Genomic DNA, 144,179 nt, shown 5'->3' on the forward strand with positions numbered 1-144,179 from the left:
GTCATCCTGCAGCTCCCGTTAAAGGGACATGCAATTATTGTAAACAGCCAGGTCATTTTATAAACGAGTGTGCAGTTCTGAAACATAATATAGCTACCGGTAAAACTAAAGAAAGACCACGTCCACCTAGACAAGAACAAGTTTCACAGACTTCTCAGCCACAGAATGCACAACAGACAGTTCCAGCACCGCAGCCTATTGCTGCAACACAGCATGTTACACAACAGATGTACCAGTATGCACAGTCCGAGTATCCAGAGTATCAGCCATATTCATGAAACAGCCTAGAGAGGGAGGTAGGCTTGCCTCTCATCGAGATTCCTGTAGATCAAGAGGGTCCCTATGTTCATAGTCAAGTATTAGGGAAAGACAGAAAGTTTCTGATTGATACAGGGGCAAGTAGGACCACCATCAGTCACGCCGAAGTTCCAGGGGCTCCGCTCTCAGGCTCAAGAAATGTTTCCCTTGGATTTTCAGGAAAGCCTATTGTAAATGAGATATCTCAGCCAGTTACTCTAGAAGTAGGTCCATTGTCCCGCTCTACTGATCTGTTACTTACGAAGTCATGTCCAGAAAATCTGTTAGGCATTAAGACACTGAAAGAATTAGGTGCAGTTATTTGCTGTTCCCCCGAGGGAATACGACTGTTCCTACGTGACTTCAAGGGTCACTATGTATTACGAGATTTTGATCCGAGATTGTCCAATGTTCCGCAGCATCTATGGGCACAAGGTCCAACTGATGTTGGCTATATGCAAATCACACCCCATCGTGTGACTCTCAAGCCAGGTGTAGTGTTACCACGAATCAGGCAGTACAGATTGCCACCTGAGGCTGTAGCAGCCTTATCCAAAATTATTGACGAGCTCATGGCTCAAGGAGTAGTTGTAGAAACTGACTCCAATGTATGTAATTCTCCGATCATTCCAGTCATGAAACGTACTGATCCAAATGCACCCCCAGTATATCGATTAGTGATTGACCTTCGGGAACTCAACAAATGTATTATTCCCCAGTACCCAGTTGTCCCAGATATCTCTTCCCTATTGACAGCCATTGATTCTGAAGCCTCATTTTTTTCAGTCATAGACCTCAAGAACGCATTTTTTAGTGTCCCCATTCATCCAGACAGCCAGTTCCTTTTCGGATTTTGTTTAAATGGAAGGAGCTATATGTTCACACGCGCTCCTCAAGGTTTCACAGAAAGTCCAAGTATTTACAGTCAAGCACTTAAGAGACAACTAGACAATATTCACATGCCAACTGACACTGCCCTGCTCCAGTATGTCGATGATCTACTGATCACAGCCCGTTCTGAACGTGCTTGCGAGCGAGCATCCCTTACAGTCTTGTATTTCCTTGCCGAGATGGGGCACAAGGTGTCCCCTTCTAAGCTTCAATTCTGTGTCCAGCAAGTGATCTACTTAGGCCACTTGCTGTCCAAGTGGGGTAGGCAGTTGACACCTGACCGTATCCAGTTAATAGCGAGTCTTCCTCAGCCCAAGACCCAGAAGGAGGTACGTGCTTTTATTGGCCTCACTTCTCACTGCAGACAATGGATTCCTCAGTATGCATTTCTAGCTAAACCACTGATACTGTTAACGACACAGGAGGCAGCCGTATCGACTGTCCTCCCTTGGACATCTGAACATACATTTAGTTTTAATGAGTTAAAGAAAGCTCTATGCCAAGCTCCAGTTCTAGCAACACCGAACTACAGTAAGCCTTTTACACTTTTTGTCACTGAACGCGAAGGTACAGCATTATCTGTTCTCACACAAGATCAAGCAGGACAATACAAGCCCTGTGCTTATTTTTCGAGCACATTAGATCCTGTAGCCCAGGCTCTGCCTGCGTGCCTCAAGTCAGTTGCAGCCACAGCACTAGCTATCAGACAAAGTGATTCCATAGTATTAGGACATTCCTTGACAGTACAAGTCCCACACTCCGTGGAAGTTCTTTTAAACCGAACACAGACTCAGCACTTGACAATTGCACGTTTAACAGGTTATGAATTGACACTGTTCCAGCCACACATAGAAATCAGACGCTGCAACGTTCTAAATCCTGCCACACTGTTACCGTCAGTAAATTCAAATCCTGCCACACACGACTGTGTGGAAGTAGTTAACATTATGACTAAGCCAAGACAAGATCTGACAGATATTCCATTACCAGATCCAGACCTGACACTTTATGTGGATGGTTCATGTATGAGAACAAGTACAGGAGAACTAGTAGCCGCGTATGCAGTGACTACTGACACTGAAGTTATTGAAACACATCGTATTGACACCCTGTCTGCTCAAGCAGCAGAGCTAGTTGCTCTGACACAAGCCTGCATACACGCCAAGAACCTGAAAGTTAATGTTTACACAGATTCACGCTACGCATTTGGAGTCGTACACGACTTCGGAGTGCTCTGGCAGGAGAGAGGTTTCATGACTTCTCATGGAACCAAGATTCAGCATGGTCTCCTTATTCAAGCTCTGTTAGATGCCATACACTTACCGACATCCATTGCTATCATGAAATGCAAAGCACATACGAAAGTTACTGACACTATTTCTCAAGGTAATGATCTAGCAGATCGCACAGCCAAGCTTACAGCACAGACACCAGACGTTCCAGTTAACAAGACACCGACACACACTCCAGATCCAACTACCTGTATGACAGTTAAGGACCCCACTCAAGATGTCATAGATATCCAGTTACATGCTACTCCCGATGAAATCAAGAAATGGTCCGAACAAGGAGGGGTCCAGACAGATCAGGGATGGGTAACGAAGGGTAAAGCCACATGGTTTCTCCCCGATTCTATGGTTCAAGTCATTATCAATACCGCACATAGTCCAGCACATTTAGGAGAAAAAGCTATGTTAGATAGTATCCAGAACATTTGGTTCAACAAACATTTACAAGCTGCAGCCAAGCAGAAGGTCCGTACCTGTATGATATGTTGTCAGTTTAATCCAGGTAAAAGTGTTCCGGTGGAACAAGGTGGATTCCAGCCCCCTGACCACCCTTTTGAAGTCCTCCAGATGGATTATATTCAGATGGAGCGATGTTGAGGTTTCAAGTATGTCCAGGTGGACAGAGGCATATCCAGTCCCAGATTACACAGCCGCGACCACTGCCAAGCAGTTGGTTCGTGAATTCTTCCCCCGCTACGGACTCCCTAGAGTCGTATATTCTGATAACGGCCAGCCATTCTCATCCGAGTTGATGAAACATATTTCCCTGTTGTTAGGGTACCAGTGGAAGTTCCATTGTGTACGCCATCCAGAAGCAGCCGGTCTCGTAGAGAGACATAATCAGACCCTGAAAATCCGAATTGCAAAAATATGTAAAGAGAAAGGTGTGGACTGGCTAGTAGCTCTGCCAGTTGCCTTGTTTTATATGCGCATGGTCGCACATTCTAGATCAGGCCTGTCCCCTTATGAGGTCGTATTCGGCGCCCCCCTAATATGTGGGGTACACCTAGACCCCGAAGTATTACCGATGTTTCAAGTAATATGCTGACAGATTACCTAGCTTCCTTGATGTCTGCCCTACACTCTTGTCGTTCACAGGTTGCTGCCGCATTTCCAGACAATACCGAGGTGGCACCGCATGAAATCGTTCCCGGATCCATGGTCCTTGTCCGGAATTTTGATCGTTCAAGTCCGCTGGAGCCTCGCTGGAAGGAACCCCGACAGGTCCTCCTGGCCACCCGTACTGCCGTCAAGCTGGAAGGCAGGAAGGGCTGGGTCCACTTGTCACATGTGAAAAGATTTTTTGGATTGAAACCTGTTTCAAAGAACATTTCCGAGGATCTTAAAGACTGCCAAAGTACTATTCTTAAGGACTGTCCCGCAAAAGACATTGCTACGAACCCTTCCCTGTTAGAGAAAACTCCGCAGCAGGAGTATAAGCTTAAACTAAGGTCTAGTAAAATAAGTCAGCCAGTTTGATTGTCTAAGTCCTCCCCTAGGTGAAACGGTTAGACCGGTTTCTGACATGTATATAATAGACCCCCACAGAGAGAGAGTTAGTGAGAACTCTAGAAGTTGCACTATTATTTTATGTTTTCTGCTATATTTCAGCATTATGATTTCCTGCACCAGTTATGCATTTTATTTGTATTTTTCAGTTTCTCATGTAAATAAGTCTGCTAATGTTACAGTAGAGCACACGTTTAGTGATCTGCCTCCCCATGAACTCTCATATCGTCTTGCTATGCGTAATAACTCTTTTATCCGCATGTTACATTATTCACACCAGACCAGCAATGCCACTAATTGTTGGGTGTGTGGTCGACTCCCCCCTTTCCAGACACCGAAGGGAGTTCTGCCACTCTTTCCTTATCCATTTTCACATAATGGTTCGTGTGGAGCATGGTCCACGTTAACGTCATCCTCAACAGATATGTCTTTTCTGAACAGTACATGTTTCCCAGACAAGCAAGGTCTTCCCCACAGAACAGGGTTAGATCTAGAAAATGAAGTTTATAATCTAGGTAATTATTCTTCGAATTTCATGGTCCTGAATGTTCAGTCTGATTCTACTCCAGACTTACCTGCTATTTCAGTACTACCAGTCAAAGGTGAATTATGTGTCCGAAATAATGGTTCCATACATGTAGGCCATAGTGATTGTACTATTATTGTCAAGTATAGTGACAGTAGGAAATCTATTTTCAAAGCTTCACGTCATTCTTATTTTGTTTGTGGTCAGACCGCATATGTTCGTCTGCCCCTCGATTGGGAGGGTACATGTTACATTGCCTTCCTACTGCCACCAGTTTTCCTAGCCCCACCTGACTATCATAGGAATTCCCTCCTAGTACATACTAGACACAAGAGAAATCTCCCGATTGTCGATTATACTGAAACTGCTCTAGAACAATACATAGATATCAATAAAGGTGTCTTCCCCTACTTAGGTACTGTTGTAAATAGTAAACTGATACGTAGATTAACCAGAACACTTGAAGCAGTAGTGATTGAGACTACTTCTGCTCTAGGTAACTTAACCGAAGAACAATCCTTTATGAGAATTGTCGTGCTCCAGAATCGTCTCGTCCTTGACGTCATACTGGCCGATAGGGGCGGGGCCTGTAGAGTCATCGGATCTAGTTGCTGCATTTTCATTCCTAATAACGCGCCGTCTGTTTATTCAGCTATTACCAGACTCCATAAAATTGCCCATATGTTACACCAAGATCCAGGCACCTGGACATGGTCCGGTTGGTTCTGGAATATAATTTCCGCCTGGGGATGGAAAGTATTGTCATTTCTGGGTATTGCAGTAGCGATCATATTCAGTTGCTGCCTCTGTTTACAATGTGGCCCTGCGATTTGCGGCATTTGTGCTACATCATGTGTTCCTAGTCCCAAGTCCCGTCCTAAATCCAGTTCCAAGAAAACTCGAGACGAGCAAATGATACTGTATGAAATGATAGATGGTATCATGAATATTGATGTTTCCTGATGGAAACGTAGTGACAAGGAGGGAATGTGGAAAAGTAAATTTTGCCATGTTCTGTGTCCCTACGAGTCCTCCATCATATGTCATGTGTGCATGATTAAATATGCATATGTATCCCCCATGTTTGATTAAAGACGCAATTACAGTTGTGTCCATCACTAGTATGCCAGTTTCCAGTTCTCGTGAAAGCTACGAGTATCAGGCCTATGTAAAGTTACGTTGCCACGTTTCTCAGTGTGCACGTTATTTCATTGTAAAGTCCCCGTTTCTAGGCCTCAAAAGGGCCCGGACACCAGATTCAGCTCCTGTCTCCTGAGCCTCGCTGAGGAGCGATACAGCCCCCACCTGTATCCTCGACCCTTCACTTACTTCCTGCCTCACAGTGCCCGGCTCAGCCTGGCTCTGCCTCTGAGTCTGCCAAGAGTATGTTATGATTCTAGTTATCAGTCCAACCCTCTTTCTCTGCATTCCTAAGCTACTGAATCACATCAATAGTTTCCGTCATTGTCTAGCCTTTACGTCTCCATGTAAGAGAAATACTGCATTTAATGGTCATTTCATATTCTTCATCACGCACTACATGTAGAATAATGCATGCACCACTCTTAGAGTCCGTTAGCCTCTCCCCTCCTGACTCTTAGTTTATATCAACATGTTCTCTAAACATCAGATACTAGATACTGTTTAGGTACATGTCGCCCTGACTCTCCAGACTTCAGTCTCTGCTCCTAGCACAGAGTTCATAGCCCCCAGCTTCTCCTAGTAACACGTCATTGTCAGTTTACGCGCACCATTAGGTTAGAGGTCCCGGCTCCTTAGGTAGCCCCCTCCATGTTTCCGCCCCATTTATGACATATTCTGTTACGTTTACATCACATGTCTATGTATATGCCCCTGTTACACCCATTTTCACCCTTATCTTTCGCGACTGCTATTGACCACACCCACTGCTCCGCCTATCATATGTACTGTAATGCAACTGTTTTACTATATATGCTTGTGTATTGTTATTAAATGTTACGCCAGTCCTTTCCCCAGAGCGTGCCGATTCTGATCCTGCCCCCGGCAGCGCTGCCATCCTGTTCCCGTGCAGGTTGTCCTGTTCCTGTCCTTTATGCTGTATTAAACCTGCAAACTCCTACTACCTCGAATCTTGACTCTTATTTATTGAGCTATCTGTTATTGCTATGTCCAGACAAACCTAGATCCGGTATTATTTATTTATATGCCACATTTTCTACTAAGGTGTGTCAAATTAAACTCTAGATGCCAGAATGGATGTTTAATGGGGCATTTCAGTTAGTATGAGCACATATAGCTCCGTAAATCTTCACACTGCAAGTATTATCTTTTAAGCACATACCACCAGCCCAAAGGTCTACCTACAGCCTACCTCAGTGGTGACTTATAGCTAATATAAGAACAGTTTATGCCTTGTGGAGTAGTTTAAAATATGAAAGTTGAACTAGCAGAATAACTGCATCCAGCCGCTAAACTCTACAAGGCTCAAAACATAATGCAACAGCGTCCCGCAAGGATCCTCACTCAGCCCTACCCTCTTCAACGTCTACATGAGCCCTCTCGCAGCCATCGCCCGCCGACACAACCTCAACATCATTTCCTACGCCGACGACACCCAGCTGATCCTCTCCCTCACCAACGACCCCACCACCGCCAAAGCCAACCTCCAGGAAGGAATGAGAGACGTCGCAGAATGGATGAAGATCAGCCGCCTGAAACTGAACTCAGACAAGACGGAAGTCCTCATCCTCGGAACATCTCCCTCCGCGTGGGACGACTCCTGGTGGCCCCCTGCCCTGGGCAGCGCACCCAAACCAATGGACCACGCACGCAACCTGGGCTTCATCCTGGACTCCTCCCTCACGATGACCAAGCAAGTGAACGCAGTCTCATCATCCTGCTTGAACACCCTGCGCATGCTCCGAAAGATCTTCCGATGGATCCCCACAGAAACCAGGAAGACGGTCACCCAGGCCCTCGTCACCAGCCTTCTGGACTACGGGAACACCCTCTACGCTGGAACCACAGCCAAACTCCAGAAAAGACTCCAGTGCATTCTGAACGCCTCAGCGCAACTCATCCTGGACATCCCTCACCGCAGCCACATCTCTACCCACCTGAGAGACCTGCACTGGCTCCCCGTCAACAAGAGGATCACGTTCAGACTCCTCACCCACGCACACAAGGCTCTCCATGACATGGGCCCGAAGTACCACAACAGCCGCCTCACTTTCTACACACCCACCCGCCAGCTCCGATCCGCCAGCCTCGCCCTCGCCTCCGTCCCACGAATTCGGAAATCCACTGTCGGAGGAAGATCCTTCTCCTACCTGGCAGCCAAGACTTGGAACTCCCTCCCCACTCACCTACGGCTGACCCTGGATCACCTCTCCTTCAGGAAACAACTCAAGACCTGGCTGTTCGAGCAATAGCGACTCCCCCCCCAGTGCCTTGAGACCCTTACGGGTGAGTAGCGCGCTATACAAATACTTGTGATTGATTGATTGACTTCTGTGGATGTTACACTTGAAAGTGTCAGTTCAATAGTAGATTTGTCAATGAATATCTCACTGATATCTAGGGCTGTGATTGCATGTGTAAGAAAGTTTGTGGGTAAATCACTATGTCTCTTTGTAAGTTCTGGCGTTATCTAAATGTATCTTTAAGAGACTGCATAATTTCCCTCTTAAATATCCTACAGAGTATTCTTTTTAGGTCGAGGGACCTAGCTCTCACAGCGAAGCAGTGAGGGCGGAGTCCCGAAGAATTAATGTTTTGGAGTTAGGGGGCTTGGAACCCGCCTCTCTCCTCCATTCTCCGCCATTGGCTGGCTTCCTAAACGGAGGCCAGCCATTGGAGGAGAAGGGAGTCACTCCAAACAAGCCCCGTCTCTTTCGGATTCGGGGGCGTGTTTTTTGCGTTCTTTCGCCCTGTGACGTCATTTGTCACTCAGAACGCCAAAAACACGCCCCCGAATCCGAAAATGCTGGTGCTTCTCGGACGCCATTTCTGCTCACCCCGCTGTATATTTAAATTAAAGAGGGAGCCTACCCCTCATCAGCCCCGCATTACCGCCGCAGCCCAGGACACCCGAAAATCGCCGCTGCTGGCCCGGGGATCCTCTGAGAGGCGCTGTGCCCGCCTCCAAACTCCAGGGCCGCGCTGCGATTGGTTACCGCAGCCGCGACCCGGAAGTACAGTGGGCCAGGCAGGAAGCGGACGGGAGGTCTCCCCGCGCTCCTGCCCGGCAAGGAGAAGGAGCCCGTTCCCAACGCTGACCGGAGAAGCCCAGCAGCCCTGCCCGCGGCAGAGAGGAGCCGCTGCCTTCCCAAACAGCCGGTGAGTGCTGTTTTTCTTGCTTCTGCCCCCCTCTGCACCATCCACACAGAACAACCTGCCCTGTGCCATCCACAAGCAGCACCCACAAAGCAGCCAGCACTTTATTCGTCACCCCTAACTCCCGGAGCTCCCAGCAGAGAGACCTGCACTAGAGTCACCGACACATCGTCTCATCGGCGCAACATAATGCTTTGCAATGCCCTTGCCGGTCCACTCTCCAGGCGCTGCCTGCCGGTGCAGGGGAGGGCAGGGTCTGCCGCGGGAGGGGCGGGGAGAGGGCTGACTGTGACACCTGCTCTCTCTCCGCACTGCCGGGGTGTCCGTGGCGTCGGAGGGCAGCGGTAGCCGGGAGGAAGAGCCACTGCAGAGAGCAGGTGGGGCAGTGTGAGGGGGGCTGCGCACTCGGCATCCCACCTGCATGGCGCTCTCTACTCTAAGCGCTATCCTTGTATAGTCATTCAAAGCGCCTATGCTCCCCTAGCCCCCTTCCACGGGATTCTCTTGCCGTCTCCCCTGTGCCACCAACTGTATCTCTGCTTCTGGGGAGAGGAGATATGCAAGTCCTCTACACCTTCGGATCTATTGTGGTGTCATAGAAGATAGTGAAAGCACAAATCATAGAAGATAGTAAAAGCAGCTATCGAAAGTCCTGGGGCATTTCCAGGGTGTGTAGGGTTTTCCGAACACTTACAGGAGTTCCAAGAAGTTTGAAAAAATGAACCAAACCTATGTGCCCACCTGGATCCACAACCCACACTGTACATCAAGACTGGAGTTCTGTATGGAGTGGTCCTAATGGTCTCTATGTGTCCTGAAAGCTTCACTAGGACTTCTGCATACTTTTCAGTGACATCAATGTCCCAGGGTACTATTCCAGTGTGGCTGCGCATGTATGGTATTTGCGCAAGCGTTAAAACTGTACACTCTTTTTGAGCATTGCACTGTTATTATTATTGCTTGCTGAAATGGCTATATTATGTGGGTTTTTTTTAATGGGAAATTGCATTTTTTTCATGCAGCTTTACCCTACAGTATCCATATTTGCAAAACCAATTTTGATCCCCATGTCAGATTACCCTGACGGCCGAAGAATTGTGCAGTATCCAGAGTCGGTAAGGCGCATAGGGTTCGACTTCCCAAGTCTGGTTTCAAAGTTCTCTTTGTGTTTTTTTTACTCCAGAAAAGATCACTTCTGCCGGTGTTTGCGAGGCACAGAGAACTGTTTGACAAGCACAGTGAAAACACCGCCATTGATTCGGCCTCCGCTTCCTACAGACATAAGCAACACGGTGGGCCCATCTGGAGTCCAGAGTCCACCACCGGCCCCTGGGGTTCTCTGCTCCACATGCCTAAGATCACACGAGGCACACCATCACCTGCACCCTCTGGCATTCACTGCGCAGTGAAAGGAATCAACGGCACCAGGACGGACAGAGTGAGTCAAAGCAGACAGGCGCTGGGGTGCACCGAGGGGCTTTTCGGGAGGGAGGGCTGACCTTTGACCCACAGGGGTCTTTGATATGGTCTTCGGATCTCAGCACGTGTCAGCTACGCCACAGAACCCGCTCTCGCCTCTTCAATGGGTTTCAATGGTGCAGGAAAACTCCCCCTCTGCCTCCGGCTTTCATTAAACCTTAAAGGTTAACAACATACCTCGGATGTTTTGACCATTTGTTTTTCTAAAGATAACAAACTCAGTAAAATATACAACGCGATTCAATGCTGCAAGCATTTCAGTGAAATGGAGGATGTCACCTTTGACCTCAGCAGCCTGGTGTTCATTGTCAAGGGCTGTCATTAACCCCTTCCAGGCTGATGACGAGCTCAGCTCATCATGAGCGTTACCTGCCGTACGCTCATGACGAGCTGAGCTTGTCATGAACCGCGGGTTTTTTAAAACCGCCGCGCACAGCGGGAAAAGCCGCCGCAGCGATGCGGTTAAGGAAGAAGGACTCAGCAGCTGCAAAACAAATAAATGTATTAACTAAAAATAATATTTTTCTCCTGCAGATGAACATCGGGAGCAAAGCACGCCTCGGCTCCTCCTAGTTACAGTGTTATCCTTTAAGGATGGCTGAACTCCAGGGAGGGTGTGTTTCCTGCACCCCTGAAACCTGATAATGAGGTAATTGTGAGGTCTCGCACAGAACTCCATGCCTCCTCAATAATACTGTCCTCTATCACCCCATATACACGTTTATATGTTTCATACAGTAGGCCTTCCCCACGAAGTTGTATTTGCCTATTCCAAATGAGGAGGCATACGTTGGTTTTTAGACTTCAAGAGGTGTGATTTACTTTCCTATTGATTAAAACACCGCCATAACATACAGTCCCACTCAGTGACAGGTCTGCTTCCTCGTGGTGCAAGTTTTGCGGTTTAAGCAATCTATTACTTGTACAAAATTAATGCATGGCAAAATTCACAAGTGTTTCGTGATGTGTTTTTGTGCCTGATTGTTTACCCAGTCGCATAAGTGAAGGAAGATCAAAATATTAAGTCCGTGTATTTGCAAATACCACACTTAACAGTTGTTGTTATGATAAAATGCCCTGGGTGCCTTACTAGTGTGCAGGACAGATCTTATGGTACATACTGAATTAAATGGCTGTCTTCCACAATCCACTTTGCATCTGTTATGTTGACTTGGCACGCCATTTACATCTTTATCTAATTTGAGCACGATCATATCATCCTTATATTTTTTTGGAGGGCGAGGCTTAAAACTCCCAGTTGATGATACTGACCTCTAAACCATAAGCATCGCCTACCCTTTCATTGTTAATTTCTTTACAGTTGCCCATAAAACCGAATTGCTGATCGTAATATATTATAATATTGCAATTGCTGATCGTTTTGGATCTAAGCCCCTCATATAAAACCTACCAAACACAGGTGTGTGAAATTTTATAAAACATCTCACTGTCCATGAAGCAGGAAACTTCATAAATCTTCGTGTCATGTAAAAAAAAAATCCACTTGTTTGAATTTGGTGCCATATATTTAGGTGCCAAATTATGGCTTTGTTCTCATTATATCAGAGCTCTGATAATAACCTCTACGAATGTGCCACTGGATTCAAGCTAGCCTGGCTGAAGAAGGGTGACACCCTGAAACTCTAATATGATCTTTACCACTCTTGGAAAGGTTGAAAACTTTACTTCTGACAAGGGCATAGGTAAAAAAAAGTGTGGAAAAGGTGTGTGTGGGGCTCTGTGTGTGGGTGGCTCTGTGTGTGGGTGGCTCTGTGTGTGGGTGGCTCTGTGTGTGGCTCGCTCTGTGTGTGGCTCGCTCTGTGTGTGGGTGGCTCTGTTTGTGGGTGGCTCTGTGTGTGTGTGTGTGCGTGGCTCTGTGTGTGTGTGTGTGTGGGTGGCTCTGTGTGTGTGGGTGGCTCTGTGTGTGTGTGTGTGTGGGTGGCTCTGTGTGTGTGTGGGTGGCTCTGTGTGTGTGGGTGGGTGGCTGTGTGTGTGTGTGTGGCTGTGTGTGTGTGGGGGGTGGCTCTGTGTGTGTGTGTGTGGGTGGCTCTGTGTGTGTGTGTGTGGGTGGCTCTGTGTGTGTGTGGCTCTGTGTGTGGGTGGCTCTGTGGGTGGCTCTGTGTGGGTGTAAATGCAATCGGTCATGCATTTGCGAGCGATTAAGCTATTGGCATTGTAAATGACAATGCCATTTATTTAACGATTAAGCTATTGGCATTGTAAATGACAATGCCATTTATTTATGATTTAAAAAAAAAATGTCATGAGCAATGCCAATAGCTCTACCTTTAATAATGCCAAGACCATTGCATTTTAAATGCTTGTTTTTATCTGTGTCTGCTACTGCCTTTATTAGCACTATAGAGATATCACTTATAACTGTCTATATCAGTTAATGTTTAGCTGTTTTTATCACTATAACAGTGGGTATTTTACTAACTGTCTCTTTCCCTAATAAGATGTGTCACATTAAACTCCGGTTGACAAAATGGGTATTTAACAGGGCATCTGAGTGTGTAAATATTCAAAATACATTTACTACCTTTTAAGCACATACCAAGCTCCCTAAGGCCTAGTTACAGCCGACCTCAGTAGTGACTTATATGTAATAAAATATCAGCTTATGCTTTTTGACAGAGTTTAAAATATGAAGGTGATGATAGCACTAAAACTGCATCCAGATGCTAAACTATACAAGGGCCAAACCATGATGCAACGGCTACTTCTGTGCATGTTACAGTTGAAAGTGTCAGTCCTTTAGTAGGTATATGAATAATTGTCTCAGTTCCTATGTGGGGCTGTGATCACATGTGCATGTACGTTTCTGGATAAATCACTGTCTCTCTTTATAACCTCTAAGAATATCTACCTGTGTCGGTAAGGAGCTGCATGATTTGACTCCTGAATGTGTTAGTATTAGTTTTTTTTAGGTGTGTCATTACCAGTTTATATATATATCACTTATGCCTCTGTACATCACAGAATGTGTAGATGCTTTTTTATCACTATGCCAATAAGTGTTTTACTGCCTGACTGTGTTCCTGGAAAGCTGTGTCAGATTAAACTCTGCTTGGCAGGTTATATGTTTATTGGGGCACATAAAAATCTACCAGTAGCTTGACTGTCTATTTTCAAAGCTCTAGGAATTTTAGCATACATGCGTGAATAAATACCTCAGTGCCTGTATTAGGAATTAGAAAAGTACCTACAAGTGCTGTTAATACTGCTAGATATATATCTACTTCGTGACTATGTCACTGAATGTACCTTCTATTGATCCATAAGTGAGTAAGACACAGTGTATATGCTTTAGAAACAACTCTATCCGTTGCATCATAGGTGCTGTAGTTTATATACTGCTTCACATAACAGTGTGCAAGTGATGATTAACTTGCACAAACTCAAGTGGGCGTATCATTCCCTCCTAGTACATACTAGACACAAGAGAAATCTCCCGATTGTCGATTATACTGAAACTGCTCTAGAACAATACATAGATATCAATAAAGGTGTCTTCCCCTACTTAGGTACTGTTGTAAATAGTAAACTGATACGTAGATTAACCAGAACACTTGAAGCAGTAGTGATTGAGACTACTTCTGCTCTAGGTAACTTAACCGAAGAACAATCCTTTATGAGAATTGTCGTGCTCCAGAATCGTCTCGTCCTTGACGTCATACTGGCCGATAGGGGCGGGGCCTGTAGAGTCATCGGATCTAGTTGCTGCATTTTCATTCCTAATAACGCGCCGTCTGTTTATTCAGCTATTACCAGACTCCATAAAATTGCCCATATGTTACACCAAGATCCAGGCACCTGGACATGGTCCGGTTGGTTCTGGAATATAATTTCCGCCTGGGGATGGAAAGTATTGTCATTTCTGGGTATTGCAGTAGCGATCATATTCAGTTGCTGCCTCTGTTTACAATGTGGCCCTGCGATTTGCGGCATTTGTGCTACATCATGTGTTCCTAGTCCCAAGTCCCGTCCTAAATCCAGTTCCAAGAAAACTCGAGACGAGCAAATGATACTGTATGAAATGATAGATGGTATCATGAATATTGATGTTTCCTGATGGAAACGTAGTGACAAGGAGGGAATGTGGAAAAGTAAATTTTGCCATGTTCTGTGTCCCTACGAGTCCTCCATCATATGTCATGTGTGCATGATTAAATATGCATATGTATCCCCCATGTTTGATTAAAGACGCAATTACAGTTGTGTCCATCACTAGTATGCCAGTTTCCAGTTCTCGTGAAAGCTACGAGTATCAGGCCTATGTAAAGTTACGTTGCCACGTTTCTCAGTGTGCACGTTATTTCATTGTAAAGTCCCCGTTTCTAGGCCTCAAAAGGGCCCGGACACCAGATTCAGCTCCTGTCTCCTGAGCCTCGCTGAGGAGCGATACAGCCCCCACCTGTATCCTCGACCCTTCACTTACTTCCTGCCTCACAGTGCCCGGCTCAGCCTGGCTCTGCCTCTGAGTCTGCCAAGAGTATGTTATGATTCTAGTTATCAGTCCAACCCTCTTTCTCTGCATTCCTAAGCTACTGAATCACATCAATAGTTTCCGTCATTGTCTAGCCTTTACGTCTCCATGTAAGAGAAATACTGCATTTAATGGTCATTTCATATTCTTCATCACGCACTACATGTAGAATAATGCATGCACCACTCTTAGAGTCCGTTAGCCTCTCCCCTCCTGACTCTTAGTTTATATCAACATGTTCTCTAAACATCAGATACTAGATACTGTTTAGGTACATGTCGCCCTGACTCTCCAGACTTCAGTCTCTGCTCCTAGCACAGAGTTCATAGCCCCCAGCTTCTCCTAGTAACACGTCATTGTCAGTTTACGCGCACCATTAGGTTAGAGGTCCCGGCTCCTTAGGTAGCCCCCTCCATGTTTCCGCCCCATTTATGACATATTCTGTTACGTTTACATCACATGTCTATGTATATGCCCCTGTTACACCCATTTTCACCCTTATCTTTCGCGACTGCTATTGACCACACCCACTGCTCCGCCTATCATATGTACTGTAATGCAACTGTTTTACTATATATGCTTGTGTATTGTTATTAAATGTTACGCCAGTCCTTTCCCCAGAGCGTGCCGATTCTGATCCTGCCCCCGGCAGCGCTGCCATCCTGTTCCCGTGCAGGTTGTCCTGTTCCTGTCCTTTATGCTGTATTAAACCTGCAAACTCCTACTACCTCGAATCTTGACTCTTATTTATTGAGCTATCTGTTATTGCTATGTCCAGACAAACCTAGATCCGGTATTATTTATTTATATGCCACATTTTCTACTAAGGTGTGTCAAATTAAACTCTAGATGCCAGAATGGATGTTTAATGGGGCATTTCAGTTAGTATGAGCACATATAGCTCCGTAAATCTTCACACTGCAAGTATTATCTTTTAAGCACATACCACCAGCCCAAAGGTCTACCTACAGCCTACCTCAGTGGTGACTTATAGCTAATATAAGAACAGTTTATGCCTTGTGGAGTAGTTTAAAATATGAAAGTTGAACTAGCAGAATAACTGCATCCAGCCGCTAAACTCTACAAGGCTCAAAACATAATGCAACAGCGTCCCGCAAGGATCCTCACTCAGCCCTACCCTCTTCAACGTCTACATGAGCCCTCTCGCAGCCATCGCCCGCCGACACAACCTCAACATCATTTCCTACGCCGACGACACCCAGCTGATCCTCTCCCTCACCAACGACCCCACCACCGCCAAAGCCAACCTCCAGGAAGGAATGAGAGACGTCGCAGAATGGATGAAGATCAGCCGCCTGAAACTGAACTCAGACAAGACGGAAGTCCTCATCCTCGGAACATCTCCCTCCGCGTGGGACGACTCCTGGTGGCCCCCTGCCCTGGGCAGCGCACCCAAACCAATGGACCACGCACGCAACCTGGGCTTCATCCTGGACTCCTCCCTCACGATGACCAAGCAAGTGAACGCAGTCTCATCATCCTGCTTGAACACCCTGCGCATGCTCCGAAAGATCTTCCGATGGATCCCCACAGAAACCAGGAAGACGGTCACCCAGGCCCTCGTCACCAGCCTTCTGGACTACGGGAACACCCTCTACGCTGGAACCACAGCCAAACTCCAGAAAAGACTCCAGTGCATTCTGAACGCCTCAGCGCAACTCATCCTGGACATCCCTCACCGCAGCCACATCTCTACCCACCTGAGAGACCTGCACTGGCTCCCCGTCAACAAGAGGATCACGTTCAGACTCCTCACCCACGCACACAAGGCTCTCCATGACATGGGCCCGAAGTACCACAACAGCCGCCTCACTTTCTACACACCCACCCGCCAGCTCCGATCCGCCAGCCTCGCCCTCGCCTCCGTCCCACGAATTCGGAAATCCACTGTCGGAGGAAGATCCTTCTCCTACCTGGCAGCCAAGACTTGGAACTCCCTCCCCACTCACCTACGGCTGACCCTGGATCACCTCTCCTTCAGGAAACAACTCAAGACCTGGCTGTTCGAGCAATAGCGACTCCCCCCCCAGTGCCTTGAGACCCTTACGGGTGAGTAGCGCGCTATACAAATACTTGTGATTGATTGATTGACTTCTGTGGATGTTACACTTGAAAGTGTCAGTTCAATAGTAGATTTGTCAATGAATATCTCACTGATATCTAGGGCTGTGATTGCATGTGTAAGAAAGTTTGTGGGTAAATCACTATGTCTCTTTGTAAGTTCTGGCGTTATCTAAATGTATCTTTAAGAGACTGCATAATTTCCCTCTTAAATATCCTACAGAGTATTCTTTTTAGGTCGAGGGACCTAGCTCTCACAGCGAAGCAGTGAGGGCGGAGTCCCGAAGAATTAATGTTTTGGAGTTAGGGGGCTTGGAACCCGCCTCTCTCCTCCATTCTCCGCCATTGGCTGGCTTCCTAAACGGAGGCCAGCCATTGGAGGAGAAGGGAGTCACTCCAAACAAGCCCCGTCTCTTTCGGATTCGGGGGCGTGTTTTTTGCGTTCTTTCGCCCTGTGACGTCATTTGTCACTCAGAACGCCAAAAACACGCCCCCGAATCCGAAAATGCTGGTGCTTCTCGGACGCCATTTCTGCTCACCCCGCTGTATATTTAAATTAAAGAGGGAGCCTACCCCTCATCAGCCCCGCATTACCGCCGCAGCCCAGGACACCCGAAAATCGCCGCTGCTGGCCCGGGGATCCTCTGAGAGGCGCTGTGCCCGCCTCCAAACTCCAGGGCCGCGCTGCGATTGGTTACCGCAGCCGCGACCCGGAAGTACAGTGGGCCAGGCAGGAAGCGGACGGGAGGTCTCCCCGCGCTCCTGCCCGGCAAGGAGAAGGAGCCCGTTCCCAACGCTGACCGGAGAAGCCCAGCAGCCCTGCCCGCGGCAGAGAGGAGCCGCTGCCTTCCCAAACAGCCGGTGAGTGCTGTTTTTCTTGCTTCTGCCCCCCTCTGCACCATCCACACAGAACAACCTGCCCTGTGCCATCCACAAGCAGCACCCACAAAGCAGCCAGCACTTTATTCGTCACCCCTAACTCCCGGAGCTCCCAGCAGAGAGACCTGCACTAGAGTCACCGACACATCGTCTCATCGGCGCAACATAATGCTTTGCAATGCCCTTGCCGGTCCACTCTCCAGGCGCTGCCTGCCGGTGCAGGGGAGGGCAGGGTCTGCCGCGGGAGGGGCGGGGAGAGGGCTGACTGTGACACCTGCTCTCTCTCCGCACTGCCGGGGTGTCCGTGGCGTCGGAGGGCAGCGGTAGCCGGGAGGAAGAGCCACTGCAGAGAGCAGGTGGGGCAGTGTGAGGGGGGCTGCGCACTCGGCATCCCACCTGCATGGCGCTCTCTACTCTAAGCGCTATCCTTGTATAGTCATTCAAAGCGCCTATGCTCCCCTAGCCCCCTTCCACGGGATTCTCTTGCCGTCTCCCCTGTGCCACCAACTGTATCTCTGCTTCTGGGGAGAGGAGATATGCAAGTCCTCTACACCTTCGGATCTATTGTGGTGTCATAGAAGATAGTGAAAGCACAAATCATAGAAGATAGTAAAAGCAGCTATCGAAAGTCCTGGGGCATTTCCAGGGTGTGTAGGGTTTTCCGAACACTTACAGGAGTTCCAAGAAGTTTGAAAAAATGAACCAAACCTATGTGCCCACCTGGATCCACAACCCACACTGTACATCAAGACTGGAGTTCTGTATGGAGTGGTCCTAATGGTCTCTATGTGTCCTGAAAGCTTCACTAGGACTTCTGCATACTTTTCAGTGACATCAATGTCCCAGGGTACTATTCCAGTGTGGCTGCGCATGTATGGTATTTGCGCAAGCGTTAAAACTGTACACTCTTTTTGAGCATTGCACTGTTATTATTATTGCTTGCTGAAATGGCTATATTATGTGGGTTTTTTTTAATGGGAAATTGCATTTTTTTCATGCAGCTTTACCCTACAGTATCCATATTTGCAAAACCAATTTTGATCCCCATGTCAGATTACCCTGACGGCCGAAGAATTGTGCAGTATCCAGAGTCGGTAAGGCGCATAGGGTTCGACTTCCCAAGTCTGGTTTCAAAGTTCTCTTTGTGTTTTTTTTACTCCAGAAAAGATCACTTCTGCCGGTGTTTGCGAGGCACAGAGAACTGTTTGACAAGCACAGTGAAAACACCGCCATTGATTCGGCCTCCGCTTCCTACAGACATAAGCAACACGGTGGGCCCATCTGGAGTCCAGAGTCCACCACCGGCCCCTGGGGTTCTCTGCTCCACATGCCTAAGATCACACGAGGCACACCATCACCTGCACCCTCTGGCATTCACTGCGCAGTGAAAGGAATCAACGGCACCAGGACGGACAGAGTGAGTCAAAGCAGACAGGCGCTGGGGTGCACCGAGGGGCTTTTCGGGAGGGAGGGCTGACCTTTGACCCACAGGGGTCTTTGATATGGTCTTCGGATCTCAGCACGTGTCAGCTACGCCACAGAACCCGCTCTCGCCTCTTCAATGGGTTTCAATGGTGCAGGAAAACTCCCCCTCTGCCTCCGGCTTTCATTAAACCTTAAAGGTTAACAACATACCTCGGATGTTTTGACCATTTGTTTTTCTAAAGATAACAAACTCAGTAAAATATACAACGCGATTCAATGCTGCAAGCATTTCAGTGAAATGGAGGATGTCACCTTTGACCTCAGCAGCCTGGTGTTCATTGTCAAGGGCTGTCATTAACCCCTTCCAGGCTGATGACGAGCTCAGCTCATCATGAGCGTTACCTGCCGTACGCTCATGACGAGCTGAGCTTGTCATGAACCGCGGGTTTTTTAAAACCGCCGCGCACAGCGGGAAAAGCCGCCGCAGCGATGCGGTTAAGGAAGAAGGACTCAGCAGCTGCAAAACAAATAAATGTATTAACTAAAAATAATATTTTTCTCCTGCAGATGAACATCGGGAGCAAAGCACGCCTCGGCTCCTCCTAGTTACAGTGTTATCCTTTAAGGATGGCTGAACTCCAGGGAGGGTGTGTTTCCTGCACCCCTGAAACCTGATAATGAGGTAATTGTGAGGTCTCGCACAGAACTCCATGCCTCCTCAATAATACTGTCCTCTATCACCCCATATACACGTTTATATGTTTCATACAGTAGGCCTTCCCCACGAAGTTGTATTTGCCTATTCCAAATGAGGAGGCATACGTTGGTTTTTAGACTTCAAGAGGTGTGATTTACTTTCCTATTGATTAAAACACCGCCATAACATACAGTCCCACTCAGTGACAGGTCTGCTTCCTCGTGGTGCAAGTTTTGCGGTTTAAGCAATCTATTACTTGTACAAAATTAATGCATGGCAAAATTCACAAGTGTTTCGTGATGTGTTTTTGTGCCTGATTGTTTACCCAGTCGCATAAGTGAAGGAAGATCAAAATATTAAGTCCGTGTATTTGCAAATACCACACTTAACAGTTGTTGTTATGATAAAATGCCCTGGGTGCCTTACTAGTGTGCAGGACAGATCTTATGGTACATACTGAATTAAATGGCTGTCTTCCACAATCCACTTTGCATCTGTTATGTTGACTTGGCACGCCATTTACATCTTTATCTAATTTGAGCACGATCATATCATCCTTATATTTTTTTGGAGGGCGAGGCTTAAAACTCCCAGTTGATGATACTGACCTCTAAACCATAAGCATCGCCTACCCTTTCATTGTTAATTTCTTTACAGTTGCCCATAAAACCGAATTGCTGATCGTAATATATTATAATATTGCAATTGCTGATCGTTTTGGATCTAAGCCCCTCATATAAAACCTACCAAACACAGGTGTGTGAAATTTTATAAAACATCTCACTGTCCATGAAGCAGGAAACTTCATAAATCTTCGTGTCATGTAAAAAAAAAATCCACTTGTTTGAATTTGGTGCCATATATTTAGGTGCCAAATTATGGCTTTGTTCTCATTATATCAGAGCTCTGATAATAACCTCTACGAATGTGCCACTGGATTCAAGCTAGCCTGGCTGAAGAAGGGTGACACCCTGAAACTCTAATATGATCTTTACCACTCTTGGAAAGGTTGAAAACTTTACTTCTGACAAGGGCATAGGTAAAAAAAAGTGTGGAAAAGGTGTGTGTGGGGCTCTGTGTGTGGGTGGCTCTGTGTGTGGGTGGCTCTGTGTGTGGGTGGCTCTGTGTGTGGCTCGCTCTGTGTGTGGCTCGCTCTGTGTGTGGGTGGCTCTGTTTGTGGGTGGCTCTGTGTGTGTGTGTGTGCGTGGCTCTGTGTGTGTGTGTGTGTGGGTGGCTCTGTGTGTGTGGGTGGCTCTGTGTGTGTGTGTGTGTGGGTGGCTCTGTGTGTGTGTGGGTGGCTCTGTGTGTGTGGGTGGGTGGCTGTGTGTGTGTGTGTGGCTGTGTGTGTGTGGGGGGTGGCTCTGTGTGTGTGTGTGTGGGTGGCTCTGTGTGTGTGTGTGTGGGTGGCTCTGTGTGTGTGTGGCTCTGTGTGTGGGTGGCTCTGTGGGTGGCTCTGTGTGGGTGTAAATGCAATCGGTCATGCATTTGCGAGCGATTAAGCTATTGGCATTGTAAATGACAATGCCATTTATTTAACGATTAAGCTATTGGCATTGTAAATGACAATGCCATTTATTTATGATTTAAAAAAAAAATGTCATGAGCAATGCCAATAGCTCTACCTTTAATAATGCCAAGACCATTGCATTTTAAATGCTTGTTTTTATCTGTGTCTGCTACTGCCTTTATTAGCACTATAGAGATATCACTTATAACTGTCTATATCAGTTAATGTTTAGCTGTTTTTATCACTATAACAGTGGGTATTTTACTAACTGTCTCTTTCCCTAATAAGATGTGTCACATTAAACTCCGGTTGACAAAATGGGTATTTAACAGGGCATCTGAGTGTGTAAATATTCAAAATACATTTACTACCTTTTAAGCACATACCAAGCTCCCTAAGGCCTAGTTACAGCCGACCTCAGTAGTGACTTATATGTAATAAAATATCAGCTTATGCTTTTTGACAGAGTTTAAAATATGAAGGTGATGATAGCACTAAAACTGCATCCAGATGCTAAACTATACAAGGGCCAAACCATGATGCAACGGCTACTTCTGTGCATGTTACAGTTGAAAGTGTCAGTCCTTTAGTAGGTATATGAATAATTGTCTCAGTTCCTATGTGGGGCTGTGATCACATGTGCATGTACGTTTCTGGATAAATCACTGTCTCTCTTTATAACCTCTAAGAATATCTACCTGTGTCGGTAAGGAGCTGCATGATTTGACTCCTGAATGTGTTAGTATTAGTTTTTTTTAGGTGTGTCATTACCAGTTTATATATATATCACTTATGCCTCTGTACATCACAGAATGTGTAGATGCTTTTTTATCACTATGCCAATAAGTGTTTTACTGCCTGACTGTGTTCCTGGAAAGCTGTGTCAGATTAAACTCTGCTTGGCAGGTTATATGTTTATTGGGGCACATAAAAATCTACCAGTAGCTTGACTGTCTATTTTCAAAGCTCTAGGAATTTTAGCATACATGCGTGAATAAATACCTCAGTGCCTGTATTAGGAATTAGAAAAGTACCTACAAGTGCTGTTAATACTGCTAGATATATATCTACTTCGTGACTATGTCACTGAATGTACCTTCTATTGATCCATAAGTGAGTAAGACACAGTGTATATGCTTTAGAAACAACTCTATCCGTTGCATCATAGGTGCTGTAGTTTATATACTGCTTCACATAACAGTGTGCAAGTGATGATTAACTTGCACAAACTCAAGTGGGCGTATCACTTTTTTAACCAGAAACAACCATTCATTATGGGATAACTAAAGCATATGTCAGAGACCAGGTTTATTTACTAAACCATCCATTTAATACTTGGGAAACTAATTTTACATGCTGCAATTGAGAGTCCACAGCCACACTGTACTAGTAACCTGAATTTGTGTTTTACCCATGCCTAGCAGTGCAATACTACACATGTGACTCAGAATAACTTTAAAGAACATATCTCACCATCTATGCACATGCAAATCTACCCTGTATTTTTCCAAAAGCAACACTAAACAGTATATAATACCTACGTGAGACCCTTGACATATTCATAATAAATAAACAACTACAGTGCATGGTTACCACTTTGAATTGTCAGAGTTCAACTCCTTTTGAGCCTAAAGCCCAGAGGCAGCGCACATGCGCTGCTGTGAGAGGCATGTTGTAATCCCTCTGTAGGTTTAGACCACACCCACCACTTTCCATTTTATATTTTGTTTGCCTTTCTAATTTGCTTGCTTTTTATTGGTGAAACGCTGCTCTTTGTCCCACCTTTGGGTGTGTTTTCACTTTCTGGGCGACTGACCCTGTTACAAGTGCCCTTATTCTAGGATTTACTTAACGTTTGTTTGGCACACTCTTTTGTTTGCATTGAATGGTCCTGCACCGTTTCTTGCTTGTTCCCTTCCAGCATATCTAAGATCTGCTCCTATCTCTGAGCGCACGCCTTCCCATTGTTCATGTTGCTTTTGCTGCCACCCCCTCCGGTTGTCCGTTTTCACCACCTCCCACTTCCCAGACTTGGCACGGGGGCAGCAGCAGCGGGGCAGTCCTAGGCAGTGTGCAACACACAGGGAAGAGGGTGCTTCTCACCCTGTGTGTTGCACACTGCTTTTAGGTTTTGGGAGGGCCTGGCACCCCTAGGAACTCTCCAACACCATGCGGTGGATGCCACGGTTTAGCAGCTCTGCCTCATGCATGCTACTAGTAAGGCACCCACAGTGCGCACGTCTTATTCCAAGAAGAGTGGGGCGTTGGGGGGCATGAATACAGCAGCTGTTGCAGGCAAACTTGCTTCACAGGATGTTGCAATCACCAATTGGAGCACGTGACCTTTTAGTGTTTTTGTTGTGCACCTTGGGCCCTGTCAATTCCTCCACATGCCAATTTCTGCAAATCAATGACAGGACACTTTTGGCTATGCCAATGCTTGTTTATAATTGTACAAATAGGACTACAAATCCCACAATTCAAATAAAAATATTCTTAGTGTCCAGCACATCATTTATACACATATAAAACTTTCATATCTTCTAGTACATTATTATACATAAGTGTTAACCATAAGTATGCAATTTCTTTCTTCTATCACTTACAGACTTGGCTAAAGAAGCTCAACTGCAATATACAGCTCCATGAAAACACTTTGTAAACTAGCTTCACAGACACCTAACATGCACCTGAAATAATCTATATCTTAGTCCACTAATATTAGATATATGAAGACACTCATACTCTCAGTTATAAACCATCTTAACTTGTTTTGAAAACATTTTTAATTTAAATTTATTTTATTACAATATGGCATCCTACTATACCTTGTTAATTATTTTTTATTCATAAAAAATATAATTGACATACCAGAAAATTGAATTGGTTTGGCAAAATCGTTTTCCCCCTTTTATTAGATAGATGTAATAATTCCAGGGTTTTTAAAAACTTAGCACATGAAAGGCACACAGCTCTCATACAAAGCAACCATAAATGGCAACCTTCTAAACTTTGCATTGGCTGACACCTTCAGTTCAGTTTACCTTCAGTTTTTTTTATTTTGCAGAGTTACTTAAAACCATTGTAATATGTGCCAAAAATAAAACCATGTATAAAAATGTAGTTCACAGTATTAAAATTTCAACTTAATTAACTATAAAACACTTCCATTGGTGGGAGGTTAAAAATACCAATTAAACAGGCCAAGAGCAATCATTGTAAGTGGCCCAGTCATTGCAACGCTTGTTACTCTCTCTGAGAAATTATATTAAATTGTCCAATTGTCCAATGGGCCCTTTGCCCCAGAAGAAGAAGCTTTAGTGATAGTTTGGCATTTTCGCCGTGGCCGCTTCAAGAAATTTGACTCATCTGGAGTTCAGTTGTGGTAATGCTGGATCGAAGCAAGCCAGCACTGCTTGCCTCCTGGTCCGAATTCGCCTTTGGTTGAAGGTTTTTTTTAACAGTTGCCTCCTTTCCTGAAGCATCTCCGTGCAAGAACATACAGTATGAATGATGTCGCCCTGACCGTTTTTGCACAAACTGCACCCTTTTCCATGGTGGAAGATGCGGCATGCATGGTATCACTCCAAGTCGTAGCTTTAAGAATTTTAATTTCTGTGATTTTGGATAGCCCATGTTGAAATATTGTTGGGGGGCTAAAATCTTGTAAGAATTCAGAGTCCTCCAGGCATGTGCTCTAGCTGAAAATGCAGCTTTATCCTACACCAGTGACATTTTTTTCAGCGACTTCCAGACTAATTTCTTCAGAGTTGTGTGGTGACACTGGGTGTTCCACAAGGACGATAAGCCTGTGTTTGTCAGAGCCTCCTGAAGATACATTATTGCGGTCGAATACTCCCTCTGTTGAAGATCTTGCCACAGGAGGTGGTTTAGTGTGTTAGGGGTTGATGTTCTGATTTTATTCCAGCAGTTGATGTATGCTCCATACCTGGCCCAAGTTTTCTTTAACAGGCCAAACTCCAGACTAAGTTGCGCCGGGGAGGTATAGTTCGGGAGGCTGAACATGGTTCTGTATGCTTTTACTAGTGTTTTATCCAAAAGATTGGCATCTCTCCCTCGCAAAGCTTTGCTACCATAGGTGTTTGCAGGTAGAATTTTAGCTTGTGCTACCCTTAGAAGAGGGCTCAGCATTGGCTGCAAAAGTCAGAGAATCAAAACATTCCTTTCATATTTCATTGTTGTAACTGCATTTCTGTATGGTTATCGCCTGTTAACCCTTTCACTCCTTTTTAGAGGTAGCCCAAAATGCATGCCTTTGTGTCAATGCTCACAACGTAATTGCGATGATCGCAATGAATTCCCCCAAAAAACGGATGTTGGAAAGCATACTTTCCTTTATGGTTATATATTTTAACACTGAGTACAGTTTATTACAAAATCTTCACTAGGTAATCTTACCTGCTTATAAAACAATGCACCTAAACCTCTCCATCTTGTAAGAATTAATAGCTGTCTCTTTAACACCCTTCACCCAATCCCAATACACCATCTGCACACATTCTCCAAAGAAACCCACTAGAACTAGTAGGTCACAAGTTCACAGCACCAGTGCTTAATATATAAAATATTAAGTGCAGGTGCTAAACTTTTTGTAGAAGTCCACACCCACTTCCCCAGCTCCACCCACTTCTTACACTGGCTCCACCCACTTACTTTATTGGCTCCACATCCATGCTTAACTGGCACTCCTGAAGACATGCAAACCAGACAGGCATGCATCCGAACAGGAGGCGGTGGAAGGGACAGGTAGGTATATTTCTTGTCAACAAAGGAGGGGGCTATTGTTAACGGGGTCCAGTGTACAAGCCCGGAAGAACTGTAGCACAAGAAGGATACAAAGTTCCCCAATGTAGGTATGGAAAAAGAAGGAGTGTGAGACTAGCGTCAAAGCGAGGAGAGGAAAAAAGGGGGGGATGCACAAATTGGGTCTTGTGGCTTAGTGGACTTATGCACCCATTTTACAGGGCCCGTGTTCGACCTCGTGGTCACACGTTCAAATCCTGGCGGATCCACTCAGCCTTTCATCCTTCTTATGTCGATAAAATGAGACCATTGATTTGAGTAACAATAAACATCTGTTTTTCTGCGCTATACACGTTATGTCATACTAAAGGGACCGGGCTGTGCAAAACGTTCATGTGGCGGGGATCTCCAGATCAGGGATAAATGTATTTATATCCAGACTTTGTGTGGTGACATTACATAAAAAACACAACCATTTTCCAAATGTGTGTCCCTGAATTATCATAGAAACTGCAAATAGATAGGAAGCAAGGGAAATGCCTGAGGCAACATTTGTAACCTGTAGGAGCGTCTCTGCTCAGCATTCAATTCCATTATTTTAGCTCTTCTGTCCCATTACCGAAAGCAGATGACCCGATGCAAGGAAGCCTCGGCCCTGCCTTCATGAAGCAGTTCATCTTGACTTGTTGGCACATTAACTCGGCATAGAAAGGCAAGCCCCTAGATACAGTGAGCTCGGACACCTTTCACCGAGGGAGACCCGGAGACATCTAACGAGTGACTAACTGAACTGCTGCAGCCGGCGCTTCTAAGCAAACGGGGGCAGATTTACAACCCCCTTGCTTCACTTTTGTGTCACTTTTCCCCATGTTAAAAGTGACACAAAAGTGGCGCAAGGGGCTTGTAAATCTGCCTCTCGAACTCTCCATTAGTGTCATTCCATGCCGTTGTTTTTGAGCTCGGTTGTGTTGCTGCAAACCAGTCTTGACCCAACCCCTAAACATCAGTCACCCTAACCTTCAGGCGCAGAGGATATCTACATTAAAATGTAAATTTTCATAAACGGCAGTCGGGCGGCAGTAGTCATAGTAGGACGTGGGGAAGGAAAGCCGGATCTTCTGTCCTTGAAGGCCCGAGCACCTCTGAATTTCCAAGAGCCGTGACCACTAGGACATGACAAAGTTACGAAAATGGAGTAACTTTCAAACTCCGCCTTGCTTGTCAATGTCACACATTTGGGAAAGTTTGTTTTCAAAATCACTGTGCAGACAAGTATTACACAAATGGGGGTGGGGTCGCACACTACTCACACACCGGCGGTGTCGCCCCTAAGGACTCTGGTCAATGTAGTAAAGTGTTTGCGATGCATCATCTTTCGATCTTCTGCTATCTTCGCTGTCTTCGCCATCCCTGGACACGTGTTTCGGGGTATCACCCCTCGTCAGCAGGGATAGGCCGTGTACTGGGGTTGCCGATGGCTGCCAATATCTGCCAGGTATAGTACCACTCAGGCGCGTAGGTGCGGGATCCCAGGCTCGTCAGCCCACTGCTAACGGGAGCTTTGCAGTTACAAATGGGGGTGGGGTCATACACTACTCACACACCGGCGGTGTCGCCCCTAAGGACTCTGGTCAATGTAGTAAAGTGTTCGCGATGCATCATCTTTCGATCTTCTGCTATCTTCGCTGTCTTCGCCATCCCTGGACACGTGTTTCGGGGTATCACCCCTCGTCAGCAGGGTTAGGCTGTGTACTGGGGTTGCCAATGGCTGCCAATATCTGCCAGGTATAGTACCACTCAGGCGCGTAGGTGCGGGATCCCGTGAGCATTGGGCTGACGAGCCTGGGATCCCGCACCTACGCGCATCTCCTCAATCTGGGGGCGGGGCTCAGGGCAGGTTAAGTATCTCACACAGCAGCACTGTTAACCGCCGGCGCCAGCTGACTCACTCTGGACTAGAGATGTGATGTGAAACACACGAGGCGGCTGCCGGATCCTAGAGGAGTTAAATAGTAGTGCAGCTAGCAAGTGTACAGTACGTTAAATTGAAAAATGTGACGTAATGTGACGAAAAATGTGACGTGCACAGTCAGACTGTAGTAGTGTCAGACTGTCAAGTAAGTGCCGGTGCTAAGCACCGGAAAGCACCGGCACAAATTAAGCCCTGCACAGGACATTCCAGAAGGGCCATACTAGTTACAAAATTAGGTGCAGCAGGTGTAGTTTACTGCACATACTATAAAGCATATCCAATTCTCTATTGCATTTTTTATATTTACCTGAGCCAATGAAACATCTATTGACTAATCATTTCCAAATGCTCATACAAGATTAGGGTAGCATTGGCCCAAAAGGGGGGATTTATCACACCTCGTAATATTACAGTAATGAGAGACATTCTTAAAACATGGGATTCATAACACAAATATGCTCAATGTAAACAAGAAAACTGAGGTACTACTATTTTTCCAGCAACCTACTACCCAAGGTTGCACTTACACATTAACAGAGTTAATGTGTTCAACGTACAGCGTAAAGAAACTAAAAAAGCACTCTCCAAAAAAGTCACAACACCCAACATGGTAGTGGATAGTGGTTCATAGAACACAATACGTTATATCTTTCTTATAAGTTTCAATTCTCCATCTATCAGTACATTCCAAAATCCCGAATTATGCAATTAAGTTACTGAAAAAATGTTTTTCTCCTTTCACTCAAACGACATTGGTAAGTCCAGATATGAATCTTTTTCCACAAAGAACACAGTCCTCTTTTTATTTGAATTTGGTTTATTTTGGAACAAAACACACAGTGGAAAGCAGCGGTGTCCCTAAGCATCACTTGGCGTGTGAAATCAACCTAGCACCCAGTTAGGCTTCTGAGAAAGAGTACATTATCAGCTCCAATGCACTCTGAATGTTGATAGCAAGCAAGTGATGCTTATGGATTGCTCTTCTTTCTGACTCTTGGGTGTTGGTTTCCTGAAGGGCTGATACTGATCATGAGACGATATTCAGACCATTTTAGTCTAACTTTAGTTTGTAGAGTGCCCCGGGTTTACAACAGTTGATAAACATTTGATACTCTGAGATCCCTACGGATGATTCCAGTGAGATGAAGCTTTGGAAAAACCTACATTACACCGATTGTGTTTCCACTTACAGGCCTTGAAAAAGTCAACATTGACGAAACACGTGTTGGCTGAATTCTTTCTGGAGATTGTGTTTTTTTTCTCCAAAATAAACCAAATTCAAATAGAGCATTGTCAAGTAACGCCAGATATGGATCTTCATTCCAGTTCCAATGTTCTTTTATTATCTAAACTCTTCAGTTTGGTAGCAGCATGGTTTAAGGTTTCAATGTACAGAGAACATTAAGGGCCACATGCATCATTCTATTTTGCATTCACAAACGGTTTGAATCGCTAAATTTGACCGATTCTGTGTCGGAGAGCGGGCGGACCACAAATAATTTGACATCAGCAGCAGCTGCCACCTGCTGCCAGTTTCCCATGCCAAGATGCGTGTTCAAAGGCTGCCTGGGCTACAGCTGTGTGGGAGCCAATTCTGCGGAGGAGAAGGGGGTGGACCACAAGCCCCAGAGTTGAGCACGGCAGCAGCCGCTGCCTGCTTCCAGTTTCCTGCATCTTGAGGCGCATTCAAAGGCTGCCTGGACGGGCTTCCGTTGCATGGGAGCTGATTCTGTGGAGGAGAGGGGGCTGACCACAAGCCCCAGAGTTGACCGTGCATGCTGTGCGGGACGCACCCGGGCACGAGCCTGGGTGAAGCGCAGGCCAATAGCGGGCTCATCTGTGCCTGTCAGAGCCTGGAAGAGGCTGGGCTCCCCCTCCAACATTTTGTCAAAGGGAAGTTTGAATACCGCGGAAATGTACGTTGAGAGGACGTTCCGCTCCGAAGCCTCCGAGATCATCTGCGGCGTATGCCAAGGTTTCTCCCTCAGGCCGACACTGTCCAACATTTAAATGGCCCCGCTCGCACACGTCGCCCGACAGCAGGACCTCAACATAATCTCCTACGCCATCAACACTCAACTGATCCTCTCTCTTACCAAGGACCCCATCACCGCCAAAACCAACCTCCATGAAGGAATGAAGGCCGTCGCCGACTGGATGAAGATCAGCCGTCTGAAGCTGAACTCGGACAAGATGGAGGTCCTCATCCTCGGCTCCAATCCGTCAGCCTGGGATGACTCCTGGTGGCCAACGGCACTGGGGCAGCCCCGAACCCCACCAACCACGCACGCAACCTGGGAATCATCCTCGACTCAACGCTCTCAATGACCAAGCAAGTCAACACTGTCTCCTCCTCCTGCTTCAACACCCTCCGCATGCTCTGCAATATCTACAGATGGGTCCCGACAGATACAAGAAAGACAGTCAACCAGGCCCTCGTCAGCAGCAGACTCGACTACGGAAACGCCCTCTACGCGGGAGCCCCGACCAAGCTCATGAATCAACTACAACACATCCAAAATGCCTCGGCACGACTGATCCTCGATGTACCACGACACGGCCACATCACCCCCACCTGAGAAACCTGCACTGGCTCACCGTCAACAAGAGGATATCCTTGAAGCTCCTCATGCACGCACACAAGGGACTCCACAAGACCGGCCCAGCCTACCTCAACAGACGGCTCTCCTTCTACACCCCCAACCGCCAGCTACGCTCCACCGACCTCTCACTCACCACCGTCCCGTGCATCCGAAGAACAACCACCGGTGGGAGATCCTTCTCCCACCTCGCCGCCAAGACATGGAACACCCTCCCACTGAGCCTACGACAGACCCAACACCTGCTGACCTTCAGGAGGATACTAAAGACCAGGCTGTTCGATCAGTAGCGGCCCCCACCTCCCCCCAGCGCCTTGAGACCCTCGCGGGTATGTAGTGCGCTTAACAAATAACTGATTGATTGGTGGGGAGGAAGAAGACACCCCACGCACCTGCTTAAGAGGTAACCATTACTTCTCTAGACACCTTTTTAGCGAAAGCCTCTTCAGACATTGCCTCCTCTAGGATGCTATTGATGGGTTGGGATGACAACTCAATTAAGGCCACGTCGCAAGAAACTCATAATGAGGGCCAGATTCCTTGTGCCCCAACAGCCATAGTCAGACCCCCCGCTTCCGGGGTTATTACAGTTATTCCTACCCCGAGGATATAACTTCCCCTGTTGTAGCATCTGTTCTCAAAAGAAAGAGGGATCCTCCCAAAGTTATCTGCGCTAACAACCCTATGCAACCCAGAAAATGCAACTCACATGCAGGAAATCCATTATATGATAATGTGGAGTCTTTACAACTCCATTCTACTGCTACTGTTATCTTTTTAACACTGCACTCACTCGGACCTCTGCTGATTGGGAAATTGTTTTTAACTTGATACTGGTTCGAATATAAATCGTTCTCTATTTTTAAAAGTTGTTTTGAGGGCATACATATACTACTGTGAACTCTTACCTGTGATTACGACCTCACCAAGCGCTCAGCCCCTGCGGTACCAAGAAGTTAGTCCGGGACCGCATTGCACTGGGGCTGATGCTCTAGTCTTTCCATGCCCACCACTATATTGCACGCGATAGAGCGACCGAGCAGCGGGCGCGCCGCTGGCGCACCAAAGGCAAGCCCGACTGCGCCTGTTAGCGCCCGGAATGCGACCAGCGCCAGAACTCCTGCCCAAATTGCAACAGGATTCTATGGTAGGCAATACTACATATGCACCCATAACATGCTTCCACAATCAAATAGTAAAACAATGGCTCAGTGTGCAAACTGCACCTTCAAACTTTCCGCTAACACTGGTAGGGGATTTATGGCCACAGGTAAACAAATGAAAGGAGGGGAGGAAAAAGAGCCCTCCAATATTAGAAGTGGGGGCGCCAAAGAAAGAGAAAGGATAAAGGGACACAGGATGCAAAAAACAAAGGTACTAATAACAGAACATGTTATGCCTGCTAGCTAATGTTCGTTCATTAGCTAAGCATAAATATAAATTGGAAGACCTGATTCAACTCTCCTCACCAGACTTAGTCTTTTTAACTGAAACCTGGATGGACGGCACCTCAGTTCGTGATTGGAATGTTGTCATTCCAGAAGGTTATGCGTATCTCTCTCAAGACAGAGTAATAGGCAAAGGGGGGGGGGGGTAGCGACTATCCATCATGATCATTTTAAAGTACAGTTCGGGAAGATCTCTACTCTCCCAGCAGAAGCATTGCACTTCCGCATAAAACTTAACAACTTGCAGGTTTTCCAGGGGATATTGATCTATCGCCCACTGGGAACTAGAGGGGCTTTCTCCCAAGCCCTCCTGTTGCTCCTAGAATCCTATACTGACCCTCTCCCCCTCTCCATCCTTGGATATTTTAACTATCATTTAGAAGCAAACAACAATATAGATACTGCCAGGCTATTAGATAACCTTGAGGCGTTCAACCTCAAACAACTGGTAATAGGACCCACCCATCTAGCAGGTCATACGCTGGACGGGATTTTTACCAGTGACCCAGATATCGCCGTCTCTAACACATAAGCCTTACCAGGGACAGACCATGAGGCTATTCATTTTAAAATTAAACTCACCCAGACACAACCGGGAGTTCAAGCCAAAGTCTCCAAGGTACTAATCAGGCGATTGGATAAAATCAAGGATGGGGACTTTGAGTCGGCGCTCAACTCTTTTTCGTCCACCCTAGACTGTGATAACAACAAGGCAGCTCAGCAGTTTAATGATTGGCTAACATCAGCAGCGGACAAAGTTGCGCCTAAAAAGCTAATGACGGCTAAAAGAGGTAAAAACTCATCACCATGGTACACCCCAGAACTTAAAAGCCTAAAAATTAACTGCAGAAGAGCGGAGCGCCACTGGTGGCAAAACTATGATAGTGTAAAGAAGGCCTTCCACAATCACACTATCCTGCTATGCAAAGAAGCAATTATTGCTACAAAAAACATTTCTTTACAGTAAAATAAAAGAGGCAGGTAGCTCCACTAGGGAACTGTTTAAATCAGGTAACTTATTGGCCAAACCACAGCAGGACAAAGCGTTTAAGCCAGACCAAAATTTATGTAATAAAGTGGCAGACTATTTTTAAGGGAAGGTGCGGGAAATTTATAATAATTTCCCAAGCCCCGTCAGATCTCAGGACATGCTAGTGCCTAAAATTAGTCCACAATGCAAGCTGGCTTGTTTTCAGCCAATGAACAATGAAGAGGTTCAAAAACTTTCACTCTCCATAAAATCTGGGGAGCTTACGGATCCTTGCCCCCCTTCTATTATGCACCAAACTGCACATAAGATCTGTAAAAATCTTACCCCGATCTTGAATCAAGTTTTAGCTACTGGCAGCTATCCAACTAGTTGGAAAAAGGAGGCTATTTTGCCTCTTCTGAAGAAACCAAACTTAGATCCTGGTGAGCCCAAAAACTATCGACCTATCGCCGGTCTCCCTATCACTGCAAAAGTACTAGAAAAAGTAACTCTGTAGAGTGCTAACAGACTATCTTGACGTGAACAACCTGCTGGATACTTTACAGCATGGCTTCCGTCCACGTCACTCTACCGAGTCTGCACTAATTCTTGCAGCTGAAGAGATTCGCAGGGCTTTGGACCAAGGGGGAAGGGCGGTCCTCGTGCTCCTTGACCTATCAGCCGCTTTTGACACCATAAATCACACTGTTTTGGTGCAGCGGCAGAGGGATTTAGGGGTTGGAGGGACTGCCCTGTTCCTACTGTCCTCTTTTCTGGAAGAAAGAGAGCAGAAGCTGTTCTGGGATGGCATGCAATCAGAGAGTTTTCACCTCCCCTGTGAAGTACCACAATCTGTACGTCACTCCTCTGGCCATTTTAGTTAGGAGACATGGCCTCGGGCTGGTCACGTATGCCGATGACTCTCAGCTCATCATTTCCATCACCAACCAGCCAGAGACATCAACAGCCAGGTTTCATACATGCCTTACTGATATCATGGCTCGGATGGGTCAGAGCTATTTGAAATGAATACAGAGAAGACAGAGGTGATGGAGTTTGGGCCAGGCCAACCCCTTTGGAATCAGTCCTGGTGGCCGTCAGAGGCCGGAGTATGCCCTCGTCCAGTCAAAAAGGTTAGAAATCTGGGGAACATTTTCAATAACAAACTTAATTTTGGTGAGCAGGTGAACAGCCTCATTTCCTCAGGTTTCTTCCTCATGAAAACCTTGAGAAAAATCTACCCTTTCATACCGCAGGAGCACCAAAAAACTGTGATGGTAGCTCTTTTTCTATCAAAGCTGGATTATTCCAATGCACTGTTTTTGGGAATTGATAAATTTCAACTACAAAAATGGCAGTCCTTACAAAACGCTGCAGCTACACTTCTCTTGGGGTTGCACAGAGGACAACCAACATCCGCTGGAATTAGATCACTCCACTGGCTGCCCATTAAACAGCGCATTGATTTTAAAGCCCTAACTTTGGTATATAAGGCTATAAATGGTGGGACTGCGGCTGATCTTCAAAAACTTTTTACACCATACGCTCTCTCACATGTCCTCAGATCAGCCACTCAAGGCCTTATAGAAACGGGGAAGTTCAAACGAGCTAGATGGGGGGGGGGGCAGAACCATAACACACTGTGCGGCTAAGCTCTGGAACAAACTACCTCTGACCCTGAGATGCCTGCCAAACCTCCAGCTTTTCAGAAAGAATTTGAAAACCTGTCTCTTCACAGCCATATATGTTTTGTTACCTCCTCACTTTCTACCCTCACATTTCAGCGCCAAGAAGCTTCAGCATTCTAAACATAAGCATAAACATATGCCCCCCATGGTTATGAATCTGGATGACCTACTTAAAAATAATTTTGTTCCCTAATACAAACAATTGAAAATTCATTTTGGAAGAAAATGATGAGCCTTTCCACCAGGTGCTCTAATTATAACTTACATCAGGAGCTGAACATCCCCCACATTACTGAGCAAATAAATGTAGCACCAAACCTCCTTTGGCACTCAATTTGAAGCAGAGGTACAGTTGACCTCACTCAACATAATATTGTGGATTGTTTGTCTTTAGAACATGTACAGAGTATAATGTGGTAAACGTATGTCAAAAATTCTCTTCACGCCTTGGACTTAGGAAGTCTGTTTGATTCCCCAGAAAAAGGCTTGTCTATTTTGAAACAAGCCTTAAAAGCCGGCTTTTTAAAATTGACGAACAAGGACAGTTTTACTGCTTAGTACCTCAAACCTATGTTTTGTGAGTATCTTGAGGGCTCAATGCATGCTGAGGTGGTTCCATCATATCTGGATCTTGTAACAAATCCCCATCACACATCTATTTTATTAAGGTTTCACCTTAACCTCATTCCATGCATGATGGGCTTTCCTTTCGGTGTATACTCGTCCCATGATCTCCTGTGTTGCCCATTTTTTTTATGACTTTTACCGTGAACACCGTAAGAGATATTTAATTCCAATCATGCACAAGTATCATTTTCATCAATGTCGCCAGGCTCTATATTTTTTCGAATGTAGCCCGACCACCTAACCTGATTTTATATTGTTTTAATGGTTTTTTAACCGTCACCTCTGGCTTTTTTATTGTATATACCTATGATGTTTTTATGAACTTTTATGATTAACTCAAATTTTTCGAATAAAGTAAATTGAACTGACAGTTTGCGAATTTAAAATAGCCTTTCAAGATTTATGAAATTCTTTGGCAGTGCATTTTAGGTAATCAACATTTTTTGCGATGATCTAAAATTACGACTTGAGATACGGAATTGAATTTTGCGATTCCCTAAGCACATGTACCATGCATTTCCTAAATGCAAACTGCACATTTAGGGAATGCTATTATCATCAACTCCAAGTGGATGGTAACAGTGTGCAATTTTTTAAAAGGCACAAAAAATGCATTTTTCAAAGTGTCATCTAGCGAACACATGCCCCAAGGGCATGTGTGCACTTTACATGTGCAAATTATTTTGGGGGGTGCTTCGGGGGGCCTTAATCCCTGGGCGCCTTTGGTTTTGCATTTCCTAATTACCGATTGCTAATTAGGTATTCGCAAATTAGGTAATACAAAATCATTCGCACCTATCGGCCTTTAGGCCCATAGGAACAAATGGAGTAGCATTTCCAAATAGTGATTCCCTAATTGTGATTGCGACTCTGTAGGAATTGGTATTGGGGAATCACTATTTTGTAACATACCATTTTGCATTTCCTAAATAGCAATTACATAAAATTAGCAATTTACGGAATTCAAAATGGAACTTTTATACACGTGGTCCTAATTGTTTAAACAAAGGGCCACATGTATGAAACGATTTTGCATTTGCAGACATTGCGAATCGCTAAATTTGGTCGTTTGCGTATGCAAAATAGCCTTTCATGATGTATGAATGGCCTTGAAGTCGTATTTTCAGGTAATCGCAAACATAGCGTTCACCTAAAATTGTGACTACAAATAGGGAATCGCAACTTGAAATTCCCTTTGCACATGTACCAAGTATTTTCTAAAGGCAAACTGTGCATTTAGGACAATGCTCTTATCATTGACTTCAAGTCGATGGTAACCATGTGCAAATTTTGAAAAATGCAAAAAAAATGCATTTTTCAAAGTGCTGTGTAGGGCACATTCTCCTAGGACATGTGTGCTCTTTACATGTGCGCATTTTTTTTGGGGTGCTTCAGGGGGGCCTTCGGCCCCCAGTTGACCGTGGCCTTGCATTACCTAATTTGCGATTACCAATTAGGTAATCGCAAAATAGCTAATGCAAAACAATTCTCATCTATGGAGTAGTATTACCTAATAGCATCTACCTTTTTACAAAAATCGCTATTTGGTAGTATAAAGATATCACAAACAGCCTGATTCATCAAGCTAAATTGCACTCGCAAAGGGCAAGATTCTCAGAATCTTGCCTTTTGCGAGTGCAATTTTTGCATTTGGGATTCATCATCCCAAATGCAAAATTTTCTATTAAAGAATTCGCACGTTTGCGAAGAATTGCATTTAAGGAATCTCTATTTGAGATTCCTTAAATGCAATTCATGAATCATTTTAAAATTGCGAAATCACAATTTTGGGCCGCTATTTACCGAGAGGTCAGACCTCGTGGTAAATAGCAAAAACTTAGAAAAATGCATTTAAATGCATTTTTCTAAGTTGCATGTTACACACACACATGTCCTTTGGACATGTGTGTGCGCAACACCAATGTAGATTACATTTCAGGGGTGCTACAGGGTGTCCTTTGGACACCCCTGCACCCTTGAAATCGCATCCTTATTTGCGAGTAGCAAATTGCTAATCGCAAATAAGGAATATCAGCCTGATTCATGTAGGTAAATTGCACTCGCAAAGGGCCAGATTCTGAGAATCTGGCCCTTTGCGAGTGCGATTTTTGCATTTGGTATTCATGATACCAAATGCAAAAATCGCTATGTAAGAATTCGCATATTTGCGTGGAATGGCATTTAAGGAATCTCTAATAGAGATTCCTCAAATGCTATTCATGACACAAAACAAAATAGCGATTTTGGACTTTTGGGGCCGCTATTTACCGACAGGTCAGACCTGTCGGTAAATAGCAAAAACTCAGAAAAATGCTTTTAAAAGCATTTTTCAAAGTTGCATGTAGCACACACACATGTCCTTTGGACATGTGTGTGCGCAACACCTGTCCAAAAGTGCATTTTAGGGGTGCTACAGGGCGTCCTTTGGACACCCCTGGCACCCTTAAAATCGCTATCTTAGTTGCGAGTAGCAATTTGCTACTCGCAAATCCCCATTCATTCCTATGGGCCTCTTGGCCCATAGGAATGAATGGGGAGTATTTGCGAGTAGCAAATTGCTACTCGCAAATAAAGAACATGTAGGAATCGCTATTTAAGTAGCAATTCCTACATGAATGCCGTTTTGCGTGTCCTCAATAGCGAATCGCTATGATTCGCTATTAGGGACACGCAAAACGGCATGTACATGAATCAGGCTGTTACTCCCCAGGAATGCATGGGGAGTTATTCCTTATTTGCGATTAGCAATTTGCTACTCGCAAATAAGGAACATGTAGGAATCGCAATATTTTTTGCAATTCCTACATGAATCCCGTTTTGCAAGTCCTTAATAGCGATTCCTTATGAATCGCTATTAAAGACTCGCAAAACGGGTCTTTGATGAATCAGGCTGTAACAGCCTGATTCATCATCAGCCTGTTTTGCGAGTCTTTAATAGCGATTCATAAGGAATCGCTGTTACAGACTCGCAAAACGGTATTCATGTAGGAATCGCTAAATAAATTGCGATTCCTACACATTCCTTATTTGCGATTAGCAAATTGCTAATCGCAAATAAGGAATAACTCCCCATTCATTCCTATGGGCCTTTGTTCTTTCAAACGTGCCTTTAATAATGCTCCATGACATGACCTGCCTTTCTCCTCCGCTTCTGGCTCAGGCAGCAGGAAGCAAGCATTGTCATGTCAGAATTCAACTGTAATAAAGTTATTACAGATAAGTTCTAACAGCATCTAACTGGCAACTCTCTGCCTCACAAGTCACTGATTATAAACAAATTAGGGCCATATGTAGGTGGCCAAATACCGGTCGGTAACGGCAGATTTCGGCCGTTACCGACCGGTATTTGTAATTTCAGATGTAGGGGGCCAGAAAATTACCGAATCTTTAAATTACCGAATCGGTAAATGTACAGAATCGGTAATATGGGATGTAGGTGGCACTGGAAACAGTGCCACAGGCCCTTAGGAATTCGTTATTTACCATGAAATACTATTGCATGGTAAATAACGAATTCCTGTGTACATGCACATCTGTGCATGTACACCTGTGCCATGTGGCACACATACATGCCCTTCCACATGGCACACAAGCCAGAATCAGGGGTGCAACAGAGTGTCAAAGTGACACCCTGTCCCCCTTGACAAATCGGTAATTTTACCGAATCGGTATTTACCGATTCGGTAATTGCCATTGATTCCTATGGGCCTCAAGGCCCATAGGAATCAATGGCAATTACCGAATCTGTAAATACCGATTCGGTAATTACCGAATCTTACCGATTCGGTAATTGTTACCGAATAATTACCTACATGGCATTTACCGATTTGCAAATACCGAATCGGTAAAATTCGGTATTTACGATTCGGTAAATGCCATTTACCTACATATGGCCCTTAGAGATTTGCTTTTCTCCAGGGATTGCAGAATCCTATGTATTATATGATGCTCAATAAACCAGCCTACGGGTGCCAATCCATATAATAAAGCATGCACAGAGTAGCAGTCTGCCATGGGTGACCATTAATGCTCAGAAAGGTACATTCAAAAGTGAGATATCCGATTTGTTCACGGACCTTTCAAGGCACCATGACATTTCCTCAAGATGTTACCATGCCTGCCAACTCACATGGTGCCACAGTGTGACACGATATCCGCTCCCATTCCACGGTCTCCCGATGAGGAACTGATATCACATGGTAGCAGGAAAAACGAGCTGAAAACCACTGCAAATAGTGCATCAATGGGTGTGAAAACACCTCATGACATCCAGCCGCGGCCTGTGGAGGAGTTCCGTGGGGCAGACAGGCGGGGCAGGGGAGGGGCAGGGTGGCGGGTGGTGGGCAGGGCGCGCAACAAAATTAATTTATTTAATTTAATTGTTTACTTACCTGCAATCATCCATATTCCGGTGTTTACCACCCCCCACCCTGCCCCTCCCCGCCCACCTGCCCCACGGAACTCCCTCCACGGGCCGCGGCTGATGACATCGGCACCAGCCTCCGCACGCTTTTTTTTGGGGGGGGGGAGAAGACGGCTTGGGGGCGGGGTGGTGTTCATAAGTACCTCATAGTTACTTCTCGGCAGGAGGCCCGGGCCCTTCAAGGCCCTGCCCCCTCCACAAGTGGTGAGATTGTTCTTCAAGTTGGCAGGTATACGTTAGGGCTAGCAACTTATTATACTGACTCAAACCTTATTATACAGACTCAGTGGTGCCTCCGGTGTGTAAGTGAAAACCATCCACTGCCATGGCAGCTTCTACATTGCCTTAGATAAGTAAAACTTGACGATCATACCAGTAACCACATTTGTCAGGATATCCTACGCATCACTCCAGTATGCAAAGCTCCCATATCATGCAAGAATGCATACCGCATACATAATTATTTCCCCTTGCCGTGCCCTGAACTACATTTCTCCAGTATGTAAAGCACCGTTGCAATTTGTAAAGCATCATTTGCCACGGTGGTACATCCTCGTCTGGGAAAATTTAAAAACCCACATTGCCCAGACATATACAATCCACTGAATGCCAGTATGTATAGCACCAATGTAAACGCCAGCATGCCACTCGCCCCACTTCCCACGTCCCCTCTCCTCTCCTCTCCTTTTCATCATCCTACTCACAGGGGCATGAGAAGCATAGGGTATCACAGTTGCATGGATGGTACTGCCTGCACTTGGAGCTTCAGGGGCAGCCCATCCTAACTGGTGCACACATAGGGGTCGATTAGGATGGCGGTGAATCGGCATCCTCCGGGCCGGTGGAAGCCACCACCGGCCCAGAGGATGCGGATTCACCGCCGCGGTCCCTGTAAACACCACCCGCCAGATCAGGATGGCGGTGGGATCAGCGGCGGACGGCAGGTCCGTCCGCCGCTGATCTGCGGGGTGTAGCCTGCTATTTGGTGGCGTGTCTGCAAGACACCGCCAGCCAAATTAGGAAGCATGTGTAAACATGCTTTTCGGCGGCGGTTTTTCCGCCGTGGAAAAGCATGTGGACCTTTGCTTCTGGGGGGCCCTTGCGGGCCCCCAGGGTGAAGGGGGGGTGAGGGTGCACATGGGGGGTACCTATGGTACCCCCCTGCATTTGCATGCACAAAGCGGCAGGCACCGCGCGGTGCCTGCCGCTTTGTGCATGCAAATGCAATGCATGCATTTTTTAACATTGCGGCGGGTGCTGCTTGAAGCAGCACCCGCTGCAATGTTAAAGATACAAGATGTGACCGCCAGGGTGGCGGTCACATCCTAATTGGCATGGAGGGAACGCCGCTGCCCTTGCGGACGGTCCCTCCACCTCGGGGGTGGCGGACGGACGCAAGTCCGTCCGCCATCCTAATAGGCCCCTTAGTTAGTTGTAAGCCTGAAGTACCTACTACATCTACATCCCTGGTACTTTCTTTTGAACTCCTGCAGAAAGGAAGAGCAGACCTTCCACTTCCGGTCCAGTCACCATGCATTAAGCCTTCCTTCTGCAGCACATGTTCTGTAGCACTGATTTACAATTGCTTGTTTTCCCGCCCTGCAAGAACAGGCTACCTGTGGAAGGAAGCTGCTTGGAGTCAGAGGAGGAAGTAGCGGGCTTACCTGGGCGTGGCCACTGGCAGGGGGCTGGTTACAGGGCCCCCATTCAGCATAAGTCTTATGGTTCTCTGTGAGATATGAGAGTTTCTGGGGCCCCTCGCCCATTCTGTGGGGAAGACCCATTATTTTATATTACTCCACGGGGGCTGGAGCTGACATGAGGACCTGGGAGAGAGCCCTCAGGGCTGGACCGAGGTACCCCTTGCAGTCCTGAAAGCACCGCCTAGTCTGCAGTTCACCAGGGGTAATGCCCGAGTGATTGACAGGCAGTTCGGTCCCTTATTTCTGCGAACTCAGATGACTTCTCAGCCCCGTGAGACTAATTACACAACTAATTGCTACCTAGCTTGTTCCGTTTTGCAGTAATGCGTTTTTAACCTTATCAAGGAGTGTGGAACACGTATTGTCAGCTAAATTTTGGAAAAACTAATTAAAGAAGAAGATTAGAGCCATTTTTCTTCTGGGCTATTTTCTGCCAATTTACATGTATAAAAAACTTTTTCTAATTTAACAACTCGTTTTAGAGATACTAAAGTTTTGAAAATCCAACCATTTAACATTGAGGTTACTTTGAAATATTCTTCTACTAACATTTTCCCGTTTTTCAATCAGTGCAATTTCTTAAAGTGTAGGGACCGAACGCGGTTTGCATCGGCCATTGTCTAATTTATTTGAAAAATGACAAGTCTGTAACTACAGATTTTTTTTAACAATTGAAAATAAAAATACCAGTTTTAAATAAATCACATTCTATGTGCATAATGATGAATACTCGGTGCCATAAGTCGTGAGATGAACGTTTTTTCACTTTTAGAAATGATGATGGTTGTCGTTATGCAAGCATCAGGCAGGGTTGAATTTGTGGCTCCAGAGAAGCTACACAGAAGACGTGGACAGTTGGTGAGGATATATTTATTTTGAGAAATACCTTAGATCTCGAATAACTGGCCATGGAGATATTATCTATTCATTTTATGTTACACAATTGAACCCAGAAACAATAAAAATTGTAATAGTCACTATTCTTATAGCACTCTAAATTCTCATTGGGCATTTGTTCATAAGGCGTTATTGTTACCCAACTCACAGACACTTATTGTACAGATCCTGGAAGCAGGGGCGGCTCCTTCACGTGGGCGGAGGAGTGTCGGCCCACTGCTTTCTCGCAGTGCAAGAAGCAGAAACATAAAATGGTATTTTACATACCATTTTATGTTTCTGATGATAGCACTGTGAGAAAGCAGAAGGGTATGCCTGGTTGAGGGCGGGCGGGTGAGCGGTTTTGCAGGAGTCCAGGGGAGGAGTGGCTTGCCCGCTCTGAGTGCGCTGACTGTTTGGTCGGCCCCAAACCAGTGATACGCACTCTGCATTTTCTCTATGTAGGCTGCATGCTGCCTACATAGAGAAAATTGCCTCCCCATAGACACCTGTGGGGTCGGCGTCCTAGCCAATAACAACGCTGGCATTGCAGTGTTGTGATTGGCTTAGGGGAGGAGAGGGAGGCTGCCTGCTTCCTGTATGGAGAGGAGACGCAACGTGATGTGGGACCGGAGGAGAAGGTAATTAAAAAAAAATATATTAAATTACCCCCCCCCGCCCACCCCCCCCCTCACGGCATGACACAAGCCCAAGGCCTGACCTGCTTTTTTTACTCAACCGGAAGGCCACTTCCCACAGTTTACGGTGTTTTCTTTCCTGTTTTTTTGTTCTGGTGTTTTTTCCACATCTTTCTTGGTTCCCCTATCTTCTCACTTCACTCTTCAGTCACAAGGGCTTGGTGCCGCATGGATCTGCGCTCCTCCACTCTCCTGTGTTCTGGGTGAAGCAGGGTGCGTCTGGGAGCCGGGGTTGCCTTGCTTTCGCAGATTCTATCCCACCTACTGTTATCTTGCTGGAATACCTACTGTAGGACTGGAATGGGCTCAGTGGTCTGGGTCTGTCATGGCGGTGCCTCATCAGTGACCTTGAAGGCAGAACAACCATGGCCAGTTCTCTGGCTGCAGTTTTTGCCGGGTCATGCTTAAACAGAATATTTGTCTGTGGGTAGGCGTCTCTACCCACTGTACTGAACCTTCACTAGAGCAACTTGCTAGCAGCTTGATGGTACCGGTGTCTGTCTCCCCTTTTGTGATTTGCAAGGCTTATTGTTCCCTGCTTTGATTGGAACAACTTCTGACCTATATAGTGTGTTTGCTCCCTGTGGGTTATATAAAAAAGAGGAGAAAAACATATTAACAATAGCTACGACGTCCAGAGGGGGAGGTTTATTTGTGGGATGTTTGCTTCCCTTATGTTTGCAACTCCCATCCTTGGATCAGATCGCCCTCTGCTCACCTCAGTCTCTCACCTCCCTCCCTGAAATAGTTGATACTGCATTTGACAGCACAATTTTCACATAAATGTGCTTAAAATGCTAGGCTTTGAAAGGGCACACATGAAGTATTCCAGTGCTTTTATGGTCTGCCTGACCCAGTTCCAGAATGTTGCAGATTGGCCTGCTCTGACATTATTTTCAGAAAATGATAGCAAAATAGGGCATTTGTCATCATAATGCCCCTTAAAAAATGTCTAGAAAAGAAATAAATGAAACAAGTTGCTCAGAAAATACAATTTTAAGAGGCCTATTATTTACCATGATAGCATGCTGAAATTCTACATTTAATTTCCTTTCATTCTTTCCATCGTGTCCTTTCCAACTGCATTCTATGCAATATGTTAACATTTATGATCTACTTATACCAAGGTAGGTTGATAAAAACGTAGCACTCCATGAATATGAAATATAGTGCTATGAACTGTGTCATTTGTCGTTTATGTCTTCCATGTCCTTCAGTTTTCATCTGCCAATAAATCACTCTCTGAAACCGATTTCTAGTTTGTTTGATGCATACCACCCACTAGCCAGTGTGCGTGCAGTTCACGATGCCACTGGCTTCTGACTAAATAACAGACATTATGCTCCATAAATAGAACATATTTCACCAACCTCGGAAATATGAAATGCGAGAAGGCTCCCTTGAGACTAAACCACTGAACGAAGGGCATTAACCCACTGAGCTATTTCACTTGCTCTTTGCATGTACCTGCAAAAATTAGATCTAAGAATGAAATTGTACCTAATGCAATGTAAGGGCTATATTTTTAAGATAATTATTCTGAAGATACAAAATACCTTGATGGCTAATCTTATTACTAAGACTCGGAAATGTGTTCCTAAATATACGAAGCATTCTGTACACCTTGTGAGAATGCATGCACATGCTTTGCATTGCATGGTATTGTAGTTCCATACGTATAGAGCTTCATACATCTTTTCAAGCTGCTTGAAGGGCAGTATTGAACGGTTAGCAAGCTACAACGTGGGGGTGTGATTGGCTGGAAGGGTGCTGTACTTCAGTGACGGCGCCACAAACGGGTGGGGTGGGTGGAGGGGACGCGCGGGAAGCTCGGGGGGGGGGGGAGTTTAATAATAATATTTAAAAAGTAAGACTTACCTGAAGCTGCTGTGCGCCTCCTACGTCGCGCCTCGGTGTTCTTATTCCTGGTCACACCCAGAGGACACTAGGACAGCCTCACAGACTTCCTGTCCAATCCCCGCGCTGCTCTCGTGCTATGAGAGCATGAGAGCAGCGCTGGGATTGGGGTATAATCATTGAGGTATAATGAAAAAAGGGTCTGGGCAAGCACACACCATTGCCTTACACCCCAGGTGACTGGAATGGGGGCCACCAATTCCTCAAGTGAACCACATCTGACCTGTGCACAGTTATTTAAACGAATGCTGATGATGACATCAACAAGATATTTTGGAATGCCCTTAACTCTCCACAAGCCCTTCCTTGGTACAAGGTCAAATGCAGACCAAAGAGCTGCAGAGACTACATAAAGACATCCACCCCCCCAGGGTAACATATTTCCAGAAGATTCATTGCAAACAAAATACCTGGTCAATGGTAGTAGTCCTTTCCCTGAATCCAGCTTGTAAAGGAGCCAACAGGCCCACATCTTCTATCTGGTCATTCAACCTGTCCAATACAATCCGGCTGAAGAGCTTCTGAGAGCTATCAATAAGGCTAATAGGCCGGTTGTTCGAGGGAAGAGACCTTAGCCCTTTTTGAAAATCAGGATAATCTCTTCCCTCACCCAAGAGGGGGGCATGGTAGACCCACTGATTATGGTATTAAAGTAAAAAGCAAAATAGGAGCCACAGATGTCTTTGTCGGCTATAAAAAGATACCCCGGTACCTTGTACAGCCCTGGAACTTTACTAGGGGTGATCCTGTAACTTCACTAATAGAAATGGGCCTAATATTACAATCATCCTGCCTAATTGTGACAACTCCCAGAGGGATACCAGCTGCACAATGACCCCCATCATTAACCAATGACTCTACTAGGACACCCACAACGTCTAGTATGGAATCGGATATGGAACTATCCCTTACAGAGACTAGTATGCCAACTGTGCCACCCTCAGAGTGGTCCACACCCGCATCACATGTGTATAGCTTAAAGAAGTGGCCAACCCAAGCAGCTGCAATTATATTACTGGCCATTGGAGTGGCGGGTTCCAAGCTCCTATTAGCCAAAATTTGCCAAAAGGAGCAATGATCCTTCCCTTTAACAGTTATCAACAAAGCTTCCCATTTAGCCAATTCACAATCTATCTTGGCCCTTAATATCAAGGCTTTATATAAATACCTGGCCTCCTGGATTAGAGTTCTGCCCCCATCTTTAGTGGCATCGGTTAGGGCACGTCTTGCTGCTCTACATACTTTGGTGTACCAGGTTGCCCCTTTTGCCCATTTAGGGCATGATCTAGACTCATCCAGGAACAGTTTCTTTAGGGAAGAGAACATAGAATTATGCATGACATTAAATTTCTCCCGGAAGTCAAAATCAAAAGGGTTCACTCCCGTAGCCTGCACAGCTCCTAGGGCAGAGGCAAGCACCTCATAAATCTTTATCCACATAACTGGGGTCTCAACCACAACATTCCATTTTAACCTACAACAGTTGCTGGTGGGTTGAGCCTTGAGCCTCCCGTCAAATGGTTTATTATTGGAACATGAGATAATAGAACCCAATGAACTCAAAGAACTCTATAATTACCAGCCACAATCTGATACCCAACAAAATATAGTCTATGAGGCTAGCACTGCCCTGCCGATTAAAAGTATGCCTCCCCACCTTATCAGATAGGGCTCTCCCATTGCAGGCTCATAGCCCATGGATCAGAGTAAAAGCATTTAACTGTAAGGCACAGCTGACCATTTCCTTATAGGCAGGAGTGAGAGAGCAGGCACTGCCCAAGCTTCATCCTCTTCACCACTTGGAGTCAATACAAAGGGGCTCAAAGTTACAACTAAATCCACAGGCCAGAATTCTAAAGTAGCCAGCAGGAAGAGTTGACAGGTGGACATTAATCAAATCGTTGATGGATAAATTGCCCTTGAGTTTTTGATGTGAACGTTAAGGGTTAGGGTGTTGTCGATAGAAATACCAAGAGATTTGATGGAGTTGGACAGGGTGAGTGAACAGTTGAGTGCGTGAAGGTCAGAAATCCATGATTGAATGGGGAGAGGGCTGTTTTTAGGGTTAAGTTTGAGATGATTGGAATGGAATCAGGTTTGGATCTTGGTGATGGTGTTGTTCAGGTGTAAGATGTCAGCATGAGTTTTAATCTTGTAATAGATTAGGGTGCCATCGGCGTAGAGGTGGTAGTTGATGCCTGCTTGTTTTGGAATGAGGGTGAGGGTTCCATAAAGAGGTTAAAGAGGGAGGGAGAGAGAGTAGATCCTTGGGGGACTCCAAGGGAAACAGGAGTGGGGTTAGAGAGACAGTTTTGAATTTTGATTTGCTGAGTTAGGTGCTGTAGATTGGAGACAAACCATTTGTAGGCAGTCGATTAAGGCCGAAACGGGTCCTAAGCACATTAAGTAGGGCTGAATGCTTGACTGTATCGGACGCTGCGGAGAGATCAAGGAGGATAAGTAGGCAGGTCTTGCCATTATCAAGTGATTGGTGGATGTCATTTACGACATGCTGTTTCAGTGCTGCAGCCTTTCCTGAAGCCTGATTGAAAGTGTTGTAGCAGGACACATTTTTCAAGGACCTTTGAGAGAAGGGGGAGGTTAGTGATGGGACGGAGATTGTTTAGGTCATTGGGGTCAGCATTGGGATTTTTGATTATGGCAGAGATTTGTCCAAGTTGAAGGGAGGTATTTGATATTTGATATTTATTAGCTTTTGTAAAGCGCGTCTATCGCTCCGGAAGGAGCATCTTGGCGCTGAGCAGACAGAAGAAACCAACTTGACGAGAACAGGAATCAGATGGCTGCGAGGACCAAAGAGTCGGGCTGAGAGAGGTGGGGCCACAGCCCGTGGAGAGAGAGGTGTTGCTGATTGTGGTCCAGTATGAGGTGATGATCAGCTTAAGGGCAGGGACAAGGCTAGAGGGTAAGGGGTCTTTTGTGTGGGAGGACGGTTTAAGATTACCAATTATTTTAAGAACTTCTAACTCAGTCACGGGGAGGAAGTTGAGCAAGGGGGCATTGTTCTTTAATTGTGAGTTAGGGGAGTTGGTTACCGGGGATGTGGTAGGTGAGAGGGCTGGGGAGTTGTTAGGGGGGTAAGGAAGTAGGTGGATGAGGAGTGTATCTAGGGAGTGGTAGGATAGTGGGCGGAAGAGAGAAGGGGTCAACTGGTTGAGGGGGTAAATGGTCTAAATATCGATTCCAAAATATCGAGTAACCTAAATATCGAGTCCAAAATATAGAATGGACAAAATATCGACTGGACAGAATATAGACATCCAAAATATCGTTTTGAAGGTAAGTACTGTAATATCGAATTTAAAAATATAGACAGTCAAAATATCGAAGTATATAATATAGGTGATTAAAAATATCGAATTTTTAATATTATCAAATTTTTTAAAGTGTTTTATATGTTAGTTTATGTGTGAAAAGTGTATATTTATTTGTAATTTATTGTAAGTAATTAATTTTATGTTATTTAATTTTTGCGTAATTTAATTCTGTAGCGGGTTGTGGGTTTAGAGGGGAATAGGGTGGGAAGTAATTTAATTATAATTAATAAAATATTTTAATTAATTAATTGGTATTTATTTTGAATACATTGTTAATTAATTTTTTATTGATAATTAATTAATTGTTAATTGATAATTATTTTTTATTAATTGATTATTTGACAATTATGTGAATAATATCATTTTATTTTTAGTAGCGGGTTGTGGGTTTATAGGGGAATAGGGTGGGAATTAATTTAATTATAATTAATTAAACATGTTAATTAATTAATTGTTATTTATTTTGAATACATTGTCAATACATTTTTAATTGGTAATTAATTAATTGTTAATTGATCATTATTTTTTATTAATTGATTAATTGATAATTATGTGAATAATATTATTTTATTTTTAGTAGCGGGTTTATAGGGGAATAGGGTGGGAAGTAGTTTAATATAATTAATTAAACATGTTAATTAATTAATTGGTATATATTTAGAATAAATTGTTAATTAATTTTTAATTGGTAACTAATTAATTCTTAATTGGTAATTAACCTTTATTAATTGATTAATTTATAATTATGTGATTTATATTAATTTATTTTCACTAGAGTGGGGATATTAAAATGTACCCCTATGCTATCCAATGCTTTCCCTACTGTTGCACTCTCTGGAGTGGGAATAGTAATTTTTACCCCTACGCTATCCAACGCTTTTCCTACTGTTGCACTCACTGGAGTGGGAATAGTAATTTTTACCCTTACGCTATCCAACGCTTTCCCTACTGTTGCACTCACTGGAGTGGGAATAGTAATTTTTACCCCTACGCTATCCAACGCTTTCCCTACTGTTGCACTCTCTGGAATGGGAATAGTATATTAATTTATTTTCACTAGAGTGGGGATATTAAAATGTACCCCTATGCTATCCAATGCTTTCCCTACTGTTGCACTCTCTGGAGTGGCAATAGTAATTTTTACCCCTACGCTATCCAACGCTTTTCCTACTGTTGCACTCACTGGAGTGGGAATAGTAATTTTTACCCTTACGCTATCCAACGCTTTCCCTACTGTTGCACTCTCTGGAGTGGGAATAGTAATTTTTACCCCTACGCTATCCAACGCTTTCCCTACTGTTGCACTTACTGGAGTGGGAATAGTAATTTTTACCCCCTACGTCATCCAACGCCTTTCCTACTGTTGCACTCTCTGGAGTGGGAATAGTAATTTTTACCCCTACGCTATTCAACGCTTTCCCTACTGTTGCACTCACTGGAGTGGGAATAGTAATTTTTACCGCTACGCCATCCAACGCTTTCCTTACTGTTGCACTCTCTGGAGTGGGAATAGTAATTTTTACCCCTACGCTATCCAACGCTTTCTCTACTGTTGCACTCTCTGGAGGGGGAATAGTAATTTTTAACCCTACGCTATCCAACGCTTTCCCTACTGTTGCACTCACTGGAGTGGGAATAGTAATATTTACCCCTACACTATCCAACGCCTTCCCTACTGTTGCACTCGCTGGAGTGGGAATAGTCATTTTTACCCCTACGCTATCCAACGTTTTCCCTACTGTTGCACTCACTGGAGTGGGAATAGTAATTTTTACCCCTACGCTATCCTTCACTTTCCCTACTGTTGCACTCTCTGGAGTTGGAATAGTAATTTTTGCCCTTACGCTATCCAACCCTTTCCCTACTGTTGCATTTCCAGGAGTGGGAATAGTAATTTTTACCCCTACGCTATCCTATGGTAATAATATTGTGTATTTTTTATTAATATTATGTTTATATATATATATGTTTTAACAGATATGATTGTATTTTTTTTATGTTACATTATTATTTATTAATTTTAAGGTAATTTAAGTATTTTTAAGTATATTTTAGCTATTTATTTTTAATAAATTTTTTATTTTACATTATTTTTAACAAATTCGATATTTTTACAATGTATATATATATATAAACGATATTTTGGACTCGATATTTTGGTACTTACCTGTTTGTAGATAGGAATTCGATATTTTGTCCGTCGATATTTTGGCGTCGATATTTTGGATAGTCTATATTGTGTCCGTCGATATTTAGTCAGTGATCCGGTTGAGGGGATGTGGAGTAGGTATTAGAGGAGAGGACGGGGTTGCATTGGGAATTGGAGGGGAGCTGCGTGGGAAGGAAGGATTGATCAATTTTGGCTATTTCTGACGCGAAAAAGTGGGACATTTCTTCACATCTGGTTGAGTAGGCTATCATATTTGGAGGTGCAGGCGAAGTTTCGTTTCCAATGATTTTGAAGTGTTCCCTAGGTCTGTTTTTGACACGATCAAGTTGAGTGCGGTAGAAGGATGCCTTTTCCTTGAAGATGTGTTTTTTGTACGTGGATCTAGCACGTCCGAGTAGTGCAAGATGGGAAGGAGAGGGATGGTGTCTCCAGGTTCTTTCCAACAGTCTGAGTGTCCGTCTTTCATTATTAATCTCAGTATTAAACCAAGAGTTTGAGGGGGTATTTCTTTGGTTTTGGAGTTTAGGCGGGGCCAATTGGTCAAGAATATTGGTGACAGTATTGGTAAAGAGTTCAGTGAGCTCATTAGCATTTTGTGAGGGGGGATGAGAAGAAGTTGAGCTTGGAGTTTAGATTCAAGAACACCCGGGGCGATACATTTTAGATTTCTGGTCAATTTCTTAGGTCAGTTAATTTTAGAGGTGAGGAGATTTGCAGAGGTAGCAATGGTGAACAGTATAAGGTGATGGTCAGACCAGTCAATGGGGATGATATTAGTCACGGAGGCCAGATCTTCATGTGAAAGAATGGCGTCAAGGATGGCTCCTTTAGTGTGTGTGGGGGACAGGCATATTTTCTGGTCTTTCCCTGATGAGGATGCTGGCTGGTCAAAACTAACAAAACCTGTTCGAAACTGAGGGGACATAGCCCAGGTCTCTCGGAACGGGCCGATATCAGATTGTTTCACACACTTACACCAGTCTGAGCATGAGAGTTTATTCTTGAGGCCAGAAAGGTTCACCAGCAAAGTTACAAAAGACAATCGTGTTTCTAATAGCAGTGGTCAAAGGGTCACCAATGTCAGATGAGCTATGAGCATAATACAAAGAATGCGGGAGATCATAAGCTGCAGGAGATCGTAGAAAATTAGAACTGGAACCCACTTCCATAACCTCATCAATGATGGGCATTCTACCCTCTTCCAGGGAAGGGGGCGTCAGTCATTATTATCCAAGCCTGTTAGGAAAAGGTATCTATTTGAAGTAGGGACAGAGAAGATCCCAAACACATCCGATCGAGGTGGTAGGAGCCTGCTTCTACCCAACTGCCATGGGGGAAAAGGTTTGTAAAAGAAGCCTAAAGGAACAATGCTGGTAACTGCTTTTAATTTACCAATCCTGTGTCCTATTCGGATTAAGCGCCGAGTCAAATCCAGATGTCTGCAGTTTGTGATCACACAGTCAACTTCTACATACTTTGTTGAATGGCCAATCCACCCAATTCTCCTCCCTGGAAAAATGTCATTATCCGAAGAGATAGAAAAGGTAGTGTACGGGGTCAATCAATGGCATACTTCATTTAAAAAAATGATAATAATAATTGCATACAACAGGGACAACCCTAGGACCTGAACCAGGAGTAATTATCAACATAGTCCAAACAATGGTTCAAGTACACCACTTAGGAAAAGAGAAAACGTTTTTTATAAAAAAGAGAAACCTCACATTCCAAAATAGCGATCAAGAAAAGGAAATATATACACACTACCCAAATATTGGGCTTCTACTACACACAATACCCATGTACAGATAATCTTTACAAGTTTAGAAAATAAATTGTAATATTATCAAAAAAGGGGAAAACATATTTAAATATAATTATCAGGACGCTCATACTGTTACACAGACAGTGTAACTGTTGTGAACATTGACAGGTATAAACAAATAGTGGCTGAGGGAAAATAACAAAAACAGGTTTCTAAACAAAACAAAAATACACAACAAAACAATGGTATCTTCATTCATTGAAGCCACATTATTGGCTTCAACGACATTTCAACTCTTTAACCCCTTGAGTGCTCATGACGAGCTCAGCTCGTCATGAGCTACACCTCTCCGGTGCTCAGGGCGAGCTGAGCTCGTCATGACCTCGCCCGTTCGATAGAACGCTCACATGCTGGGCTGATTCCCCTGCTGTGCTGAGCGTTCCATTGGAACGGGCACGGTCATGACGAGCTCAGCTCGTCGTGAGCACCGGAGAGGTATAGCTCATGACGAGCTGATCTCGTCATGAGCACCGGAGGCCCGTCCGCCCCCCCCCCACCCCCCAGCACAGCGGGGGGAAAAGCCCCGCACTGAAGGGGTTAAATAATTCGAGGGCCATCATCAGGACAAAGATATCAATTAGAAGAGCGTCCACTGTAGTTCAATAAAAACTTCTCAATCTACAAGAAGAAGGAGTCACCATAAAAGATATATGGGACACAGTTGCATTTGTAGACTCAAATACGTAAAGGTAGATGCAGAATCTGCTGTAATAACAGAGAAATCCACAAGAAATATAATCCCACTCTTAAAATATAAGAGATGGAAACCAACATGTGTTATCAAAGTGCAGTCATGTAATGGCCTTGCATCAAAAGTACACAGTCATGCTGGGTTAGAGGATGCCAGTCGATCCGTTTAATAAGTGTTTGATGTTGACCCGCTCGTCCCACCAGCATGCGGACTCTCCTAGACTCCTCGGCGTTAGTTCCCGAACTAGTTCCCATCTCTTATATTTTAAGAGTGGGATTATATTTCTTGTGGCTTTCTCTGTTATTACAGCAGATTATGCATCTACCTTTATGTATTTGAGGCTACAAATGCAATTGTGTCCCATATATCTTTTATGGTGACTCCACTCTAGCTCGCTTTACCTCACGCTGAAGCCTTCCCTGTTTCCCTACCTCTTTCTACTCCAACATCATCTCTGTACCTCTTTATATCTTTCTTTCTGGGTACCAGACCTTTCTTTCCTTACATTGCATCCATACCTAAGTATTTCTCTATCTTTTCTCTAATTGTACCTCCTTCTCGCACTTCTTCACTCCTCTCACTCTACCGTTCTCTTTACCTCTTGGTGATTCTCCTGTCTCCACCCCTCTTTCCCACATGACAAAGTCAGAGTCACTCTAGACAGAGAAGTGTACACATAGGAAGAAGCGAGAGGGGGAAAGAGTGGGAAAAAGAAATAAGGAGACACTTATCATCTCAGGTGTCACCTGTGGGATGGTAAATATCCTCACAACAGTTCTTTAATTTTCACTGCTTCAACAAGAATGCCAGTTGCGAAAATGTAACTCCATTTTCAAGCCCAAGAAGTATATTTGTAATCTTAATTTTATGCACTACGACACAAAACTTGGTTCGACACGGAATTCCAAATAGACTGTTGACCAAAACAAATAAACTAGTTCCAAAAAGAAAAAAGAAATGGCCATATCAATGTTTTTCAAGCTTTTTGTTTACTATTTGAATAGGCAGATGGCGGCAGCTTGAACCAATCAGCTGTTTTACTATGCCCGCGTTTAACATATAATTCCTGACTGCTTGGTATCTCGAGGGTTTGAGTTACCAGAAAAAGGGTATAAAATAATTAAGGTTTTTCTGAGGTGGGGGCCCCATCTGAATACGTAAGTGCCCGGGGCCACAGAAATCCGGAAAAAGACTCCGTCAAGGTTTGACATCTAAAAGCATTTTACCAAAAGCTCGTGGGCATCACTCAGCTAGAGTTATTTTTAGAAGACGTTAAAGGCGAGAATCTGAAAAGTAATATCCTGTACTTTAGACACGCCAGGCTGAACCTGATGACCCAGTGACAAGGAGACCGTGAATATATCTCAGCAGCTGTGTTGCCTGATTGACAGAAGAGCATTAGAGCAGACACGCCCCTTTTGCGAGAACTCCACTGGCTAGCGGTGAGAAAGAGATCTTTTTTTAAGATCTGCTGCCTTACCTACACAGCACTCAATGGAAGAGGTCCTAAATACCTCCAAACGAGACTTATCAAACACGTACCTAACAGGAACTTGAGGTCTGGGACGCGTGGTCTCCAGGCCCGGACTGGCCATAGCGGGCACCGGGCTATCCCCCGGTGCGCCGCACGGGTGGGGACTGGTTTTGGGCCCCTGGGGGCCGATCAGGGCCGGACTGGCTACCGGGCGTCTTGGCATGGTGCCGAGCAGGGGGCTGATTTCGTTGATGGGGACCTGCGTGTGCTGAACGAAATTCGTTTTGCTTTGTTTACTTCGAAGCACACGCAGGACTCCATCAACGAAATTATCCCCCACTGCAGTAACAGCAGCCCCCAGTATGGCAGCATGCCAAAACGCCCGGTAGTCAGTCCGGCCCTGGGACCCATTTTGTTACAGGGCCGTTTTGCTGCAAAATCGGCCCTGTACCAAAATCGTCCGAAAACCGGCCCCCGCAAAGAGCTCGGCGGCACCTCCAACTCCCCCCCCCCCCCCGAGTGGGGAGGGGGGGCGAGAACTTTGCCGGGGCCGGTTTTGGTTCCCAGTCCGGCCCTGGTGGTCTCCTATAAGTACCACGTATAAGGCTATGTCGCTCTGAAGGGAAAGCATTCTCGTATCTAGCGCCAAGATACTGGAATGAGCTACCAGATCCCTTTCGCAAAATTGAGAATTATGGTACATTTGGAAAACCGCTAAAAGCCTTTCTTTTCTAATTCCTTCGGTCCTCTTTCAATCTCAGGAATATTTCTAGTCAAGCGCTGAGATGCTCCCGGGTGATTCGGGCGCTATAAAAGAATATTTGACATAACATAACAGAACAAAGTGAGTGTTTTGGGGCATCTCTCTGTACCTGTCATTTCTCCTGAAGTCAGAAGATGTGCGGCACTTGGACCCTGCGTCTTATTCTATTTCCTCTTCGGAGGTAGTGAGAGGCCATCCCATCGGAGGCAGAGCATGGCTGCTCCCCTGCCCGCAGTGCACTGGACAGATCCATCCGCCCAGCCAGTGCTTGCAAATAATTCAAAAAATGTCCGGCCTGTTGCCAAGGCAGGGAGTCATCAAGGTACAGGAGCCGAGGAATTGATTGATCTGCCTCAAGGCATTAATACCCGTGTTTACAAGAGCAGAGAAGGACGGAGGCTGTCTCTCTCTTGTTGTAAGTTTCTCGATTTGACTGGCATTTTTAAAAGAAGTGCAGAAATCCTGCCTCTTGTCAGGGAAAGGTGTTAATCGTTTTAGACACGACCTTCAAGCTCCATATCCTGGTCTGACAATGCCACAATGTCCCATCTGCATCTGACTATGATGAACTGTACACACTCCTACATGTGCACTGTCCCTGAATGGCATTTAAACATTGGACTCTCACCAGATCTGTGCCTTGCTTGGCTCTTTTCTAGTGTTCAATAAACAGTTGCAGTGCAGTCTTCTGTGTTTGCAAACATTTCCACTTTGCTGTCACATATCGACAATAAATTAAAATGGGCTCAGGGGAGTGCAATAGAAAATGGCACGTTGTCTATGTTTGCGCGTATTATAAATAAGGCGCTGCCCCTAATACAGTTGTCAGAATGCTCCTGCATAAGGCAGCGTTGAAAGGCGGATCAGTGGTTTGAAAGTGTAGGTCTGCTTTTCAATGCTAAGGGTCTGGCAGCAGGACTTTGGAGAGGCGTAGACGATCCCTCTATTGGTAGGTGCACTTTTTTAACTGTATCCGACGCCAGTTGGAATCCAACGCTTTAAGACCCTCAGGAGTGATTTGCAGCGCTTTATAAATGCTTGATTGATTTAAACTTGGAATGACCTTGGACCAGTAGCGTAACAAAAGGTGAGGGGACCACCTTGCAAGATATGCTGAAGGAGCTTTTCACACTCGCATCAGTAGGGGCTGAAAGGTCCCCTCCAGTATGGGTAATCTCGGGGCGCCCCTGCACCGCGCGGGCTGTGGGGGACTTTGTTATGCCCCTGCTTTGGACCACCCATGACCCCTTACCTAAGAGGCTCACTGAGGGGCACACAGACTACACCACCACATCACAATTAGCGCACCTCACAACAGATCCTATGTATGCATCTGCAGTAGCAGCCCGTGGAGGGTGTTCCCTGGGGTCTGACGGGGGAGGGGCAGGGTTGGGGTTACTAAACTCCGGCTCACGGCTGACCGGAGTAATGTAAATAAATAAATAAATAAAAGTAATTTGTTTCAGTGCGCGCAATGAAATTCGTTTTATTTATTTATTTCTTTACATTACTCCGGTTGGCCGTGAGCCGGAGTTTACTACCAACCCCACCCTGCCCCTCCCCCGCGGAACTCCCTCCACGGGCCGCTACTGTGCATCTGTAATACGGTGCTAAAGCAAAGGCAAAGGTAAGCCCTCATTTTCATGTGGACATGCCTTAAATGAAATGAGGGTACCTCCCCTTGGGACCACAAAGGCACGCTCCATATTACAGAAGTGGCTGAACATCTGCACACAGCCCCTAGAGAGCACACAATGGGTGCAAATACCTGTTAAATTCCCCCAGATACTGTTGGCCTAACTATGAGTTGGTGCATTTCACACAGAGAGATGATTTTGGGTGATATGTCCCAAGTCACTATTATGAGTCTCTAGTGCTAAAATTATTGGGTCTGAAATCCCAGAACCGATAATTATGGGCCCAGAGACACAATAGGGCCTGTTCAAGAAATGCATTTTGTTGTTCATTTAGTAGTTCTACAATAGCACTACTACATTTCACCAAAATGCTATTCACAAACCTACAACTGCAAATCTACACTTCCACCTCTCCTATCTTTTCTATGGGGAGATTCTCACATATGTAAATTTACTACTTCATACCAATTGTGGGAGGGACCAAGGGGAGCGGCTGGAAAAAGGGGAATACTTACTACTAAATGTGAGAGGTTAAGGGAGGAGTACGTGGAGATTTAGAGAGAGTTTGTGAGGGGTTTAGGGATTGACATTCACCCTCCAACAAAAGAGTAAGCCCATTGCTATTCACAAAATTCACTGCTAAAGTTCATACACAAAAAGGGACCCAAAACAGAAGTAAATGATTCCAGCTCAAAGATAGAGTAGGTCGTGCATCACACATGGCCAACCACTGGTACGAAAACATCCTCCCATAGAAAATAATTGGTGTAGGGGCTTAAAATAAAACCCCCAGGAAATAATGTTGAATTAAATTAAAACGTTTAAATGGATAAAATATAATATAATGTAAAAAAAGTGAAACAAAACATTTAACAACCTTTTTTGAAATTAATTAATGTAACACATTTTCATTAAAATATAATTGATTTACTTTTTATTAACCCTATACATCATTTTAAATAATTATTAATGTGTTAGAAAACATGATTTTTTAAATTTGGTGGGAACTTATTTTTAATTTAAACTTTAGAAAAATAATGGTATTTAATTTATTTAAATTATTTAAAGTAAATTTCAAAAATAACTTAATAGTCATGTCATTTTTTGTTTTGTTCTACATTTAACATAAATATCTAAAATCAATTTATGTTAAAATTTAAAATAAAAATATTGTTACTATTTTTTTACGAGTTGAATATACTTTTTTAATTTTCCTTGTATTTTACCAAGGGAAGACTAAACAGTAGGGGGTCTATTACAATGTAGAGCGGACCGCCACGGCCCGTATGGCAGTGGCGAACTGCCCGTCATTATTCCCTGCCTGCCACCCATTTTCCCGCTGCTATATTAGGATGCAGGCAGTGATGTGCCTTTCCATGCAGAGTCTGCATGTGGGGGCCCGTTGCGGGCCCCTAGGGTGTTGGGCGGTTTGGGGGAGCAAATAGGGGTACCGATGGTACCCCCCTGAGTACCCCCTGCATTTGCATGCACAACATTGTAGGCACCTCGAGGTGCCTGCCATGTTGTGCCTGCAAATGCTCAAATGCCTTTTAAACATTGCAGCGGGTGCTGCTGAGAGCACCGCCCGCCGCAATGTTAAAAATGTGGGATGCGCCGGCCAGTGTGGCGGGCGCATCCTAATTGTATGTGCTGGACTGCCGCACACATAGCGGGCAGTCCCATTTCCCGATGCGACGGCGGTCGGAATTTGTCCGCCCACCATCGCAATAGACCCCTAGGTGTGCAGCTCTCTCTATAACACGGCATAAAAAAAGGAAACATGTATATTACATTTGGAAAAAGCTGGTAAAAAGATTTTTCTGTTACATATGAAAGTACATTCATTTGATATATTTATTGTATGTGTAGAACAAAAAATGCTGCAACACTGTTAACTTAATTGTGAATAAAATCTTTAATAAATGTGAATATATACAATAACAGGACAATTAGTATTGTGTAGTTTAAATTAAAAAAACAAAATTCCCCACCTAAAGTAAAAAATTTATTTTACTATGCATTTGTAATTAGTAAAATTAATGTATATAATTACTTAAAAATAATTATATGTTAATAAAAAATATTATATAATTCATTTTCAAATTAACAAAATGTTAAAATATTTTACAATAAATATGTGCTATTTCTTTATATTTCTTAACATTAAATTATATATTCTTGTATTTTTAACCACTTAAACTTTTTAAATTAGAATTAAAAAATGTTTCCTATGCAGTTTCATTTTAAGTCTCTACCTCCCTTATCTTCAATTCGAGGGTATTACAGTACCAGTGGCTGGCCATGTGTGGTGCTGGAATTACTACTGTTTTTTGGCTGTATTAACTTACACTCATACATTTGACTACATCCTCTTATTCAGAGGGAGAAGAAGTATAGATCTCCATTTTTGAGTAACGCACTTATCGGTTACTAGCCCGCAACATTTCCTTGCCAGCTGCTGTGCATTGCTGGGTCCCTGAGCATAGCTCGCACCCAGGGAGAAGAAGTCACCCTACCTGACGCCACAGAGCACCATGGCAGCTCCTGCAGTGCAGGACGCGCTTATCAACCTATCTAAGCCCTCAATGTTTCCTTGCCTGCTGTTGTGCCGTGCTGGGTGGGACTCGGTCCCACAGCATATCTCACACCAAGTGAGGAGGAGTCACCCTCCCCAATGCCACAAAGCGCCAGGGAAGCTGCCACAGCGCAGGACGCATGCAGGCATGCCTGGGCCAGGGGTGGGCCTGTCTGCGCCCGTCCGTGGCCGGACGAGGCCATACTGGGCTACCGCTCTTGCCCTTTTGGCAGGATAACATCTGATTAGTAAGACAGGATTGCCAATTTCATGTGAAATATTTCATTGCAACCCTTAACGTATGAACTATTTGGGAATTTGTGACTAACTTGCCTAAGGCCTTCTTTCTTTACTCTGTGTCTGAGGTGTCTGCGTCTGAGGAGGCAGCCGCTCTGGCCCAGTTAACAGCACCAGATTTGATCATAAGAGCTGTCCCTCGCATCGTGCGACTGGAAAACTTTGTTTCACCCTGAGCAAACGTGTCATTTCCATGAGGGCTTCAGCAATGGATGATCCTGGTTGCACCATCGCTCTAGTCAAAATCATATGGGTTTTCCATTGAATGAACTGTCTTGAAAACTGAGAGAGGTGGTCTTTACTTTACAAATGTGGACTTCTTTGTTGCTACAATATCCCATCTAAGTATCCCATTTGGATTGTGTGCCTTCGCATGATGCTGAACTTAACATGTAATTCTGAGTCGCTCCCCTAAGCCGGTAGAACTATTGGAGCGCTTACTTGATTATTTGATGTAATTTAGTGACAATTTATTAAAATTATTTTTTAAGTGGCGGTTTTGTTTTTGAATGATAGATTTTACAAATTTCCAAAACTGTGTATATTGACCATAGTCCATTTTTTACTCGTTTTGGGAACTTGTACGTATTATTACCTATTACTTTGCACTCCACAGAAAAGTTTACATAATTGTGAGACATAACCTAGTTTAAATGATGGGGAAGAAAAAGGCAGGCACTGCCATCCAAGGAACCCTGCAAAACACTGTAAAAGTTACCAGTATTGAGGGATTTCTATCCTGGGAGGTATCTGTGATCTCGAAGGAGATCATATTAGTTGAGAGAACACGCTCCCTCTCTAGGCAGGACTTACCCCTGGTTGAGCATTAAGCAATATAGAGATCTCCACCCCGGTTATTGATACAAGATCTCCACTAATAAAAGGTAATAATAGAGTCATTTCTGTTGAAATCCATAAAGCACCTCCCTCACCAGTAAGAGATGAGAAACCTGAGGCAGACACTCGGGGCGGGGACATCCAGCAAAGCCCCACTAGTGACCCAAATAGCAAGCGGCGGCCAGGCATATGCAGATCCTAGGAAGAAAAGCAGTCTATTGTCAGTGGGAGTTCAGACAGATTCTTTACCTGATTATACAGAATATATCTCTCCTCAGGAAAGGAATAGTGGTGAGAACAAGCTTGATCTCATTATCACCAAATTAGGGCAGCTAGAAGATGTGTCAGCAGGTTAATGTCCAATGTAAGTAGTGTAGCCACACAGTAGAAAAATAAAAATCATATAGCAGGGGCGGAGTATGATAACTCTAACATCAACTACTCCACCAATATTACTACAATTACTAATACTGTCTCAAACCAGCCCCATAGCTCACCAGTAAACAACACTGAGCGGATTTCTCCACTTGTGATGTTTCTGAAGGACCTGAGTACTGTCCCCATATAACTTTAACTTCACAGGTGCACTGGCATACTCCAATTGTAAAAATCCATGGAGTTACAATTCCCGTAATCAATACCCCCCAGAGTCAACTTCTTATGTAATAGTTCTTGGTAATATACCTGTACGCAGTGAGTGGCGCCCAGAATCATTTGGAGAGCTGAAGAATAAGGCAGCCCATAGGTTTCAGGCAAATGCCAATATAGGAATATAAATGTATAGCTCAATCATTATGGCGAGAAGAGTTGACTGGCTCGGTCATTAAGAGGTTGCCCGGGGACTACCTGATAGTTAACTTTAGTAATCCCACTGTTGTTGTATGCCTGTCCACCTTGGGTCCACCCAATATAAACAGACGGAGTGGTATTCAAGCCTATCCACTAGGGTATTTTTACAGACCAAAGATTCTGGGTCCGTCCCCTGGATTCTGGCATGCGGCAGACCATCACGTAAGGATTGCCCTTCTCAGATAACATGGGCAAAGCCATGGCTGCCACTGGATAATAGGTTTGAGCCCCTGAGTAACCTCGAGGCATGTGATTGACAATATACCATCAAACTGGCACCCATGCCAAACTCAGTGTTAACCACAATAGGGGGCCCGGTACAATCGTTTATTGAGGCATGCCAGGATTACCAGCTAGTATTGCCATCGATTTTGTTAGAACTTTCTGCCCTCTAGTGGCAGAATGTTCTAATAGCCTTATAGCACTTCGTAGCTAGGCCTATACCGGCTATTAAAGTCCCTCTCCCTTGTTAAAGGCGCTCGCCTTCGGCGTGGGCCTTTAACGCTGGAGAGGGCCTTTAATAGTCGGTATAGCCCTCTACGGCGGGCTATAAGGCTATAATATGTCAGCTATTTCATCCTGTGCAGAGTGAGCATCTGGCGGATTTATCACATGGTTAAATTTTTCCCTTGGAGGAAATGTTGTAATAATAGACACCTCAAGTAGTACATTTCATTTGGTGTTATGTAAACGAAATCCCATGATATATTTTGTTAATGTTTACATTAACAATTTCTCAAACAATCCAAATTAAAGATTTCCTGAATTGTTCGGTTTTATTGAGTCCTTAATGGGGTCAGTAATAGGCGAGGGGTGACCAGCTTATTTGTGCTTAGCATGGGACTTGAATGCTAAATTGGACCACCCCATTCAAGTTAATGATAAGCTTATGTGTGGGGGCTTGATCAGAGGGGTAAAGAATTGAAAGTCTTCCCAGCATCTTTGGCTTTGTATAATGCTCTTGAGATTTTTAGAGTGGGTATAACTGGGTTGCAAACTTTTACGGGTAGGAACTGTTTTTCTATTATCAATTACATTTTTGTTTCTAATATTTTTTTAGATTATTTGATGTTAGGGACAATAGTCCAAATGGAATTTAGGGATCATAATCCGGTAGTAATTGATCTGTTGATGGTACCAAGAGCAGACCCAATAAGTCAACCTGAAATCACCAATTTGCAGGTATCGACAGACAATTTAAAAGTGTGCTGTAACCTTTTGAATCCCTGTCATACATTGGCTGAAATTATTCAGAGGAACAACGTTTAAATTACAGGCTGTTTATTTGATGCTGAATACTCTGGGAATGTGCATATAGTAAATTATTTTGTATCTCTTTGTTCAAACATTCAATCTTATCTTTCCAAGCCGATAAGAGTTCTAACTGATGACTATTATACCCCCAGATTGTTCGATCATGAATGTTCAGTTATTAAGCGAGCCCTTTGGAAGTCCTTAACTGCTTGTCTTAGGGATCCTAATGTGGCAATCGATCTACATAAAAAATACAAAGCAGTAACCAAAAGGAGGCAGGTGAAGGTAGTCACCTAACAATGTCACAGCTTAGTACACTCAGCAGTGACAAAGAATAGTAAACCCTTTAGGGAATCAGTCTCAGCTTTGAGGTCAGCTAATCAATCAATCAATCAATCAGTACTTGTAAAGCTACTTACCCGTGAGGGTCTTAAGGCGCTGAAGGGGGGGGGGGGGAGGGGAGGTGCCGCTACTGCTCTCTAGCCATGTCTTGAGGAGTCTTCTGAGGTGAGTAGGTCTTGGATCTGCTGTAGGTGGGTAGGGAGGGTGTTCCAGGTCTTGGCGGTGAGGTAGGAGAAGGATCTGCCACCGGTGGTTGTTCGTTGGATGCGGGGGACAGCGGCGAGGGTGAGGCTGGCGGAGTGGAGCTGGCGGGTGGGTGTGTAGAAGCTGAGTCTGCCGTTCAGGTAGGCTGGTCCAGTGTTGTGGAATGCTTTGTGTGCGTTGGTGAGGAGCTTGAGGGTGATCCTCTTGTCAACGGGGAGCCAGTGAAGGACTCTCAGGTGGGGGGTGATGTGGCTGCGGCGGGGGACATTGACGATCAGTCGGGCGGAGGCGTTTTGGATGTGTTGTAGTCGTCATAGGTGTTTGGCTGGGATTCCTGCGTAGAGTGCGTTGCTGTAGTCCAGTCTGCTGCTGACGAGGGCCTGTGTCACCGTTCTTCTTGTTTCGGTCGGGATCCACTTGTAGATCCTGCGGAGCGTGTTGTAGTAGGAGGAGGAGGAGGAGACGGCATTGACCTGTTTAGAAATGGAGAGGGAGGAGTCGAGGATGAATCCTAGGTTGCGTGCATGGTCGGTGGGTGTTGGTGCTGTTCCCAGTGTGGTCGGCCACCAGGAGTCGTCCCAGGCTGAGGGGGTGGTTCCGAGGATGAGGACCTCTGTCTTGTCTGAGTTCAGCTTCAGACGACTGTTGCTCATCCAGTCGGCGACAGCCTTCATTCCCTCGCGGAGGTTGGTTTTGGCGGTGTGCCGGTCGTTGGTGAGGGAGAGAATGAGATGGGTGTCGTCGGCGTAGGAGATGATGTTGAGGTCGTGTTGGCGGGCCACTTGTGCAAAGGGGGTCATGTAGACGTTGAACAGTATCGGGCTGAGGGTTGAGCCCTGGAGGGACACCGCAAATGATGTCGATGGCCTCGGATCGGAAGGGCGGGAGGCGGACGCTCTGGGTTCTGCTGGAGAGGAAGTACGTGGTCCAGTCAAGGGCCTTCTCTTGAATTCCAGCTTCTAGGAGGTGTGTCTTTAGAGTGCGATGGCAGACCGTGTCGAAGGTGGCTGACAAGTCCAGGTGGATGAGGGCTGATGTTTCGCCGTTGTCTAGTTGGCGCCTGATGTCGTCTGTGGCGGCGATGAGGGCTGTCCTGGTGCTGTGGTTTCGTCTGAACCCGGACTGGGACGGGTCCAAGATGTTGTTACCTTTCAGGTGGTGGGCCAGTTTTATGTCGACGATTTTCTCGATGACCTTTGCCGGGAACGGGGGCAGGTAGATGGGCTGAAAGTTCTTGAGCTCCTTGAAGTCCGCCTTGGGCTTCATGAGGAGGACATTGATTTCGGTATGTTTCCAGCTTTCCAGGAATGTCGCTGTTTTGCAGGAGATGTTGATGACCTTCCATAGCTGGGGGGTGATGGCTGCGTCTGCTTTGTTGAATACGTGGTGTGGGCACGGGTCTGATGGAGATCCTGAGTGAATGGAGTTCATGACCTTGCATGTCTCATTGTCGTTGACGTTGGACCAGGAGGTCAGGCGGTTGGCGCTGGTGGTGTTCACTGGGGAGGTGGAGTCTGGTATAGTCGGGGTGGTCATGGTGTTGAAGCTGTCATGGATGTCAGCTAACAGACAGGGGCGCCAACTGGATGCTACATTAGTAGGGGTATGGGAGAAACATGTAACTAAAATGTATACAGCGAGAAATTCGGCCACATATGTATATACAAGGGCCATTTCAAGCCCTGTTGTGGCCATATCAGTTCAGGAAGTTTTAGCCGCAATCCAGCAAATCGCAGGGGGTAAAGCACCAGGCCCGGATGGTATCCCCATTGATTTGATAAAATGTAATGTCAGCCTATGGGACTCTCTGCTGGCTAATATCTACAATAATTTAGATAGTACTTCCCTACCTGATTCCTGGGCATCATCTACAAACAATCCTATCTTCAAGAAAGAAGATCATTCCTCACCAAGTTGTTATTGCCCAATTTCCCTTATAGATATTCCAGCTAAAATCTATGGGAAGGTCCTATTTAATAATATCTCTGAGTGGGCGGAAGCTAACAAGAATCTGGATCCAAGTCAGTACGGCTTTTGGAAACATATTGGAATCCAGGAGCAGTGCCTTTATCCTAGCCTATACGTTGGCAAATACACTGTAGCAAAGTGCACCCATATGTATTAAGCATTCATGTACCTCACTATGGCCTTTGACTGTGTAAATCGATCCAAGCTGTGGCAGAGGCTGCTGGAAGTGGGTATGGAGGAGCCACTTTTACATCTCTTGGCATCACTGCCTATGAACACAAAGGCTAGAGTGAGATTTGGACAAACTGGAGAGCTCACAGGAGAGATCAGCATCGGGTGTGGGGTACGACAGGTGTGCGTGCTTGCCCCCATGCTGTTCATCTTATACATAAACAAACTTCGTTCTCATATAACATCATGCACATCTGATGTGTCTATGGTCCTCAGTATCCCCTGCCATGTTGTATGCAGATAATGCAGTATTCTTGGCATGTAACCCTAATGCTTTGAGATTGTTGTTAACTTAATTTGTGGTATGTATGGGACATCTTGATTTGAAGACTAACCTTTCCAAATCTTTTATCATGGCGTGTGGACAGCAAAAAAAAAAAATATCTTCCTGTGCTGAGCTCCGACCTCCTATCCTGCCAGGAGATGGCCTATTAAAGCACACCTAATCACTCTATTTTGTGACTGTTCGGGAGGAATTCACAAAGTCTAACTGCCAGCTAAACCCTAGCATGCGACCCAAAACAGGCTGCAGGCACAATGAGCTGATGGCAGGAAAATGTCAACTTTCTAAAAGTGCCATTTTTAAGATTGTAATGTGAAATCTGAATTTACCATGAAAGAGGGGTCATCAATACAATTTCATAGTTACCATTATAAAGAACAAAGATGTTTCATCATACTCTCCCTACATAAGTTTCTTTTCCAGCCTACTGCCAATTCAGACCTTTTCCATCCTTCAGTCAGTGCGGAAAACTGACTATGCTTCGCCTTATTTACAAATAAGCCACTGTTTCACGCTATACTTAGCGTGAATGGGGTGGGCAATGGGTGTTGAGGTGGGCGTTCCGCTATAACACCCATTAATTTTGAAGCTGTCCCATTTTCAAAAGTGTGGAGAAATACAGGGCAGAGCCAAAATTAAGACCAAAAAAACTCTGGTCTTAACATGGTGCAATGAGGAGATATGCTTTATTTCTCCTCGTTTTTGCTATTTCTATGTGTGCTACATTGTGCAGCACATATAAAAACAGCAAAACTGCATGCATGATTGTTCATATGCAGGAAAATGTCCCTTCCTGCACATAAACAATCATTTTAAAAATAAAGAGTTGCGTCTTCTTTGTGTGCTGCACAATGCAGCACATTTAGAAGTTGCAAATCACCATTTAAGATTGTTTATGTGCAGGAAGGGACACGTTCCTGCACATAAACAATCATTCCTACAGCACAGGCACCGTTGCACTATTGTGCAAGGATGCCTGAGTTGGCACTAGTCTGCTGTAATTATCGCCAGCACAGGGGGAAATGCAGGGGGGCACTGTATTGTTGTAAATACGGTGCAGCTCTGCATTTCAAAAGTGGTGGAGCATGGCGTTCAGCCAAGAAAGCTAATGCTGCACTCCATTACTTTTGTTGAAAATTGCCCCAAGGTTTCCTATACTGAGTGGAACAGGTGAGCCATCAAAAAGATTCTGCAAAGTTCAAGAAAATGAGAGTATGGAAAATCCAATATATAATCCAATATAAAGCAACTCTCTGCAGAGTAATTTAGTAAATCAAGCATCCAGTATTATTTTCCATTAAAAATACAATCCAAATATTGCATATAACGACAATGTTGTATAAATTATAGGCAAACTAAGGTTCGGTTTTAAATTAAATATAAGTTGTGAGAAGGTTACTTCAGAAACTGGATTCTCTCCATAACATAGCTATTGAAAAAAGTACACAGTACCTAGCTTAATCCAACTAATCGATATTATCATTTATTTTCGGTACTAGGATGTCCCATGGTCATGGTAGGGAAGATTGTACAGAAATCTATTTCCCCTACTCCTGTAACAGTTTACAGTTGGTTATTCCCCCCCCCCAACCCCGGGTGTGGCTGAAAGCAGGCCCCGGACAATTTCCTCTCGGCAGCGCAGCCTAGGGGGGGGCTGGGGGGTGCTTGCTTGCCTTACAGGCTGGAACTCCATGCGAAAAGGTCCATTTGAGGTGACATTGACACAGCACGGGGGACCGTTAGGGCAGCTCCTGAGTGTCATGGAGACCTTACTGTCCCATGTGAATTACCCGTGGCTGCACACAACTGTTCTGCGCTGGTTAGGAGTGGCCTGGAAACACCAAACCCATGCCGCTAGATGACCCCCCTCACCTTGAATTAATCGGCTGCCGGTGAGACTGTGGGGGCTGACAATTGTGGGCCGACAAACAATCTCAAATTAGATGACCCTGCATGGTGTTTGTTATTGGCAATGGACCGAGTATCTATGTGGCCCTTCCTGGGTTTTTGTCCAGCTTGCTCTAATATTTGGACCCCCGTGAGACACTTTTCCTCCATTGCCGGTCTACCAGAACTGATCTGCTTCCCTGACCCCTGTTTTTCTTCTCCCCTCCCTTATTCCCTCCTACCTCTACTGGGGTGTTGATCTCCAATATGTGATAATGCAACTGTTAACTAACATAACCATAACCATAAAAATCTATTATCCTTGTTATACCATGGGCGAAAAACCGAAACTGTTTGCAGTTAGAGCTGAAGCCAAGTACCATTGGCAGTTACCCGGTGGAGCTGTCCTATGCAGCTACAGAGGAGTCTGGTCATGGTTCACCCCCTCGGCCATCACCTGCCCAGCCGCACATCGGACATTGTTTTTAACGGTGCTTCACTGTCTTGTCTATCTTTCACTTTGACTGCCTGTTTCCCCTGAAGTCCCTTCCCCCCTCTGGTCTGCCTGACGTTATCCCTATTCCTTTTCCCCTGTTTACCTTTCCCCCCTCTACCTTCCATTCCACATAAGACGTTTCTGTCTTTCTATGTAACTCGAAAATAACCTATGTTATTGGGTAATCTCATGCTTTTCTACTTTTTGTTCTCACCGCGGAGTCCGAACAACCTTGGCCAATGCCCAGTGGAGCTGTCCTATGTAGCTATAGAGGAGTATGGCTAGGGTTCACCCCCTCGGCCGTCACCTACCCAGCCGAACATCGCACATTGTTCTTAACGGTGCGTCATGGTCTTGTCTATCTTTCACTTTGACTGTCTGTTTCCTTTGAAGTCCCTTCCCTCCTCTGGTCTGCCTAACAGTATCTGCATACCTTTTTCCCATGTTTACCTTTCCCTCTCTTCCTTCCATTCCAAATAAGACATTTTGTCTTTGCTACATAACGTGAAAATAACTTATGTTATTGTGTAATAGCATGTTTTTCGACTACCTATTTACCTTTCCCCCTCTACCTTCCATTCCACATAAGATGTTTCTGTCTTGCTATGCAACTCGAAAATAACCTATGTTATTGTGTAATCTCATGCTTTTCAACTGTCTATTCTCACTGTGGAGTCCGAACAACCTTGTCCGATGCCCGGTGGATCTGTCCTATGCAGCTATAGAGAAGTTTGGCCCTGGTTCACCCCCTCGGCCGTCACCTACCCAGCCGGACATCTGACATTGTTTTTCCTCGCTTCCCCATTATGTTTCCTTCCCTCACCTCCCTGTTATGTTTCCTTCCCTCTATCTTTCTCTGATGTCTATACTTGGAATCTGTAACTGAAGTAATTATGTAATCTTTAACTTGTTGATCTTCATGTACAGCGCTCTGATACCACGAGTCTAGCCAGCGCTATATCAAACTTTGCAAATAAATAAATAAATACCACTTCCGTTCCACCATATTTGAGATTTATTGATGGTGGAAATAGATCATAGCATAATAAATCTAACAACTTGAGGGTTGAATGATTGATCCATGGATTGGTAGGGGAATTAGGGAAAAGCTCAATGAGAGAGAGACTGATACAGCATTAAGCCACTCCCATAGGCAGGGTGCTTCTGTCATGAAAGAATGATGACTGATCACACCATTTAAACAATCTTTAGCAACCCACTGACTGCTCAAAAATTAGTTACCTAAGCTGCCAGGGAAAATAGTGAATACACACAGTTCAGAATTAATCACAATAATTAAACATTATACTGCACAAAAATGATGCAACTGCATTCTGGCATTGTCCATCTTGGAACCAGGGCTGAACTGTTGAACATAGAGGTTTCACACACATGGGAAGAACTTTTGAAGGAGAAAAGAAAATGACAATAGTATTTGAGAGTAGCGGTAATTGTGCCGTGCAAGGTATCAGAGAGAAGAACTTAAACTGCCACAAGTACTATTAACTAAAGGTCATTTTAATATCAATCCCAGAGAAACTGTGCAGGCAAGAATAATAGCCCAACCATTACATTTTGCAAGTACAGTTAAGCCCCACCCTTCTATCACATCAATTGTTTGGTATTCAATAAATATTCCAAGTCAGCTATTTCCATATCAATGTGGTATCTATCTTTGTGTCTTTTTTCTATGGGATCCACACACATAAGCAGCACAGCCCTTTCAATGTTTTACTAACAGTCAAGCACAGGCAGCAAGAGTTAGGCCTTGGAGCAACTTGTTCACTTAAAAAATATAAGAATCTATTGCAGGCTAAGAGACATTGCACATTACAGTCTGTGCTGTGGGCGACCTTAAGGTTCAAGTAGTTGTCTTTGTTTATAACCTATTACCACTTTGCCAAAACAATGGGCTAAGCAAATCAATCTGAATATGCTCCATCTAACAGGGTTTTGACAATGTTATTGTCGTTGTCAGTGGAAACAAATCCAGTCCTGAGACCTCTAGGTTGCAACTATTCATAAACTTTGGTATGTTATCCTTCCAGGATGTTGGCAGCTGTAGGTGTACTTTCCATATAAAGAACATTGCAGTTGTTGCATGCTGGTAAACCTTTTTAAAAGTATCAGTATAGGAGAAACCGGGTGTTCACCTTAACAACCAACCTGAGCACATCACTTTGTAGCTGTGGCTTAGCGACGGTTGAAAAATAAGTCTAGGTTGGAACCTTCAATTCTAGATATAGTGTCTCCAGAAATTCAAGAAGCCCCTTGCTTCCACCAAAAAAAAGCAGAAGGGCAAACATTAACATTTTAGCAAGTATCCCTTTGCGTAAATGAACCTGATTATTTTTTGGTGGTACAGTATTTTCTTGCTCAGCAAAGAAATCATAGTGTTTTTATTTCAGGTGAGTTCGAATTAGACCACCGCAAGACATTTCATAGCGGTATGGTGCTTGGACACCATGAGGTGACTGTAATAAAGTTCCCCACTTTCTTGTACCAAGCAGAGTTTACTGATGGTGATGAATTCACCTATGAGCAGTAGGGCTGCTGGTTGTACTACAACATCTCCTTCTTCTTAATCACTTAGGGGCTCATTACGATGGCGGAATAATCACCACCGCCGGGCCGGCGGTGGCGATCGTTCCGCCATCGTGATTAGATTTACCCAACGCCATATTAGGATGGCGGTGGGCATCGCAGAGGATGCAAAACCCGTCCGCTGCTTTTCCCCTGGTGGCAATCGTTTCAATTGCCTGCCGGGTGGAGCAGGGTCACGAATATGGTATATTAGGATGTGAGAATAGACAGGCCTTTCCATGGCGGCGATGATGCCATGGAAAGTCTGGCGGGGATTTGCTTTTGGGGGCCCGTTGCGGGCCCCCACTGTGGCGGGAGTGGGGAGGTGCACCGGGGAGTACCCATGGTACCCCCTGCAATTCCATGCACCAAGTGGCAGGCACCATGTGCAGTGCTAGAGCAGTGAATCTGGCCAGTAGTTGTTCCTGGCTGACAGTATTGAATGCCGCAGATAGATCTAATAAAATCAGGGCGCTGGGTTTTTTACTGTCAGCCATAACTCTGAGCTCGTGAAGAACTGACAACATTACCAGCTCAGTACTATGATGGGCCCTAAAGCCTGCCTGGCGACCCTGGAGTAGCCAGTGGTCCTCCAGGAAAGATGAGAGTGTTTTGAGAACATGTTGTTCCAAAACTTTCACCAGGAAGGGTAGCTCGGAAATAGGCCTATAATTGTTAGGGTTGGCCGTGTCTGCCCCTGGCTTCTTTAGCAGGGGTTTGACTCTAGCTTCCTTTAGGTTAGATGACAGGTACCAGGTACCTGGTCCCCAGAGGCAGGCAAGATGGCTGCCGACAGGGTGTGCTGAATAGTCGCTCTCAGACCTCTCGCCGAGTCTCCTTCCATGACTGCTTGAAAGATAGCTATACTGAGTCAAGTACCTGGTGATCCGACCTATGCCCGGTGGTGCTGGATGGCGAAGAGATACCTGTTGCAGGAGAGCCTACTGTACTATGAAAACGTAAAAGTAGCAATGAGGATAGCTGGCTACAAGTTTTTTCAGTACTGTGCTGGATTCGTGCTGAGGCTCTCTCATCTGCCTGAGCAAGGACTTTCTAAAAGGCAACAACAGCGGATAAGCAAGAACATGCCGCCGCGCCCGCCGCGACCCGAGAGAGAGAAGGAGAGGGAGACGGGGAAGTTAACCCCGGACGTAACCGCAGGAAAATGCCCATCTACAACGAGCAAAAGGGACCTTCCTCTGAGCGCTAAAACGGGCACTACCCGTAAAATAGCAGCAGCGCCGAACTTGCCAAAGGGAAAAAAGTTAGAAAAAATGGAGAAATCGGACCCGAGAGGAAAACCCTGTAAATTAGATCAGAAAGCAGCGTCTGGAGGCTCTGAAGCGCTGCTAATGCTTCCGCCAACGGCTATGAGCAAAAACTTGAAACAAACTTTGGACCAGAACTCAGTGTCGGCCAAAAGCACAACGCTCCGTCAGCCTACCTTGCGGGAGGTGCTTTCACGGAGGATCGGCAACTTGGAACAGGTACAGCCGTACGCGGTGTTAGAAGCAGAGGCAGAGAGCTGCCTCGAGGACGCCGCGCAGAACGCACAGAACACTGCTCTCCCCATGGCTCTCACCGCGGCTTCGGTGGTTGCCAAGCAACAGGCAGCCAAAGACTCTGGCGCTTCCGGGCAGCTTGCTGGTAGTGAGCAGGAAGAGTCGGGGGCTGTTGATGGAGGTTCTCCAGAACCAGTACTCCCGGGTGGTAGCATGGGAGCTGGAGGGACTGAACCAAAGGAAGTGGGATTAGGTGGATACACCAACAGGGAAAAGGAATTGCCCTGTGCGGATACTGGCACCGTGGACATGTTAGAGGCCCTAATGCAAGTGGAGGCCGAGTTGAAAACTGGGGATACTTCACACATGGAAAAATCCCAGATAAGTACGGCCACTGCATCAACTGCAGGTAGGGTGGAAGGGGCAGAAGGAGGCTCTATGGAGGGAGAATGCTTTTATTCTGTTGAGGAAAATACGGATACAGATTTAACTTCTGAAAGCGAGACTGCAAGTGAGACTGGGATAGAAGAGGAGGATGAGGGGGGTCAACCTCTACTTCCAACAACCTGGGGAAAGAGAGTACACAAAAAAAGATGCGGTCAAAAGCAAGGACAAAGACTCCTGGCTCAATATCTAGGGCTGGAGAGAGACTGGTATGGGATTACTCAGCTACCTCCGTGACTTACGATGAGAATACAGCTGTACAGCTACAGGGCCCGCTCGATATGATCTCAAATACATTGAAACAAATGCAAGGGGAGGCTAGGGCAGAAAGCCGGAGGTCAAAACTCGCCACGAAAAAAATACATAATACTCTGAAAAAGGTTAATAAGCTGTATGATGGAATGATTACTAGAGTGACTGAAGTTGAGGAAAGGACTGAAAGACTGGAGGATGAGATGGGGGGTTGGCATGAATTTAAGAGCAGTCAGGAGAAGAGGGCCGAGGACATGCATTGGAAGCTGGAGGAGGTAGAGAACCGTCAAAGGAGGAATAATATTCGCCTATTGGGAGTGGAGGAGGGGGCCGAAGGGCAGAATATTATGCATTTTGTGATAAAATTACTGCAAGGGGCCTTCCCAGAATCAGACTGGCAGTGGGAGAAGGAGATCCAACGAGCCCACAGGTTTCCATTCACAATAAAGAAAGGTCGTATGAAGGCTGGGGGGCAGGGGGAGAGAGCTCCCCTCCCTAGGGCAATTCTGATATATGTTGGAAATTATCTCCTGAGAGAAGAAATCATAGAGAAAGCAAGACCAGATAAAATGCGGACTTTTGAAGATATCTCCTTTTTTGCCAGACCAGGCTTTTGCCACATTACCGTGGAGAGACGATGGAGATTGAGACAGCTTATTAAGCCATTTCAGCTTCTAGGTTCTGAGGCTTACTTGCTTTTTCCAGCTAGATTGAAAGTAATTGCAAGAGGGAAAACAATGATGTTCTGGTCTGAAATAAAAGCCCAGGAGTTTTTGGATTACCTGAAAGCACAGAAGGGAGGATAAAAGTACAATACTGGAATATGTAACATTGAAGTGATAAGTATCTGAAGGCTGGGCATGGACGAATGTATAAACTGTATTAAGAAATACAATAATACATGATAGGATTTTGGTTTATTGGGTTGGTGGACAGGGAGCACATGGAACTTAGTAGGGGAACTTAGTGGGGGTAAAGGGAGGAGGGAGGCGGGAGGTTGCGACTTACACACACTGAAGTAGCCACACATAGGTCTGGTGACCTATTTGCCTTTAGCGGGGGGAGGGGGAGGGGAATGTTGGGGGACTGGGTGGGTAGGGGGGGATAGGGAACACGGGGGGTGGAGGGGAGAAACGGAGAGAAGTTGTGAGTATAACAGCTTGGCTCAGCACAGAAACAGACAGAGCAAAGTAATTTTGAAGCAGGAGACATACTATATGCTCAAGGAGTGTGTGTATATACAAATGTTATTCGCAAGGCAGGACAAGAGGATAAGTACAGGCGCAAGTCTAGGTGTAAGGGGATCTAGAAGGGGATTAGGAAGGTGGCTAGGAAATAAGAAAAGTTGTAATGAGCTGTAGAATTGCGAGTATCAATGTGTGTGGGTTAAATGAGTCCAACAAGAGAAATAAAGTGGCAGCATTGTTGGGTGCGCTGCACTTGGACTTAGTATGTCTACAAGAGACCCATGTGGAGGCGGCGCAAGGATACCTTCTAGGTCAATTAGGTTTCGTTGTTTTAGCTAACTCGAAACAAGGTTCAAGGAATAGAGGGGTGGCGATCCTAGGGAAAAGTCAGGACGTGGTAGTAAATAAAAAACAGGAGGATGAGTGGGGGCGTTGGGTCATGTTGGATTTGACATTTAGGGGGGAGAAGTTCACCTTGGTAACAGTGTATGGGTCAACACAAGATGATCCTGAGATATTTCAGTATTTAGATACAGAGCTGGCGAACTGGCCTGAGCCGATAGTGTTATGTGGAGATCTGAACATACATGACTTTAGAAATCCTTTGTTGCAGTCAGGGATCCCCTTCTCAGGGAGGAAAAAAAGAACTTATAGGGTATTATGCGATCTGGTTAGTAAAAACTCCCTGTTTGATCCTTGGTTAGAGCTATATCCAGCCATAGATGGTAGTACATTCTATTCTGCCCCACACAGAGTGATGGTTAGGTTGGACTATTTTTTAATTTCTGGGTCCCTCATAAATAAGATTGAGATAGAAAAACATCCCCGCTTAATCTCAGATCATAGCCCTCTGGTATTAACTATCAAAATAGGTCAAGATAGGAGGGAAATTAGGGAGTGGACATTTGAAAGGGCTTTATTACAGGAGGAGGGGTATAAAGTGCGTATGGGATCCTGGATTAGAAACTACTGGGATATTAATAGGGGTACAGCTAGCTTGGGGATTGTTTGGGACGCCTTTAAGGGCGGGATAAGAGGGGAGACGTTGAGTTATGTGTTAGCTACAAGGGCAAAGGAAAAAAATATGATGTTGGATTTGAACAGGAAACTGCTGGAGGCGGAGAGGGGTTTGGGAGAAGCGATTCAACAACGGCTGCCTCTTGAGCCATGTTTATTAAGAATTGTGCCACTTAAGGCAGATGCTACAGAGTACTTATCAAGGAAGGTGGTGGGGAAATATCTGGCTAAAAAAGAGGGAATATATGAATTCAGTGAAAAAGTTGGGCATTTGTTGGCGGCACGTACTAGGCAGCGAGTGGCTGCAGCGGACATTTTGGAGATGACAGATCAGAATGGAAATAGAATAGTAGGGGCTGAAGGGATTCGGGAAATTTTTAGGCAGTTCTATGCATCCCTATATAAAGAAGACACGGAGGGGGATTCCCAGGAGGTAGAGAGTTATTTGAGGGGCGTGGGTACAGTAGGTATTTCTCCAGAAAGTAAGGAAGAGCTAGAGGAGCCATTTAAGAAAGAGGAGTTTATAGAGGCACTTAAACTTCTCCCTTCTGGTAAAACCGCGGGCCCTGACTAGTTACCTGTGGAGTTTTATAAAGTATTTTTTTACGAGCTGGGTATGGATATGTTTGAGGTTATGAGTAGGGCACAATTGGGGGAAGCAGTCCCTGACTCATGGGGGGGGGGCGGACGTAGTGGTGATCCTCAAAAAAGGGAAAACCGCTAATCAACCAGGATCATATAGACCAATTACGCTATTGAATGCGGATGTGAAAATTGATTCTAAAATCTTAGCGAGAAGGCTGGCAGGAGTTATTGAAAAACTAGTCGTTAACTCCCAACATGGGTTCATACCAGGCAAGGGTACTCAACATACGAGGCAGGTAATAACTTTTTTCGATGCAGCGGGTATCCCAGGAGACTCTATGGCAGCAAAAAAGCTTTTGATAGAGTCTCCTGGGATTACCTATGGGGGGTACTGAGGTGGAATGGCATTGGTAATAAGTACATTAAAGCAATCCAGACGCTCTATAGAAATCCTACAGCTAGAATTAGGGTGTGTAGGGGGCACTCAGTAGGAATTAGTATTGAAAGAGGAACAAGGCAGCGATGCCCATCGTCACCCCTTTTATTTGCTCTATATTTGGATCCTTTCTTGCGTCGCCTGGAGCTGAATTGTGGGATTCCTAGGATGAGCCTGAACGGATGTGAAGCTAAAACATTTGCATACGCGAACGACGTGGCTATTTTAACCCCTTGTCCGGAGGAGGCGATTGTGGAAATAGAGAAGGAGGCAGAACTTTTTGGACGAGTCTCTGGCTATAGCTTAAATAAAGCTAAGACCCAAATAGTCTGCAATCAATATGCACAATATGGTATAGATACAAGGATGGTAAAATCTGCAGTTTATTTGGGGTTGGAAATATCCGCGGATTTAGACGTAGTAGTGCAGAATAATGTTTCTCCCTTATTGGTGAAGGTAAAATCGGATCTGGAACGGCTTAATAATTTACATTTGTCCTTGGTTGGGTGTACAAATGTAATAAAAATGCTCATACTTCCAAAATTTTTGTATTATTTTAGGGCAATTCCGCTATTTTTTGAAGCAAAATGGTTTCTGGCATTGGAAGGAATCCTTAATAAATTCATTTGGGCCCATGGCAAAACTCGGAGGGCATATCGATATATGACACTCCCTAGAGAAAGAGGTGGTTGGGGGGCACCCGATTTTAAATTGTATTATTGGTCTGCGGCTATTCAATGTATGCAAGGCTTATTAGGGGGGGGGAGAAGATTCAAGGGTAAGGGACTGGTCCTCTAGAATCTATAAGGTCGTACTTGGTGAAGAGGTGGAAAATTGCTTTATATCTTGTGTAGAATATGGGCATTTTAAAAGGACTAGATATAAAACGGTGGAGGCACGAGTTAAGATATGGACGGCATTTATGAAAAAAGTTGGATTAGGAAGGTTTAATCGATATACCAGGTTGTTAAAAAATAGGTCATTCCCAAACGAGGTGTTTGGGATATAGTAATGGAGAGATGGATGCAAAAAGGGGTAATAAGCATTGGAGATCTTCGGGGACTGGAGGGTTTAGTTACTTTTGTTGAATTGAGTACTAAGTTTGGGCTGAATAATAAGGATTTTTTTAAGTATCTGCAAATTAGAAGCTTTCTGGGGAATAAGCAAGGTGGGTCGGTTGGGTACAATAAAGTCGAGATTATGGAAAAAATAAGAGTCGGGGGGATTGTTCAATAAGAAGTTTATATGCTAGTTTTGTATGTGGTATGCAGGATGATATGGATAAATAAAGCAAGAAGTGGGTAGAAAAACTAGAAGGGGATGCAGGATGGTTTCAGAACTCATTGGATTTGGGGCGCACAGTTCTCTGTTCAGCGTCACTACAGTCGCAACACTATAAAACCATTTATTCTCTATATTATACTCCAGCAAGGATAGCAAAGTGGGGAGGGACAGAAGGTACAACATGCCCACGGTGTAATTCAGGAGATGCCGACATAATACATATGTTCGCGTTATGTCCACAGCTACTTACATTATTACGAAATCTGGAACACTTCTTAGAGTTTTCATTAAAGATTAAGCTGGAACTTAAACCAGTACATATACTCTTAGGAATTGTACCAGAAGAAGGGGAAGGGCATCACGAGTTTGTTTTCCTAGCTATGGCAGTATATAGATTATGGATCGCCAGGGCATGGTTAGATCTTAACCCTCCTACATTACAAGTATGGCTGGCCAGTTTGTTGTCCTCATATAACCTGGAAAAGGCGATATATGCAAGGAAAGGCAGAAGGGGAAGGGAAAGAGGGTTGCGTATTTGGAAGCCAATAGCAGATTGGCGTAGTGGGATAGGATAGGATGCATACACCTGAAGAATATATTTGAAGAAACTAAAAATGTAGATGGGAATGCAGGGAACTGTTGTGTGTTTAATGGTATTTAATGTTAAAATGCTTTCAAGTATGAATCACATAGGCTGTGTATGTATTAATTTTTTGTCTCTTTCTTGTAAAGGAATGGATTTAATATTACTTTGTACTATGCTCCGGTAAATAATGTGCTGAGCTGTAAAAGAACGGAAAAAAATATATATAAAAAAAAAAAAAAGGTACCTGGTCCCCAGAGAGTGGTTTAGCATGGTGATAATCTGTCTTTCCAAACAAGGAAGGGCCATTTGAAAGAACATAGGGGGGCAGGGATCTGCGGGAGAACCTGATTTAATCTGACTCATCAGTAATGTTAGGGAAGTAGAGTCAAATTTGGGAAAAGTGGTAAGCAGCTGACATGGAGAAGGGTCTTGGGGCAGGGGTGAAGAACTATGATTGACAGGAGTGTTGTCTATCTTAGAGAGGATGTCCCTGACCTTCTGCAGGAAGAATGATTGAAAGGTGTTACAGTCAATAGAATCAACAGCCGATTTCCGCTCTGACTTTTGTCTGAGTTAGTTCAATGTTCTGAAGTTCTCTTTCTGTTTGTTTGCTGCTATAGAGATTTTTGTCTCATAGTACTCAGCTTTTATAGTCAAGATAGTTTTTTTGTATGAGGTGAGGAGGGTCTTGTAAATTTCCCGCTCAGCTGGGTCATTAGTTTTGCACCATCGTCTCTCGCTTAGCGGAGCGTTTGCTTTCTTTCTCTCAGCAGTCGATTGAATTTATTTGACTGATTGCATGTGATTTGAGTCTAGATGAGGACTTAAGTCTGATATAAAAAGATTAAAAAGCTTTGGGGCAAGGATACACCCTTGTTTTAAGCCCCTGTTGACTGCGATTTTGGATGACAGGCCTTGAATAGGGCCAAGTTTATCCTTTGCCCTGTTGTTCAAGTATAAAAGTTGGATAGCACTTAATAAAATTGCAGGGCTGTTCCGACCGGCAAGCTTTCTCCATAAAACATTTCAGTTAACATGATCGAAGGCCTTAGAGAAGTTCACAAAACAGCTATATAAAAGCTGTGTATTTTGATGACATATTTCTCAGTAATCATTGCGAGCACAACCAGGTTATCTGTGGTTGTAGATTTGGCTCTGAAACCTGTTTGATTGAAAGCAATTAGATTTCCTCTTTCCACCCAATCTTCCAACTTGGACAGTAGCAGGCTACCAAAGATCTTTGAGTCCGCATCCATAAGGGCGATCATATATTAGTTATCATAGAGGCCTTTCTTGTAGATTGGTTGAAAGGAAGAGCCACACAATGATTCTGCTATTACCTTCTCAAATAAACAAAAATTGAATAAAAAGTGAAAATGGGAGAACCAGAACCCACAATCTTGTTCATATATAGCCGCAGGGATCCCATTTGGACCAGGTGCTCCATGCCCTCTGCTTTTGATAATTTCGACTTTGATTTCACCTAGAGAAAAAGACAAAAGTATTGTAGAATAATCTTGACACATCAGGAACTGATTTAGATCCTGGTTTTTGTACAGAGATTCGAAATGCCTTTCCCATGAATCTTGTGTGACATTATTGCCTTTTATAGATGTTGAATCTCTGTCAAATTGATTATTTAAAGACCAGAGAAACTTACCATTATTACTTTTGCAAGCTTGCACAATATCTATCTAATTCTGGTCTAATTGGGACCTTTGTGTTGTCCAAACTGCCTTTTTGTAAGCTTTTCATAACTCCATGAATTGTTCACACGAGCTATGAGGTCAGGATGGAAAATAATGGCTTTCATTTCAATTTCCATTGTTTGGCATTGAAGCTTTAGTGTATTCGAGTACCATTTTTTATATTTTCTTGTTTGAGATCTCAGCAGGGACCGTTTTTTGGGTTTTAGGAAATATGATTTTAGTTCATCTTGGGTCTTTTGCCATGGCATAATTGGGTCTTCAAGATCCCAGTTTAATGTTGTGCTAGTTTTGCTAGTTTAGTAAAGCCATTGAATCAGAATCAGGGAAGTGAGATGGACAAGAAAGCCACCCAAATTATATGTAAGGGGATGACCTAAAGCTTACTCCATGTATTGTATTGTCCTCAATACTTCTTCAACAGCAGACAATTACCTGCAACTGAAAGCTCATAATTTTGGCTATCTCTCAAGATGCATCTTTTCTGATAGCTTCTGGCCTATGCCTACGGCTGAGGCCTTCGGAGGACAGCGGAAATCTGCCCTTTCGCCAACCGGGGCCACTTATCATTTGGTCCTCTGCTCCCGCCGCTTCTGCATCGTTTGCTACCAGGTATCTCTGCTAGCTGGACTTTTCGGAATACGACCCGTACATCTGGCCTCCTACTGATAAGATCTCTTCTGTTCGAGTCCCCTCGGACTGTTGAAGCATCACCTGACTACTTGCCCTTATTTTCTGGACTTAGTCCACTGGGACGTCTATCTGAACCGAAAATTTTGCCCCCTGGGCGCACCTTACTGTATGTCTCCCACAAGACCCTTGCGCCCTGAAGAAGGTGTGACCCATATCCGGGTTTGGCACCAAAACACGCGTTGGCGCTGGAGCTAACCTTAGCTTGTGTGTTTTCATCTAATCCCTTTTGAGAAAGCAATTGGATGACGAACTATATGATCAACGCACCGTGGGAACTTTAGAAATTATTATGGATTCCATTCAATTATATGCTTGAATTTATGTATGCCCTCATGTGACGGGAAATGTTTGTGATTATTTGTGTATACAGATTTAAATTGCGTTTGTCCTGATGTGCAGTGTTTGTTTGAATTGATAGTATGCAAGAGGTTGTTTGGGTATGTGTCCAAGTTTGGCGATTGAGTGGTCGTGTGTGTATGACTATGGATACGTTTGGAAATTTTTTCACTATGTTCATCACTTTGATACAACTAAACAAATAAATGTGATTTGTTAGCTTATTATGTTGTGCATATCATAATTGGGATGGTCAGGGCTGTCGGGCTGCTTTATACTTATCAATGACTCTTCATGCATCAATGTGGGCAGAGTGATTTCCGTTGTGATTATTAAGCTTCTGGCCTATGCTCACATTGACAACACCAGATTACACAGAGGAACCAAATTAATGCAGATTATCCCTCCCACTCCTTCCCTGACAACCTTTCTTTGAAAGTATTGTAAATCATCCCCTGGGATGCACAAACACTATACAAAAATAACAATGAAATAATAAGTCTGTTTCTTCTATTCTTTCTAGCAAAGTGCATTCTCAGTGATTTTCTGTGCATTCTGATCACATGTGCAGTTTGCCCCCTTAAGGAGTTTGGCCAATGACATTTTATTTTCAAATCTGCCCTCTTGTAATTGAATTACAGACACAAATGCTGGGTATCTAGATACTGACATTTTTGTCAGAATGAAGGTTTAATGTATGTAATGTATGGGTAAACAACCTTCTTAAAAACAGGTTCACACACACCTTGCAAACTGGAACCTTAAAATGGGTGTCATTTTTCAAACAAATTCTGGTTGGACTGGATCAAAACTATAAGTGTTTGTTACATCATCATATTTCTGTCAGGTTTCCGCTGCCCTGCGCCTGCACTGCCCGCATAAACTACGTATCCCATGAACCTCCGGGGGGAACCAGGAAGTACTTTAGTGTAGGACTCGCGCTTCCGGGTGCTTGTTATTCTGAGCCCCGGTTCCTCGGCGTGTGAGCGGCTGCTCTGCGCGCCTGTCCCTGGTTCCTGTTTTCTTCCCTTGGCTGTGCGGTGAGTCGGGGTTGTCACTTACGAGAGCGAGGGCGTTTTGTTCACCTCTCGCGGCAAAGCCTTCTCTGTTTAGTTTGCAGTGATCGGATCGTCTCCTGTGTGTTTTCCGGTGTTGAGCTATTAGAAAACGGAGACACCGCCTCGCTGCTGATATTCTGTTTTGATGTGCACCTTAAGTTCTTCCGGTGCTTGCTATGGTGGCCATTCTTTTGGCTTCTTTCTGAAGATTAGTACGAAGTGATTGTTACTGTGTGGGGGCCTTTGTTATTGCGGAACACGGTGGTGGTTGAATCCACGTGTTACCGTGATTTCCTGGCTATTCTGTTTCATTGAACTAGGAGTGGAACGTGGTAGTGAAGCAACTACGCGTTACCGCTTACCTTTTCTGGAAATACAGGTACAACTCTCACTCGCAGAACACGGTAGTGGTCGCAACTATGTGTTACTGATTATATGGTCTATTTTGGTTATTTGGATTCCTCTCAAAAGCAGAGGAGGAGCGGAGTGTTGTGGTTCTTGCCTCCTACACACTACCGTATCTCATGTACATTGTTTGATACTGTTTTCTTTTACGATATTCCTCATGGATCCAAAGTACAAAGCGACCTCTACCTGTTAGGGGGTATGTAGAGTTTATTTTGTGGCTGATCCCATTACTGAGGGGGAGAGAGAATACAAACCTCATTTACTTATTGTTTACTTTTTCACATAGGAATTCCCACAGATTGTGTTGGAGTAGTGGTTTTGGGTTCATGAGCAATGGTCCTTAATCCAAAGTACATACAGGTATATATGTGCATTTATAGCGAGACTTTCTGAGTGTAGCCTGTTGTTCATGTACAGCTCTTACTGAATGCGTCTTGTCTTTTGTTACAGGTATCCTTTCCCTGCAGCCCCTTTCCTTTTCCCTTCCCTTGCTTTCTTATTTTAGTTTGTTATTTTTCTCCCTCGCCTAATGACTCGAACACCTTGTGTTTACACTTCAGGGTGTTGGTGACATTTGGAGGTGGAACCATTAGTGCAACAACTGGATCCTGTGGAGTTAAACCTGACAGAATAACAAGCCCACGAACGTTACTCTGCCTGGTCCAGTTGTTGCGTAATGGCTACCATGGATGATGTCATGCAGGCTTTGCTTTTGGTCCAACAAGAGTTGGCCGCTTCCAAAGCCGAAGCCTCTGCTCTACGAGAGAAAGTGGATAGACTGTCTTGGAATCCCTTTGATGCTTCCTCGACACAGGTTCAGGTTACTGTTCCCCCCCCTATTCCTTTAGCTAGTCCGGAAAGGTATTCAGGGGATCCAGCAAAGACTCAGGTATTCCTGACGCAGATAATGCTCCATTTCTCATGCAAGCCAGCTTCATTTCCGAACAATCATTCGAGAGTGGCATTTGCAATATCGTATCTGGTAGGTGATGCAGCTAACTGGGCTGTGCCATTGGTAAGGAACGACGATCCTATTCTGTCAGATTGGTCAGCGTTTCGCACAGAGTTTGAGAAGGTATTTGACAGAAGGGCTACCACATTGAGTGCAGACAGAGAACTCTTGGAATTAAAACAAGGTAGATCGGACCTCATAACTTACTTGACCAGGTTCAACAGGTTGGTGGCCGAAACTGCATGGCCTGACGAAAAAAGAATGTCCTTGTATTATCAAGGGTTACGGGAGGGGCTGAAAGATGTTATAGCCCAAATAGATCCCCAACCGGTTACGTGTGTGGACATGATAAACCTAACTCTGAGATTGGATGGTAGGATGTCTGATAGAGGAGGGGACAGGAGAAAGTGGGATAGGGGGCCTCCTAGAACTGAATGGACTCCCCGCAGGGCCTTGCCTTCTAATGAGACTTCCGCTGAACCCATGGAAATAGGGGCAGTCCGGGCCCCCTTAACCAGAGAGGAAAAAGAGAGCCGTAGAACAGCGGGATTATGTTTGTACTGCGGCAAAAAAGGCCATTACATTAGGGAATGCCCCTCCAAACCTAAGGTTGTAGGGGGATGGAATAGATCTAAGAGAGTGGCCGTCACTACAGGAAGCGCTCTGGAAGAGACAGGCAATAAGGCTGAAGCACACCAGAGCGAGGCTCAGCCGTGGAAAGTTCCCTCGTTGACTGTGCTAACCCTGCTTGAATCCGCCTCTCATATATTACTACCCATGAGGTTGGAATGTCAGTTGCAGGTATATCAAGTGATGGTTATGATTGACTCAGGGGCCACTGGGAACTTTATCAACAGTGGGTTAGTGACCTCCTTGTCATTGGCCAGAGTACCCAGAGATAGACCAGAGGAGGTACTAGCTGTAGACGGGAAACCTTTGATATCCGGGCTAATAACCGAACAAACAGAGTTGATATCACTGACCGTGGATGTAAGAGAAGGCAGACATAGGGAAGAATTAATTCTCAACATTATTGAAGCCCCACAATATGAGGTGATATTAGGGATGCCCTGGCTCAGTCATCACAATCCCTCCATTGATTGGAAGGAGAAAACAGTTCAGTTCCTGTCTGAGGAATGTAGATCACATATGGAAGAAAAGAATGTTGCTGCACTGCCCACATGTATTCCCCTGTTGGTGGCTACTGCCGCGGAAAAGGAGGTGGCATTGCCAGTTGAATACTTCAGCTACAGGGACGTATTTAGTGAAAGTCAGGCTGAGACACTTCCTCCGCATCGCTTGTACGATTGTAGAATAGATCTGGTAGAGGGGGCCACCATCCCATCATGCAGGGTGTATGCTTTGTCAGAGCCCGAAACCAAGCATTTGAGGGAATATCTGGAACACTATGTAGACATAGGATTTATTCGACCTTCTAGATCTCCTGCAGCCTCTCCCCTGTTTTTTATCAAGAAGGCTAATGGCGATTTGAGAGCCTGTGTTGATTTCAGAATGTTAAACAGGAACACAGTGAGAAATAGGTATCCACTGCCCCTCATCTCGGTTTTGTTAGACCAGGTACGCAAAGCCAAGGTGTTCACCAGATTGGATCTGAGGGGGGCCTACCATCTGGTCCGCGTATGAGAGGGGGACGAATGGAAGACCGCTTTCAAAACAAGATACGGTCTTTACGAATATACGGTAATGCCGTTCGGGTTGTGCAATGCCCCCGCGGCCTTTCAGTATTTTTTGAATGATGTTTTGAAGGACATGGTGGACATCAGTGCGGTGGTATATATAGACGACATCTTGATCTATTCCCAGGATACCACTGCACACTCAGCCATGTAAAGGAGGTGCTACAGAAACTGAGAGAACATAGACTGTTTTGTAAACTCAGTAAATGTGAGTTCAGTATGGACAAGGTAGAGTTCCTAGGTGTTTTGCTGAGTCAGGAGGGGCTGCAAATGTCTGAAAGGAAAATACAGGCTGTACAGGATTGGTCTACGCCCACCAGTGTAAAGGAGGTACAAAGTTTTTTGGGCTTTGCGAACTACTATCGCAGGTTCATTTTGCGGTTCTCCCAGGTGGCGGTTCCTTTAACAAGATTGCTCAGAAAGGGAGTCAAGTTCGTGTGGACTTCTGAGGCTACTGAGGCTTTTGAGTATCTGAAAAAAGGGTTCACAACAGTCCCAATATTGGCTCATCCACAACCAGAACACCCTTACGTAGTGGAAGCTGATGCTTCTGATGAGGCCATAGGAGCTGTCTTGTCTCAGAGGGACAAGGATACAGGACAACTCCATCCTGTGGCGTATTTGTCCAAAAAACTGAGCACACCCGAAAAGAACTATACTATAGCGGAAAAAGAATTGCTAGCAATCAAAAGGGATTTTCAAGAATGGCGACAATACCTCTGTGGGGCCAAGTATCCTGTCACTTTTTTCACTGACCATAGAAACCTTCAGTATATGAAGACTGCCAAACATCTCACGCAAAGACAGATGAGATGGATGCTGTTTTTCTCTAAATACGACTTCACGATTACGTTCAGACCCGGAGCAGAGAATCTTAAAGCTGACTCTCTATCTCGTCGGGATCTGGTTGATAATTCCGGGAATGAAGACACAAAGAGGGCAATCGTAAGTCCTGAAAAGGTGATTTGTGTGATTCAGGCCAATTCTTTTTTGGATGTCATCCGGAAGAACAAGGATCATAATGCTTGGATTCTTTGGGCCACGAAAGGGGTGAATCGCACATTAAAACAGGGTCTTCCTTTTCAGAACAATAGATTGTACCTTCCCACGGGTGAATTGCAAAGGAAGGCATTTGAGTGGTGTCATGTGTCTCCATTGGCAGGTCATCAAGGCCTACATAAGACTCTACAGCTCATGCAAAGACATTTTTGGTGGGACACTGAAAGCAGCGATGTGGCCACCTGGATTGCACAATGTGAGGCCTGTGCGCGAGCAAAGACCATGCCGGGAAAAAAGAAAGGCCTGTTGATGCCTTTACCTTCGCCCAGAAGACCGTGGCAGAACATCAGTTTAGATTTTGTCACCGGACTACCATTAGAGCAGGGTAATTCGGCCATCTTAGTGGTCATTGACAGCCTCACTAAGTTGGGGCACTTTATCCCTTGCGTGAATCTCCCCACGGCTGGTCAAACGGCTCAACTGCTGCTTACCAATATCGTCCGCTTGCATGGTGTGCCTGAGGTTATCGTGTCTGACAGGGGGCCTCAGTTTATTGCCAGGTTCTGGAAGGCATGGTATCAGGCGATGCATATACAGTCCTCACTCTCCACCAGTTTTCACCCTCAGACAGACGGACAAACGGAAAGGTTAAATCAAACCTTGAAGAAATATGTCCGTTGTTATGCCGCTGATGCTCAGCAATCATGGGTGTCTCTGTTGTGGATGGCTGAGGTGGCGTATAACAATGCATGGCATAGTTCGGTTGGGGTTTCTCCGTTTCTTGCTACCTATGGGTTTGATGCACGTATCCTTCCAGTCCAGGTGCCTGAAGAGGTGTCCCGGCAACCTACGGTTCTGGGACAAGTGCGGAGGATCCAGGCCTTACATGGAAAAATAAGGGGGCATTTAAAGAGAGCTAAGGCCGAGTACAAGAAATGGGCGGATCGACACCGTGTGGCGGGCCCCTCTTACCAGGTGGGCGACAGGGTGTGGTTATCCACCCGGAATATCAGGTTCAAGTTGCGCAGTGTGTTTCATCCCCGTTACATTGGGCCGTACTCTATCATTAAACGGATCAATCCAGTGGCCTTTAAATTGAGACTGCCTGGTTCGTTACGGATTCATCCGGTTTTTCACTGTAATCTCTTGAAACCGGCTCGTAATGCTAGGCGTCGGGCCCCTCCGCCTGTGGTCGGGGATGTGGGGGTGGAGTTTGAGGTCCGGTGCATAAAAAACTCGTAGTGGAGCAGGGGGGTTTTGTGGTACTTGGTGTCCTGGAAAGGCTACTCGGCTGAGGATGATTCCTGGGAGCCTGTGTCGCATGTGCATGCCCCTGCTGCTGTCCGTTCCTTTCATTGTAGGTTCCCCCTGCGGCCTGGGCCTAGGAGGCGCTAGGGGGGAGGGTGTACTGTCAGGTTTTCGCTGCCCTGCGCCTGCACTGCCGGCATAAACTACGTATCCCATGAACCTCCGGGGGGAACCAGGAAGTACTTTAGTGTAGGACTCGCGCTTCCGGGTGCTTGTTATTCTGAGCCCCGGTTCCTCGGTGTGTGAGCGGCTGCTCTGCGCGCCTGTCCCTGGTTCCTGTTTTCTTCCCTTGGCTGTGCGGTGAGTCGGGGTTGTCACTTACGAGAGCGAGGGCGTTTTGTTCACCTCTCGCGGCAAAGCCTTCTCTATTTAATTCCCAGTTTGCAGTGATCGGATCGTCTCCTGAGTGTTTTCCGGTGTTGAGCTATTAGAAAACGGAGACACCGCCTCGCTGCTGATATTCTGTTTTGATGTGCACCTTAAGTTCTTCCGGTGCTTGCTATGGTGGCCATTCTTTTGGCGTCTTTCTGAAGATTAGTACGAAGTGATTGTTACTGTGTGGGGGCCTTTGTTATTGCGGAACACGGTGGTGGTCGAATCCACGTGTTACCGTGATTTCCTGGCTATTCTGTTTCATTGAACTAGGAGTGGAACGTGGTAGTGAAGCAACTACGCGTTACCGTTTACCTTTTCTGGAAATACAGGTACAACTCTCACTCGCAGAACACGGTAGTGGTCGCAACTACATGTTACTGATTATATGGTCTATTTTGGTTATTTGGATTCCTCTCAAAAGCAGAGGAGGAGCGGAGTGTTGTGGTTCTTGCCTCCTACACACTACCGTATCTCATGTACATTGTTTGATACTGTTTTCTTTTACGATATTCCTCATAGATCCAAAGTACAAAGCGACCTCTACCTGTTAGGGGGTATGTAGAGTTTATTTTGTGGCTGATCCCATTACTGAGGGAGAGAGAGAATACAAACCTCATTTACTTATTGTTTACCTTTTCACATAGGAATTCCCACAGATTGTGTTGGAGTAGTGGTTTTGGGTTCATGAGCAATGGTCCTTAATCCAAAGTACATACAGGTATATATGTGCATTTATAGCGAGACTTTCTGAGTGTAGCCTGCTGTTCATGTACAGCTCTTACTGAATGCGCCTTGTCTTTTGTTACAGGTATCCTTTCCCTGCAGCCCCTTTCCTTTTCCCTTCCCTTGCTTTCTTATTTTAGTTTGTTATTTTTCTCCCTCGCCTAATGACTCGAACACCTTGTGTTTACACATCAGGGTGTTGGTGACATTTGGAGGTGGAACCATTAGTGCAACAACTGCATCCCGTGGAGTTAAACCTGACAATTTCCTTCTAAGTAAGTGTACTTTTATTAAATACTGAGTGCACCTATGAAATATTATGTTATTTGGTTAGTTTATAGTGGCTGGTTCACTGGTGGCACATGTTATATTGTTTTGGATTGGGTAACCACTATATTGTTCACCTTCCCACTCATACTTTATTGATTTTTTTAATGCTCATCTGTTTATTACCATATGTCAGTATATATTGTCTGCATTTTAAGTTTTGGTAGTATTCATTGGTCCTTATTACAAGTGGCCCATACATTGTGTGATATTTATTGAGCTTGATAAAATCAGGCTCTGCAGAGTCAGAATTTATCAGGTGGGATAAATATCACCTGATAGCACATTTTTGGGGAATAACATGCTGACTGCCCCAAACTCTACATGCACTAACCAATGCCAGGAATTTTTTCCTGATAAGTTTTGGCAGCTTTTACCTGTCGGAATATATCAGGGGAAAACAAAGATGCTCGGATAATTTTCACAAAACTCGGGTTTGCACAGGGATCAGAATTTAACCCTATACTCATAACTAGGGCCCTAGTGTTTTAATTCACAACTAGCTGGGTTCTTAGTGTGTAATATGGTAAAGGAATTCCCATGAGATTTCACTGGTCACATCACTAATCAAAATCATCATTGCTGTGAGAATCACTATAAAAAAAGATGTCCTCAGTTTTCGAGGGGAGAGAGGAGCATTGGTGACATCAAAGGACCTTGAGGTTTCTCTACCAAGGCTACTGACTGAGAACCCACCAGAGTCTCCTAAAATAGGATTTATTTGACCTTGCAGGCTTCAGCACACCTTAAAGCCTTGCCTTTAAGGTGTACAACAAATGCAACACACCTCTCATATGCTAATGATTACTAGTCAGGGTTCACTAGGAAAAGAATTCATACAAAGTAACCTGTTGTCTGTTTTGATATATTCGCTCTTTCTTTTTTCATACTCTCCAAACCTCTTTTAATATTTGTCAAAATACTTATGTGCAAATTATGCACTAGAATGTTTTATAATAAAATGTTATTAAATGGTAGTTCATTGTTCTTGTGGGTGATCTCACTGGAGAAGGGTGAAGGGAGGCAGCTTAAATAATTGTGCGAAGACAAGTAACGCCATGCTACAAAGCACGCCCCCTCCTGGTAAATTCAGAGGACACAACCTATCTGTTTTCTTGTTCCAGATGATAAATTGGTTTTCCTACACTTCATTGAGGCCGTGCAGGATGAAGGTAAAGTTCAATAAATCACATATTAAATTGTACCCCCAAATGTAAAGAAAAATGCATACAGATATATACTGGAGCAATACTATAAAGAACATTTAGCTAAATACGTATACTTACGTATATCAAGAATGTAAAATAATACAGAATAACGCTAAAAACAACATTAAACATGCCTAAATTCACTACACTTCACTCCTGTATTACATCACTAACTTGCAACCTTCTCAAGTAAAGTAACATGCAATGCAGCCATAAGGAACTATCCAAACAAATTGTAAATGGCTGAAACATTGTGCGTACTAGGTGTATGTATTTTACAAATAAACACAATTGCTAAAGCAAATGGTAAATTTAATGTAGGTTTAAATGTCTGAAGCGATGGAACCAAAGTACCTGTTTCAATCATGGGATTTCTAAATTAAATTATGTATTTCTCTTGGGCTCCTGCCAAAAGCAGTGCATACTGTAAGTAGCTCATTACACATGAACATGAACTCCTGAAGTCAAGAAATTCCAATCTATTGAAAGTTTAATAAAATAGAGAAACTGTTTAAATCGGCTTTGCACTGCTATAATATTTTTCACTGTGGATATTGGCATTTATTCTGGAGGAATGCAATTCATTTATACAATATCTCAATTCTCCTTCTGCATACAAAGCAGAGGTGCTTGTGACTCTCACAACTCTAGATTGCTAAATCTTGCTTCAAATCTTAATAGAGGGGACTTAAATTGGTAAATGGCAAGCATTGATGTAAAAATGCATGTGTTTTGTGGGCAAATCAAAGGGGCATTGAGCTTAGTTACTAAAGGGCATATTTATAATGAGTTAATGCCCCCATAGCGTCAGAGCCGGTCGCTCCACCCGCCGCGTGGCTCCTCCTGAGTGCGCCCTGTCTCCCTTTGCTGCCACCGCTGCCCTGGTGGCTGAGGCTCCTTTATTTTTACTCTTTTTTCCGCCTCTCTGCGCCAGTAATTGTATTGCTTTCACTGTTGTGCCAGTAATTTGTATTGCTCTTTCACTGTTGTGCCCCTGATTTCTTTTTTGTTTTTGTGCTCTTCTGCCACCATTTTCCCGCTGTTCCACCCCGCACCACGCTCCCTGCCGCTGCTCCCCTGTGGCCCGCCCCCCTTTTTCATCTGTACACCCGCTCCCCTTCCCATTCGCCATCCCGCTCCCGCCTCCCAGCTGCTCCTCCCTCCCTCTTCGCCATTTATGGCGGAACCCACGCGTACGCGCAGCGGGCGTGCCGATTGTGCGCCGAAGGCACGCCAAAGGCAAGTCCGTCTGCGCCCATCCGCGCCTGGACCGCGCCCAGCGCCAGAACCCCTGGTCCTCGTCGATGCAAGTGCACCCGATGAACATACGACACCGCCACCCTCCACGCACTCAATGCCGGCCGGAACCCCGCCTGCTACCGAGCCACCCCGAAACGCACCCACGGACCCTTCACCTGCCAAGCCTGCCATTTCACCTCCCTCCGAACCTGCACCGCACCCGCCAAGCCGAGCGCCAGCAACAACCACCTCAAGTTCATCCTGCTCAACACCCGCTCTGTCCACAGGCACGCTGTCGAACTCTGGAACCTCCTCGACTCAACATCACTAGACGTTGCCTTCCTCACAGAAACCTGGATGAACGCCTCCTCAGCCCCCGACATCGCCATAGCCATCCCGGAGGGCTACAAGATCACCCGGAGGGACAGCGTCAACCAAACAGGAGGAGGCATCGCCATCGTCCACAGGAACACCATCCGCATCACGACAAACTCCAACGACACCCTCGCCGCCACCGAGCATCTTCACTTCCAGATACAAACCGACCCCAAGACCACCCTCAGAGGCACCCTCATCTACAGACCTCCGGGACCACGCACACAATTCAGCGAAGCCATTGCAGACTTCGTCAGTCCACACGCCCTCACCTCCACAGACTACATCCTCCTAGGGGACCTCAACTTCCACCTAGAGAACAACAAGGACCGCAAAACCACCGCCCTGCTGGACAACCTCACCAACCTCGGACTCAAGCAACTGGTGAACACCCCCACCCACTATGCCGGACACACGCTTGCCCCGCCTTCTCCTCCAGCAAGCACATCTCCTTCAGCCACTCCACTGGACTACACTGGACAGACCACAGCTGCATCCACTTCAACTTCAGGAGAACTACGACCCACCACCACCCGCAACAGGTTCCCCACAGAAGCTGGAGCAAGATCACCGCCGACCAGCTCACCACCACCCTCAGCCAGAACCTGCCCACCAACACGACGGACCCCAACAAAGCAGCCTGCAACCTCACACAGTGGCTCACCAACTGCGCCGACGAACTCGCACCACTGAAGAATCCTCCCAGCAGACCCGGCAGCAGGAAAGTCTCGTGGTTTACCATCGACCTCAAAAACTCCAAAAAAACCTGCCGCACACTCGAGAAAGCTTGGCGCCACGACCAGACAGCAGAGAACATGCTCAAGAACGCCACCCGCAAACACCACCAGCTAATCCGAAGCACCAAGAAGACAACATTCAAAGAAAGACGGGACAACAACACCCACAACAGCAAGGAGCTCTTCAACATCGTCAAAAAGCTCTCAAATCCCAGCGCCTGCAACACCGACATCACTCCCTCGCAAGACCTCTGCAACTCTCTCGCCTCGTTCTTCCACCGCAAGATCGCCGACATTCACAACAGCTTCGGCGCACAAACCACGCACCCAACCGCCGAACCAGTGCCCCCAACCACCACCCTCTGCACCTGGACCCCTGTCAGCACCAAAGACACCACCCGCATGATGAACACCAACCACTCCGGCTCCCCCACCGACCCTTGCCCACATCACATCTTCAACAAAGCCGACTCCATCATCGCACCCCAACTCCGGAACATCATCAACACCTCCTTTGCATCCGCTACCTTCCCGGAGAGCTGGAAACATGCTGAGCTGTGCGCCCTCCTCAAGAAACCCACCGCGGACCCCACGGACCTGAAGAACTTCCGCCCCATCTCGCTCCTCCCCTTTCAAGCCAAAGTCATCGAGAAGACCGTCAACAGACAACTCTCTGCCTTCCTCGAGACCAACGGATCCCTCGACCCCACACAGTCCGGCTTCCGAGCAAACCACAGCACCGAGACCGCCCTCATCGCAGCCACCGACGACATCAGGTCCCTGCTCGACAATGGGGAAACGGCTGCCCTCATTCTCCTGGACCTCTCATCAGCCTTCAACACCGTCTGCCACCGCACCCTGATACAGCGCTTCGGCAACACAGGAATCCAAGGAGTGGCCCTGGAGTGGATCATCTCGTTCCTCGCCGGAAGAATCCAGAGAGTCCGCCTCCCCCCGTTCCGTTCCGCGGTCACCGAAGTCATCTGCGGCATCCCGCAAGGATCCTCACTCAGCCCCACCCTCTTCAACATCTACATGAGCCCCCTCGCAGCCATCGCCCGCCAACACAACCTCAACATCATCTCCTACGCCGATGACACCCAGCTGATCCTCTCCCTCACCAATGACCTCGCCACCGCCAAAGCCAACCTCCAGGAAGGAATGATAGACGTCGCGGAATGGATGAAGATCAGCCGTCTGAAACTGAACTCAGACAAGACGGAAGTCCTCATCCTCGGACCATCCCCCTCTGCCTGGGAGGACTCCTGGTGGCCCACTGCTCTGGGAAGTACACCCAAACCACCGGACCACGCGCGCAACCTGGGTGTCATCCTGGACTCCTCCCTCACGATGACCAAGCAAGTGAACGCAGTCTCATCATCCTGCTTCAACACCCTGCGCATGCTCTGAAAGATCTTCCAATGGATCCCCACCGAAACCAGGAAGACGGTCACCCAGGCCCTCGTCACCAGCCGTCTGGACTACGGGAACACCCTCTACGCTGGAACCACAGCCAAACTCCAGAAATGACTCCAGCGCATCCAGAACGCCTCAGCACGACTCATCCTGGACATCCAGCGCCGCAGCCACATCTCTGCCCACCTGTAAGACCTGCACTGGCTCCCCGTCAACAAGAGGATCACTTCAGACTCCTCACCCACGCACACAAGGCTCTCCACGACATGGGCCCGAAGTACCTCAACAGCCGCCTCACCTTCTACACACCCACCCGCCAGCTCCGATCCGCCAGCCTCGCCCTCGCCTCCGTCCCAAGAATTCGGAAATCCACTGTCGGAGGAAGATCCTTCTCCTACCTGGCAGCCAAGACATGGAACTCCCTTCCCACTCACCTACGGCTGACCCAGGATCACCTCTCCTTCAGGAAACAACTCAAGACCTTGCTGTTCGAGCAGTAGCGACCCCCCCCCTCAGCGCCTTGAGACCCTTACGGGTGAGTAGCACGCTATACACATTTTTTGTGATTGATTGAGTGATAGCATCAATTTGTTGACATTACAGCGTCTTTTTTTATTCCCAAATTTACAAGTTAGCAGCATTTTTCCAGCATTGACATGAATTTTTCATTGCACCACTCCGTTTAGTGTGACTTACCGAAAATGAGATGCAAGGTAGGCATTCCTGCGAAAAAACTCCCACAAAACACACAACAAGATTTTTACAAGGATTTCCTTGTACATCGCTAAAAAAGAAAAACTGCTGCCAAGTCACATTATCTGCAGTTTCTGGTCTTAAAAATTACGCTAACACACTTGTATAATAGGGGCTTCATTTATACGTTTTTTGCACAGGAATATTTCTGAAATGCCCTGCGGCAAAAGAAAAGGGCAGGAATGCGCCATATCTATAAGATACAGCACATCCCTGCCTTTTTTCCCAGCGCTGGCGCACAATGCACCAACACAGGCACCCTTGCACTAAGCTGCAAGGGTTCCTGCGTTGCAGGTCTGATTGATTTTGTGCAGGAATCAATCAATCAATCAGAGGTTTATATAGCGTGGCTACTCACCCATGAGGATCTGTCTGGGTGTGGAGGTTTCAGTCGAAGAGCCAGGTCTTGATGTCCTTCCTGAATTGGGTCAAGGACACAGATTGTTTGAGTGGATGGGCATGGTGTTCCAGGTCTTGGCGGTGAGGTAGGAGAATCCTTCCTCTGGGTTCTGGTCTTGTGGATTCGTGGTACGGAGGCCTGGGTGGGTTGGGCAGAGCAGAGTTATCTGGTGGGTGTGAGGAAAGCGAGGAGGTGGTTCAGTTATACTAGTCCTGCATCGTGGAGAGCCTTGTAGGCATGTGTGAGGAGTTTGAAGGTTATTCTTTTGTTGATTGGGAGCCAGTGGAGTTGTCGGAGGTGTTGTGCCATGTGGCTGCAGCAGGGGATATCGAGGACCAGTCTGGATGCAGCGTTTTGGACGTTCTGTAGTTTCCTGAGCTTTTTCTTGGTGACTCCAGTGTAGAGTGCCGTAGTTGAGTCTGCTGTGGATGAGTGTGTGGGTGACTGTCTTTCTGGATTCTGTGAGGATCCACTTGAATTTCTTTTGAAGCAGGCAGAGCGTGTGGAAGCAGGAGGAGGATTCTGTGTTGATTTGGCGATTCGCTGTGAGCATGGAGTCTAGTATGATGCTGAGGTTGTGTGTGTGGTCCATACGGGTAGGAGGGCTTCTGAGTGCGGCAGGCCACCAGGAGTCATCCCAGGCTGAGGGAGAGGTTCCAAGGTTGAGCACTTCGGTCCTGTCAGAGTTGAGCCTGAGGCAGTTGTCTTTCATTGAGGTAGCGATGTCCTCCATTCCGTTGTGAAAGTTGATTCTGATACCTGTGGGTTCGTTGGTTAGGGAGATGATAAGCTGGGTGTCGTCTGTGTAGGAAACAATTTTATCTGTGTCTTCTGACGATGCCTGGGAGGGGGGGCCATGTAGATGTTGAAGAGGATGGGGCTCTGGGAGGAGCCCTGGGGCACTCAGCAGCTCATCTCTTTAGCGGTCAGGAAGGAGTGGAGCCAGTCAAGTGCCTTATCGCAGATGGCATCGTCATGGAGTCTCATGAGTAGGGTGCGGTGGGAGACGGTGTCCATTAGGATGAGGGCTGTGGTTTTGTCCTGGTCAAGTAGGGAGCAGATGTCATCGGTGGAAAGGCAGGAGTGCTGTCTCGATTCTGTGGTTGCTTCAGAAGACAGATTGTGAGGTGTCCAGGATGTGGTTCTCTTCAATGAACTTAGAGTGTTGGTGGCTGATGGCATTCTTGATGACCTTGGCTGGGAAGGGAAGGAGAGAGATGCGTCTGAAGTTCTTGAGGTCTGTCGGCACGGCGGACGGTTTCTTCAGCAGAGAGTTGATCTCGGCATGTTTCCAGTCATCAGAGAAGGTGACGGTTTTGATGGAGCAGTTGACGGTGCGGCAAAGCCGGGGGTTGATGAGGCAGCTGCTCTATGTAAGATGTGGTACAAGCAGGGATCTGACGGGGCTCCTTAGTAGATGCTCTTCATAGTCTTGAGTGTGTCATCTATGGTGAGCTGATTCCTGTTGAGAACAATCTGTTGAGGTGCGGCGTGGTTGCATGCATTGGTGACTGGCGTAGTGGCAGGGTTTAGGGTTTTGAAGCTATCATCTGCCTAATCTTGTGGTGAAACTAGGTTCCAAGATTGTTGAAGAGGTCTTGGGAGGATGGGACGTCTGTGGTCTCACTGTTGGGCCTGGCAAACTACTTGATAATGGCGAAGAGTTCTTTGCTGTTATTTGTGTTGGTGTAGGTTCTGTCTTGGAAGGCCATTTTCTTTGTGGTTTTGAGGAGAAGGTCGTGGGCGTTGCTGATGGATTTGAAGGTTGCATTTGTTTCAGGTTTTTGTTGTTTTTCCATCCCTTCTTGAGTCGGCTGCAGGTGCATCTGGACTCCTGGAGGGCGGGAGTGAACCAGCTGGCTTTCTTGGAGTGTTGCTTACCTGGTGTCTTCTTGAGGGGTGCCAGAGTGTTGGTGCATTTGGAGATCCATAGGTGAAGGTTGTGCACTGTGGTGTTGGCATCTGTTGGCATAGCGGTCGTCCTGAGGAAGTCCACGAGACATTCTTCGATTACCTTGTTCCAGCTCCAACAGAGGGGCGATGAGGGCCTGGTGTGTGGTGGGCCTGGTAATGGATAGATGTACGCAGTGGTGGTCAGTCCAGAAGAGTTTGGTGGTGTGGCTGTAGGTCTAGATCCCACTGGCAAAGAAAACAGGGTCAAGTGTGTGTCCAGCTATGTGGGACAGTGCATTGACTAGCTGCTTGAGTCTGATGTTGTCAAGGTTCCCCAGTAGGGATGAGGTGTTCTGGTCACTGGGGTTGTCCAGGTTGAAATTGAGGTCTCTGAGTAGGATATAATTGGTGGATGCAAAAGCCTGGGGTGCAATGAGGCCTATGATGGCATTGGTGAAGTGTGGGCAGTGGCCAGGGGGCCTGTACATGAGAAAGGGACACATTCCTGCACATAAACAATCATTCCCCAAAACACAGGCACCCTTGCACTATGATGCACTGGTGCCTGCTTTGGCGCTATGCAGCTGAAATTAGCACCAGTGCAGGGGGAAACACAGGGCTGCACCATATTGTTGTTAAAAGGGTGCATCCATTGTGTCGCAAGGATGGTGTAATGAAAAGTGGCGCATCACTGTTTCTCCCCAGCGATGCGCCACTTTTAAACAATGAGGCATTGAATCTGCATTTCCTCTTCCCCTGGGACTCTTGTTGGTTGTACTGGCTGTTGGGGAAGTCTGTGTGGGGGGGGGGGTGAGGGGGTGGTGACCAGTGTTGAACTTAGTCCTGGCTGCTCCATTCTGCAATCTGGTGTTTTTATTAAATTGTTTCCTTAGAGAGGTATTTTAAGCTCTTTTTGCCGCTAGGTGCTGAAAAGTGACGTTGGGCTTACTAGCGTGAATTTTTTTGCTGGTAATTGTCCAGCTGCCACTTTTTTCACGTTAGCATGTATTTTTCTATCACCTTAATGCTAGTGTTAGCGACATGTTTCCCGACCGCTAGCTTATCCTAATGCCATGAAGTGACATATTGTAAATACGTTGCAAACTTAATGTTAGGATTTGGCGATCGGCAGCCGGAAATAAATTGCCACTAAACAGCGTGCAAACTGCTTAGGGGCAATTCTTGTAAAAATAACCCTTAGATTGGGGAGGTGTAAGCTTCAGAGTTCCCAGCAGTCCCTCTGGCATATCTTGTCAAAATACATGAGAAGCAAGACACGAGGTAAGCTTAAAAGGCAGTGGAAAGATAGAGGAGTGCGGATTGTTGGGGGTACAAAAAACACTATACTTTTCTAACTAACCACATTTTAAGACAGAGATGAAAGAGAGGCTGGGCCTCATTTACAATCTTTTGACGTAGGGCAGCGCTGCAAGCTTCCTGCAGCACTGTCCTGTGCTAAAAGAAAAGGACAGGAATGTGCTGTATCTATCAGAAACGGTGCATTCCTGTCCTTTCCCTATGCTCTGCCACACAAATGGCTGCCATGCGCCAATGCAGGCTTCCTTGCACCATGGTGCAACGGTGTCTGCATTTAAAAGGTGATTCCATCACAAAAACAATCAATGAAGACAATTTGTTCTTTCTATGTGTGCTGCTGAAAAGACGAAGAGGAATAATGTTGTTTTTCCTCGTTGCGCCTCCCCTATGCCACCCCTGGGGAGGCATAAGCTTTTGACGCATTCCCAGGTTTACAAACTCTCATGAATCTGGGAATGTGTCAAATGCCACGGGTGTTACGTGGGAATACCCATTGTAACACCATGGCATGCCTCCCTGTCGCAGGATAAGGCAATACAGCGACTTGCACTGCATTGCCTCAGTCCATATTTACATGGCCATGAAAAGCCATGCAGGGGGGTTTTAAGTGGCATCTTAGATATGGCCCTGCTGTGTGCGCCCCAGGACAGCCACTAAAAGTCATGTTCCTGCAGAGCAGTGGCCTTGTAAATGATGACCTATGTGTTTTGGGGGATGTGGAGGACCAGTCTGGATGCAGCGTTTTGGATGTTCTGTAGTTTACTGAGCTTATTCTCGGTGACTCCAGTGTAGTGTGCGTTGCCGTAGTCGAGTCTGCTGGGGATGAGTGCATGGGTGACTGTGTTTCTGGATTATGTGGGGATCCACTTGAATTTCTTCTGAAGCATGCAGAGCGTGTGGAAGCAGGATGAGGATACTGTGATGATTTGTTGGTTCCTTGTGAGCGTGGAGTCTAGTATGATGCTGAGGTTGTGTCTGTGGTCCATAGGGGTGGGAGGGGTTCCAAGTGCTTCAGGCCACCAGGAGTCATCCCAGGCTGAGGAGGTGGATCCTAGGATGAGTACTTTGGTCTTGTCGGAGTTGAGCCTGAGGCAGCTGTCTTTCATCCGGGTAGCTATGTCCTCCAATTCTGTTGTGAAAGTTGATTCTGGCACCTGTGGGTTCGTTGGTGAGGGAGATGGTAAGCTGGGTGTCATCTGTGTAGGAGACAATGTTGAGTGTGTGGCTTCTCACGATGGCTGCGAGGGGTGCCATGTAGATGTTGAGGAGGATGGGGCTCTGGGAGGATCTCTGTAGAAGTCAGGAAGGAGTGGATCCAGTCCAGTTCCTTGTACTCATGGAGCCTTATGAGTAGGGTGCAGTGGGAGATGGTGTAGAAGGCGGCTGAATGGTCCATTAGGAGGAGGGCTGTGGTTTTGTAGACATGGCTACGCAGTGTGCGCCGCAGGACAGCCACTAAAAGTCATGTTCCTGCAGAGCAGTGGCCTTGTAAATGATGCCCTATGTGTTTTTGTCAGTGTGGGCATGTAAAAATTCAGGGTAAAATCTGACCTTGCCCGACTGAAAGCACCTGTAGCCAACTATTTACTACAGAATATAATTTTGAGGGGTATAAGACCCCAAACACGCCCCGGCCATTAATTATGCAGCATTGGTTAAAAACTCTCTATCTGTTTTCCGGGATGTCAGTGTGTGAGTGAAATAAATCTCGCCCTTCTGACTGTGGTTAAGGGACTTTTTCTAGACATACATTCTAAATATTGCTCATTGGTGCAAAAGTGATAAATAACGCTCCAGGTGCAACTCTTCCTAGGTTTCAGGCACAGATCTTTCAAGGGAGTGTGTCTTACCCAACTTATGTATGACCCAGGATGTATTTCACTGCCTTTCCGCTATGGAGATATGATGCGGGGAAATGAATGGTGAATATCCTCCGCTTGCCAGTATATGTGAGTGATCTGCTGACGAACCTCTTTAGTGATGGTGACATATGGTCTCTGTTTGGGTGTATTTGATGTTCTCTAGTGTTTTCTAAATGTATTTTCTCTAAGTAAACCTGATTGTAAACTTGAATATTGACTGCTAACTTAAATCGCTGAATTCCCAGTGTATTATTTGCCTTCATGTGTTCAAGTAATTGGTGATTTAAGTTACACTGAACTTGGCAGGAGTGGACATATAATTCTATGATTTTTTTAAACTAGCAACCCACTGACTTGATTTGGCAGGTACTTTCACTTCTGCTAAACACCACAGAAAATACAAACTTTCTCCTATTTCTATAACTATAACCTTATATAATCTGTAGCTAGTATCATCCTTATTAAAATAGTAACACTCCAGATCTCTGACATGTAGCATTTTGAAGATTTTATATATTTTTGATTTCTCAGTATTAAAATGTTTTACACTCAGATTTGACCCTACTTCTCCCTGCAAATAATTTATACCTATTAAACACCTAAAGGATATCACTGTGTCGTCTTCAGAACTTGCCTAAAATCGGGGTTCTGACATTCTGGGGCCTGACCACAAAGAAGGTAGTACAACTGTACTCAGATGATTTTTAAATCTACGTACAAGGGTAGTTTTACTACGTTCTGGAATTATGTAGAAATTGTGTCTGGCATAGGTTTCCACGTAGATTCCAACCCAACCTGCTAGCATTCCGTAAACACCTCAAAACCTATCTCTTCACTATTTCACACTAGCACCACTTGCACCTTTGTCTCTCCGCTCCGCAAGCGCTAGGAGGCCTCCGGGTAGCTAGCGCTATACAAATCCAAATTCATTCATTCATTCCAAGGAGAACCATGGGATTCCTATTTTGGATTTCATTTCTTTTATTCTGTGTTTTCCATGGTGGAAAAATCCATACAGGGGAATGAAATCCCCACGCAAATACAATTTTTTAAATATTTTTTCTTCAAGGAGAAATATTTTTTCTCCATGGAGAATATTCTTCCCCTCCCCACTCCATCCCTGCCAATTTAAGAGTGATCCATTTTCCTTTCCACCTTCGAAAGGGATTTACACCTCTTGGATACAGTACATCTCCAACCCTTTCAAGGCTTAAAATGGGAATGTGAGGAGTTTGCGATTTTCCATAAAAGTACTTGTGGGCGTTTACAAACTTCCAAGCTTACCACGCCTTGGAATGCCCTCAACCGCACCCCTTAGTGGAATTTAAAGTTGTTGAGATCTTGGACTGGTAAAAAGGCTTATGTTTGTCAGGAATCCCTTTGTGAGTTTGCAGCAATCGCAAATGAGGTACATTTGGTTGTAAACGTAAGTATCACCAGCAGTAGGGGACTTAGGTATGTATCATTGGGTTGCAACTGCTACTGCTGTTGCAAACATTTGATCAATTATGCCATACCCTAGTTGAGGTGGCACCTGATTTGTGTTTTAGGCGGACATGTTCTCCATTGGATAGTGTATAGGGTGGCCTCATTGGAACTGGCAGTGGCTTCAGAAAGACTTCTAAAAAAATATATATATGTTTTTAACACAGCACCTGTCCCTTTCATGACATGAGCTGGTTTTAAAAAAAAAACCTTTGGGGATGCAAATGTCAGACACGAAGGTCAGCTGTCCCCTGCAGGCCTTCATCCCTGCATTCAAAGCTACACACAGGGAGTCCGGTTCACAAAGGTAAACTCACACTTTTGTAAGTTTACTCTTTTCGCTATTTACAAATAAACAATTTAATAATACCTTTAAGGGGGCAGAGAATTAAGTGCATGAAAATTTCGAACCGGACTATCTTTTAAAATCTCATGCATTTTTATCATGGGTGGGTCTAAAAGTAAAAGTATTGCTTTCTTTAGGCAAGTGCCTACAGCAGACTAGCAAACAGAACATCACATGTTCACTCACACTCATTTACATTTACTGACTCAAAATAGGGAGGTATTTTATGAAAGAATCAGATATATTTGATTTCTATATATTTTTTATAGTGATATGTATGTGAAGAATTCTTATATTCTAGTTAATTTAGGGCATTGGGTTCTGAAAAACTGGTCACAACATGTGGCCACAAGTGAGGCACCAGCTTTTTGTGTAAATTCTTCATTTTTGCGATGCGACATATAAACTAATAGGCCACATCACAAAATCTCCAGTCTCAAGACTGCAGAGAACGACCTGCCAAATTAATATTAATTAGGCAGGTCTCTATATGAGGCCCCCTGTGATGGGCCGCAGACACAAAGATGGGGACTTGCAAGGAGCAACATACCATGATCCCTATTTTGACATTCCCAAAGGGGAACCTTTTTTATTGTAACCAACCATGGGGCATATTAGCAAGAACGTCGTTAAAATTATCGCCGTTTTAGAGGCAGGAAACGGCTGCTAAAACGGCGATAATGGGCTTGCTAATATGCGTTATAGAATTTCAATAGAAGCCCAGGTTAGATGTCCTGCACATCTAACCTGGGCTTCTATTGGAATTCTATAACGCATATTAGCAAGACCATTATCGCCGTTTTAGCAGCCGTTTCCTGCCGCTAAAACGGCGATAATTTTAACGAGGTTCTTGCTAATATGCCCCCAGAATCCAGGGATCGCGCTGCTTTTAAAAAAAAATCTTCGATTTGGAAAGACATGGGTAGAGCAAGAACTGGCTCCTTGGGCCACAGTCTTCTTCCCCCTAGACCTTCCCCTTTGTGAATAAGTTACCACCTCCTATGAGATTTCGGTTAATGATCAAAGATTTGCATGCACAATGGCTATCATAAGCCATTAATATATTTTACTGAATCTCAAATTTAGGTGGGCATGCCTGTTTCACACTGCCTCCTGGTCGGGATTCAGAATGGATAGCAAAATCCATATTGAGAGTTGAAAAGGCTTTTCCTACTTGCAAAATGGATTTAGTACATTAAATATAACACTTTTGTCTGCTGAATCACTGCGATTTTATGAACCACTGATTTGGGGATGCAAACGTGTTTAGTACTTCAGGCCCTTAGTAATGCAGCACCATACAAAGAGTTGTTAGCTACTTTGCTAATTTATTAAGTGAATTTATCACAGTGATTAGACTTGAGTCATTAGACTACAGACTTCATTATGGATATGTGAAACACAATTTCTTGTCTGTGTTAATCTTACTTTCACTCACAAGTGTAGTTATGCATGTAATAGAGGCTATAAAACAGACAGCAAATACTATGCCTTTTCCCATAAGGGGGATATATGAAAATTACAATATTTTCTATATACTTTACATACAATATTACTTATTCAAACATTCCCTAAGGTGACTTGTCTTCCGTTTAAACATACTTTGTTTTTTTTTACTTGCATGTTTACTTGGTGCACAAAAATAAAATATACTTAAACGCATACTTAGTTTATACTTTTTATTTGTTTCTTTACTGGGGAACCACCAATAAAATATACTTAAACTGAATGAATCGCCAACAACAAATTTAAATATATTTTCTTTCACATTGTCATTAACATAGCACATGGTTGGTGCTGGGGTGGCATAATATACTTGTTGCCCTGTCCGTGGATGGCATGCTAAGGGAGAGGTGTACAATTGCAAGAATTGTTGGAGTTGTGTGAGCAGGTGTGAAAGTTAGGTGATGTTCGTTAGGACCAGAAATGTTCCATAATTTTGTTGTAGTGAAGTGTATGCAGCATCACCATTGATGTCAGTTCACCAAAGTGACAGATATAGTGGGAGTGTCACTGCCACACGTTTACATTAGCAACATTACAGGAAGTGATATCATGTCCTTTGCCCCTGAATCTTCAATGAAGTGTTGTAATATGACCTTAACTCTGATAACATCAAACTAATTGACATCACCGAAGTGCCTTAAATGCTGTAATATTAATATAAAAGTAAAACACACATTATTGTCTATTTTAGATGCCACTTATATTAAAGTATTGACATGATATGTCAGGGAAATATTACTACTTGTTTCTGTTTGAAATACATGAACATGAAATACATAAGTTATTCTGAAGTGGTTATCGTGCCATGGAACACACAACATATTGAGACAGGGTAACACAATATTCCCCAAAGAACTGGGTAATGACATCTACAAAAGGAATTTGTTACTGGAGGAATTATTTCTACTCAATTTAATCTTATCTTAGTCCAACAACTGATCCAATGACTTCAACACAACATTCATGTACAAAACCAATGACATAATCAACAAAACATCATGTCCATTGTGGTAAACAACCTTTACAACTAAACTTTTACAACGCACTACCATTACAACGTGGTCATTACAACGCAAACCATTACAACGCATTGCACTGGGGGGCGCTCTAGGATAGGGAATAGGTTAATTTACTATCCAATAACCTTCCCTAGTGTCCACGGGAACTGGAGTTGGAATAGTAAATTAAACTATTCACTATCCAACACCCAAAAGCACTGTGCGTTGTAATGGATTGTGATGTAAAAACCACGTTGTTAAGGCAGGCGTTGTAATAGCCTGCGTTGTAACGTCATACATCCGTCCATTGTACATGATTACAATACAAATAGCATTTATGATACAGCAATACAACAACGAACAAACACTACCGCCGCCTTATGATCCTTATATTCCCATTCATTATATTACGGGATCTAAGGAAGTGAAAGAATCCTCCTAGCCACAAAGGTCCATATTTCAACTTTGAATGAAGTACCACAAGCACCAAGTGCTGTCACTGATGTTGTTAGAGAGGACAACATGTTGACGTTTCGGTTTCAAGTGGCAGACTATCCTCAGTCCAAAGTATTGCGAAGGAGTGAAGCCTATAAGTACTTGCTGACAAATCAGGTACTCTTCTGCATAAAGGGCTCCACAGACACCCTATACATGTGATGCATCTAACAACATCAATGACACCCCGTGGTGCTTGTAGTCCTTCATTCAAAGTTGAAATGTCAAATTTCCTTGACTATCACCAGGCACTTGCAAGGAACAGCATTCCATGATCTCTATTTCTAATTCCCAAAAGGGAACCTATTTTATTTTAATCAACAATTGTTCCTGGCCTTACCACTCAACCGAAATGAGCATCCTCTTTGTATTAAATGACATGAGAGAAGAAGCAGACAGCGGCATCACCCAAGCACTGGTCCTCCTAGACCTATCAGTGACCTTCGGCACGGTCAGCCATGATCTTCTGATCGACGTTGTGGAGTGTGGAGTACCTCAGGGATCCTCCCTGTCCTCCCATCTTTTTATCTTGTACATCCGCCCCTAGTACGTTACCTAAAGAAAATTAATGCAAGAATTTATAATTATGCTGATGATATGCAACTACTCCTCACTGTTGATAGCAACTTGGAATCCAAGGAGGCCTTCCAAAACACAATGATATACATCTGCTACTGGATGAACAGCAACCAGCTAAAACTAAATTATAAGTTCTGATGAAACTGAAATTATTATCACTAAAAGTAAGATCGATCTATGGAATCCATCCTTTTGCTTCTCTCAGATGGGCTCTCCCCCCATGTCCAAGAAACCTGTAAAAAGCCTTGGGGTTCTCGTCGGAGAATCAGGAAAATCAGAAAATATTTTACCTTTGAAGTCATCGTCCAAGTCAACATTTTCTTAGTCATCTCCCGGATAGACAATGCAAACTCTCTCTACCTGGGTCTCCCAATAGGCATAAACCACAGACTACAAATAGCCCAGAACCACACAGCCAGGCAGGTTTTTCAACAAACCACAAACTGCCATATTAACCCACTGATGAGAAAGCTACATTGGTTCTCAGTTGCTCAGAGGGCCATCTTCAAAACTGGATGTATTATTTTTAAATCCCTCCATGGCAAAAGCACTGCCTTTATATCTTCCAGAATTCAGAATTAGACCTCTAGTCAAAATATAAGGTCCACCTACTTCAATCTCCTGACTATCCCAAAATTCAAAAGGAAAATTATTGGGGAGTACTAGATTCTCTGTGATTGTACCCCGACATGGAACTATTTTCCCCTTAAAATTATATCCACACTCAACTCTGCAATATTCAGGCAGTGTTATGCTTCCCTGTTACCTAAGCACCAAGTAACCTATCTGGTGGAATTGCGCTCTGCAAATACAAAGTGACATAACATAACATTCTCATTCACAGTCACTCACTCTGGCTCTCACTTGAACTCATTCTTACTCATTATCACGTATTCTCACTCACTCTAACGCTCTCATTCTCACTCACAATTACACTCACTCACTTTAACTCACTCACTCACACTCTCAGTTACACTCACTACCACTCACAATCATTCATTCACACTCACTCTCCCTAACTTGCAGTTACTCTTACTCTCACTCATTCTTCCTTACTCAGACTCACTCATACTCACTTGCTAACACTCACTCTCACTCATTATTCACCATTTGTCTAATACAAGATGGGAAATAAAATAGGAGATTGGAGAGCTAATGCCCTTGAGAGCAAGCCACCCCTGTGTTCCTGGTATGATTTGGCTACCTCTAAGGCCAGGGGTTGCAAAGGCAGTGGTAGGAGTTGCAATGGACAAGCCGGGGGGTGGCAGCTGGAATCCTTGGTGACTCCTAAATAACGCCAATGACATCATGGTGAGTCACTATGAAAGAAAGGTGTGAGGATAGAGGCGGATAATGCATATTTGCATGTTGCCTTGATGTACTGAAAAAAGAATGTACAGGTGTGGAAGAAGAGGTAGAGTGGAAACATGCTTTCTGCATAAGAACCAATGATCTAGTCCCATCAACACACAAGCGTTATGCAGTGTCAATATGATAAAGTAGGATGGCTGTTGCACCTTCAATACTTACTTTCAGCATAATAACTTTTATAGGTTTATGAGGGGCAATCAGGTTGCCAACAACTAGAGGCAATGTATGTTTATGCTGAGAAGATAGACCAAGGAGTCATATTTTGTAATTTAGACACGGACGGGTCTGTTGACCATTTGGAATAGAAAGCTATTGTGTTTTGGTTTATTTTTACGGGATGTAGCTTGCAGAGCTCTGCAGTCCACATGGAGAATGAGGATACAATGAGGTGGGATTTGTGAAACTGGGGAATCTCTAACCTGGACAGATCTTGGCAAAAATTTGAAATCTAGTGCGCTAGTAGCGTAGGTTTCTGTCAAAAAAGATAGGCCCAATGCCAATGGATGAACGAGAAAGCAAGGCCAGACTGGCGAACCAAAAGTGACCCTTGCAAAAATGCCCATCCCTGCAATTCTTCATCTCCTCTCGCAATCTCTCTCTTTTCATCCATTCTATTTTCTTCTCTCTTTTCTCCTTCTCTGATCGTTCTCTCTCTATCTAGCTCCCTCTCTCTTGAAGCCGCACAGTGCTTGCTGTAATTAATCTTGGGAAGCTGGGGGAATTGACTTAGGCACCAAGAGTGGTTTCCTGCTCTCGAAAGTGCCAGGGAAATGCCTGGTGGAATAAAAGGCATGTTCAGCCGTGCTAGAGGAAATCAAGGAGACAATGGAGCACGCTGCATCATGACCATGCCATAGATTGCGCACTATTATTATTATTAGGTTTTGTATCACCCATAAGGGTCTCAAGGCGCTGTAGCTGGTTCAGAGGGGGAATAGTTCACGGCGTATAAAAAAGGAAAGAAAACAAAACCTTTGAAAGAGCCAGGTTTTAAGCTTCTTTCTGAACGGTTTGTGATCTGTAATAGTTTGAAGTTGTATTGGTAGCACATTCCAGAAGAGAGGAGCTAAATGGGAAAAGGATCTGCCCTCATTTCTGGTGGTAAGCACCCTGAGAGGGGTAAGTAAAAGTTTTGTTCCTGACCTGAGATTCCTTTCCGGTATATGCCAATTAAGTTTCTTTGTTCAGGTACCTCGGCCCATTTCTATACATCGTCTTATGTACCAGGTGGATGATTTTTAAACAAAAACGTTTCCTGATGGGGAGCCAATGCAGAACTTTTAAACTGTGAGGAGATAGAGACCACGAAGGTCAACACCAGTCTGGCAGCGGTGTTCTGCAACACCTGGAGTCTGGTATGTAGCTCTTCGTTATTAGAGGCCATCAGCATGTTTCCATAGGCTAGGGGGTCAAAACTCTGTGGGGGTCTGTCAACACACCCACCTGTGCCCAGGATACCGCGGCAGCCAGCTTCGCTCTCCCCCGCCGCCGCTCTCGAACCAGCGGCCGCCGAGAGGGGGGAGCGTCCCTGTGTGACTACAATCCCCAGCGGGCAGTGCGTCCTCCCGAGGACGCCGGGAGCAGCGTCAGCGCCAGGTCACCGTGCCCGGAGGCGCTTAAGAGCAAGACGCTTCTCCCGCGTCGCGGGACGCGCGCGGGCGACGCCGGGCTAAGCCCGGGCAAAGGGCGGGCCCTCTCAGGCCCTCCGAGGTCGAGGAGGCCGGGCTGGGCGCACCCCCCGAACATTGTCTGTGTATGCCTCTTGAGGTACGTGCCCGCTATATTTCCTGCTTGATTTGGATTGACTCTGAAGACCATCATATATTCAACCTTGTGGGGTTTACATAGCTTCATATATACTACCTCACATTTTCTGACTTTGTGCTTTGCTTTGCTTTGCTTTGCTTGTTTAGCCACCTGAACGCCCATACCCACCGCTTACATTGTATTTGTATCTGCACCCTGCTTCGTGACTAGCGCGACGCAGGGTCTGGCCAGATATAGCCCCTCTGTACAATAGCCACCCTACAGGGGATTCTCTTACCATTATTGCTTCCCAGCAAGGAGAGCGCGAGGGTCTAAGTTTAGCATAATATCTTTAGCTCTGGAATTGAGTCACATTTTACCTGTGATAAATACTAACGCACCCAAAACTACCATTATGACCACTAGGGGCACCAGGAGCAAAACAGCAGCTGGGGGGGGGCCCAGTGACAGGCCCAATAGATAACTTTATAATAAGGGCAAATGACGCTATAAACCAGGGCATCACACTTCTGGAGCGTAGGGTTTCACAAGATTTAGCAGCAGCCAGACGATCATCTCTTGGCCTCATTGCATCAGCAAGAACACCAGTCCAGGCCACAAATACCAACGTTGGCCCCACAACTGCTGTCCGTGCCGATATTCCTAGTATACCTAATGAGGTCAATTTATCTGCATCAAACCCTCTTATAGATTTTGACCCAGATTATACTACAGACCTGGAAAGGACCCCGGACCTGCGCACCGACCCCACACAAGTCGAGGTAGCTACAGATGGCATAAGGCAATTAAGGGGCAATCGGGAAGGTGCAGTACGAAAACAGATTAAACATCCGACACAGCCCAGTAGGCCTAATGCTAGAAAGTATAGCGCACCAAAGCGAAAGGCCAGGAAAGCTGCTAACTCACACACAAATGTAGATGGAATGAATGCAGTAATAGACATAGAAAACGAAGTGTCCCATGGGGCGCCGCAGAGCACAGGGGACAAACCTGATATAGATGCTGTAAATGACCACCTGTTGGAAAGAATGGGTGAACTTTTTAGCATCTATTTGTCCCCAATAGAATCTAGACTCATACGGATTGAAAAACAACTAGCTGAGCTAAGCGCACCCACTAAAAACACTCTTTGTGATGGTGCCCCAAACCGTATGGGATCCAAACTTAAGAACAACACAGCCTCTACTATGGTTGCAAAGCCTAAAACACCACAAGCCCCATGTAAGGGAACTGCTGCCAAACAACCAGCAGCAAACACTATTACTACTGCTAATCCCACTGTTAATTCCCATAAGACTATGGTAACCACACAGCCAGGGAAGGGGCCAAATACCGCCCAAAGTAAGGAAATCCAAACTAGTCAAACTAGCCAAACTAATAATCCCACCCAAAATTCCCTAAGGGTCCATCCCGCTCAAAATATGGCAACCAATAGGAGGCAGATCCCTCCACCATCAGTCCGCCGCCCGAATGCGGGGCCTACGTGCTGGTCCTGGTAAATGTTTCTAAGCTTAGGAAGGATCAGGAAGAAACTCCCATATCCCTTAAAAATAAGACCTTACACTGGTTAATTGCAAACTGCAATTTCCCAATGGAAGGGGCAAGGGAGATTATTCACACCCAGAGAGTGGGATGGGTAGGTCCGTTGAGAAAAAAGTTTGAGGGGGACTGTATTATTGTAAATTTTAAAAACCCTCAATGGGCGGAAAAAACCTTGGCTAGTGCCCCACTACCCTCACCATGGGAATTTAATACCACTCCGCTCCCATTGGGCTATTTTTATAGACATTTGATTCCCCCCAAGCCAAATATGGCAAATAACTCTGTTGTGCCTGCCCGGGACTTAAACTTAAACTTTGGAGCTGGGAACAGGCCCCCACTGTTTTGCCAGAACCTGGACGCTAATCCCCTGAAGGGCCCTGTATTGTGCCACCAGGCCCCAATGTTAGCACATCAACTGCACTATACCCACTCTCCCACAGTGCCCCAGTATGATCATAGGGATAGATCTTACCCTACAATTATTCCCAACCAGTTCATGTATCAAAAGGCCATTATTTAATATCCCAACCTATAACAGGTTTGAACAGGCCTTCTCAAATTTAGATGACCTGAATTGACTGGTTACTGGGGCAGGTGACAATACTGGAAGCAGAGCTACAAGCAATGATTTCAAGGGGTGCCACCTAACAGAGGAAGAAATCACAATCCAGGGGAAATTACCTGGTGTCATGGATGTCAATAGTGGTCACACAGCAGTCGGCAACAGCAACGAGGAATGCTTACTCGCATCACTAGGCAATGTAGATCCGGGAATATCATTGCCTTCCCTGGATGTGAATATACGGAGTAATCCTGGGTCCAAGCTTACTAGACACCGCGGCCACAGTGGTCTGAAAATCCGTAGCTGGAATGTAGCTGGGCTAGAAGCAAGGCTTTCAGACCCTGAATGGGTTAAGACAATTGATGATATTGACATTGTTATGTTTCAGGAGACTTGGGCTGTTGAAAACCTTTACATCGAGGGATACCACTGTTTCAGTGTAAAAGCGCCCAAACCCAGCCTTGGCCGAGCAGTGGGCGGTTTGTTTATAGGAATTAAGATACTGGCTGGTGGCACAATCAGGGACTTGTCAAGAGGGAATCCGAACATTCAAATATTGGAATATAAAACAAAGACCAGGATTTATTTAATTAATTTTTACAATAATGATTTTAATTGTGTACCAAACAAAAACTTTGAGGCTCTCTCAAAAACCTTACATAATTTGGAATCTAGCCTACAACTGGATGTTGGGACAGGGATCTTGATTGGGGGTGACTTCAATGCGAAGATACCTATAGATTCTGGGATTAAGGACAGAACCTATTCAGACCAAGCAGAACGAAGGGGCACTGAATTAGGGAATATTTTAGTTCAACCTTGGTGATGCCATGGAAATAGACTATAATCCAAGTGCTCCCCATGCTCCTACGTTTAGAGGTAGGGACTGCAGTTCCACTATTGATTACATCTTTATGACGCCCCATCTAATAGATTGTGTAGTTAAATCTACAGTGATGGAGACATCGTTTGGGGATCACAACCCACTAATAGTCATCTTAGATGTAGCAGCTAGTTCCGTTTACTCAAATATAAATGGCGCTAGAGATATTACACCCTCGGCTGATGGCCTGAGATTAAAATGGAGGGAGGTCGATAGCGGGGCAATTTTGAACACTGTACAAGCTACTCATCCCCACCTGATTAACTCCTGTTTAACCATGGACGGCAATCATCATCATAGGATTATTGCCGACTTTGGCAGATTGTGTTTAGTCATAAAAACCCTTCTGTCAGTCCCTCTACCAAGGGCAGAGACAGAACCAAGATGGTTCGACTCGGCCTGTTCATTGGCAAATAGGGACTTAAGAAAGGCACTCTCCACTAACCCTAGGTGCACTACGGCTGTCCAAACAGCCAGGAAACAGTATAAACTCACAATAACAGGTAGAAAAGCCGCATTGCTTTCAGAACAGTGGGAGTCACTGGTCGCCTGTGCAAACCTGGGGGGCAGTGGGCCCTTCTGGTCCGCAGTTAGGAAAACTAGAGAAATGGGTAAAAAGTTAACACCAATTAGCTGTAACATAGCTAGCAGTGTTTGGGAGGCCCATTTTTCAAAAATCTACGCTGCCCCACCCGAGGAGGCGATGACTTACAGCCTAGGACAGGTGAGTGGCCTACAGATTGATGTCCATGAAGTTGAAACAGGTATAAAAGAAAGTCTTGGAAACAAGGCCCCAGGCCCTGATGGTCTGCCCATCGATATTATTAAGCATAGTCCAGATTTATGGGCACCAATCCTAGTTAATGTTTTTAACAGTCTGACAACAGTGCCCATGCCTGCCACCTGGGCAACTAGCACCATCGTCCCAATTTTTAAAAAGGGAGATAGGTCGGACCCAGTTAATTACCGTCCAATCTCCCTTCTGGATAACACCCTAAAAATCTTGGGACGAGTAATTTATAACAGGGTGCTTGAATGGACTGAAAACACAGAGTTACTAGACCCGTGTCAGATGGGATTCAGGAGCGGGGTAGGGACAGTAGAGCAATGTTTGAATTTAAAATTCATAATTGATAAGTATAACATTGCTAGATCATCTCCCATTTACCTTGCTTTTATGGATCTCTCTTCCGCTTTCGATCTAGTGAATAGATCAAAACTCTGGACTATCTTATTGAATTACGGCCTAGATGAGACCCTTGTAAACTTCCTGGCTTATTTACACACTGACTTAAAAGCACAGGTCCGGATTGGGATGCGTGGAGAGGTCTCTGGAGCCATTGACATTGGCAGGGGGGGAGACAGGGGTGCGTTTTAGCACCCCTGTTGTTTATCATCTATATCAATGGCCTATCTGGAACCCTCAAACAAGCTACCAGCGATGTACCGACAATTATGGGGAAACCACTCTCAGTTTTATTATACGCGGATGACGCGGTGCTAATGGCCCGCACATCAAACGCCCTCCGTTTACTTGTTCAAAGTTTTGTTAAACATATGGAGGGACTGGATCTGCGTGTAAATTTTAAAAAGTCTTTTATCATGTCATGTGGCCCTGGGAAGCGGAAGCTCAATACTATACACATAGGGACAGACATACTTGACTCTGTCCCTACGTTCCCTTACTTAGGGTTGGTTTTCGCTGCGAACGGCTCGTGGAGTGGGCATTTGGCCCACGCCACGAGCAAGTTCTCGAAAGCCACCAATTCTATTCTGAGCTTGCCCCGCCCGAAGAAAATAGGTGCCACAAGAGCCATTTTAAAAATATTTAGATTACAGTGCTTGCCAGTAGCTTCTTATGGAGCAGAGGTTTGGGGTTGGGAGATAGCGCATGCATTCAGCGGGAAGAAAGCCGCTTCTGCAGAAAATTACTGGGCGCCCCAATCTCATCCTCTGATTTTATTTGTCATAATGAACTAAACCTCTCCTATGTATGTGATTTTATCAGAGCTAGACCAGCATTATTTTGGGTTAAGGTCTGTAGGAACAATTCAGCCACTCTCACACAAAATATTTTACAAGATTGTTTAAATTGTGACCATGGCATGAAGATCCCATGGCTCTCAGGAGTTTTTAAAACACTAAGTGCCGTGGGCAAAGGTGATCTTTTCTCCGACCCCTCCAAGATTGAGCTTAATGATAAAACAGAGGTTAAACATGCACTGTATGCTCTTTTTAAATCGGAAAGGATGGGAAGAGAACTAACAAATCAACTGTTGCAAAATATATGGGAAATGAATTGTGCAGATATTTACTCCCGCCCTACCTCACTCTACCCATGACCAACTGGGAGAGATCACTTTTGTTCCGCTTAAGAGCTGGCTCGGTGAAATTTCTTTTGTCCTTCCCTCTGGGCTATCGACATAGCACTGACTTCAAACCATGGCCGTGTGATGGTGTCAGCATACAGAATCATTTACACTTCCTATTCTTCTGTAAATTTTATTTAAGATATATTAATTGGTTTTTAACTCCATATTTTAGGAAACATCGACCCCTTTCGCTGGAAAAGTCTTATTTGATGTTGGTTTCCTTGGACTCAGATGAACTAATTTTCCGCAATAGCACTTTATTGAGACTGTTAACTCGAGTGCGTAAAATGATGGAAAATCCTTGAAATTTGCCTCATTAGAACTGTATCGTACTGTATTATATATATTTTTAAACTCGATAATCTTGTAATAATGTGTTACGCAAATGATTTGTTGTTTTTATGTGGTACTTTTATGAATTTTATGAAGTTCGAATAAAGGTCTTTTGAACTTGAACTTTGAACATAGGCTAGGCGACTGATCATCAAACCCAGAACAAGTGATTTCCTTGATTCCAGAGGAATCCATAGGAAGATTGTACGTAGTTTTCACATTATACCATAGCAAGGGCACAGAACATGACTTACTTGGTCCTTCATAGACAATTTGTTGTCTATTTTTACTCCAAGGTTTCATACCATGGGCTTAGGGGATGGACAGGGGCCAAGGATCGCAGGCCACCAGTCATTTGAGCCGAGTTCATGTGCTTTTCCAAATAATACTGACTTGGTTTTACTAGCGTTTAGTTGAAGATGGTCAGTTTGCATCCAGGTGTTTATGTGTATCAAACAGCTTTTAAATCTGATTTTGGTGTCAGTTGGATTGGGTCCAAGGGTGAGTAACAACTGCATATCATCTGCATATGAAGCTACATCAATCCCATATGATCTAATTACCTTGGCCAAAGGTGCCACATAAATGTTAAAAAGCATGGGACTGAGTATGGATCCCTGAGGGACTCCATTATCTACTGTCACACTGCGTTGAACTTGTGTACCTCCGACTCCCATCTCACACAGCCTTTGTTCAAGAGTTATGTGGGAGATGGTGTTGAAAACTACCGATAGATCTAATAAGACCAGCATTGCTGACTGCCGGTTGTCCTGGGCAAGTCTTATGTTATCGACTACCTCTACCAAGGACGTTTTGGTGCTGTAACCAGCCCTAAAACCTGACTGAGAAGGGTGTAATAATTGATGGCCTTCTAGATGTGTTGCTAGATGTTTATTGACCAGGGACTCAAGTACATTTCAAAAATAAGGGAGTAATGAAATTGGGCGATATTTACTAGGCTCTTTAGGATCTGCTGATTGTTTTTTTAAGGATTGAATTGACCCTGGCGGATTTCCATTTTATGGGAACTGTCTCTTGATTTAAGGACATGTTAAAGAGGTCCGCGAGACCTTTGAGGTGAACAAGGGAGAGAGTTAACAGGATATGGGTGGAACAAGGCCAACTGGAGAGCCTGATCTGGTCCTAAAGAGGGCCACTCTAACTTGCTCCTGAGTAAATTCCGAGAACTCCTCTAGAAATACTTTTATAGGAGTCTGTGTACTTTTCTCTTCAGTAATGTGTTTAGGAAAAGTATTGTGAATATTATCAATGTATTCCTCAAAAAGGTAAACAATGTGTCTACCCAATCTTTCAAGGAAGGACTGTTAATCTGGCTAGATGAAGGATTGGTGAATTCTCTTAATATTCTGTGTAATTCCTTGTGGAAATGTGCTGCCTTATCAAGTCCATTAATGATATACATGTTTTGGCTACCTTAATATTATCTAAATAGTGTCTATAGATATGCTTGCAGGCTAGTCTGTCCTTTGTACTTTTTGTTGGTCTCTGCTTTCCTACTAGCCAGTTTATCGACTTTCAGAGAATCAGTGAACTAAGGTGACGCTTTAGGCTTGTATTTGACTTTAGTCAAAGGCTTGTGAGATTGCTTTCTTCAAGGCGTCCACAGCACGTTCTATATTCCCTAGGCCTGTCAGGGGGCTAGTGCTAAAATAGGTAGAAAAGGATGCGAGGCTGACTTTTCAGCAGGGCCTGGACCATTTCTGTTTAAAGCTTGAATTTTCATGAGTGGTTGCTACTTGTATATGGAATTTTAGTAAACTATGGTCTGACCAGATCAAGGGGATAGAAGGTATCACCATGATATTGCCTTAATTAGTAAACAAGAGAACAAGGATGTGACCAGCTAAGTGAATGTGTCCAATCAGCTTCTGTGCTAGACCTGGTGTGTTTAGGTTGGTGATCAGTTGACTGGAATCTGGCATGGAAATTGAAATCTCCTATGAGAAGGAAGTTGTCTACCGTTAGTTCATGTGGGGCAATTATCTTAATCAAACAGTTACTGAAATTTGTTTTGGGGCCAGGGGGTATGTATACAACGGCACCTCTCCAGGTTCCCTTGTTCTGTTTTTCTATTCTAAAGATGCAGAGTTCAATCCAGTCGGAGGTCATGGTTTCCACAGTACTTATTTTAAATCTTGTCCCAAAAGCTAATTCTAGTCCAGCCCATCTTTTTTTATTTCTGTGTAGTCGGATTAGTTGATATTCTGGAGGAAAGGCTATTGCCACATCTGGAAGGGCTGACGCGTGAGGCCAGGTTTCGGTTATAAAACAGACATCTGGTTTCTCCGAGTCTAGCAGACTCCATACCTCAAGTGAGTGTTTGGGAATTGATTGTGCGTTAAAAGAAATCATTAATTATTTTTTATGCTCCATGATGTTCCCACCGCCAATGAGTGTTGACACTAGTCTGTGGAGTGGAGTGAACTCGCATTGACTTCCTTTAGAGATGGGTTTATGGTCAAATGCTAAAATAGGTGGGGCTCCGGAATAGTGTAAAGGTTGAGGGCTGTGTTGTTTTTGTAATTGCTTGAGTTCTGCACTTGTGTAGCGATACAAATCCATAATCTAAGGGAAATTAGCAGTTTACCAACTCTACAAAAAAGGGAAAATGGGCAGGGGTACTGGTGGCTGGTGGCGGTCACGCGCGGACAGGCGCAGACAGGCTTGCCTTTGGCATACCACTGAGCGCGTCCGCGCCTGTTCCTGCCCTAAATATGGAGGGACTAATGGAAGTACAGGAAGGTTGCAGCTGGAGCGCTGACCCGCAAACCTGGGTGGGCAACCATGCTCCTCCTCCGGTCTTTTTTTTTCTTTTTTTTTTTTTTTCTTTTTTTAAAAACCTTTATTGAAACTTGCAAAGTATTACATGCGCAGGCCCACAACCACAGGGGCCGGCCGCAAGCGTATCAAATGAATCAGGATGTAGAAACAAGAACACGACCGAAAAAACCAATATCATAGATACGTCATGTGTGAGTGCGCACTGCAAAGCATAAGGATATATGAGGTTTTCGGTTTTTTTAAAGTTATGTAGAGTAGGAACGGCTGCAGGAGCAATGGCGTCACACCACATAATAAAATAAGAAGAGGTAAGGGGGGGACGTACCCCGCAGAGCAAACAGAATCAGTTGATGAACCACACAGTTGTCAAAACAATACAGTCGCCGAGGCGGACCTAGAGCAAAAACAATACGACAGCAGACAATAAAGCAGAGCACCATTCTGAAAACTCGCCCCCCAGTAACCTAAAGGCATAGTTGAGTGTAGAAGCCTTATAAGAAAGGAAAAAGGGAAAGAAAGACAGCCAACCCTACTAAAGAGGTAAAGTACCCTCCCAGAGACAGACGGAAAAAGAAGAAAGGGACCATAGAACAAAACAAACTAAAATAACAAACCCCCCCCACACCCGCCACCCTACACCACTGTAATGGCTACGGCCTACCCCACTAACAGCGTGCCTGTCGCCCAGGAACTGCCCCAAAGGAGAGGGAAAGAAAAGAGAAAGCGGAGGAGGAGAAAGCAGACACATTCCCGGACTCCCATGCCCACCGCCAACAGCAACCACCCGGAGACACAATAAAACCAATATTCAGCAATTAATCAAACCAGTCACAGTAGGATAAATAACAGCCACCCAATTCCCATCACAATATAGGCACAACCCCGGCATTAAGAAAAGCTATTATATCGGAACCCAGCGATAAAGTTCAGCCCTGGCCAGTACGGTCCGTCCCAAGAGTCCTTGCCACTCGAGCCGCCATTTTGATGGAAAAGGCAGAGCGTCCATAAAAGTTATTTGCAGCATAAGAGGATCGAAAACATTATAAAAGTACATGGCTCGAACTAGGAAAGATGTCCAAGAACAGCGAGCATCCGAAACCATCAGCAAGTAACTCGTGGCCACATGGAAGTTTGTCCATAGAAGTGATGGGTGGCAGCAGGGTCAGGCAAAAGACACTAGTGAGAAGCACGGGCTGGCTAGCCGGCAATAGGGGACCGTCGAGAATCATAAAGTCCGGGCGATGCACAGGGACCCCGACCTCTGAGATGCCATGCATCGCTGGTACCATCTCCAGCTGGAGACCAAACGAGGTGTCGTCCTCAGGTGCCAGGATACCGTCCACTTTCACCATCAGTGACCGGAACACAGCCACTGTGTGCGAATGGAGCGCCCCAATGGCGGCCACAACGGCCCGTAGTGATGGCGTGCCCTCCGTCCGCTCCATCTCCTCTCGGTAGGTGACAGAGCCGGGTTCGGACCCCGGAGGCCGGCTGCTCCGGAGTCACAGGCCACGTAAATCTGATCACAAATAATGGGCGCTCCTCGTCTTATAGAACACACCTTCGCCGTCAGGGAGGACCCAGCCCGTCGACCCCCACGGGGCAGAAAGGGCTCCGGGCGCCGGGCCTCCACCACAGCAGCCGGCGTGGCACGCTGGCGTGTCCCGGGTGTGGATCGTTCAAAGGATCGTCAGAAAAATCAACAATTCAGGCACTCTTCGGGAGACCGGGCTCAGTCCAGGTCTCACGGCCGATGTTGTTCAACTCCGACTCGGGTAGTCTAGAAATCGAGGCCCCGGCTTTAACACGATGTTAGGCCGAGAATAGAAACACGGCGTATCTTCGTCAGCCGATAAGGTAGAAATCTCGGGATTGCACCTCTGGAAGCAGTAGACCTTCATAGACAAGAAAATCAGGTGTGCAGACAGGATGAAAGACAGGATAATCGAGCTGTTGGCGGAGGTCGACGGAGCCGGGAGCTTATGCGGCCATCTTGATTCGTAGCGTAGCTCCTCCCCCTCCTCCTCCGGTCTTGTTAGTAAAGTGCCTCTACTCAAATGGCACCAGCCATGGTGGAACGGGGACTGCTTCTCTGTAAGAACAGAGAAGGTAGGTTAGAGGGAGTAATGCACAGTGGGGTACCAGGATAATGATAAAAGAAAAAGTAAGATGTCATTAAAATTGACAACAATAACAAATTGCTGAACAATTGCCCCGGGCTGACCACAGAATCCTGTGTGACTGAGGTAGCCCTGAATGCAGATGAAAGAAACCAAAGATAATCACAGGTTTAAACAAGCATTGGCATAGCCAATAGGTTTTGCCTTTGGGAACTTATAAGTGTTTAGACAAAGCTATTGGCTTGGCCAATATCTTTAAGCTATGTTGTAGAGCAGCATGGCTGCTGTTGAAAAGTTATGGGTAGATATTCATTTGCACCATTACATCCTATATCATTTTTTGAGGAATTTACTGTTGAACCTATTGGGTTACTCAGCTTTTAGCTGTCCCTTCTACTGGACAAGTTTAAATCTTGCCTCCTGTGTGCAATCTTTAAGGAACCATGCAAGCACAGGCCTTGGCCTATGTGGATGATAGCCATTCTATATTTATGAGTATAGTTGCGTGACATTAAAGCAACTGTCTTTGTGCATTAACGAAAGATTCCGAAGGAGGACGATAGACTATACCAAATGGTCTCAGAAAAATGGGGTGATTGCTGGAGGTTAGAGGGGGGGGCGAGTGCCCAAACAACAAAAAGTAATTTTGACAGTGCTCCAAAAATCTTTTCCCTGAGCATATGAGTGTGTAAGTATACCAAATTAAAATAATGAAGGGTGGTACACACACTAGTGTTCCTGGATTTCTAGTTGTCCCTTGTGAGGGCCCTGGTTTTACCTTTGCTTTGAGGAACTTGCAGTCAGTATTGTATTTATAAGGGAGAAAAGCAAAACAGCAAGTTTCGGAATGCAAAGGGGACAATTGAGGCTGGATGAACAGTTCACACTTGACAAAGGAAGTTTGACATCTCTTGTTCCAAAAGCAGTGCAACAGGAAGGAGTCAAGGTCCCTAATGCAAGCACCTATTTCCACTGGTTGGTGTTTATGGTGAAGTAGCCATAACCCAGTAACCATAAATACCCATGTACCCGCTGCTGCTGCACCTGCTGCACTGATAACAGCTGCGTACCTGGCCGCTAGTGACTAAATCGCCATGTTTTTGATCAGATTACCCAGCTACTATAGTTTTCCAACTTAATTCAGCTTCCTTAGCATTAAAGTTTAGTACCTGTGTCTGTCCACCTACTCAGGCATAACCGATTTGGGTGCAGAACACTGCACATCAAGCAACGAAACTAAGGGGAGAAGAGTTTGTTAGCACTGGGTGCTTTGAACAGTTAGAGTGTAAGTGGATTAACTCTGCAGAGGTCCATGACAGGTTTGCCAAGGACTGCATCACAAATGTATTTTCTTAAGCAATGCACGGTAGCATGCCTTGATTTGTGAGGAAATGGCTGATGTTGAGGGAAGGGTTTAAATGTAAACTGTTTATAATTTTTTCTAATAATGCGTCTATGTTTATTTAAACCTTTCTCACTTTGCCACTGGATTCAAGCTAGCCTGGCTGATTAGCCAAAAAACGCTCCCAGGATACTTGTTTCCGGTCCACGTAAGACATGGCTTGGCAGTTCGGGCTGGACTGTTCCCATGAGGCACAGGGTCAGACTGATTTGCATATGGCCATGTCTGAACTGGGGTGGCGGAGTGAGCTAAAGAATGATGACGGGTTAAACCCAGATCAGTTGACTGGGGGGGAGTGCTTGCAATGTTCAACACTCCGTCCATCATCCCCTTTGGTTTTGCTTTGTTCACCCTAAGTTGGCAGGGTATGCCCAGACGTGGGTCCCTTGCTCACTTTGCCAGTGGATTCAAGCTAGCCTGGCTGATGACGACTGATTAGCCAGAAACCGGTCCCAGGATGCTTGTTTCTGGTCCAGGGAAGATACAGCTTGGCAGTTCGGGCTGGACTGTTCCCATGAGGCACAGGGTCAGACGGATTTGCATATGGCCATGTCTGAACTGGGGTGGCGGAGTGAGCTAAAGCATGATGATGGTTTGATCCCAGATCAGTTGACTGGGGGTGAGTGCTTGCAATGTTCAACCCTCCGTCCATCATCCCCTTTGGTTTTGCAAGGGTTTAAATGTAAACTGTTTATAATGTTTTCTAAAAGGGCGTCTCCGTTGATTTAAACATTTCCAATGCAGGAATGGTCATTGTCTGACCATTATGTGCCTGGTAACAGAAAGAGAGACAAGTTGATAGCAAATTAATTCACATTACCAATAATACCATGGTTTTGTTTGTTATCGTTTCATTGATTTCTTTTAAACACCTGAAAGTGCTGAGTGTACTTTGTGCAGTTTACAGCATATGAACGCTCATGCCTCCACACTCAACAAAACCTTAGTCAATCAAGGCTAAGCAGCGTGCTATAATCTCTATTTGGGAAGGTGGTGGGATGTAAGCACCCTTCATTGAGCTTCAGCCAAACAGCAGAATTAGCGGTGAGCATCAGAGTCGGGGGCAACTTTGCATTTTATTACAAAGTTTTAGCTCATTCAAGCCCAATCTTGACTAAAATATTGAATTATAAGTAGGCTTTCCTGTTTTCAGGTTCTATTTTTGGTAAATTCTGTTGGGTTTTTTACTGTTTTTTCAATACCCTAAAAAAACAGTGGTTATCAGTGGTTAAACATTTTTGCACCATTAAAAATATCAGAAACAGTGTTTTTCTGGTGTTTATGGAATTTATATTTAATTTTAACTATTGCTTGCTTTTTGCACTGATAGTGCATGTGCACAGGGTATTTGAGATCCAAATACATTTTTAATGCACCAGAATAGACTACAAATTTAATACCATTCTTCATTAACTCTGAAGTTTGTAAAGATGCTTTCAGCATACCGTCTAGCAAGTGGCAAGGATCTCTTAGAGGGAAGCACTTCAGCTCAGGTATTGATTTTGACAGACCATCATACATCTTTTTCACAAACGTAGCTACATTTCTGCAAATACAAACAATTTCACTCCAATCTTTATTGAACTTGGTAGGATCTTTTTTCAGCAGCATTCCAAGTGACACTGCATTCCATTTACCAAATGTCTGGTGTCATGTTTTCACCACAATCTCAAATGCTTGGTGACAACATTCTTTTCACATATACCTGTCACTACATCTTGCATTGAATGTTTAAAGCTTGGGGTGTTTGGCAATTCACTTACAATCAATACTTACTCACTAGAAAAGGGGGCTGATGTATCAAAGTATTTCACCCATTCTCTATCTGTAGGTAAATGTGAGGGTACATATTAGGAAAGATTCTTATGAAACCTGCCATTTTACCTATCAGTGACATCAATTGTAGCCAAAATATCAAATATGATTTTGATATTTCATGATTCTCTACAGTTTATAAAATAACTGAATAAGACCTAAACATGCTCCTAAACACTGCATTTTTAGACCAAAGACCACAAAACTGAAAAAAGCAGAAGGAAGAAGAGACAATGTTTTAGTGACATGCCTAAACAACAAAACTCAGGCAGAATAATGTTAGCCCAGTCTTTCTTGATGCTGCCTTGTATAAGAAAGTTACATTGTATTTGCCCCATCAGGAAGAAATAAAAATGACTCTTTCACTCATCTTTTCCTTTCTTTGAATGGCACTTAGTTTGTGGTTGCAAATGTGTTTTTTTAGTGTTTATATGTTTACACAGGTGATGGCTATTTTCCTTTCAGTGGGGTTTTATAAGTTATTATATGTTTAAACCTAAAACCAGATAGCCTAGTTATAAGTTAAGGTTAAGATGTAGAAATACACAGAAATGAGCTTCAATGAAAGTTTACTTTACCAGGGCCACCTTGAAAGGAAGGGCCCTGGGCAATTGCTCACCTTGGCTATGCCCTAAAATGTCTCTGCTCACACGTTTTATGGTGCTACTTGATAATAAGTGAAGTCTAGAGATGGGCATGATTCTACTGGTCTGTGTGCGAAATCCGTTTGGTTTCAGTTTGTTCCATTAACCATGTTTTGGTTTTTTTTTTAATTTTGGAGTACTGGCGCATGTGTCACTAGGGAAATTGTTTTATAATTGTGAACTTCCTGGGAACTTTTTAAAGCTCTGGGCTCTTTCCTACCGCCCACTGTAACAATTCCTCATTAACTCCAGCCCATCCAACCCTTTAACCTTTAAAATCAATCTGTATATCTCTGATATCGTCCAGCCTCCGCCATTGCCTGTAAGCCCATTCTGTGTCTACAGGCCTCCATTATATTTTCTGGTAACCCGCAAATACTGTCACTTGCATATGAGCACCTGTCAGGGTGACATCTCTGCACAATCGAACACGTCACAGTCAGCAGCAAAAATCAGCTGGGTTGTGAGTACCACACAGGCTGTAGGCAGACCGAAATCTCTGCAGAATAGGATTCAAATAAATAAAGCTACAAATAAAGATTAAAATACAAATAAAGCTGATGGCTATAAAACACACAGACGGCCGTCGTGCAAGTGACAAATAGCACCGGCCCAGCCTTGCAGTGTAAACACACAGGCAAATCACTTCCATAAACAGGCAATGTAATTGTGGAGCCGACCCCTCGGTTCAAATGTAAACAATAGTTCTGTATGGCTGACGCTTTGGGAACTGGGTTAAAGTTTCAGCGTGCTCTCCCCGTCCTAACCAAATAAAATTTAAAGACTGAGGCATGCCAATTTAAACAAGCACAAATCGCTCTCACAATGCATGCTGCTGCTTATCACACACCCTCATGGGGGCTGTGCAGGCCCTCTACCCCATTCACTGCCAACATAAACGTACTAAAAGGGGGGATAATAAAAATAAAAATATTTGCAATGCAATAGGTCTCAGATTTAAATGCGAGAACTATTGCATTTCAAAGAAGCGGGTTCCATTGTCCCGGCTGCTTCCAAAGAGAAGGCGGGCATCGTGCGCTGAACGTAAGAAAAGCATGTCCTGCCTGCAGCAAGGGAAACTTAATACAGTAAATAGTGCTCACACACTTAAGAACATGTTCCGTGTAACAACGAAAGTAAAGGGGCCAGTCGCCATGGGAGGATACAGATGAAGACAAGGCGGTAGTAAGGAGGGACTAACAATCCTCTTTACGAATCAGACGCCAAAATTTAGGAAGGACACTGACACAAGCCAATGACAAACATGGGCGTAGAGTGGTTGGGTTCTCCTCCAAACTCCACTACAGCAGTCTCGCTGAGCAGCGCATGCGCGCTGACTCAGGCTCGACCTACTAATGAGGTATTTCCTTTAAGAGCTAGAGTAGGACAATTATAGGTTAGACCAATATAACTAACCTCCGGTCTGAAAGTGAAATCCACTAGAATATATTGAGTGTGTTCTTCCATTCAAAGGGGATGGTGTGGCACAGTGGTCAGAGCAGCTGACATCCGAGCGCAGGCCTCACGGTTGTATCCCAGCTTTGCGCTTTACAAATGTAGAATTATTATTTAATTTTTTTTGAGTGCTTGATATGCACATGATGAATAGTGTTGACATTGCATCATCTTTCATGTTAGTATTATTATTTCATGTGTTGGTCTTCTAGCTGTGCAGGACTTGCAGCATGGGATGCCAGATTCATTTTGTTTTCCATGATATTTTTTTATTGCAATAGTTCTTCACTTAGCGTGCCATTTTCGTCAGATTCAAATATACAATGTTCTGGTCCGACTCAGACTGATTGTTGAAATGCTCTAATTGGAATGTAATCTTGGCAGGAGAGTTATCGCCCATCTGCTCTATTGGATGCTAATGTTATAATTTTGCTGGGTGCCAGACATAAAGGTTTTATCTTATCATAAAATAATGTATTATTTGTCTCCATGCCAAAATAATTAAACCGCTCGACCATCTGCGTCATGTACGGAAGCTGGCACCAGTCAACCGCATTTAGGCGTCCGCAAACGGAAATCAAACTCTGTGTTTTCGAAAAGAAAATATTTTGTTTTATCCTAAGATGACATCTGTGGTTCCAATAACTGCATGACTTGGAGGGAGGGATGCACACTTATGTATGGAGATTGCATTAAATGGGCCATCTAATGAAAGTAAAAAGCTTTTCTTGTTACACAAGTTGAAACCCTCAACAATACTGGTTTCCGGAAGTCTCTTTGGGGCATATTATCAAGGGGTTTTATCTCCGCTTTTTTGGCTTTAAAAGCCAAGAAAGTGGAGATAAAATTATCTCCCTATTACCAAGCTGTCGCTAACACCAGTTAGCGACAGCTAGTAGGAGATAGCGACCATCTTGGGCCCCACTTTGCATGTCAGTGATATTTATCACTAATGACATGCAAAGTGGGCGTGCCAAGATGTTAGCGACTGGAAACAGTCGCCAACATCGCTATCTCCTATTACCAACTTTTGGAGATATTCGCGCTAAGCGCGAATATCTCCAAAAGCTAACACCTGCCCTGAGCAGTTCTTAGCCATGTTATCCAATGGGAGGTGGATAACATGGCTAAGAGCATTTGCTCGATAATGCATGAATATCGCTGACTTTTCAGCGATATTCATGCATTGCGGCCGTTTTTTATCGCATTTGCGATAAACCTTGCTAATAGCAAGGTTTATCTGCGATAAAAATCGCCGATGTGCGGCGATAATTTTTGTCTCTAAACAAGTTAGAGACAAAAATTATCGCTAGTTGTTGGTAATATGCCCCTTTGTTTGATGACGTCAGGTCCGGGTGTACATTCCACTGTGACTTCACCAGACAATTGCCCCTTTTGAAGCACTAATGACCTCAAAAGCTAGCAGCTCTAGGGACATTTATGAAAGGTTTTTAATCAGTGCCCGGAATATCTCTCCTTTGCCCTCTTTTTGATGCCACCAGAATGGAAAACAAACACGTTTTGCTGCTAAATAATGGCAATTTAGGTAGCATACGGTTTTGCACCACTCCAAACTATTTGCATAACATTAGCAGCCACGACAATGAATTTTTCACCTACGGTATGATTTACAACGAGCTTCAAAAGTCTCAACAGGATTATTCTGGCTTTTGACGTCGATTCCGAACTGTACATATATTATAGGCATAATTCACGAATTGTGTAAAACTTGTAGGTTTCACATGGTCAACAATTACTCTTGCTCATTTTCAAATAATTTTTTCCCCATTTTTTTTTTCATTCTGATCAGCAGACACACATATTACAAGTTCGTAGTAGCAAATAACACAATATGGCAGGTACATTCTTAAATCAAATTCGTATTGTCCATCAGGGCTGGACTGGGAACCACAACCGGCCCTGGCAAAGTGCTCGGCCGGCCCCCCTCCCCACTCGGGGGGGGGGGGGGGGGGGGTTGGTGGTGCCGCCGAGCTCTTTGCCGGGGCCGGTTTTTGGCCGATTTTGGTACAGGGCCGATTTTGCAGCAAAAACGGCCCTGTAACAAAAACGGCCCCCAAGGGCCCAAAACCGGCCCCCACCCGTGCGGCGCACCGGGGGATTGCCCGGTGCCCGCTATGGCCAGTCCGGGCCTGTTGTCCATGAAATTCAGCATTACTAAGCACACATAACGGGGTATTTTATCAGCAAGTGCATAATACCGCACTCAAGCTCCTCCCTTATTCATCCATGCTCAGCATATTGTCTGCACCGCAGACAATGACACAAATGCATTGCCCCCACCCGCCAGTACGGGAACTGATCCTCGTTCGTATACCATGATTATTCAGGGGAGTTCTGCAAGTAGGACGTCAGCGGTTCCCAAAAATCTCTGGGTCTAGATGTCATTGGTAAGTCCTCAGCATAGGCCTCCAGAGTCCTTTTACAGTACGTCATGTCGGTTATCCAGTCTTTTAGTCTAGGCAGTCTCTTAGCACCCCATGTTATCGCTACTCTGCTCTTTGCCAGAAGCAGTGCCACTGCCAGGAACTTCCTCTGTCGAGCTTGCTTAAGTTTCTTACAGCCTGATTCATGTACATGCCGTTTTGCGTGTCCCTAATAGCGAATCATAGCGATTCGCTATTGAGGACACGCAAAACGGCATTCATGTAGGAATTGCTACTTAAATAGCGATTCCTACATGTTCTTTATTTGCGAGTAGCAATTTGCTACTCGCAAATACTTCCCATTCATTCCTATGGGCCAAGAGGCCCATAGGAATGAATGGGGATTTGCGAGTAGCAATTTGCTACTCGCAACTAAGATAGCGATTTTAAGGGTGCCAGGGGTGTCCAAAGGACGCCCTGTAGCACCCCTAAAATGCACTTTTGGACAGGTGTTGCGCACACACATGTCCAAAGGACATGTGTGTGTGCTACATGCAACTTTGAAAAATGCTTTTAAAAGCATTTTTCTGAGTTTTTGCTATTTACCGACAGGTCTGACCTGTCGGTAAATAGCGGCCCCAAAAGTCCAAAATCGCTATTTTGTTTTGTGTCATGAATAGCATTTGAGGAATCTCTATTAGAGATTCCTTAAATGCCATTCCACGCAAATATGCGAATTCTTACATAGCGATTTTTGCATTTGGTATCATGAATACCAAATGCAAAAATCGCACTCGCAAAGGGCCAGATTCTCAGAATCTGGCCCTTTGCGAGTGCAATTTACCTACATGAATCAGGCTGTTAATCCCCAAAAGGCATACCTGTGTTGTGTTCTGGATATGTTCTTTCAGCATAGTTTGTAGTGTTTCTGTAACTGCACGCCAGTAATGTTGCAGGCCTGGGCAGGGCCACGTGTAGAAAGTCTGCGCCAAGTGCACCGCATCGAACACAGGAGTCACTATCTCTCACCCTAATCTATACAGTTTTGCGGGTGTGTAGTACACCTGGTGTAAGAATTTGAAGTGGAGTATGCGGAGATTACAATTGGAAGTAAGGAGTGTGAGCTGCGCGCAGCTATATTGCCAGTCCTGTTCATTTAGTGGCTCACCCAGCAGTCTCCCCACCTACATTTTGGATGGGCATTTTCTGTGGCTTGTTCGTGTTGTGCCGTGGTGTAGAGCCTTGTTACCAAGTGCGAGCATGTCGGGGCCATTAGGAGCGCCTGTAGCATCGCCATTTGCTCCGGTTCGCTAGGGAATGTGGGGTACAGAGCCTCCAGTGCCTCTCGTAAGCGCAAATATGCAAAGTTTTTCATAGGGGTCTGGTGTGCGCACAGGGCGGGGTCAGACCAACGGAGAAACGTAGCGTGTGGAAACGCTTGCCCCATAGTAACGAAGCCCATTTCTTCCAGTAGGGCCTGCATTCTTGGTTCCTGTGTCACTGAGAGGTTAGGGTGTTTAGCCGTCGGTAGGGCTCTTGTGTATATTGGGGCTTAATTCGCCCTGCGCGCCAATGCATGCCACGCCCTTGAGGTGTTGTTTGCAGTGTTGATTGTATCTGACGGTGTACATGCAATGGGGTTAGCAAGCAATGTCAGTAGCAGCTTTGGAGAGATGCTGTCATGTTCTACTGCAACGTGGGGTATAAATGCATGCGGTCTCGTCCAGTAGTGCGCATGTTGGGCTTGTGCACAGATATAATACAGTTGTAGATCTGGCGCCTCAAAACCGCCCAGGCGATACGGCTGGGTTAGGACCTTCCAGCTCACTCTTGCCTGCTTGCCCGCCCAGGTCAGTCTCTGAAGCACAGAACGTAGTTTTTTAAAGAACGTGTTCGACAGCCATATTGGCACATTCCAGAATAGATATAGGAACCTGGGTAATATGATCATCTTTTGGAGGGCTATTATGTCATCCATGGAAAGAGGCAATTGTATCCATCTCTCCACTTGCTCTTCCAGTTTGGTCACTGCGGTCCCATAGTTTTCTCGTAGGACTAATTCCGTATCTCTGTGAACCCATATCCCCAGATACTTGACTGGGTCGGTGTTCCACTTTAAGGGGTAGTCTAATTCCGGCTTCTCAGTTATTACAGTAAGTGGGATAGTTACCGATTTGTCCCAGTTAATGCTGAGACCGGCGTAACGTTCATATTGTACATATTCCCTTATGAGCTGGTTGAGGTGTCTATCCGGGTGCGTGGTGTACAGCACCATGTCGTCAGCATATAATGAGATGTTGATTGGTCTAAGAGTAAATTGTAGGGCCGTGGCGGAGTGTCTCTGCCTAATTTTGCAGACCAAGGGTTCAAGTATCAGGGTGAATAATATAGGCGATAAGGGGCACCCTTGTCTTGTGCCTCTGGTGATTGATATTGGGTCCGACGTTAGACCATTTATACGTACTCTTGCATTAGGCGCTGTATACAAGAGTGAGATCCATTGCAGGAAGGGTTCCGGAAACCCCATTTTGCGCAATGTAGCATTCATAAACCTCCACTCCACGGAATCAAATGCCTTTGCGGCGTCCAGCAAGGCCGCCGCCGCCGGCACTTCCGGATCTAGTTGGTAAAAAAGTGAGAAGATTTTTCGTAGATTTTGAGCAGTAGATCTCGTTGGCATAAAGCCAGCCTGATCTGGCAGCACCAGGTTGCAAAGAAGTGGCTGTATTCTGTTAGCTATTACTTTCGCTAGGATCTTTGCATCCATGTTAATTAGGGATAGGGGTCTATAGGAGTCACATTTCTGGGGATCTTTACCTGGCTTCGGCAGCGCCACCAGCAAGGCTTCCATTAGTGTGTCCGGCAGTGTACCCTCTTCATAAGCTTCCTCAAGCATTTCAGCGAAGTGGGGCATGGGTATTTCGTGATACGTCTTATAAAATTCTCCTGGGAGACCATCCAGGCCCGGGGCTTTGTTGTTACGTAGTGAGTTAAAGGCCTCTATCAGTTCGTCTTTGGACACTGGGAGGCATAGATACTCGCGATGTGTGTCAGAAAGCCAAGCTAGGGCTACGTCATCTGAATACTGCCATATATCGTGATCCGGAGGCACTTCTCGGGCCGTGTATAAATGTGTGTAAAAGTCAGTGAAGCTGTTCAATATAGACGGCGTATCACATAAGGGGACGTCCGGCTCAGTCCTCAACTCAGTAATGTGTGCCCTTGTCTGTATGGGCTTAATTTTGAAGGACAGTGCTCTCCCTGGCCGTCCTCCCTCACCGTAGGACCGCGCTACATGTCTGCGGGATATATATTTCACTTCGTCCGCTGCAAACTTGTCATATTTGTCTATTTGTTTCCGTATCTCTGCTAGAATGGAGTCAGACGGTTCCTCTGCAAATCTGCTTTCCAACACCTTAATATCTTTTTCAATTTTCTCTAATTGCCCTTGAATATCTTTCAAAATACCCACGTGTGCACTGATACAATGGCCCCGGATGGTTACTTTAAAGGCTTCCCATAGAGTACGGGTGCTTGTGACTGAACCAGCATTAGTCTCAGTCCCTCCCGAAACACTTGGTCTAGCAGTATCGTGGGTCTCAGCCTCCAGGTAAACTGTCTAGGCGTGTGTGTCGGTATTTCCAGCGTGAGCATAACCGGGGCATGATCTGACAACGTCCTAGGCACATGAGTCACTGCCGTGGTCCAGGTGCATACGTCCTGTGTTACTAACCAGTAGTCCAGTCTAGACCACGTGAGGTGTGTGGACGAATAGCATGTGCCTTCCAGTGTATTAGGATGTCTCTGTCTCCATATATCTGACATATTCCACTCTGCCATCCCTTCACATAGTGCCTTGGCCGAACGTTTGCCATATCTATCTTGGCCTGTGGATCTATCTAGTGTGGAGTCTAAGCAGGTGTTGAAATCACCCCCCCAGATTATTGTGCCAGGCTGTGTGTCCCTCAATGTCGACCATCATTTCTCATAAAAGAAGGGGTCGTCAGTGTTTGGGCAATACACATTTACTATGGTCAAGATCGAGCCGCCAAAGTTGCCCTGCAGTATCGCGACCCGCCCCTGAACGTCACACACTGACTTAAGGTGTGTAAAAGGGACCATTCATTTTACCCATATCAAGACCCCCCTGGCTTATGATGAGTAGGAGGATGTCAGTCGGTATGAGGCCCAGCGATTTCCAATATTGTGTTCACGTGCGTCTGTGAGGTGTGTCCTTGTTAGATGGACGGCTGGATCCTGCCGAGTTGAAAAATTTCCTGCCAGCTCCCCCGCCTTGAACTCATGATGCCAGTTGCATCTGTTTTAAAAACTATCCCGATCTAGGAAATTCCTGATGATCGAAGTGGCGATCCGTGAGTTTTGCCATCACTGAATGACCAGAGGTTAGGATACGCCTTAGAGTGCGTATACCGCCATGGTCTCTCTCTAGTTGGTCCTGATGAAAGCTTTGCAGATAGTGCACGTATAATCAGAAACATGTTGACCGTACTTCACGTTCTGAATGTATAGGATCCTCCTGGCTACACTTATTAGCGAGTACAGATCCGTCACCAGTTTTTAATAGTAACTAAATCACCTGGAATAAATTATTTTATAGGTAGTATTTGGTCACTTTTTAAATTCACACACTTCCCCCTCCACACAAATAACCAGCTCTGCTGCAGCTGCAGGCGTTGTAGCACACCAGGGGAAGCACTCGGCTTCCTTGGTGGGGACCCCATGATGAAGCATGTCACCACCAGGTTGGTGAGTGAGGGTCCTTAAAACAAACCTGTGTGTGTCCCTTTAATATAAGGTGCTTTATGTAGCCACTCTTTGTTGTTTTTTGCACGTGTGTCTCTTGTAGACAGGCTATATCAATTCCATGTCTGTCTAGGTATGCAATCATCTGTCGTATTTTCCGTGGGTTATGAAGCCCACGCACATTCCAGGTGAGGAGTTTTAGCAGTCTGTAATCTTTAAGTGGACCCCCATGTCGTGTGCGTGTGTCCAGCATCAGTACCGCATGTGTGTATCCTCTTAAACTATCAGCGCCAAATGTGTTGTCTGTTAATCTGCCAGTCAGAGTTTTCGGTGCCCCCTCTACCACCCCCACCCACTCCACCGCCCCAACTTCAGTGGAGACATCCCCTAAAGTATATTGCAATACATCCCCCATTCAACCTAAGGAAAAAAACATCAAAACAGTATACAATGTCAAGGTTATGCGATTCACGCGAGGGGGTCAGAGCTGCCCACTCGTTTCTTGCAACTGATCGTTGCATGAGTCTGAGCCCACCGCGAGATATTCACCCCAACATCCGCACCCCGCGAGTCTGTTCAGCAATGAAACCTAAAACACATTTTAAGGAACTGCAGTATATTTTCAACATTATACCCTTTGAATTAGCAATCATTATGCGGGTTACACGAAATATCTAAGCTAGTGTCCACTTATCTGGGCCGTGATCAGGAGGCTCGGGTGCTCATTGTCTGCCATAACCAGGATAGCCAACATAGTTCAAACGCACCCCGCCCCCTTTTAAGGCCTCAGGTTAGTCATACATTAGTTATTCCACATCCGACATGACAGGTTGTTCTCCATGGTCTCTTCTCGGTGATCTTCTCCTCACACTGCCTTTTCCTTTCTGTTTCAAGAATTTCTGCACCTCCGAAGCGTCATTAAAGATTTTAGGCTTGCCCTCAACTGTGATTTTGAGTCTCGCGGGGTATAGCATTGCATCGGGTATTTGGAGCTCACGTAGTTTCTGCTTTGCATCCATAAACGTTTTTCGCGCCTCTTGTACCGTCGAGGTAAAGTCCGGATATAGTGAAATGGTCATGCCTTCGTGGGTCAGTGTGCCAAGTTCCCTTGCTTTCCGTAACGCGGCGTCACGGTCCCTGAAGTTTAGTAATTTTGCTATTATAGGCCGTGGTCTGGAGCCCTCGGGCGGTCGTGGGGCCAGTGACCTGTGCGCTCTGTCCACTATGAAGACTTCCGAGAAGGTATCACGTCCCAACAAAGAGATGAGCAGCTTTCTACGTATTGTTCCATGGGGCCCATGTTCGTGGTCTCCCCAACTCCCATCAGGCGTATGTTGCTCCTCCTAGATCTTGCCTCCAAATCCTCTGCCTTGGCCGCCATCGTCTCTAGCTGTTTTTCCATCTTAGTTTGTTTGGAGTCCATCCGTACCTGAGAGTCTTCGGCCTTGGAAATCCGTCTTTCCGCCATGTCCAGACGCTCCGTGTGCTTATCCAGGCGTTCGGACATCCTGTCGACTCGGTATGTTAGGGCATCTATTTTCCCATCTATATTTGTAAGTGAATTCTGTATTGTCCGGAACATTGTTTGCACTGGGTCATTTGTAGTTGCCTCCTCTTCCGATGTCACGGTTGTAAGGGGGACCTGTGTTTCCGCGCCGCTATCAGGTTGTTTTTTGGCCTGGTCAAATGTTATCTTGGTATGGTTGCGATCTGGCTTCCCCATTATATAACCTGTGTGAGGCGTAGGCCACCAAGAGAGAGTGACAATTACTGCCATGTGGTCGCCCTGCTCACGTACAGGCCGCGGGCAAGATGGTGTCTCTGGCCTGCCGGAAGAGCCAACACAATTAATGGTGGCACCGCCCCACCCTCACAGCACCGGCTATGGGGTGCATCAATCGGGTGCGCACCACCAGATTCAATTCAGCAGTGGTCTGTTCTCCCGGTGTCCCAGTGACGCCAATCTCATCCGCCGCATCAGCGTCTCCGCCAGTCTACAATTGCGCCCGCAGCCCCCAACGCAGCCAAGTGTTAATATCCCGTGAGCCTCTCTCTTATGGTCTGGTTCTCCGTAGTTTGTTCCTAATTTGCTGGCCCACAGTCCAAGGTCAGGTCTGCACACCCAGCCGCAGTTCGGCCGCCCACAAGACTTCAGCGGGTGTCCAGCGCAGCACCAGTCCGACTGGGAAGCTTCGCCCCTGCTCGCCAACTTACATGCGTCTGCCTTCCATTCAATCGGCCCACCTCGCCAGGTCAGGCGGTCCGCCGCCGATTCTGCCGGTTCCCGCTCCCCACCTGATCTTCAAATCGGGCTTCTACTGGTCCCGGGGCTCTGGGCATCAACCTCAGCTCGATTCTGCCCCGCGCCGGACACCACCGCTGAGGCCAGGGTTTCACCTTCGGCGCGGCCGCCGCACCCCTCCCGCACCGCGGGTCTCCTCCGCACGCGAGGCCGCTGCTTCAGGCCCGTATCTTCGTCACCAGGCCTCCAAGCACGCCTCAAGGATCATCGGCACCCCAGGAGCTGCGGTCGGCATTTTCTGTGCTTCCGTCTGCCCTCAGTAGTTATGGCAGTGTCTCGCTCGCGGCAGCACGGTGTTAATGGGCATAAAGGATGTAGATGCAGGATTGTGTAGGGCTCAGGCGAGGAGCTCGCTCAGGCAGTGGCCATCTCGTCCCGTGGTTAGCTCCGCCCCCCACCTCATTTCAAATAATTAGTGTATAAATGTGACATGACACAAAAGTGCTTTTGCACGATCAACATATAGCTTTGAGAAGTCAAAAATATTTTTTCTATGTGCTAACTACCCTACAAAAGTATTAGGATGTGTCTGCCTCATTTCAGCCCTGGAAATGCATTTGATCCTGTTCTTTACTACCACCCTCCAACAGTCCCCCTCATCTATCCCTAGCCCCTCTCTCACATACATTTAATTCGTTTAATGGAGCAAATCATACCAGTGCTGGGTGTCGGAGCACTGTACATCACCCACACATTATACAAGTAATGTGAATGATGCATAAGACAATGAGGACCACAAAGTGTAGGAGTCACAAGTGATCCATAAAAGTAGGCAGTATATTTTAACCCCTTTGCTGCGGCGGCAATTCTGCCGCAGCGCTAGGGGGGAGGGGGGGCCGCGCGGCTCTCCCATGTTCGTGACGGAAACGCTCCGTCGCGAGCCTCGGGCGTGCTGTGCTTGTGACGGAGCGGTTCCGTCACGGCCCGCCCGCTTAATAGACCGCGCAGCGCAGGCGCGAAATCAGCGCCGCGCAGTTGCGCCGAGCGGGCCGTGACGGAGCCGCTCCGTCACCAGCACAGAGCGACCGAGGCTGGTGACGGAGCGGTTCCGTCACCAGCATGGGAGGGTTTAAGAGTGTTTGGTCTGGAGAAGCTCAAACTCAGGATTTAAAGGTACATCATTGGTTGAGGTTGGCTTTACTAACAGGAATGTATTTCTACCCAAAGGAAACCTTTTTAGTAATATTAGGCTAATGAAAGACTGGAAAAAAATGTAATGGTCTAACATAAACAATGCAGTTTACATGCAGCTCTTGGATGACAGTTCATAGATCGCTGTGCTATATTATAATTATAGTTTATAAAATGCAGGTAACAAAGGGATCTTTGAGACTACTCACCTATCCAGATAAAATATAGTTCTGTAATCTTCATGGTACAAATATTTACCCTCTGCGCTACTTGAGTGAAAACTGCCACTAGACAAAACTCCGATCTCTCTCCAGCAGGAACATTAATCACCCGAGTTATCTTGCCATTATTGTTAATGTGCGAAAACTGCTGCTCACACAAGGAACTCTGCAGCAAGTACTTTTAAACCCATAAGTTATTTCAAAAAATAAACCTCCACTGCAAATCTCACCAGTCGACCCGCCCTGAAGCTAGCCCTCGGCACACCAATCTTCAGTCTAATGTGTTTGTGGGTGATCACCCACATTTGCCAAATTCAGCAATGCACACAATCCCGCCCTTAAAGCTAAACTTATAAATATGGTAATCTTATATTGTTAGTAGTGTTGCAAAGCCACCCTGTGTGGCCTGCACACCCCATTTTGTGCAAACTGGTACTGGTGGTAACTGACTCTGACTGTCCCGGGGCTCTGCTTAACCAGGCCCAGGGTCAGTGCTATGTTGAAAACACAATGAAAACACACACATACATGAGGATACACTATATATTAGGGTACACCTATAATTGGCATGAGCTACCCTCTAAGTCCCTAGTAGATAATAGGGCAGGGGGATTCAAACTACCTTTAAGTTCCTAGTATACTATAGCATATGGTAGTTTAGAGGCCAGCATCTTTTGTTGCAATTGCATGTGTTCACTGCTGAAAGCCTGCAGTTATTTTAAAAGCATTTGGTGAAAACAACAAGGACCCCCAGAATGACCAATAATAACAATTCCTAGGTCAGGAACATAACATATGAAATAACAACCTAGGCAATTTACTATTTGCTTGTCAAATCTAATAATAGAGAGGAAAAGAAAAAGCTAATGACATAAAAGTTGTACTTTTTATTAATACGGGTGAAGGGTCATACATAATAACACATTATTTAAAAAGATGTATAACTCAGTAGTAATAAGTCAATACATCAAAAGTTAACAAATGATATCATAAATTCATACAAACAATATTTTGTTAAAAAAGAAAAGACTTTTTTTTTTCCCAATAAAAAACAACACAGTGGAACAATAGTGTTATCGACGCGCGTTTCGGCGACCAGTGCCTTCTTCAGGAGTAGCCAAGTTTTGCCTATAAAATACAAAAAAATATAATATGCAGTAGATACTTTTTAATTCATAACAAAGACAGAACAAAAAATAGAACAAAGACATCATAATCAATAAAATACATAAGTGGTTATGCATAACCTTCACACTGAACTTTCATTATTTTATCAAGACATCAGCAATTGTAAACCTCTCATTTTTTGACAAGCGGAGAAAAAAATCTTAATGATGATATCTAGTCTCATAGATCTAGTTATTTCATTGCTCATATTCTCAAGTTTGCATTAATTATACTTAATTAAAAAGGAAACATATAGAACTCAGTGTGTATACATCTAGGTATACCCAATATATAATGATGATATCTAGTCTCGTAAATCTAGTTATTTCATTGCTCATATTCTCAAATTAGCTTTAATCAGTTATACTCAATTAAAGAAGAGCATATAAAACTCAGTATATATACATCTAGGTATACCCAATATAATGTATTTAATTCATGTTCTTGTTTAAAAGGTCAAAGGCATTAATACTGATGCCACATTTTAAATGTGGCATCAGTATTAATGCCTTTGACCTTGCTGAATTTATCCTAAATTGTACAGAAAACGTGTTATAAGACTTTTTTGTCTATAAGCCATAATTCAGCCTTCCTGCCCTTTCCCTGATTGGTCAGTGTTGGACTAGGCACTTTTTGGCTAAAGCTCCCTAAACATTTTGCCTTCCCCCTAGACCTTTTTTCTGACATGGTGTTGCCAATTTAGATGCTTTGGGGATTTTGCCACTGCTGATCAGTGTCAAAGTGCTCCCTGTGAAAAGTGTAATGGTAATTGGTTGTCCATGATTGGTATGTTTGCCTTACTAGTAAAGTCTAGGTGTAAAGTGAACTATGTGTGCCAGGGCTGGTACTGCAAATGGTACTAGTGGGCCTGCAGCACTAATTGTGCCACCCACACCTGTAGCCTTAAAGAGAGAACTCAGGCCTGCCACTGCAGTGCCTGAGTGCAGTTTGTTAAACTGGCATGTTGTCCTGACAAGTGCACCCACTTGCCAGGCCTTACCCTTCCCTTTCTATGCACATCAGACACGCCTATTGTAGGTCCATGGTACCCCCTGAGCAGGGTGATGTGCATGTGAAAGGTAGGACATGTACTGAGGTGTGTACCATGTCCTGATAGTGAAATACTCTCCATTTCGTTTTTCACAGTTGAAAGGCCATCTTGCCCATAGGACAGAATGGGGAGGCTGTGTAAAATGTTTCCAGCCTATCTTCCCATAGGCTTAAGATGGAGAGGTGAAGTTTACTATGTCTGAGCTCACAATTTAATAACACATCTTTTTGTGAAGGTAGTTTTTGCATTGTGCTTATAGAAATCACACTTTTAAAAGTGGCTGTTTTTTTGTGTTCTAACATTTCTGTGTGTCTATGCCTGGTTGTGGATTGACTGTTTGGACTTGAAAGTGATAGGCTCAGGGAGGAGGTGAGACAGCATCAGGCTGACCTGCATCTGGAGTGTAGGGGGGAAAAGTAGCCCCTGGAGGTGAAGAGGCCTGGGTTGCCGCCATAAAACAATGGCTCCATCTCCTGCTGAGTGATTGAGGATCCAGACCCCCACTATGCAGAGGAAGAAGGTGTCACTGTCAGGGAGACTCCCAGAACTGGTTTGGACAGGAGTCAGTGCCCCCTGAACACAAAGACTTCAAAAACATTTAGAGGTATAACTATGAGAGCTGAAGCCCCTGAACATTGGATTGGAATGAAGTGATCAAGACTGAAAAGGATTGAAAATACTTCGTGGTCAGGAGGAACCTCTGCCAAGGAAGAAACAGCTGAAGAGACTGAAGGAAATGACTGAACCATGCTGAGTGTTCTGGGGCATGCATGCAGTTTGCTGCTTTAACCAAGGAGAGGTTAAAGGGACTTTGCTGTGTGCTGTGTCCCCTTGCTTGAAAGGACTTTTCTGTGTGCTGTGTCCTGAAGTAACTTATCCCCAAGGGCCCGAGGAGAGCTGGCTCCCTGTTGTGGAAACTCAGGAACACAAAAGTTTCCAGATGTGTCTCAGCGTCGCTGTGTGCTTTTTGCAGCCTGAGACCCTCGTAATAATTGCCCTGTGATCGTGGGCACCTGGAGTCCAAGTGAGTCTCAGCGACGCTGTGTGCATGTGCTTTGTGCAGCCTGAGATCTTTGTGAGGATCGTCCTGTGATCGTGTGCACCCGGAATCCTAGTGAGTCCTAGCGATGCTGTGTGCATGTGCTTTGTGCAGCCTGAGACCTTCGTGAGCATTGCCCTGTGATCGTGTACACCCAGAGCTCAAGTGAGTCCCAGGGACGCTGTGTGCGTGTGCCCTGTTGCAGCCTGAGATCTTCATCATTGTCATCGGCCCAGACCGGCATCCCCAGAGGAGCTGTGCCACCGGTCCAAGCCTGCCTTTTGCCAAGGAGGGACCTCAAACCATCTCTGTCGTCGGAGGGCCCGAGTTTCACTGCCCAAATCAACAAAGTTGCATCGGAGGCTCAAGTTAAGAGGAGAGGAGTGAGAGGTCACACCCCCCCAGGTAACGCTTAGCGAGCGTGCGTATGTCGCTGCCTGGGGCGGGGTGTGTGCTCGGAGAAAAACGCTCTCGGCCTTTCCCATTCTCAAAGCGCGAGCCTCTGCTGAAGCTCATATTGCGGCCAGTACATGCCAAGGAGTGGCAGTACCGGGGCCGGAGTGGGGAGCTACACTTTGTTTTACACCATGCCCGTGTTGGGGGCATATTTTGGCAGTAGCTGACCGCGAGTCAGCAAGAGTGGCCTGGAGAGCGTCTCGAGTGGATGTATGACGTTACAACGCATACTTTTACTCCGCATACCATTACAACGCGGTATTTACAACGAATACCGTTACAACGCATAGCGCTTAGAGGTGCTGGATAGTGGTAAGTATAATTTTCTATTCCAACTCCAGTCCCCGTGGACACTAGGGAAGGTGTTGGATAGAAAATTAAACTTATTCCCTATCCTAGAGCGCCCCCCAGCGCAATGCGTTGTAATGGTATGCGTTGTAATGGTCGCGTTGTAGTGGTAGTGCGGAGTAAAAATTGCGTTGTAACAGGTGTATACCGTCTCGAGCACCGTGATTAGTGTCAGAGTACATTATTTTGGTATTACGAACTACCTGATTGTTGCATTAAGCATTACATCATTTCTGCAAAACAAACTACCTGATTGTTGCATTGCGCATTACATCATTTTGGTATTACAAACTACCTGATTGCTGCATTATGCATTGCAATATTTCTGCATAACAGACTGCCTGATTATTGCATTGCGCATTGCATTATATTTGCATAACGAACTGCCTGATTGTTGCATTCCGAATTGTATTATTTTGGCATTAAGAACTGCCTGATTGTTGCATAGTGAACTGCATTATTTTGACATTACAAAGTGCCTGATTCTTGCATTAGAACTGCATTGGATCATATAGAATTGCTCATTAATACTGCAAGCACCTACAAGGGTTGGCTGGCCTAATAACCGGGCAGGTGAAATATTTCAAATACACATAATGTTGGATTTTTATCAAGTGGTCTCATCATATATCTTTTTATATAAACATATACTTGTTTTTTTATGAAACTCGTGTGGAGTCCATTTGTGGTATCATCATTGGGTTGCTAAGAACATGGTTGCAAATACTTTACACATTTGCCTTGGAGATAAGCCTGGCTGCTCGTGCCAAGCTACCGAGGGGGTGAACAGGGGCTATCTGAGAAGGTGTCCTTCCTTTCCCTGACTTAGAAGCAAGGGTCCCTATTTGGCCTAAGGTACCTAGCTCAGCCAACTAGAGACCCCCAGTTCTAACAGTCAGGATTAGCCAGGCTGCTGTGATGAAGTGATAAGTGGTTCACCCAGGAATGCCAGAGCAGGGGGAAGAGGGTGTAAAACATGAAGCTTCAAAGAGGGAATAGGACAGGCAGGGAATGCCAGCTCCATCTACACACCAGCCCCTCTGACCCAGCCAGATGTCAGACTTAAGACAGGAATTTGAAGATTGTAGTGAGGGGAGAGGTAGAGAAATGAGCCATACAGGAGGTTGGTTAAACTAGTTCTTGCTCCTCTGCTGAGATTTCAGCCATACTGAATTTTGGAGGAAAAGTGCTATCTGGGAGAAGATTATACCACATTTTGGAGGAAGTGTTCATGCTCTGGGGTGTTGCCCTGCACCTCACTGGACAAGAGTGCTCTCCTGCTTGATCCCAGAGAACACTGAATAGATATGTGAGAGGAGCAGAGACTTTCAGATCTGCTGCTTGAAACTAAGAGAAGAAGAAGGTTAACCAAGCTGGAAACTTGATTTCACCATCAGGCTCTGCATTCTGACCGACTGCGCCTGCTGCATTATCTGGAACTGCGGCCCTGTGGATGTACCTTGCATCAAAATGATTCAAAAGTGGACTCCCTCCAAGCTACATGTTAACAGAGCTAATCTGGACCCTCACCACCAAGAACGCCCTCCCTGGAGTGTGTCCAGTGGATTTGTGTGGGTTTTGTCCAGGTGCATTATGGGAATTGTGGTCCCAAATGTTTAAGGACCATCTTGGAACTTCTGTACTCTTGGATTGTGTTTTGTACACGTTGGTCCCTCAAGAAGAACTTCAGGGAGAAGTTCCTGAAGTTTGGAGAAGTTTGGAGAAACTTTGGAAAAAAGCCCCATAAACAGTCTGACTCAACCGCAAAAGTCAAGCTGTCCACATTCAACTGCGGGCCGGCCTGACCTGCTTATTCATCCCGCTGAAAAGTTCCAAACTTTGGATGTCAGAGTTTGACTGAGAGCTCCCTGAAAAGCAAGCTGGTGAACCCTCACCGTATCCAGCCTAGCGAAGAACATCGAGGGATACCAGCAAATAAAACGCCAGAAAAGTTTTCAAGTCAGAAGGCAACATTTTGACCGAGGCCTACCGCAAGGGATATCCGAGCAGAGCTAAATTTCAGTCGGCCAGAAACTTGAACTTTGTCCCGGTCAAGCACAACCAGCTGTCCCAATGTGGCGCTATAGGTTTCTAAGTGCTATATAGTGTCAAATCTTTAAAAAATCATATCTTCCTGCTCCCTGCATTGGATTTGTGCCATTTTGGTGGCATTTTAAATATACATTTTTTCCTTTTTTATAAATTGGTGTTTTTATTGTGTGTTGTGTCTTAATTATTTACAGAATTTATGTTTTTAAATGCTTTACATACCTGTCTCCTAAATTAGGCCTGACCTCTCGCAGCCAAGCTAACCAGGACTGAGCATGGGAATAATTTACCGAGACCTGTTCTGGGCCCTAGACTGTATAATTGGCCTTATTGCCATGGTAGATGCATATTTACCAGTACTAATAACCCACTTTCCAACAAAGTAGAATTTCTGGATTTGTAGAGACACTTTCTAAGTGTAAATCAGGATTCTGTGAATTAGGATTGGGATTTTATATCTGTAAATGGGCATTTCTGATCAAGTAACCTCAACATAGATGTGGAAAACAAGCTGTGAATTGGGCCTCATTTGTAATGCAATCATTGGGAAGCATTGGCAAAGCCAATAGGGTTGCTATAGGTATTGCTACTATGAATGAGCACTGTTATATGCCTTCAAAAATCTCAAGTGATGTAGAATGCTGTAGCCAAAGCATTAACAGAGAGGTACCTTAAATCAGACACAAATCCTTGCTGCATTAGGTACTGTATCATTGCCTGTTACTCTTGTTCCCTTGAGTCAGACACATTCATTTACACTACCTCTCACATGCTTCCACGACAGCCCCCTCAATCTCAGGATACCAAAGAATTATCAACAGATCACATGCACTAGAATGTCTGGTTTTGTTGTAAGTGTTAAGAGATGAAACAGCAGTAGAAATATCTTCTCTGCCTTAATTTTGGACACAGAGGGCATGGGTCCAACAGATATATTTTCATATTCAATTTAGCAATTCTAATGAGTTTTGCTTGCATTTCTATGTGCGGGACAAATATCCAAATGGCGAGTTATAATGGATAAGCTGTGATTGACATTCTGAGTGCATCTTCTGTTTGTTTTTGAAGAAGTTATTGTAACAATGATAGGTAGAACCATTCACATATAGATACAACATAACTTTAAACACTCTTCAGCTGTTCCCTTGCTCATTCTGCGGATGGGGAGCAAAGAAACACTGACTAATGCAGAAGGAAGTGACAGAGTGGCCACAAGGGAAGAGTGAGAGGAGAATGATGATGAGACAGAATGATAACGTGATCACGGAGATGGTACAAGGGAAAAGAGAAAGGGCCATATACAACCGACACTGAAATAGTCAAATGCTACAGAAACATGCAAAAGGATAGTTCCCTGACTTCAGCAATAGAAAGATGCAAGATACCCAGTCAAAACACAGGGCCACCAAAATGCTGCAAAGGCTAAAAGAAACACAAACATAGGAGAGAAAAAAACGGAATCAAGAGAAGCGAGCTGAGACAGAGAAGGCAGCTATCAAAGCATTAGTGCAATGGCTGCAGCAAAGCACAAAGTAAGTTCATGTAAAATAATTGGTAACAGTAGGTCTCACAGACTGATAACTCTGTCTGTGGCAACAATTGGGATAAAGCATCATTGTTTCAATAAATTTGTGCGGGGCATATTTTATCCCATCCGTTTTCAAATTACCAGAGATTGACAATGTGTCCATAACCTTGACAATCAAATGAACTTTGATTTTCTCCTTTCAATTGATGCACCTATTTATAAATGTTTTTCATGTTGCTAATTTATATTGATATTGTCTGTGTCTCTTTCGGTATGAAGTCATTGGGCCGCGTTTAGAGTTAATTAGTAATTTCAACCCTCCAGTTTCAAGAGGAAATGTTCAATATAGAGTAGAGTCCACTGATTTGCACCATCATACAGTATTATCAGTGGATTCTATGTATATTTAGCACTTCCTTTAATAATATGAGGATTTTCAGTTACTTCTCAGCTCTATATCAGTCACATAGTCTTTCTAGTGCCTCACAATGTATTACATTTCATCGGAGTTAAGAGAAAGGTGATAAAAATAGTTTTGTGGTTTTGCTGCGGTAAGGACAATTTTTAACAGTCATCTATTTGTATTAGATAAATCAAAACAATACCCTTGCATGCATAGAGTGATGCATACATTATGCAAAAAAGAAGGAGAGAACTCTGGGTAGTTCCCAAGTTTAGGTGGAAGGCAGCTCCTGTATAGAGCACCCTCAACACCAGCGACACTCTAAATTTGCTCACCTCAAATGTCTGCTTCTCTATTAAAGTTTTTAAGCATAGGATTAGCACAGTGCTATCCACGCCGAGATAGAAATGGACAAAGTCTTTTGCCATTTGTGCAGCAAAGTCTTTAAGCATAGGATTAGCACAGTGCTATCCACGGCGAGCTGTAAAATGGCAAAAGCCATTTACCACTCCAGGCACAATATTACAGCTTTGGATTGGTAAAATACCATCCAAGCCAACCTGAAATGAATAAAAACAACCCCTGACACATGTTTCGCTGTCATTACAGCTCTTCAGAGAGGTTTAGCTTTGTCCAGACACAAGGGAGCACCCAGTATAAGTCAAAACAATACCCTTGCAAGCATAGAGTGACTCATAAATTATGCAAAAAAGAAGGAGAGCTGCCTTCCACCTAAACTTGGGAACTACCCAGAGTTCTCTCCTTCTTTTTTGTATTAGATAAAATATATATAGTTGAACTAATTTATTTTCTACATAACAAGGAAGAGAGATGAAAGGACACATCTTATATAATCAGTAATGTCTGTCTCACTGGGATTGGGTTACTGCCATGAAGGGAACCTTAAATCTTGTAGTTCAAGTAATTAAAGGTTTAGGGAATTAATCCTGTGTTCTAGATTGCAAACCAAGTCTGTCAGTGGTGCAATGTGTGGTACACTAAGTAGT

This window comes from Lissotriton helveticus, chromosome 8, assembly GCF_964261635.1.
Source record: "Lissotriton helveticus chromosome 8, aLisHel1.1, whole genome shotgun sequence".
NCBI classification, from domain to species: Eukaryota; Metazoa; Chordata; class Amphibia; order Caudata; family Salamandridae; genus Lissotriton; species Lissotriton helveticus.